Genomic DNA, 144,179 nt, shown 5'->3' on the forward strand with positions numbered 1-144,179 from the left:
GATAGGGAAGAGTAACATTTTGCAATCTTCCCTAAGAACATAGTAAGTTCTCCATTGGGCTTGAGGCAAGTAAGAATTTGCACTTAAAGAAGCCTGTGTGTTTTTGGCAAATTATTGTTAATAATATTGTCAAAGTTCTTTATGCCTTTATTGAACTAGGCTTTAGTAGAGCATCCTTGCAGCAAAGCGAGAGGCTTTCCTTTATTATATAATTTCCACCAAATAGATCTTGAGAGAGAAAAGTTATTGTTCTCTTTGTCAAAAAATACACAACCTTTAATGAACATCTTAACTTACTCCCAGTCTTTCCATATAGTTTTACAGACTTTAGAACCAGCAAGGCAAACTTGCCAAACAATAATTCATAGAGGTGAAAATGCTTCTTGGAATTAGCATGCGTTGGAATTACCCCCTTTATATTATTCCTACCAAAAAAATTCAAGCCTCATCCCCAACCAAGGCTTTTAGAATCCACTTAACAACCAAAGAGACCCCATGCTTTTTCAAATCTTTCAAGCCTATACCACCTATTGATTTATCAAGACAACATCAATCCCACTTTAGTGCATGTTTATTGAAGAAGTTCATAAATACAACTTCAGAGATCCCAAGAACATCTGCAAGCAAAATACCTGTCACAAGAGAAGAATGGAAGCAAAAAAGCCATAATGGCTCTGAAGAAAAAGATTATCATTTAGAGAGGGAATCAGTAATAAAAAAGTACAATACAATCCTTATAAAAGGATATTAGCAACCCTAAAGGTGTGCAACCCTAAAGGGATAATGTGTATTTAATAATTAAAATAATTATTAAATACCTACAATATTATTAAATACCTAAGTTTAGCTTAAGCGTAGAATATAATAGACTAATAATTAAATAAATAATTATTAGTTAATACAAGATAACTCTAACACCCCCCCTTAAGATGAACTTAGGGAGTAGCTAAAAAACTAAATGCATGAAGCAAAAAATGCAACTACGTGATGAAGCCAAATTTGGGTCCCGGCAACTAAGCCTGATGAGGTACCCAAGTACAAAAGATCTCTGTAAAGCGGAGAGATAGAGAAAACCTCATGGGAAAAAACTCTACTCCAAAAAGAGATGAAATACAAGTGAAGGATTGAAGAAGCCTCCAAACAAGAATGTTCCAAAAGATAGGAACAAAAGAAGAGCAGAAGAATCACTGAAGCATGAAGAACCTGCAAACATTGTTGAAGAATAACTATCGATATGAAGAACCTCCACTAAAATAGAAGATGATCACGTAGAGAAGACTATAATTTGCATGAGTGCCCTCAAATAACACTTCTTGAATCAAATGGCAAACAAAGGCAAACAAATGAACCCAGAGATACAGATGGCAAAAACACCAAAGTCTGAAGAGTTGATCAATCGAAGATGGAAGGTTGCCTCCAAAAATAGGAATAAAAGAGTGTACTCCAATGAACCAAGGAAGCATTAGAACCAACAACCAATAGGAGAAACCCCCCCCCACAATGATGACAAGGGAGAGGTGACAAGTACACTAAAACTTAATGCCAAGAAAAACAGCATGACAAAGAACCAGGAACAGGGAGAGTGCAGCAGAAAGTACAAACACATATAAAGGCTAGTGTCGTAGAAAGAACACTCACTTGACACACATCATGAGACTAATGTCGTGGAAGGAACACTCACTTGACAAAGGTAGATGGAAAACAAAGGCAAGCATCAAACCACCCCATGGCACTTTATAATGTAGTGCGAGTACAATAAGACACAAGATGCAAAAGATCTCAAGCATGCAAGGCATAGTGGCACTTTATCTCAGTGTGTTTGAAAAAAAGAAAATGCTTACAAAATGATGTATACAATGCTCAAAAAAGACAAAAGGCTGAAAATACATGAAGAACGGCCAACATGAAGAATGGCCAACAACAAGTCATTCCACCTAAACGAGAAGTTTCCAAGAGCTCAAATGTCCAAGTAATTCACTAGTGTGAAAACACAAAAAACTGAATAAAATGTACCTGGAATAAAATCTAGAAAAAGTGTAGGGATGGTTGTGAAGGTCTCTGAAACATCGTCCCAACGCTGTTGGAATCATGAAAACCGGAGAAACTAGTGAAAAGTTATGAGCTCGGGGACAAAAAACAACACCTCTAACTTCAAATGGCTATAGAATGTACCAACATAAAAATCAGGTGATAAAACCTACAAATCTGGAAAGTAGACAAAACCAGCTTTCCGATGATATCTTGTTTACCCAAAAATGATATTGTATGCCCAAGTTATGGCCAAAAGAAGAAAAAAACCCTCGTTTAGGGCACAAAGAGGGTCACAGGGGGCCATGCAAGTTGTTCGTACTGTTGACATCAGCATGATGTCATGCTAATGTCAGCGGAATATTCCCAAAATATTTCGTCACCTACCAAAAAAATTTCCCTCCCAAAAAAAAAATCCGGTTGCTGGAAAAATACCCTACCGGAAAATTTCTCTCGCCGGAAAACAATGCCAGAAAAAATCGTGGCCACTAGAAAAAAAAATTCCCCTTAAAAACGCAGAGTTGTCGAAAACGGCCCTAGCAGAACGGCAGTGGCCAGGAGGCGACCGGACAGTGATGGCTGAATGGCGGTGATCAAGAGGCAATCGGACGGTGGTGCCCAAGAGGTCGTGATGGTGAAGCAGGGCGGCAAGGCGTCGACGGCCGGAGACGGCAGCGGTGACAACTGAAGGAGCGGCGGGTGAGAGCAACAGCGATAGCCGGAAGGCGGTGATGGCCTAAGCGGAGCGGCAGTTCCGATGGCGGCGAAGGTGTACATGTCAGGGAGAAGGGATCACCGGCGGGCGGGGGCCTGGGCACAGAGGCCAGAGGGCGGGTCCACGGCCTGTCGGATCATACGGACCTGCAGAGGTCGTCGGATCCCTCCTTTGTATGTGCTTTTTTTAAAAAAAAATAAAACCTCTCTTTTTTAAAAGGTTTTTTACAAATTTTGGTGCATTCAGCCTGGGTAAGCTGTAAAACTACCAAAAATATATTTTTTTTATTTTTATTTTTATTTTTTCTTGAAAAATGTGCCCAATAAGGGCAAAAATTTAAAAAAATTGTCAGAGCCAAAGTTATCCAAATTGGACAAATTTTATATGAAAAGGGGGGTTTTTGGGTGTTCTGAGCTCAACAGTGAGGTTCGTTTGAGCCCAAAATACCCGAAAACAAAGAAGCACCTCATATCCAAATAAAAAAAACTCTGAAAAAGCTTGAAACCCTCCTCCAAAAAATCTTCTGAAAAAATAGGAACAAGTAGCAGAATATGTAAGCTCTGATACCATGAAGAAGTTGAGAAATACAATTTTAGAGATCCCAAGAACACCTGAAAGCAAAATACCTATCACAAGAGAAGAATGGAGGCAAAAAAGCAATAATGGCGCTGAAGAAAAAGATTATCATTCAGAGAGGGAATCAATAATAAAAAAAGTGAAATACAATCCTTATAAAAGGATATTAGCAACCCTAAAGGTGTGCAACCCTAAAGAAACCCTAAAGGGATAATGTGTATTTAATAATTTAAAATAACTACAATATTATTAAATGCCTAAGTTTAGCTTAAGCGTGGAGTATAATAGACTAATAATTAAACAAATAATTATTAGCGAATACAAGATAACCCTAACATTTATTTTTATTTCCTTTTCCATCATGACAAAAAAATTGTATGATTATCTTTTGGATGTAATCAACTTGGTAACTAAAAAATACCCACATAGAGGAAATGTAGAAACTATAAGATGAAAGGATCTTTTGACAAATTTGACTTCTACTAGAAAGAGACAAATATTGTATATTCTATTTATCAAGCTTTTTATCAATTTGTTAAATAATTCATTCCCACATGTCTTTCAAGGAGGGAGATACAACAAAGAGAATTCCAAGTTACCTAACTTGTTTATTAGGTACCCCACCCATTCAAAGTAATATAATTTGCTAAACCAAACAGGAGGAGAATTTTCCCATCTAGCATAATAGATTTAACATTAGAGAGGTTAGCACCAAATGTTTTATAAAAAAAATATTTAGTTTTGCATTAACACTTCAAAGTTTTCTGAACTTCAAGTTCCATAAAAAGAGCAGTATAATCAACAAATTGGATGCTTAAAAGGTCTTCCTTGTTGGGCAGATTCGCTCCTCTAAGCCTAGGGCTCAACTTTGAGCTCCTTAGAATGTAGAAGATATCATCAAATGCAATAACAAAAAGGGCATGTGAAAGAAGACATCCTTGCCTAGCAGATCTCTACAATTGAAACTAAGCATCTACAATGAACCATTGACATCAACCTAAGCCACAAAATCCTCAAGCAAGGTCTTGGCCATTTGATAGATATTTTGAGGAAACACAAATGCCTCCAAAGTCATCAAGAGAAAGGGTCATTCTACCCTATCATAAGCCTTTCCAAAATCAAGAAGTGTACCAATATGTTAGTCTAAAGTTTTGGCCCATTTTGCGGCTTACTAGTTAGGTGTTTTTTCAATATATATTTACCTTTTGGAAACCCATTCTATGTCCTACTAATAAAGGATAGGAAAAAGTATACACACCTTAAAGCAAATATTTTTGCTAGAATCTTATAAGAAATATTAAGCAATGTAATGGGCGTCCAATTTTTTAGTAAAGTCTTGTTTCCATCCTTGGAAAACAACTTAATAATGTATTTTTTGATATTACTACCTAAGGAACCTTTACAAATAGCCTCCATGTATAATTGATAGATATCATCACTAATCGGGTCAATATTCTACTTTAAAAATTCAACAAGCAATCCATTAGCTCCAAGGGATTTGTCATTGTTAAGAGCTTGAAGAGCGGACATAATCTCATCTTTCAAGATATCCTTTGATAATATTGCTAAGTGAACATTGGATATATTTTTTATGTGATACTTCTACAAAATCTCTTATCATCATGGCATTCTTAACCATTCCCTTTTGAAGAGAACAAGTTTTTGTAGAAAGAATAAAATTGCTCTTTAACATCTTCTTGATCACACAGCAAGGAATCTTCATCCCAAACACAACCAATATTTTTCTTAACATTCTTCTCTCTAATATATTTAAAGAAAAATTTAGATCCTTTATCTCCATTAGATACCTAGTTTAGTTTTTCCCTAACTTGTAGGCCTTGGATTTTCTTTACTTGGAAGGTCCTAAGACAATGCTAGATAGTATTCAATTCCTCATTCATCATCTCATTACAATGGTCATTTTATAGAGTAAAATTATAGGTGCATAACTTCTCTTAAAGCTAACTTTTAACCTTCCTATATCCACAACTCTCTTCTTTACAATGGTTTGAAAGATGACATGCCAACTCTTAACATTAGTATTCCATGTATCAATAAAATAAAAGTCTTTGAAGAAAATTATTTTAATTTCTCGAAGTGTGAAGATAGTCTTGTTACAATCCCCTACTTTAAGCAAGGTGATGTTAAGCATGAATTTTTATCCTTCCTAACAACCCTAGATTTTTCTTTGTTAACCATGATATTTGCAGAATTAGGGTAGTGATTAAATAATGAACTAGGATGGACTTCAACCATACTACCACAATCAATACTATCAAAACTAAAATATTTTTTGTTAGCATGGAACCTATCAAGTAGGCAATAGATTATCTTATTCCCTTTAGTTAGGTCACGGATTAAGTCTTTTTTTCATCTTATGCAAAAAAGAAATACATTACCTTTTTAATCCTTATCGACGCCACCAATCTTGTCCTTGACATTTTTAATCATGTTGAAGTCCCCACCCCAAATCCATGGGATATTTTGAAGGCTACACATCCATTTTCATAGCTCTATTCGTTTTGTATATTCATTGAGAGCATAAATTAAAAATAGGCCAGATTTCCTATTATCTTTCCTTAAAATAATCTATGCAACACTATTACAAGGGGAGGCCCCAACGTCAATTACAAATTGAATCCATTTATAGGACAATAAGATAGCAATGCTACTCATGCCCTTTTCATGATTGGAATAAAATTGGTTGGCCTCTTTCCATATTAATTTGAGACTCCTTTCAAGAGAGAAAGTAATTACTTTAACTTCAGTGCATGAAAAGCTCATCTTTATTTCTATTTTGGTTCAAAAATCTCCTCACATTGCATTTCGTATCAAGGGATTCCAATCCATTGACGTTCCAACTGATAACTCAATGATGAACAGTGAGTACCAAACCGGTACTGAGAGGGGGGGATGAATCAGTACAGACACAAAAACTTTTCCATAACCGGTTTGACTGCAAATAGTGCACTTGACAGAGAAACACTAATACCAGTCTAAACCAGATTACTACAGGTTAAACATAATGAGACTGTGAAAGACATAAATTGATAACACTTAGCTTTCCATACAATCTACTCCCTCATTTCCACTTCATCCTTATGCATAAATAGATAATCTATCATCAAAGATACAATAATTTACTAGAACAACATGATTCACCGCTAAACAAGAAAAAACAAAACATCATATGAAAGAGGCATCACACATGACACACATATTTTTCACATGGAAACCCAACTGGGAAAAACCACGGTGGGTGATAAATCGGTGTATTGACATGTTTTTTATCAGGACTCTTAGGTTTTTGGTATCTTTTGGGTTGCATTGTAATAGTAAAATATTGTGAATTGACTATATGTATTCCATGTTTTAAAACTGAACTTAAGAAATCATGTTTGAACCTTGTCTCTTAATTCGTGCAGCGATTCCAATTTATTCCTGCAGCCAAATGGTTTGTCCCTGTGATATGCAGATTATTTAGGATGATTTCATATATAAATTAATGAATGTATTAGTTAAGTAAGATACATATGCATGTCCTTGTATATTGTTTCTGTTTTAGTGCAGATAATAATTGATGTTGGGATGGAGAATTCTCTTTCACGCCTAAGGACTGGAGAATCATGTCAGATAGTTGGAGGTCAAATTGAAAGAGATTCAAGCGAGCGTGATCTATGGCATAATCGGAGTAGTTGTACTTCACCATGGGAGTTTAACTCTGGTGCATGTTTAATCTGCAAAATATCTCTTTGGCGTGCAAAGACTGTGGTTCGGTTTCAGATCCACAGTTCCTACAGCCAAGCTCTCTGTTATCCCCTTCATCTGACAGTGATCCACCTTTTCTTCTAGGCGTAATTGGAGTTATCCATTGTAGTTTGTCTTTTCTTTATAATAAGCTCTTCCTTCTTTTCTGAGAGTTAGACAAAATGGAAAGGGATTGAGCAAAGTTTTTGTCAAGTATTCTGAATTTTCTCTTTTTGAATATGTAATCGTCTTTCAGGAAGAAATGAATAAAAATATCTTATTCTGATCTATTAAGAGTTCTTTATTGAGAGTTTGATATCACTCATCCAAGGGGGCCCACTTGGTGAGTGATCCCGTGTTTATGATTATTGAAGTTAGTTTTTACTTAGTTGCAGTAGAAGTTCATGATTGGGTTGTTCCTGTAGCCACTGGAAATAGATCCTTTGACTGTTCCTGCAGCCAAGGCAGAACGGTGTGATTTCTGTTATTTCCATTAGTTCATTTTAGCAGAGTTTTGAAAAGCTTTCATTTAGTCTTTATGATTTCCATTCCTACCTTTCTTACAGTAATTAAGAATAATCATTTAAGGAGCTTAGTGCATATATATTGCAGACCCATTTCAAGTTTTACGTTCCTGGATTGACAACTAAATGAACACCAGCCATGAGAATAGTAAACTCTACCATATGAATGTCCAAACTTTAGATTGAGATTTCAATTAGAGGTATTATTGTCATTATAGTTGGGGTATACATTTTTTTGGCACCGTTGCCGAGGATGGTGTCAAGCTAAGAGCCTTTTATGATTATTTTAGTTTCTAGTTAATTGTTTGAATTTCATGAATCTGCATGCATAATAGAAGAAGAGATGCGAGAGATAGATTTTTATCCACTCATACTACTCAAGCAGAAGATAGTTCTTCAGATATAAACCCTTTTTCTGAGCTATATCAAGTCCCACAAAATTTGAATCACCCTGAGTCTGAATTTCCAAAAGGTAGTCTTCAGCTCCTTTTTGATCCACAAGAAGAAGAGTTGCCTATTGTAATAACCCCCATAAGTCCAATGCAAGGGAACCCACCTCCTGGTGGAAATAATCCACCACCACCACCTGGTCCAACATTTGAGTTTCCCATCTCTGACCAGCATGATAATGCTAACCTCAAGAACATTCCAACATCTTCACCTCCTAAGTTCTATGGGTTGGTCACAAAGGATCCGGATACATTTATGTTTGAGTTTGATGTTCTCTGTAGGAGTTTTGACTATACTACAGATGCCCATAGACTCAAAAATTTTCTAGCCACTTTGAAGGAGTCATTCTTGAGATGGTTCATGAGCTTGGGTAGTAGCACAATCAATACATGGGATGAGATGAAACAGTTGTTTCTTGCAAAATATAAAGATTATTGTAGAGGCACTGATCGGCATGGGGATGATATCTTTAGAATGACACAAACTGAAGATGAGAGCCTTGAGGATTATCTGGAAAGGTTTTTGTTTAGTGTCAAGAAGTCCAAGCATAGTGCTTTGAATGAAGATTCCCTCAAATTGATATTCTTGAGGAGTATTAGTAATGAATGCACGGATTCCTTAGATCTAATTGCGGGGGTGACATTACACAATCTACTTGGGCTAAAATAGAACAAATTTGCAAGAAGTATTCCAGATCTACTTCTAAGAAGAATGGGACATTTAAGCCAAGAGCACCATCATCATCATCATCTGGAAATGGAGTTTCTAGGTTGGAACTTAGTCATTTGTTAAAATATTTCAAGGAGGACATTATAAACAATATGGCTACTCAGTTGGATACATTGGCAGCTAAGAAGAAGCATGAGGAAGCTGATGCATTTCTTGCAGAATTTTGTCCTCATTGTAAGCAGCGGAAGAAAGATTGTAGATGTAAGATGGTTGTAAATGTTGAAGTACCTGATTTCAAACCAATTCAAGGGGAGGATGAACAAGTCTTCTATGTTGCTCAGAGAAGACCAAATTTTTCGAGACAAGGTATGCCACCTGATCCACTTTCCTTTTCTGGTTATAGTGGTAATTCTTATGTACCAAATAACCAATGGCAACCACAGTATTCGCAAAATTTTGGTAATTATCCACATTGGTATGGATCACAAGGCCAAGGACAACAATTTGCTAATCATATACCCTAGTGGCAGCAGCCACAGGGAAACTAGTATCCACCTCAGGGTGCAGGGAACCAGTTTCAAGGGAATTGGCAACCTACCTCTCAATGGAGGGGAAACCCATCATGGTCATCCCAATCTTCTGGATATCAGCCTCCTGCTCAGCAGCCACAACCTCCTGCTTTAATGCCACCTCCTGTAGCCCCAACACCACCTCCCAAGCCAACACAACTGCCTACTCAACCGTTGCCTAATCCAAATATCAAATCCCAGCAACAACAACAAGCTTATTCAACTGATGTTAATCAATACCCAGCCTATTCTTTATCACTAGATGATATTCACCTCCGATTTGGAACAACACTACCTAATCCCTCTCAGTCAGTTATTACTGAGGTACAAGAAGAGCAGCCAATCTCTGATCCTAATGATGTAATACCTCAAAATCAAATATTACCACCATTTCCCCAAAGATTGAAAGACAAAGAAGTTTCAACTGATCAACAACAAAGCTTTGATATTCTTGATCAACTAAAGCACATTTGTGTTAGAATTCCATTGCTGCAAGCAATAAAGGATGTTCCAATATATGGTAAGGCATTGAGGGAGGCATGCCTAAAGAAACCTCGTAGAAAGAAAAAGGATCCACAAACAGTTTATGTTATGGGTCAATTAGCTGATATTATGTTAGGAAAAATTGTTATTCCAAAGTATTCTGATCCAGGTAGTCCTGTTGTGAGTATAGTCATTAATGGCAGTCAAATAAAGAATGTTTTAGTTGATCTAGGGGCAGCCATTAATGTAATGACAAGGGAAGTAATGAAACATCTCGAGATAGATAGTTTAAGGTCTACACCCACAGTTCTTCAACTTGCTGATGGCTCTGCAATAAGACCTGATGGTATGATAGAAGATATAGTGGTCATACTAGATTCTTGGGAATACTCTGCAGACTTTATGATTTTATCCCCAAAAGCAACATTGGGGGGATATCCGGTCATTTTGGGAAGACCATGGCTTGCCACAGTAGATACATATATTGGGTGTAGATCAGGAGACATGACGATTTCAAATGGCAGTTCCACAAAAACATTGGCCTTGTATTCCCCTACACAACCTCAGCTTGAGCAGCGTCAGGCTGTTTGGCCTATTTTAGGAGAGGAATCTGAAGAAATTGAATCTATGATGATTAATCGGGTGCCACTCATGCAGTTATATGATGAAGAATCAATCCTTTATAATGTTCTGACAAATGAATTAATAGAAGACCGAGAATTGCAGGAATTGGTTCCGAGTATTGTAGGATTGGATTTTCCTGCAGCCACTGATATCTTGCATACCTTGTTGCCATAGGAATTGTCATATTCTCATATTTCTGATATAAATCAAATTGATCTTACTATCAAGATAGAGGTTGCATTGAATAAATATTTGAATATCAACAAGAATATAGCAGATACTCAGAAGGATAGCTTGGTAGACTTGGTAAAACTCCATAGAAATACCTTTGCATGGGATTACAGGGATATGAATGGAATTGATCCAGTAGTTTGTACTCATTGCATTTACATAAAGGATGAGTGTTGTCCCCTCAAACAACCTCAAAGAAGAGTCAATCCTACCCTAAAGGAGATAGTTAAAGAAGAATTGCAGAAAATGTTGAAAGCTGAATTTATCTATCATATTTCTGACAGTCAATGGGTATCACCCTTGGTGATAGTTCCTAAGAAGGGAGGCAAATGGAGAGTATGTGTTGATTATAGAGCCTTGAACTTAGCCACAAGGAAGGATCATTTTCCACTGCCATTTGTAGATCAGGTATTGGATTCTCTTGCTGGTAAGAGATATTTTTTATTTTTTGATGGATTCAGTGGCTACAATCAGATACAAATAGCTCCTGAGGATCAGGAGAAAACAACATTTACTTGTCCATGGGGCACTTATGCATATTTTGTTCTTCCTTTTGGGTTGAGTAATGCTCCAGCCACTTTTCAAAGGGCAGTCATCGGTATTTTTTCTAATATTTCTCAAGACATAATGGAAATTTACATGGATGACTTTACAACCTATGGTTCTGAATTTGATTAAGCATTGGATAATTTGAAGAAAGTTTTGCAACGGTGTGAAGACTACAATTTGTCTCTAAACAGTGAAAAGTGTTTTATTATGATGGAAGAAGGAATAGTCCTTGGTCATCATATATCTGTACAAGGCATACAAGTGGATCCAGCAAAGATTGAGGTTATTCAGCAAATTAATGACCCTGTGAAGCAGAAAGATGTGAGAAGTTTTCTTGGCCATGTTGGATACTACAGAAGGTTCATTAAAGATTTCAGCAAAATTGCAAGTCCCTTATATACACTGCTTACTAAAGATGCAGAATTTAAATGGACCTCAGCATGCAATGAAGCTTTTTTAAAGCTTAAGCATGCTTTAACTCAGGCACCAGTTCTTAAAAGACCTAATTGGTCTCTACCATTTCAAATCCATACTGATGCATCTGATTATGCTATAGGAGCAGTGTTAGAACAAAAAGTTGACAAGTTGGAAAATGCAATATATTATATTAGCAAGAATTTGCAAAGACCTGAATTGAATTATACAGTTACTGAAAAAGAAATGCTAGCTGTCACATATGCCCTTAACAAATTTAGACACTATATTACAGGGTACCCAATATTTGTGCATACAGATCATACTGCAATTAGATATCTTATGAATAAGTCATCCATCACCGGTAGACTGGCTCGTTGGTTATTGTTGATGCAAGAATTTGATATCACAGTTGTTGATAAATCAGGGAAGTCTAATGTTGTTGCAGATTATCTTTCACGTCTTCAATTGCAGGAAGACTCTACAATGATAGATGACACTTTTCCAGATGAGCATTTGTTTCTCATACAGGCTCATACTCCTTGGTATGCTGATATTACCAACTATTTAGCTGCAGCTAAGATGATAATTTCTTTTTCTCCTAAGGAAAGAAGGTTGCTAGTTGAAAAAAGTTTTAACTTTTCATGGATTGTTGATTGTCTATTTTATACTAGACCTAATCAAGTTATGCAAAGATGTGTCAGAGAAGATGAAACATATGACATCTTGCATGCATGTCATGATGAACCATGTGGAGGTCATTTTGCTGCCAAAAGGACAGCACTGAAAATACTCAATACTGGTTATTATTGGCCTACACTACAAAAGGATGCAGCTCAGTACACAAGGAAGTGTGACAGGTGTCAGCGAATGGGCAGACCTACAAAATCTAATGAGATGCCACTATATCCTCAAATATCTGTTACACCATTTGATAAATGAGGATTAGATTTTGTTGGACCCATTGATCCAATTCTAATGGCAAATCTTATATCTTGGTATGTATAGACTATGTGACAAAATGGGCAGAAGCTAGAGCTATGCAACATGCAAGAGATAATAAGGTAGCTGAGTTTCTCTATGAGGAAATATTTACAAGGTATGGAGTACCCAGAGAAATCGTCTCAGATCAGGGACCTCAATTTACATCAACATTGATAAAAGCTTTGATCAATGAATATAATATAAGACACAGGAAATCTACTCCATACCATCCACAGTCTAATGGCCAAGTAGAGGTTACCAACGGAGAGCTTGAGGCTATTCTTACAAAAACAGTGTCTATCCACAAGAAAGATTGGTCTAATCGGCTTTCAGAGGCAATTTGGGCATATAGAACAACATGGAAAACACCAATTGGATTCACACCTTTTGAGATGGTCTATGGCAAAACAGCAATGATGTCTATTGAATTTGAGCATAAAACCTTGAGCACAGAAGGAATGCATTCAGCAATTAAATGCTCTTGATGAATGGAGAAAGATAGCTGTTCAACAAACAGAATTGATTCAAAACCAAAGAGTCAGACTCCAAACAAGGTGGTTGGGTCCTTATTAGGTAGAAGAAGTTTTTTACAATGGAGCAGTTCGGCTGTCCACAATAGATCCTATTCGATTTAAACTCTTAGTGAATGGACACCGACTACGACTTTATCACAAGTTAGCTACTAGAGAAGATTTGCTGCAACAGTTTGCTCCTCAAAATGAAATACAAGTTCCTGCAACAACTGGTGATGTTCCTGCAGCAACTGCCAATGATTCGGTAACAATTCATGAGCTTCCTGTTGCACTTGGGCATGTTGATAAAGGTGATGTTCCTGCAGCTTTTGCAGTGAACTTATTTACCATATTATAATCAAATATTTCCATGTGAAATATTGTTCTCCGTACATAAATTTCCATCCACTACATTCCATCCCACTCTCTTATCTGTCACTTCATTTTTTTCACCATCATTTTCACCCAATTGCAGGTACGTGTATATTGTACTTTATTTTAATTTTGCATTTATTAGTTCATTATTATTTTAATCCTGTTTTAATCCACTTCAAACCCGACATCTCGTCAGCCTGTGTGGACACGTGCTAGGTTAAGTTGGGGGGGTACTTTATGGTCCTTTTTCCCAGTAAGATTTATTATTCCGAACTGATTTCCTAACTGACATTACTTATGATAATTATTATTTCACGCAAGTGAATAATAAGTTCTGCTGCCAAATTTAAGCTATGTAGATTTTAGCCATTGTGAATCTGTCAAACATTTTGGTGAAGCTGCGGAAGTATCAAAGTAAAAGATGGGAGGTGATCTGATTCACCATGAACCGACTGTACATGAAGGGTTGCTGCAGGATGTTGTCTATGTGCATTATTTCCAAAACCATGGTTGGCTGGATTATTTCTTGAAGATTAGGGATTTCAATGACGAAATAGCTGCGGAATTTATGCATTCTTTTGATGAAGGAGAAGCTACAGTTAAGGGGTTGAGGGTAATTGCTACAGAGCAGTGAATTGCAGAGGTCACAAGGTTGCTGCAGGAAGGAGAACTCTTTCCAGAATCGAAGGATGCAAGGAGTGTCGAGGCAGAATTCACAATTTCTATAGACAGACCCTTAATGGTGGATAGGCAAGGGACTAGAAGGGTTTCTTTGCCAGCACATTGGCCTCAGGTAGCTCAGTATATTATGAAATATATTACCTGTGAAGGACGGTATTCAAATCTCCATTCGCCTCACTTCAAGTTACTCAGTCATCTACGTCATGACCGGCGAGTTAATGTCCCAAATTTCTTGTATCATCTCATCTCTATAAGTACTAAGGAGACTAAAAGATATGGAAATCGCTCTGTTAGCCATCATGGACTGGTGAAGTTGCTAGTACAACGGTCCCTGAGAGATGTTTCACAGATGGAATGGGGTGTGTTTGAAGATATTCTGCAATTTAGGGTAAATGAAGACCCTATTGAAAATAATCCGCCAGTTCAAAAAGAGATAGTTGCAGAAGGTCTTTCTAGTCAAGATGAGGGTTTGTTGGTTGCTGAAGGAGCTACAATGATTTTAGAAGAAAATGTTGAAGCAGAGCCGATAGAAGGACAACCCTCTGCCTCTCTTCAAGGAGGTTCACCTGTTTTGCAGAGGGAAGGAAAAGAATTGGAAAATGAGGAGTCAGAGGAAGAATTTGTTATCTGGTCACAGGAAGTGCATATCCCTCCTGCAGCCAAGAGGCGTCGAGCAAAAACAAAAACTCCTACGTCTGTTTCAAAAGTTTATGTTAGGAGAACAAAAAGGAGGACACAGAAGACTCAACCAGTGAGTAAGCTAGCAGAGGTGATTGCAGTAGAAACTTCAGAAGAAGAAAGCCAGCAGAGGTGATTGCAGTAGAAACTTCAGAAGAAGAAGATGTTGCAGAAAAGGAAATTCAAGAAAACCCTACAGAAAAGGAAATTCAAGAAAACCCTACAGAAGAGGAAATTCAAGAAAATGTTGCAAAAGAGGAAATTCAAGAAAATCCTGCAGGAGAAGAAATCCAAGAAGCAATTCAGGAAGAAATTGTATTGGATAAGCTTGCAAATCTGGCTTCAGTGGCATTGCAATGTGAGGAGATTATTAATGATGTTCCATAGCAACCTGAAGAAAACGTGGGAAATATGTCAATCTAGAATGAGGAAGTTATTGAAGAAATCCCACGGTCTAAGGTAGGACCCATAAGAACTCCTTCATCCCTAACTAGCTTATCAATTGCTTTTACATTCTTTAGGCAATGGGAAATAGAGAAGGATAGGTTGCAAGGAATAATTAATAAGTAGCAAAAAGAGATTGAGAAGAAAGATAATAGAATTAAAGAATTGGAGACTAAGATAGAAGAGATCTATGGTATGGTTCCTGAGATAATGCAGTGTAGGGCTCCCCCAAGAATTTATGCAGTGCACTTGAAAGAACGGTATCTGAATTTCAGATTAAACTGTATAGTAAGGGACCTTAATTCTGAATTTCAGATTAAACTGTATAGTAAGAAACCTTAATCCATCCATGGAAACACCTGAGGAATTCTATCATGCTTATCAAACCTCCCCACATTTTGTAAGGAACCTATTATGTGAATTATATTTACATAATTATGTTGTACCCCAGGACAAAGAATGGAATCCTTTGTTGTACATTGGAGATATCCATCTCAGAGCTCTAATGTCTTGGATACAAAATGAAATGATTATAGGACCACAAGCCAGGGAGTTTGAAAAATTGGAAATTGACTGTCCATTGTCATTGAGGAGGGAATCAGAAGCACCCAGGGTTCTGTATTATGATTGGCAAAAGTTGCTGATAAGGGATGATGTTAGTAAGATAGTACTTCCAATGAGAGAGGAAGTCTATCAAGCGTATGAGCAATTAGTTCAGACCCACAGGACAATAGCACTAGAGGGACTGACTCAACGTTGGAATCATCTTCCAGATCATTTAAAACTGGGAGAACCCTACTCATTACAGAATTTTCATTCAGCTATACAGAGAGCCTCCAAGTACATACAGCTAGGAAGGGAGAAATCCAATAATTGGTTACCATTAATCTTTCAGCCTCCTATCCTAATGTGGCCACTTTTGGCATGCCAACCAACAGAACAGAATTATGATGTAGATATTGAAGAAACAGCTAGATGGTCCAGGTTGGGATTTTATTGGAATTTGCCTTCCAAGGGAACCAAACAGGACACTGTTGGTGATTTCAGAGTTTCAGCAAAAATTAGAAATTTTCCTTTTGCTACAGGAGCAACAAACCCTTAAAGTTGGGAGGCATGATAAGTCGGTGTATTGACATGTTTTTTATCAGGACTCTTAGGTTTTTGGTATCTTTTGAGTTGCATTGTGATAGTAAAATATTGTGAATTGACTATATGTAATCCATGTTTTAAAACTGAACTTAAGAAATCATGTTTGAACCTTGTCTGTTAATTCCTGCAGCCATGCCAATTTATTCCTGCAGCCAAATGGTTTGTCCCTGTGATATGCGGATTATTTAGGATGATTTCATATGTGAATTAATGAATGTATTAGTTAAGTAAGATACATATGCATGTCCTTGTATATTGTTTTTGTTTTAATGCAGATAATAATTGATGTTACGGTGGAGAATTCTCTTTCACGCCTAAGAACTGGAGAATCACGTCAGATAGCTGGAGGTCAAATTGAAGGAGATTCAAGCGAGCGCAATCTATGGCATAATCGGAGTAGTTGTACTTCACCATGGGAGTTTAACTTTGATGCATGTTTAATCTGCAAAATATCTCTTTGGCGTGCAAAGACTGTGGTTCGGTTTCAGATCCACAGTTCCTACAGCCAAGCTCTCTGTTATCCCCTTCATCTGACAGTGATCCGCCTTTTCTTCTGGACGTAATTGGAGTTATCCATTGTAGTTTGTCTTTTCTTTATAATAAGCTCTTCCTTCTTTTCTAAGAGTTAGACAGAATGGAAAGGGATTGAGGAAAGTTTTTGTCAAGTATTCTGAATTTTCTCTTTTTGAATATGTAATCGTCTTTCAGGAAGAAATGAATAAAAATATCTTATTCTGATCTATTAAGAGTTCTTTGCTGAGAGTTTGATATCATTCATCCAAGGGGGCCCACTTGGTGAGTGATCTCGTGTTTATGATTATTGAAGTTAGTTTTTACTTAGTTGCAGTAGAAGTTCATGACTGGGTTGTTCCTGCAACCACTGGAAATAGATCCTTTAACTGTTCCTGCAGCCAAGGCAAAATGGTGTGATTTCTGTTATTTCCATTAGTTCATTTCAGCAGAGTTTTGAAAAGCTTTCATTTAGTCTTTATGATTTCCATTCCTACCTTTCTTACAGTAATTAAGAATAATCATTTAAGGAGCTTAGTGCATATATATTGCAGACCCATTTCAAGTTTTACGTTCCTGGATTGACAACTAAATGAACACCAACCATGAGAATAGTAAACTCTACCATATGATTGTCCAAACTTCGGATTGAGATTTCAATTAGAGGTATTATTGTCATTATAGTTGGGGTAGATAGTGGGGATGAATACCCACAAGCTATTTTTGAACTCTTTAAAAGTCTGCTCTGTTAGGAGTCTAGTCTGGTTAAAGACTGTTACAATAGGTTCTGTTAGGAACCGATCCTGTTAGGGATCACTCGGTTAAGGGATGGCTAGAATACCCGATTGAGGGTTAAACCCTGTTAAAGGTTACTTTGTTAGAGGATTTTATGAACTCAATGGCTTTGAGTCACCCTATTAAAGGATTTACAGCAAGCTGGTTAAAGCTACCCTGTTAAGGGATTTTCCAACTGTTGAAGTGATTAGAGATCAACAGGTATTACAATGATCTGGTAATAGCACTCAATGCCAATGCAGATCCGTTTTATTTCCTTCCTTCTGCACACACACTTTGCAGGTATCAATTCTCTTATTTGGTCTGACAAGAATCGCGTATCTCTGCACTCAACATGAAACACAACATCGACCTTATAGGAAACAGATAGGTCGGTAGCATAAACCCTAAACCCTAAACATTTAGGTTGAGCAATTCAGTCGGTTCAATCCTGACCATTGAACACTTTGCATTTGAATACAACGGTCTTGAACAAATCTCAAGACATTCTCCATCGTTCGTTCTTCACCGCTTCTTGGAGGCGATAACCCATCACGTGTTCTTCACCGTTTGCAGGGACTTCACACATTCCCGAGATAGATAGGATCAATCCCCTTCATGCAAGATCCTTCACGCGCATGAGGCTGACGTGGCAACATGATCTGATCTCCATTACAATGCTAACTCATCACACAATGCCATCAGTTGAATCACACAGGCTCGAAACACTTCAACCGGAAACCCTGAGGCTGGGACTACCAACCGGTAGTCATACCATATTAAACCTTAATAGAAAACAATTCCATATACCGGTTCACTCTTCAACATATTACTGGTTCTCTCTTCAGCATATTGACATCAATGACAACACAATATCATCATGTCAACATACTCTGCACATATGCCAACACCAACTAGTGCAATTCAAGATCATCAAAAGGGATAGATTGAGAGTCACCTCTATTATTTCTAAATTTATCAAAACACTTAAGCATCTCATCCTCTTTCTCGTTCTTTTTGGAGTTGGACTCAATTCATTCCTACTATATTGCTTCCTCTTATTTTTTCCTCTTTCACCCCCAACCTCAAGGGTGTCACCCTCCCTAGAAAATTCCTCATGACTATTAAAGGGAAAGCCATCTAGGATAGGGTTAGTAGCTTTCTCCTCACTGAGCTCCTTGTTAGCCAAGGACCCCATCGCCCCCATTGGTTCTAATTCTTTCTCCCAATTTTGCATGGCTTCATTTCTAACCTCTAAAATCTTTTGTTTAATCCTATCTAAAACCAATTATTAAACATTCTTTTTGTGCCCAAGGTTGGAATTAGACATAGATAACAAATTGTTGGTGTAATTAAGGTATTTTACCTTGGTTATTTTCCACATAAGTCCTAATTACATGTCACTTAAGCTTACTTAGGGAACCACATAGGAGTTTGTTGGAACATCTCCACTTTAGGTGATATCATCATGTTATCAATTTCACGTTATGTGGTGCCTCCACCTTTAGTGCCTTTAACACATTATCATATCCACCTTTCATGGTTGCACTTTTCCACCTTTGGTGGGTGATCCACCTTTAGTGATGTTATCATGTTATCACTTTTCCACAGGTTGTCACTTTTTGCCTCATGCCATAAGATTATGACACTTGTGATAATCTTATGCACTATTATGTTCTCACCTTGGCTAGAGAACCAAGGGGTCTTATGCGTAATAATCATTCATTGCATCATTGATAGGAATACAATTTATTCTTGTCATATTCTTTCTCTCTCTTGTTTTTCTGCTTTCCATTTGGTCTCTGGATCTCGAGTGGCTACCTTCATAGCTATTTTTTACATGGAATCGAAGCTTTTAGAGTGCCATTGGTTTACCATTTGAAAGAATTTTAGTTCAAATAAAGCTTTTGCATTTCGTGATTTTTTTATTGCAAGTCATTATTGGAGCTTGTTGGGTGAAATGTAAGGTTATTATTAGATTCAAAAAGTTTAAGAAAGTCAGTTTTGCTTTTTGTTTCATCCAAATCAAACACCAAAGGTCAAATCTACAAGCATTTGAAGTTAGAAAGCATTGTGGTGATACTGGTGTCATAATTATGCAAAGGATTTTCAAACAACAATATCTTAATCATCCAGACTCCTTTTTTCGAACATTTTTTTTATTTGGGTTAGAATTTCATGCCCTACACAATGGTATGGATATTTTCTGATTATTGTACATGAATTTTTCCAAAAATTGCAAAATCTCTATTTTGCAACTTTTAGGGCATCATTAGACTCATATGGACTCCTTTGCAAGTCTATTTTTTTTGAAATTAAGGCAGGTTTTCTCTTTTATGCCCTTCTTTTTTGCATAGGAAGAAAGCTTTCAAGCCTCCCAACACCTTTGAAGTCTAAGTTAACAAATTTTCACCAATCTCAACCCCAATTTCATCAAGGATTTATATCCCAAGATGTAGAGAGATCATCGATCTACCATCCATATGAAGAGTTGGTCTTGTTTCTTCAACTTTGAGAAATTTGCCTATAGAAGATAAAAGTTGTGACAGAAAAGGCCAAAGTAGAGGCGGGACATTTTTATCTTTTAACCCGTCTAGGAAATGAAAAGCCCAAGAATTCTTCGTTTAACACATCTAGGTATTGAGCAAGAGCCCTAAAAATAAAGTTTCATACATTTCAACATTGCTTTGAAGTGGCCCTATCTTGCATTGCATGATCTTTAAAAAACACAAGGAATAAAACTTTCTAAACTATTCTACAAAAGGTTACATGAATTCCTAGTTTCTTGTCCCAAACATTCACAATCCACTCATCCAAAGAATTTCTCGTCGGGGGATTATTATGCTTGACAACCACAAAGAAGATAGCCACATTTTTCAACCTACCCACTTCTTGGAAACCATGTCACAATTTGGAACCACAACTTTTAGGACCAGAGAGGGGAGGCTTACAACATTTATTATAAAGTAATCCCAACACAAAATGGAAACCTGCAAAAACACTCTTTAATCTTAAAAAATAGATCTACTTTTCTATTTTCAATCTTCCTATTCAATTTTTTTCCCTACTCTGGTCAAAGAATTTACATGTTTTTCCAACTTTTCAAAGTAAATTACAATTTTGATTCATAAATAAAATATCTTTTCAATTTTTATAAATTATTAAGTTTACAAAGACATAAATTTTATTATGTGCAAAGACAAATAATAGCAGAAGAGGGCCCTCTTCTATTTTCAAGTCTATAATTAGACTTTCCTCCACAATTCAGAAAACTTGAAATGAAGTGTTAATATTCCAAGTTGTTTGATGATACAAGAAAACCTTATTTCAATCCAATAACTTTCCATTCAGAAACAAAGTCAACAGACTCTACACATTAGACTTCTCCACAAATCAGAAAACTTGAAGTGAAGAGTTTAATCTCGTAAGTCGTTTGATGATACAAGAAAACCAAATTTCAATCCAATTACTTATCCATTGAGAAACAAAGTCAATAGACTAAACACGTATTATATGTCATCCAACCCACCGACAATGATCCTCTTAAGATATCTGATATCACATACCTATTTTCTCTGTCACTAAACTTCAGGTTTTCGAAAAAAAAAGGTCCCATGTTTATTATTAACCTCAGATTATCTCGAAATAAGATGATTGAAGGGGTTATAAACACCACCCATAACTGTAAATGTCAATCCTACATGAGCACCTAACATGACTTATGTTGGTATTGACATTCCCATTGACGTAGAGTTCAATGAAAATCAGACGAAATGGATAGGTAAGAAAGAAAAAACCTTGAAATCAATTTTAAGTAGTCAAAATGATGATGTAAAAACTCACTTCGAACTCTCAGTTTCAGTTTTTATGATTTGGAATGTTTACCTGTGGTCAATGAAAAACTAATAATAATGCATCTGCAGAAAAATGGATATAGGTAATTTGTAAAATATTCATCCTTCCAAGCAAAATCTGTGATCTTTTTTCAGATTGGGGCATACTTTTAGGTGACTACAAAAGGACAGAACGTGCATCTTTATACTAGTACCCACAATAATCTGCCAAGAAAAACTGCAGACTCCACTTTCCATTATCCAATATAAAAGGTTACAAAAAATTCCCACTCTGCGCATATGCTTCAGACAAAACTGTGTCGATAGAATAAATCCTTAAGCTTAAATAAATCCTTCAGCTTACTGCTGCAAGTCATGCACTTTCGTAATGTGATAGCAACACAGATGCTTCAAAATATATGCACAATATCATAAGCAAATCTGAGATGTGTTAAAGAAACCCTAGCAAAAGTAAGTAAAACATGGCTAGACATTATAAAAAATATGATTAGTTAAAAGAAATTCATTAATTTTATGCAAAAAAATTCTTGTGATCTAAGTTACAACCCAAAGGATACGTCCAGAAGAGAACAAATGACTGCAAAAGAAAAATAAAATTGTCAGCCATAGTTTATCACATAATCTGATTATAATTTACAAAACTTCAATATTGCATAAGAAAATAGATTTCTTTGAAAACAATAAGAAAAATCTCACAATTGTGGCCTTACTGTTAAATTTTAACCATTTTTTCAAAACATAACTTTCCCAAATAACAAAATTTTCTAAATTATCAGGCACTTTTATGCAGATGACATGTAAAGGGCCAAAGGAAAAAATGAAAAAATGAAAAAAACTTAGCTAGTGAATTAAATGATCCAAACCAATTTTATATTCCTATAAGGTATAGTAAGAACATTATAGCTAAAGGTAGCGAATGGCATATTTACCCTTACATATAGGAATTCTGCAAATTTTAATCATTATGAATGCAGTATATGCATGGCAACAAGCAAGCAGCCTGGGTGTTATTGACATTAGAGCACAAGATGCATTCTTCGCCAGGAAATGGATGGTTAAAACTGTTATTGGTGTTGACTTATGAGATTCTAGTTAGATTTAGGACCATAAGTTCTAACCATTACATAAGTAGAAAGTATAAATGGATTTTTTTCAGGTGTGATGTACTAAGTAAGTTGAGTTTTACCTATATGTTTACATAAGTTACTTTGATTGACAACCAGCCAGAGTGACTAATAAGCACACACTTTCACAGGAGCAGCGTTACAGCTCAAATTTGTATGCTCTAAAGAAAGACTTCTTCCAGTGAAAGCTGTTAACATTTTTTTTCATTCTAACTACTGTGTTCCATAAACCTACAAGTTATTGAATGATTAGATCAAAACGGTCATCTGGCAGGGGACCTAAATACGAATCAAGGGAGCCAAAGTAGAAAGTTAAGAAGCCATGATAAGGTCTCTCAAAAGAAGTGGCATGTGGGTTTTTCAAGAGGATTTTACATAGAATTCACCCTTATGGTGACAAGCATAACAATATCAAAATCAAAAGCAGGCACAAACAATTATTTAAGTCAATTATTCCACATCCATGAAAGAAAATTGAAAAAACTCACACCTTACATTTGGACTGCAACCTTTCTGAATTTTAGGATCATAAGGTGGTCCAAACTCTGCATAGCAGAGAGATTGTCTTTACTGGGATATTTTGCATTTAAGAAATTAACATTCCCTTTACACATCTTCTAATGCCCCACGTCTGCTCTCAAAGAAAACCAGCTTACTCTATGTAAGCTCTGCTAAAATAATTTATTGATATGAAATAGTAATACTATCATTAATTCCACAGGATCAATGTAATAATTTTAAGGGATGCTCATTTGGAAAGTAAGGTTAATTTACATTTTAGAATATTTACGAGTGCAAATAATCATTTTGGAAGGGTACTCCACCATAAATGACTTCTTCAATTTGTCAGATATCAAATATTCCCCCGTGCATTATATATAGGGCAAATATAAGCCAAAAGTATGGGCATGTACTTATGTAATGGAATCCCTCTGATTTACAATTGGATACAAGATATCTTATCTAGTTATGGTCAGATAAATCAAACTACAAACCAGTTGCCAATAGGAAATACCACCAACCAGTTTCCCTTCCTAGGATAGCAGCTTCATGTCTACTCCATTGATTTGCATTCCTTTATCAGAGCCTTTTGATAGTTTCTCATGTGCATTCAGTTGAAAAGATGGAGATTTTGTTATGAAAGTTCTTCAAGACATTCTTAAGGACTCTTAAGTCCATTCTAAACAGGAATATTTATCATTCTTGGTAAGTAATGAGTGCCTGCTTTACCATACATTACCTTTTATATAAATACATATTGTATGATATTTGCAATTCTCTGCATAACCAAGTGGTTGATCCATATACAGCTTCTAAGTCACATTCTCATTAAGGGACACAAATATTTGACATTCAACTGATTATCCCAATAGCGTTTTAAAATAGGCCAGCAAAAGTAAGTACAACATTGATAGTGATCATTTTGGCCACTGGTGATCAGCTTTCATACCCAAAAATTCATCTTATAAATGCTACCAGTTCAATAACCTTTAAAACCTTTTACAATTTTTCTCTATGTGTGTTACAACAAAATTTATTTCAATTGATTAACAAACCAATTCCTAATAAATAATAAATTTACTGCATATCAAAAACAAGCAATGACCCTGGGCTGGGGGCCTGGCTCGATTGGCAAGAGCTTCCTGTGGTGAAGCACAAGATCACGAAGTCCAGTCTCCCCCCAGCTTACGTGGTATCGAAGGACGTGTCACACCAGCGTCACCAGTCGCATTAAAAAGTTTTCCAGGCACACTGCAGTTTAATGGGAGGGCTACATAATTCCTGCAGTCTAAAAAAACATGCAATGACCCTGCACCCCCCCTTTCATGGGATTTCTGGGTTCAATCAATCTCCCTCAAATATGGATCAAATCTCACAGATTCCTTCTCAGAAGAGTTTGGTCAATATAAATTTTGATGGCACCTCATGGGGAAACAGATGACTGTCAGAAGAATGAACAATAATCAGAAACTCACATGGAAACATGATAAAAGAAGCCTCCAAGAAGCTAGAGCCCAGCATAAACAATGAAGCAGAAGCTGAAGCCTTCCTACTTAGTCTCCAATTGGTTAAATCCAGCAATTTAGAATCAATCTTGATTGAAGGCGACTCAATGGCAATAATACTTTGCATCAGAAAGCAGCAATTGTCTAATTGGAGAATAAACAACATCCTATGCAAAGCATGGGACATACTTGAGAAAGAATCTCTCCTACTTCTCCATTGAATACTGCTACCATGAAGGAAAGAGAGTAGCAAACTTTTTACTGAATTGGAGAATAAACAACATAAACTTTTTACTGAATTGGAGAATAAACAACATCATATGCAAAGCATGGGACATACTTGATAATCTCTCCTACTTCTCCATTGAATACTGCTACCATGAAGGAAAGAAAGTACCAAACATTTTACTGAACCAAGGGATAGATGATAAAAAGGAACTCATTATAGGAGATAATTTCAACTGTTGACGGAACCTTGAGACAATTTGGGATCACATCATTTATAATGATGAGATCTCATGGGATGGCGTTATCATTAATCGAAATGGGAGATGGGATCAACACTTGACATACCAAAGAATTAATGTTTACATGCTAGAATGGTATCAAGCACTCATTTTAGCACAGTTGAGACTGCATTTTAGAACACATTATCTACTGCCAAGAGTGTAACTTTTCTACCACATCACTTACATCCTCTTCACGTCTAATGTAGAATTTTCGAGAACACAGTGAAGGGGACAATGGAGACGTGCATTCAGCTGGGTGCGGAGCAGCAACAGATGGTATTTTTGGGTGAGATCAAAGAGGCCGAAATGAGAAAGCTTTTCTTCTATCAAGGTGGCAATATCTAAGATGCCATAAATGATAAAAGGGGTACTTGGTTGGGATCTTCTCTAGGTTGCAGGGAAACATGCCCTGGACCCCTGGAGACCCGAACCGGATATTGGTTCGCGTATCCCGTGTGGGAGTTGCCAGTGGATGTGTGTCCACTTACAGGAGACATGGGCAGGAATCGGCAGGGCATCTCCTGACGTCTTTAGGCCGAAAAAAATAAAATAAATCAAAAAACGCGTGAAAAAAAAGTCGAAAAACCCTAAAAGCCACAACGTCATAACCACATACGACGGCCAAAAAGTCAAAGAAACCCTAACGCAAACAGATTTGCGTTGCGCAAACACGGGTTGCAGCCACGAGCACAGATTTGCCTCGCACGAACAACAAGGTTTTACGATTTGCAGCCACAAGCAGCCAACAACAGGGTTTTACGATTCGCAGCCAACAACAGGTTTTTTTCACTTCGCTTTCCATTTAGGCATTTAAATATTATTATTTTCACCGTTTTTGCTGGGTTCCATCTGCGTTTTTGGCATTTTGCTGGGTTTCATCGATTTTTTATTTCTCAATATTTTCATAGTATACGCTAAAAAATTTCGAATTTTATTTTTCTGGGTTTCATAGTCTGCGTTTTTGGCATTTTTCTGGGTTCCGTCAAATTTCAAAGGAGTGTTTTGAATTTTTATAGTTTAACTTTATATTTTATAATATTATATTCATTTATAATATTAATGCATTATATACTGTGAAATGTGAGTGTATTAAGCATTCACACTTAATATTATTAACTGAGAATGTTCGATACACTAAATATACTGTGAATGCAATTTTTTTAATTTTTTTTAAGCAAGTTCTGCCTAGGGGGCAGTACCCATTATATTATCAAGAGAAAAAACTTTACAAAGGGTGAAGGAGATGCCACTCCAAATACAAACATCCATAGGGGATCATTATAAAGATACTTGATCCCATTACCTATTACCATCAGCCTATCTCCTCCTTCTGGAAAGAGGTCATTATTTTCCTAAAGGAAAGCTGCAAACCTTTCCATACTGTTTTCCTTCATTATGCCAGCCTTGAAATAGACCAAGCCTTCTGCATCTTCTTCTTTTTTCCTACTGACTGCAAACTGAAGTAACCCAACATGCACCCATCTGCTGGAATGGAGACTATCCCATCCAAAGCTCTCATCACCTCCAAGGAAATCCCTTCCTCCACCATCCTACGCAGAATGCCATTTGCCAACAGAGCATGGCCTAGCACCTGAATAATCGGTTGGAACAAGTCTTCCATTAGCCTTCCGTCGTGGACATGTCCCCCAAACCAGTAATCAGGTCCCAGAATATCAACCACAATCTCTTTCTCCTGTTCATTTGCTTTTTTGAAAAGTCTTTCTACCTGCTCCTCGAGCGATTCCTGCAAGCCAACCACCTTGCTGCACTTACAGACAATGCCCAAATGCTCTGCCATTTTCTTTTCTGCTAAAACTAGGCCGAACAAGAGTCCATAAATAGACCTCCCCATTGCCTATGCGTCAACGGCACCCAAATCAATAATGCTTGGGACAATCTGACTGTCACTCTCCTTGTACCCAAGCTTATTTCCTTATGTAAATGATATCCTCGCTCACGAGAGAACACCACTCTGGGATCCTATCGCCGTCGAAAGTTGCACATCTTATCCACTTCCAGACTTTGAGATTGAAAGCAAAAACAAGATATGATCATCTTTAGTCCAATCGGCATCATGTCATCCCTGCCAAAATCCTCCTCAATCCCCATATCTACCAAAAAGTCTGTTGTTTTGTTGCCTTCTCAATACATATGATGAATATGGTGAACTCCTAGTGAATACAGATTTGATCACTCCATTACGAGTTTTATGGCAGTCTATCACCGTCTCTGCACCCTCCAGAGTCCCAAAAACCAGAGAAAATCTACCCGAGTCTATATATACACCTGCCCTGCCTTCGAACAACAAAACTGATAAGAGAGTACTTCTCTTATCCCAATAGTTCCTTCTTGCGGTCGGGATTACCCGACTCCCATCCTTGGGATCTTGTCTCTGTCAGCTTGCAGAAAATGACTCAGTTCCTTGAATACCGAGTCTGTCATCGAGATGGCCTTTGTCTAAGATTCAACTACGCCCTGGTTAGCAAGGAAATCCGCCGCACGATTTCCTTCACGATAAACATGTTTTATCTGATAGTCATCCAACTTTTGCATTAGCTGGTCTATTCTCAGGATCCAAGCGTTAAGCCTCCAGTTGGTAAATCTTTTTTTGTTGATACCATTTAGAATAATTTGAGAGTCCCCTTCAATCACTACTTTTGATTGTTTATTAGCGATAGCCCATTTAAGCCCCTCCTCAAGCGCAGTGATTTCCACCATATTGTTGGAAACAATTCCCGAGGGCCCACATATAGCCCCTACAAAACTACCTTCCTCATCTCTGACCACGGCCCCAAAACCCGACAAGCCCGGATTGCCACGGCTAGCACCATCAAAATTTAGTTTTTTCCAACCAGGAGGCGGCGGACACCATTTGACATTCTTCCTGCCAATCGATTTATCCTTTAGTCTGTGTAAACTTGACTGTTTCAAATTCCAAACCTGCTCCATTTCCATATCCCACTTGGATACTGTGAATGCAATTTTAATTTTGTTAATGCAATTTTAATTTTTTTTAATGCAATAATAATATTTTTTATTTTTCATATACTTGAAAATCAAAAATATTATCATTGCATTTAAAAAAAATAAAATTGCATTTTAATAATATAATATTTTAATTTATTAATAATTTCAATTTGTAATATTAGCCATTTTACCAAGTTCAAAAATTTTACTAGAATATTAGCCAAGTGTAATATTACCAGATTGAGCAATAAGAAACAAAATAAAAAATCTAATATTCTTTTGTTTTAAATTTTAATTTTTTATTCAGATTGAGCATTCAAAATGTCAGGTGGAGGAAGACAAGGGTTGTACCCACTATGGAAGTATGTTGACCGTGTTTCAGGGCCGAAAGGATCAAGTGGAACAGCCACTAGCAAACGCAAACTTTGTGATTTGGGATGGAAAGGTACCTACATGAGGGTGAAGGCTCATTTCCTCCACCTCCCATGTAATGGTGTTGAAGGTTGTAAAAATGAATGTGAAAGATATGATGTTGTGAGAGGATAGGAAAGGGCTGATGGGAAAGTTGCTATGTGAAGCTCTCATGCTTCAACAACAAGGGCAACTGCTGAAGCTTACAGTCATAACATAGAGTCAGAGGTGGATGTGACTTCTAGAGGTGTAGCAACTGAACCAACTTACAAAAGACCACACATTGGCAGCTCAAACTCCATCGGAAAATTGTTTGATGTGCAAAGTTGAGAAGCAGTTGATGCAGCCATTGGACGATTCTTTTATGCAAATGGAATATCATTCAATGTTACTCGCTCTCCATTCTATGAAGAGATGGTTCATGCTATCAATAATGCACCAACAGGCTATAAACCACCTGGATATGAGAAACTTCGCACTACTCTTGTTGATAAAAAAAAAAGTTGATTAGAGGAACAAACTACATCATTGAAAAGAGTGTGGTCTCAAAAAGGATGTAGTATTGTGATGGATGGGTGGACAGATGCTAGGAATTGTCCACTACTTAATATCATGGTAACATGTAACAAAGGGCCTTATTTTTTGAAGACAATAGATTGTTTTGGGCAAGAAAAAAATGCAGAATTTCTTCATAACCAGCTATGTGACAACATTGAGGAGGTGGGAGCATCACATGTAGTCTGTTGCTGGGTATGTTGTCATATTATGTTTATGTTGTCGTTGGTAATAATGAGTTACGGCAGTCAGTTAGTTAGCCGACGGGTAAAAAGTTGGAGTCGTGACGGTTGTGTCGTACCCCTTCGGGTATTATATATTGTGTACCTTTTCTTCAAAGTAGGATCATGTTAGTGGTGTCAAATGTAATGTTATAAGCACTTGATGTACATGGACTGTTGAATTAATACAGAGACTGGTTATTTAATGTATTTCCATTATGTTCTGTGCATTTACTTTTTGCATTTAACCGTTTACCAGAGAGGGCAAACATTTGGCGTCGTTGCCTAGACGAACTCAGGAACGGAAGACACGGATGGCGCACAAACACAATGGGCCTACCCGTTGGTGAAGTAAACCCGGAGGCCAACGACACGTGGACAAAACTTTACACAGGAGAAGACACGACAATGCGAGAATTTTCAATTTTGCTCCAGGTAGCCATTCAAACATACGTTCGACGAAAGGCGGCAGAGGCAGAAATCCCACCAAGTGTCGTGTGGACAGCGCTGGAGGTTAGCCCGACAGTAAACCGGTTGATGAACCACCTCCCCCGGTTGCTTGCACAGGCATCGCTGGCACAACAAGCCCGCCTGGAGGAGATTGCCCAGGAAGAGCGACGACAACAAATCCTGCAACGCTACGAAGAGAACAGCCGACAGGAAACAGAACGAGATGGCACCAGTCCAGGAGGAAATTGAACCTTTGACTTATGCCCAATAGACTAAATAAGGACAAAAATAAAAAGATACAGAGTGACGAATGGGAAGTGGCACAAACCGCGTTGAATCTCAGACAGCAGATAGAACGAAGGCGTAGGCTAAGGCAGCTTGCCGAGGGACGACCGGCCGAGGGGTTGCCCGAAGGGAACCTAGGAGGTGTCACGGAGGTTGCGGAGGCAGAGATAGACGGAGAGAACTACACTATCTACACTGTTGTAGGGCTGCCAGAAGGAGTCACGGAGGGTGTCGAAGGAGAACTCTATAGTTCGCCAGAATACCACCGTAGGGTAAGAAGCTGCGAAGAGTTGGTGGAACAAACAAGGCGAAGTCTAAACCTGATCGACGCTACCAGAGACTTGCTAAAGAATTTGTCCATTTCAGAGGACAACCGGAGGGAGACACCGGAAGGTGACGGTACGACCGAAGGTGCCGAGGGAGCACAAGGGTACCATACGGGAGGCAATTTGTTTGGTTCGGTGTCAACAACTTTTTCCAGAGGACCCACAAGTGGAGGTTCAGTTGCAAGAGGCGGAGGATCGCCAGGTACAAGCATACAAGGAATTAGAGGAGCGAGACCCAGCGGTGGGATGGCGAGTAAACAAAAATTGCCAAAGTTCACAGGGGAGGGCAAGGAAGACCCCTTACGGCACTGCCGTACATGTGAAACCATTTGGTCCGCCAACGGAGTAACAGACCAGGATGACTGGGTACAGCAATTCCCAGCCACGTTACGAGGAGTTGCCATAGATTGGTACTCCGATGTGGACAAGCAAAAAGTGGCCACGTGGGCCAATCTACAGAAGGAATTCACGGGGGAGTTTCGGTTGCTCCGTGATGACAATGAAATTGTAACGGAGATATACAGTACCAAACAAGGTACCAGGGAGACAGTACGAGCATACAGTCGAAGGCTGAAAGAACTCTTGGGTAAAATGGAAAGCCAACCCGCAGATGGATTGAAGAAACGATGGTTCGTTGAAGGGTTGAAATCCTCCCTACGGAGGAAGACGAAAATTGTACCCCCGACGTCATATGACGACGCTTAAAATAGGGCGATGGACCTGGAGAGCGAACACAAAACATCAAAAAAGAAGAAAAGTAATAAATCCTCATTCTAGGACAATGACTCTTCACAGGAAAGCAGCAGCGACGACGAGGCTGGCAAACAGGTGCAAGCGCTCCAGAAAGACATGGAGCGAATGAGAAAGGAATTCAAAATAATGAGAAGCACTGGTCAGAACGAAGGGGACATATGGTGTACTGAGTGCAAAGAGGAAGGGCACACAAAGGGTACTTGCCAAAAGAAGGCATTATGTGAGATTTGCGAAGTGATGGGACACTCCACCAAGGAGTGCCCATACAACATGAAAACCCGAGGTATGCAAATGAACCAGGTGTTGTTCACGGAGCAGGCCACAACATCCGCACCAGCGGGTACCGGCCAACATACTAACACAACGGCATCATCTGGAGGATACCGAGACAACAGACGCGGCAGCAGAAGGAATAGCAACAATAACAATAACGGAAGCCGTATCCAATATGACGCCAAGGGCCGGCCAATTATCCAATGTAGGGCCTGTAATCAGTGGGGGCACTTCGCCCGTGATTGCACGGAGGAAGCCACCCCTCAGCACCTCTGTCGTTGGTGTGGGTCAGGCGACCATGAGGACGCAAATTGCCCGCAGGTAGGGGTTAATCTCCTCAACATTGAGAAGGCTGAGAAGACTGGTGAGAAAGAAGTACTGGCGATCACCCGCGCCCAAACAAAAAAAGCCACTTATCCCGACCCCCGTACGGAGAAGGAGAGATTACGGGAGGCAAAGGCCAATATTGAACGTGAGATGACGACCGAACGACGAGACAACAAGGTGGCGAGTACATCATCCCGTACAGAAGCGGAAAATAACATCATTGGGCAAATCTTGCAGATGGATGTGCTGATAAAGGTAAAAGACCTTCTAGACTCTATGCCACAATTGAAGACTGCCATCCTCACCAATGTGCAAAGCACCGCATTATCGAGTACACCACAGGTAGGGGTTCCCGCCACCGCATCGTCGAGTGCACCACAGGTAGGGGTTCCCGCCACCGCTTCGAAGAGTACACCACAGGTGGAGGTTTTCGTCAACCCTTCGACTGACCCGATGTTACTAGCCTTGAGCAGTGGTAGACACCCAGCTGTGGTAGAAATGGGTATCCGTGGGACCATTCTGAAGGACACCATTGTGGACGGTGGATCTAGGGTGAATGTACTACTAGAAGAAACATGGAAGCGGCTGGGGAAGCCCACCCTATGGCCACCCACATTCAACCTGGTGGGAGCGGACCAACACGGCATTAAGCCACTCGGCCTGTTGATGGCCCAACAAGTGACAATTGGTACGCAACCATTCTTGTTAGATTTCGTGGTTATTCCCTCGAAGAAGAAAGGCTATGACGCCATCCTGGAGAGAGCGTGGTTGATCAACGCGAGGGTAAACCACAACTGGAAGAAAAATACACTTTCCATGGAGAAGGGAGGGCGGAAATATACCATTGACCTACACACCCAAGATGTTGGCGAAGAGCTCGCCTCTTCCGACTCGGACTCAGAGGACTCTAATAAAGGGGAAGGGGGTCCCGATGAAAGCAAGGGCAAGAACGCGATGGAGCCGAACAGTGAAAGGGTGCTCGAATTGGAGGGATGTTCTGAAGATGAGGTATGCTCACTTAACGGGCTCTTCCACTGACAAATGGAGGATTACAAAATGTTCCAAAGCTACAGGCTCGAAGTAGAGGAACCAGAGCAACCAACAGAGGTGTACCTGCCGGAATACAAAGAATATTGGAAGGGAGACGCCCCAAACCCTGGCGACGTAGATAATCCGAAGAGTGTTGGCAACGATTGGAACCCTGTATGGAAGACCACGGTCTTCAAAATCTTTATTATCCTTCTTCTTCTTATGTACGGGAAGGAGACCGTGGTCCCTGTAGACTTCGTGGTTCCAGGTCTTCGGATGGCCATTGAAAATAGACTTGCCACCAACGGGCCCAAATTGAAACCCTACCACGCGAAGCGTGCAAGGGACCCGAGAGGCCGGACGGACACCCGAGAGCCCGAAGGGGGACCCGAGAGGATGGAAGGGGACCTAAGAGGTCGGGCAAGTGACTCGAGAGGCACGGGACAAAAGCAGGAGACTTTTGGGCGAGGAAAACCGAGAAGGATGAAGAGCGATCCCAGAGACAGGGGACTCGAGCCGAAAACTCTCTAGACAACTTATAAAAATAAATAAAAATTGTGAAAAAAAAACACCACCGTACGGGGCCGTACTGCAGATGATCGTACGGTTGGAAGAAAGAAACGTACGGTCGTATGACATGCGACCGTACGATCAAAAAATTATTTGAAAAAACTTGGAAAAAATCGCACGGTCGTACGACAGCAACAGTACGGTCAAAAAAAAAAAAGGGGAAAATGGCCACCGTACGGTGGGACCAAGGTGACACCACCATGCGGTGGCACCACCGACAGTGACACCACCGTGCGGTGGAACCACCGACGGTGACACCATCGTGCGGCGGTCACAACGTGCGGTGGGAGCCACCGAAGGTTGTTGCCGAGACATGAACCCACCACCGCACACCGCACAGCCCGACCACCACACAACACTGAACACCGCCGCATAGCAAGGGATAAAGGAGGAGGAAGACGCACCGCACGGCCCGACCACGCACTGCACGGCCCGATCAACACGCACAGCAAGGGTTACGCACACCAACGCGCAGCAGCCGCAAAAGGAAAAAGAAAAAAAGAGACCAAGCCCGCACAATCCACACAGCCACGTAAGGGCAAAACGACCGCCACAGGTAGACCAAGCAGCCGCACGATTGGAGGTGCCAGTGCTGTTGTTGACCGTACAGGGAGGTTGTATGGTCGGGGTGCCATCGGGGACATTACAGTGCCTAAAAAAAAACGACGAAAACCAGATTTAAAATGATTCACTGGAGTTTGAAGCCAGGACACTGGAAATTCAGAGTGGAAAAGAAGGGTTTTTGGCAAAGAAGGGTTTTTGGCATCTTAAAATATCACAGAAATGATGCGCGCCATGGACTTTTGTGGGGTTCTGAAGGTTGTAAATTGGTGTTGGCAGCGGGGGCGCTGCCCCTCGACCCCACTGGGGGCGTTGCCCCCAGACCTCCAGTTTATTTTGAGCTATAGAAGACCACGGGAAGTGTTGTGGTTGTCCGTATTGTGAGAAAGAAGCCTGCAGCTAAGTATTGGTGGGGAAGCCATAAGCCGTAGAGGGAGACGGATTTGGAGGTTGGGAACAAACAAAGTTTGAGGGAAGGCACTGTAGGTCCGCGCAGTTGTATGACACCAGGGAGTTATTCAGTTCAGTTTTTAGCCTTTGGGGAGTGTGATGGAGGATTTGAGGTGTCTCCTAGCCTTTGTGCCAGCGGATTGTGGCCACCTCTAGGCATGACTGGTACGCTTTGAGGAACTCGGAGTATGTCTCAGCTGGACGTGAGGTTGCCTTGGTGGATGCACAGAGGGCTCGGGAGGAGCTGACCACCAGGTTGGAGGCAATAGTCGTGTGAGACTTAGTTCAGCGTACCCAAGAGTTGGATGCCGAGAGAGCAACACGGGTGGCTATCGAGGACAAATTGGCTAGGGAGACAGTATCATATGAGTAGCAGTTGGTGGAAGCTGAGACTGAAAAACGTGTTTTGCAGACAAGTTTGGGTTAGGCCCAGGAGGACTGTGATGGCAAAGGAAGCAATATTGGTGAAATCCGCACTTGAGCATCGGATGGTAGCAGAAAAGGGTTTTCAGGCGAGGACGCGGCAAGTGTATAAGATCCAGGCCCAACTGGCGTCAGTAGTTCCTGTGGTTCATCTCTATTTTGTATTAAGTCGTCGGAGTCGACTTCTTTTCTTGGGGGGGATGAGGTTGCCGGGAATAATCATTATGTTATGTTGTCATATTATGTTTATGTTGTCGTTGGTAATAATGAGTTACGGCAGTCAGTTAGTTAGCCGACGGGTAGGTAGTTGGAGTCACGACGGTTGTGTCGTACCCCTTCGGGTATTATATATTGTGTACCTTTTTCGAAGTACGATCATGTTAGTGGTGTCAAATGTAATGTTATAAGCACTCGATGTACATGGACTGTTGAATTAATACAGAGACTGGTTATTTAATGTATTTCCATAATGTTCTGTGCATTTACTTTTTGCATTTAACCGTTTACCCGAGAGGGCAAACATAGTCCAAGTTGTTACCGATACTGCCCCTGTTTGTAAAGCAGTAGGCATGTTGGTGCAAAAGAGGTATAGGCAGATATTTTGGACACCATGTTGTGTGCATTCATTGAATAATGCTCTCAAAGATATTGGCAAGTTCCAATGGATTTCAGATCTCATAGAGAAGGGCAAAAAGATACAAATGTTCACATGTAACTATCACCACACACAAGCCATTTATCGTAAATTTGCCAAGGTGGAACTTCTCAAACCCACTGATACACGTTTTGCTTCTTACTTCATTCTTCTTGACCGCCTTTGTGAAGTCAAAGGAGCTTTGTGTTCCACGGTTGTTAGTGATGCATGGGTAGATTGGAAGCAATCTACATCAGATATTGCAGTTGAGGAGAGAGCTATGGTCCTTGATGAACATTTTTGGGCTGATGTTAAGTTTGTCGTGGACTTTATTAAGCCCATATGTGAGGTGATCAGATTTGCAGATTTAGACAAGGCATGTTTGGGAGAGGTTTATGAAGCAATAGATTCCATGTGTGAAAGAGTAAAGAAAGTAACTAATGCAAAAGATATTTCTCTATATCCTTTGATACTGGAAAAGTTACATGGAAGGTGGAACAAACTTAACACGCCTCTTCATTGTGTTGCCTATGCCCTTAATCCTAGTTGGTATGATACAGAAGTGACCAGAAAGAGGGCTCCACATCGAGATAAAGACGTAATGAAGGGATTTTGGGCTGCGGTTAAAAAGATATATGGCCGAGGTGAAAAAGCTTCGGTAATGAGGAGTCAATGGAATAAGTTTCACGTGGGCAAGGTGAATTTGCTTCTGTGGAAGCTATATATGATATGAAAGTAAAGAAAGACCCTATAGAGTGGTGGTGGAACCATGGAAGTGAAGCCCCTGAATTGCAATCATTTGCAATACGATTACTCTCACAAGTAGCAAGCTCTTCTTCTTGTGAGAGAAATTGGAGCACTTATGGGTGCATTCATTCACTATCGAGGAACCGATTAGGATTAAAGAAAGAAGAGAACCTGGTGTACATTCATAGCTAACTTCGTCTTCTCTCTTGTATAGATCCTGGATACAATGAGGGTCCTTCGGCAAAATGGGAGATCAAATTTCACCTAATGGAGAAGTTGCAGCCATTGTGGATGAAGTGGTTGAAGCAGATGGACTAGCTGATTTACCCCCTATTATTCCACCATCAGAGGAACCTAAATTCGAGAGTGATGACTATTTGGAAAGCCTCATAGCTGAGGACCTTGATATGGATGATCATGGCAAAGAAGAGTAGATTATGGATATAAAATGTCTGATTTTTGCTTTCAGTTTTTGGTTTAAATATCAGCTTGATGTTTATCAAGCCATTTTCAATATGACAATATGTAATTAGTAATCACTAATCAATTTGAAACTATGACACAATGATTGTATGACATTTTGATCTTAAACTTCATAATTAATGTTAATTCTTGTTTTGAAAGTTCAATGTCATCAGATTTTCAGATTTTATATAATTTATTAAATTATATTAAAATAAAAAAATTAGCGTCTCCAAGTACCCCCGTCTCCTATTTTGAAAAAATAGCCGTATGAGTACCAGTCTCCGACATCTCCAAGTACCCCCGTACCCATGCAACCTTGGTCATCTTCTCAAAAATGTGGTACAGATACCAAAATCTCATCCATATTTGTTTCAAATATTTATATATTTGTCATTAAAGGTGACAAGGAGCTAACAAAAGCCCCAGGTAGACATTATATCTAGGAGAAGAACAGATTAGGTTCGGAGGAATTGGTGAATCAAGCAGTGCCAGTTGCCATCACATTCCTCCCAGTTACTAAATTGGAATTCTATGGGATGGTATCCATTGGAGCAGTTTGTGCCATAGAATCAAGATTGCAAGCACTCAGGAACAAGGTGGAGTATTCGAGGTTTTCTTAAAGGCACAATGGGCCTCTACAGCCCCACTATTAAAACAACAGAGCTCTGTGCATCAGAAAAATCTTCCTCACTCCAGGAATTATTCAATATAGTGTAGTGTCCTTTTCCAGATTACCCTATAATTTACCCTAGAATCACAAATTCAAATAAACACGGAACATAATATAGTTAGAGATGTAACTTTACCCAAAGAGATGTAAAACAAAATAACTCCTTGCTGAGGTACTGCAGTGACTCTAATTGTAAAAAAGAAAAAAGAAAAAAAGAAGCAATCACCTGTCAAATAGAAAAACTTGAAAAAAAAGCCCTCTAATTGAAAAGGAAATAAAGATAGTGGCTGAAAAGGCAAATTGTATATGTAGGTGGAAAAACACAGATGGAGCGTGCTCATAGTGAGAAGAGGGGCCCCTCCTTTTCTGAAAAGCAACAACCCAAGCCAAAAAAGTACCCTGGGTCCCTCAAAAGGAAATAAGGTTTAGGATGGTCTAAGCCTTAAGGTGTAAGAGTTATTGCACTTGTACTTCCTATGGTTTACCTCACCTGTTAGGGTTTCGTTAGAACAGCATTATAATCATCAAGAGGTTTCCAGCATTACAGTACACTCCAATTTGCACAAAAGGCATGTCGAAAACTCTAACTTGAAGGAAAATGCTCTAATCCATAGAAAACAGCAGGCTGAAAACTGAGTTGCGGGCAACAACGCTACATAGAAAATTTGGCTTGATACTCTAAATCATAGGAGATGAAACATCTAACTTATGGATGCATTGCAGCTTCTAAAAGGATGCCCTAGCCACGACAAAAATATTTGAACCAATTCTGCAATATCTAGGACAAAACCCTAGAACTTTGATACCATCTAGAATTTGAGCTAAACACAGAGTCAAAGCAGGATACATAATATTGCAAAAAGTTAATCCAAAAATTTCACTAACTCATCCCAATGCAAGTAGAGAGTAAAAATAGATGTAAGTGATTAACGTTGAAAAGTGTTAACATGAGCAATATATTAGAATCAAAGTATTTCACAGGGAAGAAAATGCAATCATAGCATACACATATTTGCCTAAATACAATTAAACATTTGATGCAAACATGTATTTACAAACAGTTCACACAAATAAATGCTAATTATTATGATTATCTACAAAAGGAAAAAGGGACATACCATAAGTCCACCAGATATTCCATCCAATATAACACGATTCCACGAGTCAAAGTATTCATGAATATCAAATTTGGATTTCACGACGACCCCAAGAGAAGTAAGAATCATGATCATGAAGTAGAATATAAAACCCTTCCAACCGGTAAGTCCCAAGATTCCTGCAACCACGCCAGCCATAATGGACAAGAAGGTGCGGCTGCAAAATTTATCAACGTCAGTTTGCATTTAATAGGATATGATGCTTCCTGGAATCAACCATAACAACCAACCATTACCTAAGTAGGAAGGCTTAAACAATAAAAACCTTAAAAAAGTATCAATCATCTTGAGCCACAACATCAAATATCAAATACATGCTAAACATAATCAATAATTATGTTAGAACATCATTGGAGAGCTAACATCTGAAATGTCAAGCTACATTCATGAACAGATAGATCACATAATGAATTTCAATTAACTGTCAAATAAGATCTTTGAACCAGTTAGATGGGGACACTTGTTTTCATCTCTAAATGGAAAGGAGTTTGGATATTGAGCTTATTCAAATTTATTTATACGGCACACAAAAGGGCATCTGCTACTTTAGTGTACCCTTTCAAGCAAAGAGCGACAGATGTTCATTTAACAAATATAGCAAAAACAACAAAAAGTAGTATGCCTATCAAAATCCCAAGCTTATTTACTTACAGATGATGTGCAAGAGAATTAAGCTTCAAAATATAAGACGCTCTAAACAAATCCAAGTTAAAATGATGCTTTAATTGAAAAGCCATGTTTGCATCGGAACAAAAAAACCAGAAGCAGAATTTCTCTTCAACAACTAACTAATAGCAATAATAAGCAACCAAAAAATCAGTAAAATCACAGAAAATATGGTATTCAAGAAATGCTCCAGAAAACTATTTAAAAAAAGAAAACACTCGTTTCAAGATTGCATCGCTTTTGGTTGTTAAATGACATGTTTCCTAGGGAACATATGGTTTATATATAGCTGATGCCATGTACTCATTTACAGAATTAATTATTTCTGTCAAATACAAAGAAGTTAAAATAACAAATCAATTTTACAGCTCAGAATCCAACATATGCAGACAATCAATCTTCAAATGAATTAGAAATCTGAATACCACACAAATAGTTCTTCAAAGTGAGTCTAAGAAAGAATGGATGAATTTTCAGGTTTTAGAAACTTTTGTCATATTTGAGGCAGAAAAGTGTGTTATGATAAATCGATGTATTAAACAAAGCAGACGAAGTCTCTTTAAATAGATTTACAAAGACGATGTTTCTAAATGAAACAATCATGAACTAAAGACGAATTTAGAAATAATCTAAACTAACTAAGATGACCATTAAAAAAACATTACAATATTTCAATACCCTCCCTTAATGGTCATCTTTCTAACTACCCTACAAAAGACATAATCTGCAGGTCTTCTAGTCACAAATGCATAGAAGGCTGCCCTCTTCTAGTCACGAATGCATAGAGAAAGCTGCCCCCTTCTCTTCAAAACGCTCTACAAAATGAGCCTGCTGTTGAGACCCTCCCTGATTCTGCAAAACATTTGGAAATGACCAAGAAAACCAAAACAAACTGAGATTTGTCCACCAAAACCATCCCTCCCTGTAGCCCAAGATTTCAAGAACAGCTTCTCAAACTGAGACCACGATTTTGAGGAGAAAATCGTCAAAACCTGAACTGCTTCAGAAAAACAGCCACAATTTTGTGGAAAAAATCGGCAAACCCTTGTGCAGACCGTTGCCCTAGCAACTCTAGGTGCTATCCAAAACAGCTGCAAGAAGCCAAACACAATTTTTGAGGGAAAAAAATGATCAAAACCCACAGACAACTTTTTTTAGGAAAAAATCGTGAAAACCCAAACACTGAAACATCAGCGAGTAGCTGACACAAAATCCGAGACACAGATCAGCATACAAAACCTCATTTTTGAGGAAAAACGGTAAAACCCTTCCAGAATTTTAAAGGAGAAAAATTATAAAAACCCACCACTAATTTTTTATGGAGAAAAATTAGAAAAACCAAACACTAATTTTTTATAGACAAAAATTAGAAAACCCACAGAAAACGAGTGTACAGTATTAGCATGATCAGTCGCTACATATCAACAATCTCCCACTTAGAGACTGATGAGGTTCCACACCAAACAATCTCCCACTTGGAGACTAATCCTGGACGAAACTGCTGAACTTGCAGCTCCCAATGGATGAAACTCTTGGATGCGGTTGTTCCTTGATTCCACAATGTTCAATCAAGAATGTCGAGAGAAACTAAGGAGGAAATCAGCTTCTCCTGTGGGGCTACCTTCGTGAATATATTTGCAGGATTGTCACTTGTGTGAATCTTCTCAAGCCATAGCTAGCCATCCTCCAAAACAAACCATATGAAGTGGTACTTGAGCTGAATGTGTTTTGTCCTCAAATGAAGAGCAAAATTCTTTGCAAGATGAATGGCACTTTGGCTATCAGTATACATAACGAGTGTACAGTACTAGAATGATCAGTCGCCACATATCAACACAGAATACAACACAACTCACTGTCAAAATGCTCACTGCAATAGAAATAAGTGAACTGAAGAAAATTGTATCTCCAAATGCATAAGGTCAGTTCCAAGATAAGCTCAGATATCAAAACAACTTACAGCAGATCCAGTGAGGGATCACTACAACACTTTCTCCAACTTGTCAATCACAACTTCTTGCAGCAGACCCGGTAAGGGATTACTGCAACACTGTCACTGCACCTGCACATTCACACTTACACACACCTTCGCTCTTTACTACTGACACCGCACATTGCTCGCATACACTTTATTACTCTATCTCTCTCACTTCACTTGCATGACACACACACTCCATTCACACACACACACACACACACACACACACACACACACACACACATATATATATATATATATATCCAGTAAGCACATTCACCAAGATAATATGTCGGCCAAGCACAAAAGGTTTATACAATAGTGCATTGCTCGGATCAACACGCTACTCAAATATGCCTTGACCAAAACAAGGTACCCAAGTTGGCCTTCACTGATCTTCTACACGCTTCCTTCTTAATTACCGGAACATACACTTCAATTACCGGAACAAAACAAAGGTCTGTCGGACCCAAAGACACGGATCCATAAACACAAATTCCAAGCAAAACAACTTCCATCTTCAAGATACGAATGCCACAAATTCTGAAGCATAGGATTCATAGATCATATTGTAATAATAACATTTGGGTAGCAATTCAACTGTCACAACTAATATCAACACTTGATACAAAAGGAAAAGCTCAACCATGATTAGCAAAACACTAGATTCCAGAGCAAAGGATCTTCCAGAAACTATTTCTGTAAATCATACATCCCTCACTGCTCAATATCATATACATACCTTCCACTCTTGCTCAACATTACATACATACCTGACTTCCACTGCTGCTCAACATGCAACATCCGGTCCTAACCGGATCACAGGGTTTGACATCAATGACAACATTCACACAAGTCTAACAAACTTTGATCTATTCTTCTTCCCCAAGGCAACGTTGTCAATTGTAACAATTACAGTATATGGATCTAGCTATTTTCTAGACAAGATTGTATTCTCTCTTATCATGATGGACTTGATTATACCAAGCAACACAGTATTCATATAATCATCATGTCTAGCCCTACTACTCTTATCATCAGCAAAGTACAATTCTTTCACTATTTGGCCAAGGTAGCACACATCTATTGCAGATGTGGTAAATTCTTTGACAATGTCGATGAAATGTACCCACTTTGAAATATAATTTAATAATAAATAATAATTATAAAATTAAAATACAAAAGAATAAAAATAAATTAAATTAAATTAAAATATAATTAAATTTAATTAAAGTTAATGAATGGTCAAAAGGCATGAAATGTTAAGTTGTGACTCCCCTAAATATGAGGTATAAAAGGGAGAAGAGATCTCATTTGAAGGGGGATAATTTGGGAATGAGAAATGCAGATCTGATTTAAATAAGAAAAGCAGATCTGATTGTGAAAGGTCATGTCCCTTTCAAAGGGCACAAATAATGAAGAGTTGCATTCTTTCAAAGGGTGCTAATGGTGCAAGGATGTGTCTCCTACCAAAGGGCATACATGATGAAGAGGTGTGACCTCTCCCTCACATTGAGAGATATAAAGGAAAGGAATCAAAAACATCCATTGAAATCACCATTGATCAGATCAGACCAAAACTGTTATTAAGTTACAAGCAGTAACATCCTTGTTCTTGGTGGTATGCATGGGGATGTGCTTAACATGTATGCTTAATATATGACACCTGATAATGTTCTTATGCAGAATTTAATAATAATATTAATATAAACTGCAATATGTATGACAGTATAATAATGCCTTCTATCACTAACTGTTCATATGACAATCATGTAAATTATAAGATGGAATTTGTAATACCTTCAATCTCACCATCCAATTATGGAGGGAGAATACAAGGAAGCAAGAGCACTAGGCTCCAGCAGGTACGCCAACCCTGAGTGTGGGCCAAGAGGCCAAATTGATGACATCCTTGGTGCTCCTGGGCTTGTTGGAGAGGGATAGACTCGAGGCACCTTATGTGATTCTCCTTGAGCTCCATAATGGGGACAGGTGTAGGGAGAGAAAGGGTTGTTGAATCCTTCATATAAACTGGGCAATATATAAAGAATGTTGAATATATGATCTATCATAGCATAATGGAAATGTTGACTAACCTGTTGTGCAGGTTCCAGACCAAGTTTTAGTTAACAATAGTGTCCCTCTATTGTATTTACTATGCACTAGAATTGTGATTCAAGGTCAGAATATCAAAGGTTCCCATTAGGGGACATTACAGTCCATGACAACTTTGATCTATTCTTCTGCCCCAAGGCAACATTGTCAATTGTAACAACTACACTGAATGAATCTAGCTATTGTCTAGACAAGATTGTATTCTCCCATATCACAATGGACTTGATTATACCAAGCAACACAATATTCATATAATCATCATGTCTAGCCCTGATACTAGAATGTATTGAGTAAATGGAATCAGCTTGACACATTTTATCCCCGTGCTTTGCTCTATTGAATCCTATGTGTTACTCTCAACACATTATTTCAACCAAACTATATTTCTGACCTATTCCCCTAGGAAATGACATCAAGGGGTAATTCTTCAAAGCGTTTATGGACCTCCTCTATCAAGAAACCTCTATGGAAATTATTCACCGATTCAAGGCCATCAACTAGACTACTCATGTAATCTCTGAAAATAGGATCTAAATCTTGAATAGGTTCTGCCACCATTGGCTAAGCTTTAGGTAAAGATAACAAGATGGCCCTTGAGACTATAAATGAGTAGAACAACAAGCCTAGCATGAGAGTGAGAGGATTGAGGCACCCTACTAGCAACATCCAAGGATAGACAACATCTCCTTGACTTGTATGTATTTGTGTGTGAACTAATGTTACCCAAAGAGTGCTTATGAGCACGAACAACATCTAAGATTTGTGAAAAGTAGATTATCAAATTGGTAAATAGGGTACCTTGCACTTAAAAGTGGCAAAATCTTTGAGGAAAAGGACCAGGAACCTCTAATCAAAATGAAAAAAAAATGCATAGAGAACCTCATGAGTGATACCTCCTTCAAATATTGCAAGACAAAGGACACCATAAAAAATTGCTCTAAAAGTAGAGAATCAACTTGTATGTATTAGAATGTAAATCAATGATACCCAAAGAATGCTTAGCACAATCGGATCTAAAATGCAATAAAAGTAGACAATCAACTCAGCAACCCTAGGGTACCCTAAACCTAGAAGTGGCCAATCCTCTGAGGAAAGGGACCGAGAAACTCCAATCAAAATGGCAAAAATACATAGAGAACCTCATGAGTGATACCTCCTTTGGATCTTGAAATACGAAGGACATATTAAGAAATGCTCTAAAAGTAGACGATCAACCTATATGTATTTGTGTGTTAATATATGATACCCAAAGAATGCTTAGCACAACCAAAATCTAAGATGCACTAAAAGTAGATAATCAAGCTGGTAACCCTAGGGTACCCTACACCTACATGTGGCAAACTCTCTAAGGAAAAGGTCCAAGAACCTCAAATCAAAATGGCATTAAAATGCAAGAGAACCTCATGAATGATACCTCCTTCAAATCCTGCAATACAAAAGCTCATCATTCTCTACCTCCTAGAGATAACAAATGTTGTCAAATCTTATCATCTAGTGGACTGTGATGATCTATCCCAACTTGTAACTATAAGAAGCCCTTGATTGGGCAAGATGAAACCTCAAACCATACATCTAATGTTGGAGATAGTCTATTGAATGATGGTGTTGTCAACAATTTGTAAGGAATGATAGGCATAGAAAGCCATCTTAGGGCTGAGAGGGGCATCAAAGGAGCATTTGAGTGGAGAAAATAGAAACATTAATGGATTGAAGAAAAAAATTGGGCTTAAAAAAATAATAACACAATTGCCCATTAAAATTCATGAGATAACCCTCTCATAAGGAAGAGGATATCAATTTGTAACATTTGAGAAAGAAATAAATTATAGCTCTAGTACCATGTTTTGGAAGAGTGGCACAAAAAAGATGATATCTGTTTTTAGCTTTTCTATGGTATACAAAGTAATATAAGATGCATGATTCCAAAAGTTTTCACAAGATCCTTACAAAATAAGAATGGCTTACAATTATGACTTTATCATGACGAATGGTTAAAAACAAGCACACAAGGAATTTGTTGGTGTAATTATATACCTAGCTTATGTCTTAAGTATAAATTTATTTTTACTTTATACTAAGTTTACTTAGATCCTTACTTAGGTATTTAGGAAATTAGAAAGAAAAAGGTAAATAAACTCAACCTTGATTTCCTAACCAATGATTTAAGTGTGCATGTGTCCACTCGTCAATGCAAACATGTTCACTTGTAAGTGCAAATACACAACTTTAGAGGGCATGAACATCAATATTCACTTGGAGGTTGATGTGTGCATCTTGAACATGTTAGATTATTACTCATATGGAGGTCTAGGTGTCACACAAGCCTACCTACCACCTATTGTGACGTTTTCACACATCGCCCCATTGCAAATGGGGACCCCCTACTTTTTAGGCCCTCTCACTCTTTTGCTTTTGGTTTTTGGGTTTTTTCACAACCATTTCGTCAGTCCTCTGAGTTTGCAAGTGTTTGAAGGTCGGTTTGATCAAGTCTGCAGCTCGTTTGAGCAAATTTGGCTAAGTTTGGAGCCTGTTTTGTCTGTTTTAGGGTTTTAACCTTCAAACTTGAATTTGAGGCTTTTCCTTTAGGGTTTTACAAAAACTAAGCATTGCATTGGAATCAAGACCCTCTAAGAATGTTGCATGTGAAATTTTAGAAAGTTCCTATTTTTTAGGGATTTCATTGCCTCCCGAATTGGTCTAGTTTTGCCAAAAATCAAACTTACTATTTTTTGTAATTTTTATTTTTAGTAAGTTCCTATTTTTAGTGTCTCTGGTCCTGTTTTGCCCTAACTCTGACACCTTGAAACACTTTCTATATTTGTAAAGTCTATTTGTACCAGGTTCTCCAAAGGTAGACACTACGACCGAGCATTCCTGAACAATCCTAAATCCGGAAAAGTCAAAAAGCGGGCTAAATGGATCAAAAAATGGCCAAGTATGGGCATCCATTCCAGAAGTGGAAAGCAGCGTGAAAATGTTCTAAGTCTGGCACATGGAAAATCACTCCAATTCCCCAAAATGGCATCCTGATCTAGAAAAGTTCAAAACTGACCAAGTCTGAAAAGAAGCAAGTCAAAATTCCTTGCTCAATGTGAAATGACGCCCTAGTTAGGAGAAGGGCACCAAATTGAGGTCCTCATGGAAAGGCAAGGAAAGTTGAAATTCCTCCTCTATGGCAATATAGCGCCCAGACCCAGTTTGAGGCGCTAGAATGGGTGTGCTTTGGAAAAATACAAAATATCAAAATTCCTTCAAAACAATGTTTTGGTGCACAAGTCAGGTGTTGGGCACCAAATTAAGGTAGTCAAGGAAAATATGAAAGATTGAAAATTCCTTGCGCTAGAATGGGTGTGCTTTGGAAAAATGCAAAATATCAAAATTCCTTCAATACAAAATATGAAAATTCCTTGCGCTAGAATGGGTGTTGGGCCATTAAGGTAGTCATGGAAAATATGAAAGATTGAAAATTCCTTGCTCATGGACAAATAGCGCCCAAGTCAGGTCTCAGGAGCTAAATGAAGGGTGTCAAGGAGAGTTGAAAAAAAAATGCCAAATTCCTTGGTTTTGTGAAAATGGCACCTTTGCCAAGGAAAGAACACACAAATGTTAATTTCCTCCTCAAGGGCAAATTTGCACCCAAGTCAGGCATGGAGCACCAAACAAGAGGAGGCAAGGAAAAGTAAGCCAAGGAAGAATTCCTTGACCAAGTGAAATTAGCACCCATGCACAAAGAGGGGCGCTAAAATGGATTTGCCATGGAAAATGCACAAAATCCAATTTTCCATCACTTAGGCAATTTAGCACCCAAGCAGGGAGAAGGGCACCAAAGAGGGGGGTAGCCAAGGAAAATTGAGGAAAATGAAAATTCCTCCTTCACAGTGAATCAGCGCCCAAGCAAGATTGAAGGTGCCAAAAGGAGTGCATCAAGGAAAAAGCTTAAAAAGTTAAAATTTCCTCATGATGAGGATTCCACACCCAAGTCAAAGATTGAAGAAATTTTCCAAGGCAAAGAAAATTGAGGAGCAAGGAAGAAATTGACAGAAGGAAAATCCCCTTAGGGAAGAATAAAGAAATTTCAAGACGAGAAGAAAAATTGGCCAAGTGAGAAGTTTTCTCTTACCTGAATCCCGGAGCTAAAAATGGAAATTTTCCTAAAAAATAGGAAAGGTGAAAATTTGGCGCTGTGTTGGAAATTCCTTCCTTCGAAATGGAATTCCAGGAAAGGTGAAAAACTGACTTAGTGTTGGAAGGAATCAACCATGAACTGAACAAGAAATTTCCCCTCGGAGAAAATTTTGAAAAATCCATTTTTGAGCATCAAAAATCATCCGAATTTCAAAATGATGATAGATTTGGATTCGTGAGAGAACTTTCTCTCTCCTAGACCTAAAACCCTAATTTTTGGAAAATCCCTAAAAAAAGATGCTGGAAAATCATTGAAAATTTCCTCCAGAGCAAGAAAAGCTAAAAAACTTCAAGAAAATCTAAAAAACTTCAAGAAAATCCTTCCTACGTCAAAGATTCTCTCCTGAAGTTTTTCCTCTCCTAGGGTTTCTCACCAAGTGGCAGCCAAGTCAGCACATGATGAATTCACATGCAGCCATCACATTTAAAGGCATTATGGCAGATTCCTTCTGCATGTAGCCGTCACATTCGGGAGACAGTGGTGCATTTATGGCACTATGGGCAATTTTGCATGGAGGCACATTTATTGCATTTATGATGTATTGGGCAAATTTGATCAAAGTGGTGCATTCAATGCACGATGATGCCGTTTTTGGTAAAATGTAGTTAATTGTATGTGGGCATAATGGGCATTTATTGTTGATTCCCACCTTGTTGCATCATGTGTGGGGAATCTTTTAGGGGAAAAACCCTAATTAGGGTTTGCATGTCCTCAAGGCTTGAGGCCTATATAAGGGGGTGACGACTTCATTTGTCAAAGTAGGGAGATTTGTATGAAATTGTTGCGAAATGTTTTTGAGATAATAATAATGAAACATTGTTCTCTGATGGTGTCCACTTAAGTTATTTTTCAAAACTTGCATGGTTTCACCTTCCTCACTTAAGAGAAGTAGAGTGGTGTTTTGATTTCAATGGAGAATGTAATGGTGTTTGATGAATTTCCATGGTTCATACTTTTTGCATCTTGTTGATTATAAGTTGCAGTGTAAAGTTAGCTTGAACCCCCAAATTTGTGCTAAGTTCAATTGTCAATAGTCATTTGGATTGCATCATGTTGGGTATTTGTTGTCATTTTATGACACCCTTGGTCCATCAATGAGAACCAATCAGAGATATGTTCTATGGACCAGCGCTGCCTCAGTTGATCAAAGAGAAAGCAATGGAATCATGAAGTATGAAGTGTTGTCTTGCCGGAACTTCAGAACCCCCAGGTTCCCAAGTTCCTAAGTCCTCAACCCCGGAACCCCCAGGTTCCCAAGTTCCCAAGTCCTCAACCCCGCAACCCCCAAGTTCCCAAGTTCCTAAGTCCTCCCTTCCTCAACCCCAGAACTCCGAAACCCCCAAGTTCCCAAGTTCCTGAGTCCTCTCTTCCTCAGCCCCGGAACTCCAGAACCCCCAGGTTCCCAAGTTCCTAAGTACTCTCTTCCTTAGCCCCGGAACCCCCAGGTTCTCAAGTTCCTAAGTCCTCAACCCCAGAACTCCAAAACCCCCAAGTTCCAAAGTTCCTAAGTGCTCTCTTCCTCAACCCCGAAACTCTGGCACCCCCAGGTTCCCAAGTTCCTAAGTCCTCTCTTCCTCAACCCTGGAACACCGGAACCCCCAAGTTCCTAATTCCTCAACCCCGAAACTCCGGAATCCCAAAATCCCAAGCCTAAGTCTTCCCAACTTCGGTAACCTATGTTTCTGAAGTCTTCCTGACTTCGATAACCTGTGTTTTCGAAGTCCTCCAAATTCTTTCCGGCTTGCAACACTTCCAGATGGCGTGATCAACACTCAAGGCTCTTAATGCTCCATCAACTCTAGTGACTTGTACACCTTCTTTCGTGGAGCTACAGGAGCACATTTGATGATTTTCTAGGATTTCCATCAAGAGAAGTACAAGGCCATGCTTATTTGTGGTTACTTATGTCATGCCTACGTGCTCTGACTTTGGAATGTCAAGCAATCCACCTTTTGGGAGTCCTTTCTTCTTGGGATAGGATTTTCAGGGAATGGTCAGGTTGCTTGCATGTACACAATGTCAGGTGCATGCACTTCCCTACCTTCCCTGATTGACATTTCCCTGCACACACAAGGGTCAAGGCTTCTCTCCATTGACCAATGGTCTCTCCTATGCGACCGGTTTTCTATATAAGGTTGTTATGCCTCATTGTAAAGGGTTCTCTCCCTACTGGCTTGAGCTATTCTATGCTCTTTCACTTCTCTTAAAGACTTGTATTTATCTTGCATTTCTGCAGCTGTAAGTTTGGCCATTGGCCTTATAATGAATTGAAATCATCATTCTTGCCTTACTTCAACTTATGAATGTCGTGTATGTGTTCTTATCTTCATTATAAGTGTATGTTTGTGGCTTTCTTTCACATATATGTTGTGTTAACCTATTTCTAGGTGTGACTTGTGGGAAGCCTTCTCCCCTCTTGACATTTAGCAAGTTCTAACCTCCATACGTGTGTTGAGGTCATTCATGCAGCTGGAGTTTCTGCATCTCCTGGGTATTTCAGTTGATTCTTTGTGCCATTTCGTGTGGGTAGAGAAGCAATCTCTTATCTTGGTGCATCACCTCCTTTCATTTTAAGCATTTTTCTCTTCTCTTTTCTTCTGCAAGCTGTTAGGATAGGTTTAGAAGTAAGATTTGGAGTGTTGAGTTGGTTCAACACCTGCACTTGGATTGAGAAGGAAGTCGGCCTTCTCCGGAGATTCAACCCCTTTGCGCAAGGTCCCACACTGCGGGGTTGTTTCCATATTTCACAAGGTTGCCGAGTTGATAGCTCAGCAAGGGTGCAAGCTTTTGTGATAATAGTTTTTGGCACGCCTGGTGGGACGGACTTTCGATTTACATGCTAAGGATTTAGTGTTGTTCTTAGTGTCTCAGCCTTTAGAGGCAGTGATCTTTCAAGCACTTGGCGACTCTACTCACAAGTCCAGTCTCTTGTTCATGACTTGTTGCTGATTTCATGCCCAGAATTCATACAAGGGCATCTTCTAGAGGTAGTTTCCATTTTGTAGAACACTCACCTTCAAGTTCTAGAAGGCGAAGAGGTAGACCTTCATTGTCACCAGTCAGGGGTGTCAAGGTTGTAAACACTCCATCTCTCAGGTCTCGTTCTACCCCTCCATTTACAAGACCATTACTATCTAGGGCTCCCACCACTCATATCAATAGACCATTGTTTCACATGGCCAGAAATCACGTTTTTGTTACCTTCAATGGGGGGAGTCCTCTTATTTTGACCCAACGGAATGATATACCAGTGGCTGCATTAAAAAGTATACCATACTTCACTGGTGAAACAACTACTACCCCCATTGAGCACATTCAAGACATTGTGAACATCTGCTCCGTCCATAATGTCACTCGGGATGATATTGCTGTCAGACTCTTAGCCACATCTTTGAAAGGAAAAGCTTTGCAATGGTATAGAGGGTTGTCGTCTAGCTCCATTCACAATTGGGATGAATTAGGGGAGAAGTTGTGCAACCATTTCGAAGACAAAAGTGATCACCTATCACTTGTGGAGTAGTTGACTACAATTAAGAGGGCACCTCATGAGTTCATGGGAGACTTCAATTTCAGATTCCAAAAGACATGGAATAGAATCTCTGCTCTAGTGAAGCCATCTCCAAATCATGCCTTCTTGTATTATCTGAGAGCTCTCAACAGCGATATAGCTGTCATGATACAATCAATGGGTGGAACCTCTCTACTGGATGCATATGACATAGCCATAAGGGTAGAAAATTGTTTGATACAGGCTGGGAAGATAGCTCCAAGGCCTCCAATGCCTCTCTTCCCAGAAGCTCCTACTCAACAACCTAGCTTGGCTCCTATCCCCATGACACTTACAGGTCAACCATCCACATCCTCTACATCCTCTAATGACCTCCATGAAGTCAAGACTCTATTGCAAAACTTTGGCAATGAGTTGGTGACACTAAAGATGCAACAAACTCAACATAGCAGACCTTATCAAACACAAAATCAAAACTATCAACAGAATAGGCCACCCTTTCAAGGGCAAAACCAATGGAGCAATGCTAGGCCTTTGAAGAGTGTGAACCCCATGGCTGCAAGCAACTCAAAAGCAATAGTTCCAATCCAAAACAACCTCGCCCAAGAGTGTGATTGGTGTCAACCATGCAATCAGCCACACAACCAAGGTGCATGCCAAAATGGAGAGTTTGTCCAAGCCTTAGTAGTGCAGAATGAGCCAACCACCTCTGGCCAGCAATATGACCCAAATCAGCCTAGTGTTGGCAATCAGGCTCACTTGCAAGGAGATTCTATCTTTGTCAATTGGCAGGAGGCAGAATTTTGTGGTATGAACCAAACAAATGGTGAGTCCATACTACAATATACAAGGTCAAAGAAGAGAGCCATGGAAGTTGCCTCACCTTCAACATCAACCCAAGCTCCAACGCCCAATGTAGCTGTCCAGGACACAAGCCAATATACCATGCAAGGGAGCAAGAGACGGGAGGAGGCCCAGGTCACCCAAAAAGCAAAGGTAGACCTTGTAGCTTCAAGGGAGCCTCCAAAATCAGTTAGTGTTCCTTTCAATAGATCAAATGAAGAAGGCCAACCTCAATGTCACTATGTGGGAGGCCCTTTCCATCCCATCTCAAAGGGATTTGCTCAAGGAGGCATTGAAGGACATCAACCAGTCAGGTGATGAGGCAGCAATTAGTAGGAAGGCAGTCTCCACCAGTTTGGTACAACCCAAGGAGGAAGAAGATTCAAGCAAGATCAGCAAGCCTCCCCCCTTCTATCTCTCTTTAATCATGGGAGATAACTTAGTTCACAACTCCATGATAGATTCAGGAGCTAGTAGCTCAGCCATGCCTAAGAAGGTAGCTGATCTTCTTAGCATAGAACATGAACCTATGACTAAAGGGGTGGTCCAATTGGATGGCACTTCTATTAAGACAATAGGGGTTGTTAAAAATTTGAAATTAACCTTGCATGCATTATGGAAGACGTATCAATCATTGACCTCCCTACTGTTTCCGAGAATAATCATTATCAAATCTTCTCCATATATATCAATCCATAATGATTGTAGATCCATGTATCATGCATTAAACCTGAATCATTTTAACCCTTCATCTATTCATTTCTTGCAAATGAAAACCAAGAATTTGTCCAAACTATGAAATTTACTCTATTCTGGTCATGAAATTACAGTCATGAACAGTCATTAATAACTCTTAAAATATTAATCACCCAAACAATCGCTCCGGTCAGATTCTAGAAATGCTAGTTATAAAACTTTCCTCCAAATTATAGAAAGATCCAACGGTTAAATCCAAAGTTATGATGAGTGTGCCAAAACTAGTCGCCATGAATCAGGGTTTTGCGTAGTTCCAAACGGTTTTCACCAAAACATTCATAACTTTCTCAAAACCGAATGAAATAAACTCAAACCAAAAGCAATGGAAACATTATTCAATATACTACACTATAATTATGGAAATACACTTGTTTCCAGGCTGTACATGGCCGTACTAGGCCTGGAAACAAGAGGAAAAACTTCCAAGATCACAAAACAAGAGATTGAAAACAATGAAAATATGATACCAAAATGTTTCCAATGCTTTCCAATTCCTTCTCCAATTTTTACATCCTCTTATGAACGACCATTATAGAGGTTTTATAGCCTTTTAATCTTCACATGGAAGTTACAACTACCCAACTTCCTCTTATGACCATACAACTTCCCATTTTGATCTTTTTACAACTTTTGAAAAGTTGCATTTTACAACTTTTACAACTTTTGACTCAAATGACTTTAAACCTTCAAAATAACCTTCAAAACATATTAGGATGGAACAATAATGTATTTTTGTCACCATTTTATCCCTCCAAGGATATTTTATACAAATTTTACCAAATGACTAATTCAAGACCTTATTAGGACAACCTGGACAACTCATTACAATGGGCTCTTTTAGCCTTACATATTGATTCATATTGACTCAAAATGACATTACAAATAAAAATGTAATTGAATATACTTATGAACTGATCTTTATCCTCTTATAGACTCCTTTTTTGCTTTTGTGTTAGGTGCTCCTGCACCATACTCCCGACTTTGAAAAGTTTCCAAGTCCCTTGGAAACATGGATGAAAATAACTTGCAAGAAACTTTTGAGTGAGATCTTCACCTTTGTCTTCATTAATCTTTGCCTCTTTGGATTCTCTTGATGTCGTTGCTTCTTTTTTTTCTTTTTTTTTGTTGTCTACTTCTATCAAAACTCCCATCAATGGAGTTCATATTGGCTGCTCCTCAAGATGTTGCTCCAAACATAAATCCACCCTCAATGCTGCACCAAACTCACCAACTACTTTGCCTCACCCAGGAGTCCTTTCCTTGCCTCTCTCCCCAGGTCTTTTGGCAACCCACTGGACCTTTTTCTCAGGCCCCTTGGACCATCTCCTATGGCCCCATGACAGACCTTCATGTCTGCCTACTTGCAGCTAGTGGATATACATCTGCAACCACAACCATTAGCAAACCAAAATACCAATCACTTGCTCAGCCCAGACCTTTTGCTGAGCTCTGATACCAATTTGATGCAGAGCATCATGAAAACATCAATCAAAGACCCAAGAAGGCTTTCTGCGACATTTGGCAGATTGCCGGACATTTGACAAAGGAATGTCCCTACAATATGAAAACCAGGAGCCAACAAGTTCTCTTCACGCAAGAGCAGCCGGCCGCCGGAACTTCGCAAACCGCCAACAATAATACATCATCTGGTGGATATCGGAACAACTGGCGAGGGGGGAAGACCAATAATAACAATAATAATAGGAGTCGAATCCAATATGATGCAAAGGGACGGCCAATGATCCAGTGCCGAGCCTGCAATCAATGGGGCCACTTTGCCAAGGAATGCACCTCAAAAGAAACTCCACAAAAACTATGCAAATGGTGTGGGCCTAGAGACCACGATGATGGAACTTGCCCAAAGTTTGGAGTGAACCTGCTCAACATTGACAGGACGGAGGAACAGGTATTGGCAATCACACGGTCACAGGCAAAGAAGGCCACATACCTGGACCCTCACACGAAGAAGCAGCAGGCGCTGGAGGCGAAGGCTGAAGTGGCGAAGGAAATGTTGGCACAAGGGAACACTCAGGAAGCGGCAAGTACTTCCCGCTCTGAGGCTGAGGAAAATATCTTGAAGCAAATGTTGCAGATTGAAGTACCTGTGAAGATGAAGGACCTCCTAGAAACGATGTCGCAATTACGTACGGCACTCCTATGTATGGTGCAAGTAACTCCACAGAGTCAGGTGACCCGGAATACAGATGTTCCCGGCAGAACACCAACAGACCCATTGGTCCTAACACTATACAGTGGTCGGCACCCAACAGTGGTAGAAATGGGAATACTTGGCACCATTTTGACTGACACCATTGTCGACAGCGGGTCGGGAGTGAATGTGCTTCCGGAAGAAACCTGGAAGAAGCTTGGCAAGCCGACACTATGGCCATCAACCTTAAACTTCCTGGGAGTGGATCAACATGGTATCAAACCTCTTGGAACGCTCATGGCACAACAAGTGACCATCGGGACACAACCATTTGTCCTCGACTTCGTGGTGATTCCGCTCGCCAAGAAAGGATACAACACCATTCTTGGTAGAGGGTGGTTGGTGGGGGCCAGAGAGAATCACAACTGGAAGCGTAACACGTTGTCCATGGAGAAAGTTGAGTGAAAATTTATTATTCTCGGCAACACCTGCCTTCTTTGCCATCTGTCTGTCTAGAGACTTCACCGCCAAGATAGGTGGATACCTTTCTTCTGATTGGTCCCAAATGCTATTTTGAACAAGGTATGGTACCAAGGCTACCATAAGGGCAAAGCCCATTGTGCAAAACCACATTGAGCCCTACACCCCTAGCCCTATAAACATGAATTGCACTTTGCACGAAGAGGGGGAGGAGTGTACTATCCGTGAGCCTGCTACTCTTTTGCAAGAGGTCCCTGATTGTTTGTTGGACGAATGGGCCAATGCTTTTCAGTTTGATCCATTAGCTAAGACTGAAGAGACTGGGCTTGGTACCTATTGTATCCATGAAGAGGATAGTCCTATCCCTAACCTCATCAAGACACAAGAATGATTCGGAGGGGTTATGGAGCATGTTTTTTGATGGTTCAAGAAACAAGAATGGTGCAGGTGACAGTGTGATGCTTGTTTCTCCTGAGCAAGAGAAATATTTCTTCTCTTTTAGGCTTCGGTTTGGTTGCACCAACAATGTCGCTGAGCATGAAGCCTTGATCCAAGGCCTCCAACTTGCACAAAACAGAAAGATCAGATCTTTGCAAGTATTTAGAGATAGCAAATTGGTTGTTAATCATATCCGAGCTCAAAGTATAACAAAGAAAAACCTACTCAAATCATACAAACACAGGGTTTGGGATTTGATTGAAGGATTCGAGGCCTTCAACATCCAGAGTATTCCTAGAAGTCAAAACAAGCATGCTGATAGGCATGCAGCGGTTGGTGCTCAGTTCGACATACCAGCGCATGTTGCAAGCGAGAAGGAACAACATATCAGGATTGTTGTGAGGCTTGCTCTCCCAGACAATCAAGCAAATTGGCAAGTATTCGAAAGTGATCAGCAGATTGTTAATTTCTTGCAAAATGAAGCAGAATTTTCTGCTAAAAATCAGTCTATGCTGCAAGACCAGTATGGAGATCAAATCATGCAGCTCAACTCCAACAAGTTGCCTAAAGGTCTAGTTAACTTGGAGGGCATTTTCAACTCGGATGATCAATTGAAGAAAAAGATGAACCTGGCTGCAAAGAAAGGTGATTACAAGCCAGTTGTTGTTGTCAAGGGTAGGTCTCTAAACTTGGGCAAGGTATGTTCCTCAACCGAACAAGAGGCCTTTGTTGAGCTTTGTCAAAAATATGATGACATAGTTGTTTGGACCTATGAAGATTTGAAGGGTTTTGACCCTAGCTTAGCCCAGCATACTATAGAGCTAAACCCAGATGCAAAGCCAGTTAGACAAAAGCAAAGGCCAATAAACCCCAAGATTGAGCCACTAGTGAGGAAGGAGTTAACCAAGCTCATAGAAGCCAATATCATCTTCCCTATCAAGCACTCCTCCTAGGTGGCCAACCTTGTCCCTATAAGAAAGAAGAATGGGGAAATCAGACTATGCGTAAACTTTAGGGACCTCAACAGAGCCTCCCTGAAGGATCATTATCCCCTTCCCTCCATGGAGCAGATTCTCCAAAAGGTCAATGACTCGGAAAGATTTTCATTCTTGGATTGGTATTTAGGCTACAATCAAATTTTAGTCCAAGAATCAGACCAATACAAGACTGCATTTACTACTAAGTGGGGTACCTATGCTTATTGCAAGATGCCTTTTGGGCTAACCAATGCAAGTGCCACATTTCAAAGAGCAATGGACATGGCTTTCAAGGGTGTATTAGCAAAGTTTGTACTAATATACCTTGACGACATAACTGTTTCTTCAAAGCATGCAGCTGACCATCTTGGTCATCTTGAGCAGGTGTTCATGAAATGCAGGGAGTATGGTGTGTCCTTGAACCCTAGCAAGTGCATATTCGCTATTGATCAAGAAATATTGCTAGGACACATTGTATCCAAAGATAGCTTGACCATTGATCCAAAGCGAGTGGAGGCTATTCTTGTTGAGGAAAGGACTAGCTAGGACTCGAACCTAGGACCTTCCATTCGCTGTTGGAGTGCTCTACCACTGAGCTACTGGCCCCTCTTGGACCAGTCCATTGTCGGTTCGTGTGTGGCTTATTTCCAACACCAACACCCCCCTTAAGCCACACCTCTCGTGTGCTCGGGGCTCCTAGCCTGGACCTGGCTCTGATACCATGTTGAGACATGGACCAGCTAGGACTCGAACCTAGGACCTTCCATTCGCTACTGGAGTGCTCTACCACTGAGCTACTGGCCCCTCTTGGACCAGTCCATCGTCGGTCCGGGTGTGGTTTATTGCCAACACCCACAATTCTTTCTCTCCCACTCCCCAATCACAAGAAGGCATTGCAAAGTTTCCTTGGTAGGATCAACTTTGTGAGGAGGTTCATTCCCAACCTTGCCACCATGGTAAAATCCCTCACCTTCATGTTGAAGAAAAATTTGGTTTTCAGTTGGACCAAGGAGGGGAGGGCCAGCTTTGAAGAAATTAAACAAGCAATTGCTCAGGCCCCTACCGTTGTCAATCCTAACTATGAAAGGGATTTTATCCTCTATACCTTCGGAGGAGAATCCAGCATCTCAGTTGTCCTAACACATCTTAACAATGATAATAAGGAGCAACCTATTGCCTTCTTTAGTGAGGGGTTAAAAGACTATGAGCTTAAGTATAGCTATGTAGAGAAGCGGGTCCTCACTATTGTAAGGGCATTAAAAAAATTCAGACACATGTTGTCTAACAACAGGATCCAGCTCTTAGTTCCACATGCAAGTGTCAAGGATTTCCTTCTAAACAAGGACATCAGTGAGAAGAGGGATGGGTGGATAACCACGATCATGGAATACGACATCAACATCAAGATCACTAAACTTGTAAGAGGCAAAGGCCTATGTGACCAACTTGTCTCATCTTCTGAGACTACTTCAGAGGTCGCCCTTGTGTTACAAGAGGATCAACCAACTAGCAACGACACTCGATTCAATTGGGTAAGTGACATGACCACCTTCTTAATGGAAGGTAGATACCCCCAAGGTCTAGACAGGACCAAAAGAAGGCATTTCAGGTTGCAGTCCATCCCCTCTGTCTTAGTGGATGGCACCCTTTTTCGAAGAGACTCTAATGGAGTCTTGTTAAGATGTATCGAGCAAAATCAAGTCAGCAGATTGTTAGAAGAATTTCATGATGACTCTTCAGAGGGGCACTTCTCTGCAAGGACTACAACTATCAAAATAATGAGGGTTGGTTATTACTGGCCATCCTTATTCAATGACTCACATAGATGGGTGAAGAATTGCAAGAAATGTGCTTTCTTCTCTGGAAAGCAAAGACTAGCTGCCCTACCTCTTCACCCCATCCGAGCAGATCAACCATTCGCACAATGGGGTTTAGACTTCATTCGCATGATAAATCCACCTTCTAGTGCTGACCACAAGTGGATCTTGGCCGCAACAAACTACTTCACTAGGTGGACAGAGGCAGTTGCATTGAGGGATGCCACTAAGGCCTCAGTATTGGAATTCCTTGATGGAATTGTGACAAGATTCAGTGTCCCCTCCACCATCATATCAAATAATGCCAAGGCATTCGTTGGAACCCAAATCAGTTCTTGGGCAGTTAAGCATGGTGTATACTTGAAGACGTCATCCAATTATTACCCTCAGGGTAACGGCTTAGCTAAATCTTCCGACAAGAACCTCGTGAGGATAATCAAAAGGACGATTGAAGACAACCAGAGGTCATGGCATACTAAGTTGAGGACAGCCTTATGGGCTGACAGGATCACACCCAAGAGGGCGATTGGTAACTCCCCTTTCATGCTGGTATATGTGAAAGAAGCAAGACTGCCAACTTCCCTAGAGTTACCCTCTCTTGAACTAGCACATCAGCTGGAATTGACAGAGAATGATGCCATGACAGTAAGGCTAGCTGAGCTAATGAAGCTAGAAGAGGTTAGAGGTCAGGCTATGCATACACTTGAGACTCGTCAAGAACGGATCAAGAGAATTTTTGACAAAACGGCTACTAATAGGGTCTTCAAAGAGGGAGATCTAGTTCTAAAGTGGAATGCAAACAGAGCCAAAGTCGGGCAACACTCCAAATTTGATGCTATCTGGAGTGGTCCATATGTCATCACTAGTTGCAAGGAGGCCAATGCATTTCATCTCTCCAGGCTTGATGGCGAAGTTCTTCCAATCCCAGTGAATGGGATTCATCTCAAGCCCTGCTTCTACAGAGGGTGTTGATGACTATGTAAATATTAGACTAGAAGTTGTTTTGCTTTCATAAGTGCTTGTGCACCTAACGCATTCTCCTTAAAAGAGTGTGCGCTCTAGTTTCCACTTTCCCTCCAAGTGATGACACACACATGTTTTGGGTGTTTTCAATGACTCAATGCCCAATGAATGCTCACAGGCTACTGATCTATATGCTTAGCAGGCAAGCATCCCACAAAGGTCGCCAAAAATGTTGTCATTTTAGGACACCCTTGGTCCATCAATGAGAACAGATCAGAGATATGTTCTATGGACCAGCGTTGCCTCAGTTGATCAAAGAGAAAGCAATGAAATCATGAAGTATGAAGTGTTGTCTTGCTGGAACTCCGAAACCCCCAGGCTCCCAAGTTCCTAAAGTCCTCAACCCCAGGATCCCCCAAGTTCCCAAGTTCCTAAGTCCTCAACCTCGGAACCCCCAGGTTCCCAAGTTCCTAAGTCCTCAACCCCGAAACTCCGGAACCCCCAAGTTCCCAAGTTCCTAAGTCCTCAACCCCGGAACTCCGGAACCCCCAAGTTCCCAAGTCCTCTCTTCCTCAACCCCGGCACTCCGGAATCCCCAAGTTCCTAAGTCCTCTCTTCCTCAACCTCGGAACTCTGGAACCCCCAGGTTCCCAAGTTCCTAAGTCCTCAACCTCAGAACTCCGTAATCCCGAAATCCCAAGCCTAAGTCTTCCCAACTTCGGTAATCTATGTTTCCGAAGTCTTCCTGATTTCGGTAACCTGTGTTTCCGAAGTCTTCCAAACTCCTTTCGGCTTGCAACACTTCCAGATGGTGTGATCAACACTCAAGGCTCTTAGTGCTCCAACAACTCTAGTGACTTGTACACCTTCTTTCGTGGAGCTACAAAGGCGCATTTGATGATTTTGCAGGATTTCCATCAAGAGAAGTACAGGGCCATGCTTATTTGTGGTTACTTATGTCATGCCTATGTGGTCTGACTTTGGAATGTCAGGGAATCCACCTTTTGGGAGTCCTTTCTTCTTGAGATTGCATTTTCAGGAAATGGCCACGTTGCTTGCATGTACACAATGTCAGGTGCATGCACTTCCCTGCATTCCCTGACTGACATTTCCCTGCACACACAAGGTTCAAGGCTTCTCTCCCTTGACCAATGGTCTCTCCTATGCGACCAGTTTTCTATATAAGGTTGTTATGCCTCATTGTAAAGGGTTCTCTCCCTGCTGGCTTGAGCTATTCTATTCTCTTTCACTTCTCTTAAAGACTTGTATTTATCTTGCATTTCTACAACTGTAAGTTTGGCCATTGACCTTACAATGAATTGAAATCATCATTCTTGCCTTACTTCAACTTATGAATGTCGTGTATGTGTTCTTACCTTCATTATAAGTGTATGTTTGTGGCTTTCTTTCACATATATGTTGTGTTAACCTGTTTCTGGGTGTGACTTGTGGGAAGCCTTCTCCCCTCTTGACATTCAGCAAGTTCTAAGCTCCATAAGTGCGTTGAGGTCATTCATGCAGCTGAAGTTTGTGCATCTCCTGGGTATTTCAGTTGATTCTTTGGGCCATTTCGAGTGGGAAGAGAAACAATCTCTTATCTTGGTGCATCACCTCCTTTCATTTTAAGCATTTCTCTCTTCCCTTTTCGTCTGCAAGCTGTTAGGATAGGTTTAGAAGTAAGATTTGGAGTGTTGAGTTGGTTCAACACCTGCACTTGGATTGAGAAGGAAGTCGGCCTTTTCCAGAGATTCAACCCCCTTGCGCAAGGTCCCACACTTCGGGGTTGTTTCCATGTTTCACAAGGTTACAGAGTTGATAGCTCAGCAAGGGTGCAAGCTTTTGCGATAAAAATATTCAAATGTACTTTCTCAATGTGAAAATCCTTCAACATCCTCAAAAGATTGCACTGGTGCTTGTGGAGTTGTAGTTAATCTTGGCAAAGCAGAACTTGGTTAAATTGGAGTTCGTCCACTAGAGCACTATCTATTGATATCACTGCCCTTAGGAGTAGATTTAGATCCTTCTAACCCTTTCCCCTTTAATTTCAGTTCATTCCAATTCAATTTATTTGAAGCAAAAGCATCGCAAAATTGCCATATCTGATGATGAAGTTCCACCCACGTCAAAGAAGTGAAAGAATGATTCAAACGTAAGTCCCCTTGGATTACCAGCATATCACATCAAGCCAACTAAGTCACATCCACTGCATAACCGGAACCTTGGAGTCAATCGTTTGAACTTACTGCAATCTTAGCATACAACTGAGATTTGATCAAGAGAGAGTAAAGTGACCGTTGGGCAACTTTATTATGTGTTAGGTGTTGTCATAAAAACCACGTCAACACCACCCTCCACTACAATAAACAAAGGTGCTTCCTTCCTTTATAATTGTTTAGGTTAGAAGGAGAAACCTTATGCAAAATCCATTGGAGAGCTTAGAAGGGCTTCTAAATATAGTGTTACTATACCCAGTTGATTTTAGTATTCTAGTGGTGGTGTACATCAATATTCACTTTTTAGTATTCTAGTGGGCGTGTACATCAATATTCAATTGGAGGTTGATGTGTGCATCTTGCACATGTTAGATTGTTATTCATATGGAAGCCTAGTTGTCACACTAGCCTACCTTACCTCCCTCTACTACAATAAACAAAAGGTGATCCTCCCTTTATAATTGTTACGGTTAGATAAAGAAATCTTATATGAAAACGCCTTTGGAGGAGCTTAGAAGAGCTTATAAATATAGTGTTACTATACAAAAATGACCAGTATTCTGGTGGGCCTGTACATCAATATTCACTTGACGGATGATGTGTGCATCTTGCACATGTTGGATTATTATTCATATGAAGATCTAAGTGTCAAACTAGCATACCTTACCTCCCTCTGCTATGTTAAACAAAGGTGTTTCCTCCCTTTATAATTGTTAGGTTAAAAGAAGAAATCTTATGCAAACTCCATTGGAGTAGCATAGAGGGGTTTATAGATATAGCGTTACTATACCAAATTGATTCTAGTATTCTAATATTGGTTTAATGTGTTAATTGAGGATATACAAACAATGAATATTAAAAAGCTTAACTCTCCCTCCATTTGCAGGTTGAAAGAATTTCCTAAAATAAAGCTTTATGATTTTCTCCATTGATGTATTTGGTTGTGCCTAGAATTATTGTGAACAATGTGAAATTTATTTTCACAGTTTTCCTCTATTTTCTGGTCTCATGAGGGTAAAGTATGCGTATCTGAAAAGTTTTAAGTTTTAAATGAGCATAAACAATTAAGAACAATGTCGTAATTTTTGCATGACAATGATTTAATGTCAATGACAAACTCTAGCACTTGAACTCTGCATGAGGAATCAAGTGCTAGTCTTTGTCTAAAAGGACTTTTGGCCAGATCGAAGCTCCATCTGGAGCTCTTCAAATGAAATTTCGATCGGGCAGATAATGGAAATTAAAATAAGACATTTCTGGTCTACTTGTTTAGAGTACTTCACTTCTTAAGAGAAACGATAAAATATACAAAAATAAAATTGCAATGCAAGAAATAAACCTGTAATAAATAACTCTCATGTTATTCTGGAGGTTTTCTGGACTAAAAGCTGGTAGTTCATTCTCGAGCTTGCTTGACTTTTTTTCAGGAGCATTTGTAGATCCACTTCTTGCTGCCATACTTTTGTTTGCTCCTTTTATCGTTTTCTCTGGTTAAACAAGATCATGCAGGAAGTCATTTTTAAATTAAAAAGAGAGTTAAAAAAACACCCATTTTTTAATGTAAAAAACTCTTACATGGTTATATCCAAAAGCACTTATGACCACTAATAAACCTGTGGAAATATCATGTCTCTTATCAACACCCATATTATTAGTAAACATTAAGAATTTGTGATGGGAATAGCAGCATATGAATATATAGTTAGCACTTCATACAACTGCATTTTTTACTAGAAATATCACTAATAAACCTGTGGAAATATCATGTCTCTTATCAACACCCATATTATTAGTAAACATTAAGAATTTGTGATGGGAATAGCAGCATATGAATATATAGTTAGCACTTCATACAACTGCATTTTTTACTAGAAATATCATAGCTAAGGACTTGGAGAAGCAAAAGCTTTTATGTTGATCCCCTTAAAAAGGTAAAGCTAACAGCAAAACTTTCAGAGGTTGTGCGTCTGTTACATCACATGTAAGTGGTTAAGTATGGATTGTGAGAGCAGCGTACAGAATAAGATTAGTTTGAAATGCAAATATGCAAAAATGGGACTATATTGATAAGTCATTGGTAATCCCTCTGTAGTTTTCCCAACAACCTTAAGTCCAAATTCTCTTTCTTGTAGGCCCTTTCAGTATTAACAGCATGCAATTAATGGCTTAGCAGTGAGATTTAGTTCACAAGCAAGAAGCTTAGCTAAACTACAATTTTGCTTCTCAATGTATACATACTTCAATATTGATGAAAAGTGTTGTACCAAACCACCAAATATATCATGACCATGGAGGCATACTTTTAGCCACCATGTAGCAGAAAGTAAGGTAGCATCAACTTACTACCTGATATAAGACTATATAAGCCTTTTAACTTTAATCGCTTATGCAGAGAGCATACTAAAACACACCCTGTATGAAGAGACGAGAAAATATCCACACATTATTCATACTTCGTGTTACAAAATCATTCTTTCAGACCTGAACATGACTGTTGTTTACCGATTGCAATCTGGCATGGAGCTGTAAAGAATCTTACATATGTTGGTAAGACTGATGTATTGTCGCTATAAATTATAAGTATCTTATTGTGTCTGAAAATCACTGCTATAAAATCATTCTCCCCTATCAAATTCATAAGCGATAGTTCTTGCACCAAGCAGGATCCAGTTTTTACCCACATCAAACACCCAAAAGCCTAATACCTGATTAGGTATATCCATCCCTCTTGCAGGTTTCCACAGAAGTTCGTGTATTGGGTTTTTCCTATTCATTAAGCAGGTGGTCTCCCCCCAGGTTAGGCATAATACCCTGGTCACCGAGATTGCTTGGTAAATGGTGACTAGTCTGTAAACCCAAAGAGAAATTTTGTATCATGAAAAACTGAATTTTTTAATTTTGTACTACATTTCAGTAAATCTTCAAATCAATTTATCAAGAAACTTTGATTGCAAGAAATCTTACGCTTTCATGATAAATGGCGATGCAATATCATACAATAACAATTCTGAGCAGACTCTGTGTTGGAAAATGAGCCAGCCTGGAACCAAAGATGGACTGATCACCAAGAGGGTGGTAGGTCAATGGTAGAGCACCCCAACAGCAAATGGGAGATCCCAAGTTCAACTTCTAGCTGGTCCACGAAAAAGTTTAATATGGTATCAGAACCCAAGTCAGCAAAGCCAGGCCAATATAGGATCCCCAAGCACCTACAATGTGGCTCAAGGGGAGGTGTTGGAAAATGAGCCACACCTGAACCAAAGATGGACTGGTTACCAAGAAGGCCAGTGGCTCAATGGTAGAGCACCCTAACAGCAAATGGGAAGTCCTAGGTTCAACTCCTAGCTGGTCCATGAAAAGTTCAACACTCTGAAATATTGTACAGCTGAATAAGCTTATAATATCATCAAAGACTGTGTTTGTGGCATAAACAATACAATCAAATATCCAACTTTTACATGTGTTTCCTAACTGAATGAGAAAAATAGCACAACAAAATCAAAAACAATATAATGGAAACTCATGATCCTAAAAAAGGCATTTTAAATCCTTAGAATACGCTTTTAGGGGCATTTTTTTAAGTTTTAAGGTTTGCAGTCGAATGTCTAAACCTTAAATACCTTGCAAACTGAAACTTTGTGCCCAATGATATTCAGCATGACATGTTTTAATCATCTGTCACTGATAAAATTTATTTTTTATAACTGGACAAAGGACACTACAAAGTAGTGTTTGTCTAATCAACTCATCAAAATCTTTTGTTATTTCTAAAGGAAAGGGCATACAATCTGAATTGTATATAAAAGTTGAAATCATCTATATTTCTTCAACATCCCTTGAATATTCTTTTGCACTAGTTTGCACATGGCCCACATGGTGTTATTGATAATTTGATAGTATTCAACTCAATAGTAGTGTTGCATGGATATGGATATGGATATGGATATGGCAAATTTTCAAGATATGGATACAGCTTTTTAAAAAATCACAATATAATATATAGCAAAATATAAATACAAATATGCATATATATATAATATAACAGAAGGCATAGAACATAATACACACACGTGGATGCATGCACACACAATACATGCATATACATAGACATATCCAATATCCAATATGAATCTGGACTGGACATCATATCTGTTTGTACATGAATATGAACCCACATCCAGGTCATATATGTTTGTTTGCATTTATTTTGAAATATCAATTGGTACAAAATATAATCTCAGTCCCATGCATGTAATAAATATAGGGTCCAACGAGCCTGTCATATTCAGATACAAGCACATCAGGAATTAAAAGCTAGTGTCTTTAAACTAAATACAAAAAGAAAGCTTAATATTTTTATAAGCACAGCAGGAATTAAAAGCTAGAGTCCTTATACTAAATACAAAAAGAAAGCTTAATATTTTTATATTCTTTTTTGATAATGAAAATACATATTGAAGTGTACATGAATATGAACCTGCATCTAGGCCATATATGTTTGTTTATATTTAATTCAAGATATTTATTGCTACAAAATATAGTCTCGGTCCCATGCATGTAAATAAATGTAGGGTCCAAGGAGTTTGTAATATTCGGATATAAGCACAGCAGGAATTAAAAACTAGGGTCTTCAAAATAAGTACAAAAAGAAAGCTTAGAATGTAATGTTTTTTTGATCAAGGAAAATACATATTGAAGTAAAAATATTTAAAGAGAATGACTAAGCTTATATCATCTTCTGCTCTGTGTGCCCATGGCTTTTATTTGTGCTTCTGGAGAAGACATATATACTATGTTGCTTGGCTCGCTGATCTGATGGATGATTGAACTTTTAAGATCTTGTTGGGCAGCAAAAAGCCTTCGATCCAAGCTTTGTTTTTGAATAATCGATGCTTATCCATTGAGGAAGTTAAGTCTGGCAGGTTTTGGTTAATGTCAGCATGCTGTTATATTTCATAAGTGACCACAATGAGATTTTTTGCTATTGATGACTTGGGATTCACAATATTTTTGTGGGTCTAGGGTCCGTAACACTAGGTAACTATAAAAAAATATAAATATTGACAAAGAAAGGGAGAAATGGTAAAAGTTATCCAACCTTTTAAGTATTACAGAATTTTGTCTTTGGAAAGAAAATAACAGTTATGCAGCAGCTGATTTTCAACTAACAAGCAGTTGTGTAGTGCAACAGTGCTACTAGTAAGATACCCTGAATATTTACACAGTTCATAAACATACATATGTACATAAGAGATATAAGAGTTAGCAAAGAACCGCCAAAGTATAGAACCAAACTAGTGTTTGCCTAAACTATGATAGCCATGAACTACCAAAGACCGGCTTCCTCTTGAAGATAGAGCCAAGGTTAAAATGTCATCTGAAGTTGATCAGAGTAGCATACCAATTAGTTCTAAAGCGGCAGTGTTGCTAGGGCTCTCACTGCTAAAAGACAAATATGAAATATCCCATAGATGTGTTCATTACTGATATTCTGGATGTTCTTTGCTCGCTCTTTTAGCATACCACTGAAATTAAAGCATGAATAACACAGATGGTAATATGTTCAAAATCAAAATACAAAATCAGAACATCTATCTTATATTTGGTCAAACTGCTTCCTAGTCTTCAAACCAAACAATACTATCACTTTAACATCCTGACAATATGATACAGGAGCATCCAGGTCTACGAGCGATCAGAATCAGCCAAAACAATTTTCAGGCTTTTAAGTTCAGTTCAGTTTTAGTTTGATTTGGTGTGTTTTGATGATTTGCTTCAAGAGGAATTCTAGGATGAAATTTCAACAATCTGAGAGCATCATCCTCTAGAGGAGCCTAACGGATTCCTACAGTTTCAATTTGGTGGAAAAGGAGTTAATTTGGCCAAGTTATGCCAAGTCGGAATTTTGGCCTCCTCAAGAATAAGTCAGAGGTTAAGGGAGTTCCTAGAACCCCAGGAACCTATTATAATTGCCAACAAGATCCAGACAGAGTTTTCGCGAAATTTCTTCAAAGGTTAAAAGCTCCAACAAGGCAAAGAAGTGTTTGGTCAGAGATGGGGCAGGTTCCAAGAACATCAGGAACCCCCAACAGTTCCCTTTTCCACTAAAACCCAGACAAAGGAATTAAATGGAGTTCCTATAGGGATAATAATCCCCGACTGAAGGCAACATAAGGTAAGTTTGGGGAATTTCCTAGGGAGGTAGGAACCCCCAATAAACTGTTTGTTATGGATTCCCCGTGAACTCAAGAGCTTCAACAAGAAGCAAAAAGATTAATACTTTGGCTCCAAGTGTTTGGATCAGAGATTCAACTGGTTCTAGGAACCTGAGAACTCCCTGATGGTTCCTATGCGTGCTCCAAGCCCCAATCAAGCGTTAGGAAGGAACACCCACAAATGTTTCATGTTCTCTTTGTCGAGCACGACCAAAAAAGAAGCAAGGGAACTGTGCAGTTATTGGAGCCTCTGATGTCGGAGTTTCCCATCGGGGTCAGGACTCCCAACAACAAAGGGAAATTATTGAAGTGGGAGGACAGTCGATAAGGCTACAAAATAGGAAACCCCAACAAGAGACAAATATGGAACCGATCACAATTGGGAAAATCAAACAATTGAAATTCTTGAAGAGCATTAAGGGTCCGACAATGATTTCCCCAGCATTGAGGATTTAAAACGACAACAAGTGGCAGATTTTGGTCAAACCATTTACAAAGATGGTTGAACTTCCTCTTGCAACGGTTGAACTGCCACACAGGGAACTACAAAAGAAAGGTCAGACGCTGCATGAAGGGAGAGTGAAGGCCATGAATGTACAGCCAATTGTATAATGTAAAGATGAAAAATAATGTAATTTGTGAAGCAAGTTTAAAGTGAATAAAATTCTGGATTGTTGTTATTATTTTTATGGATTTGGTATTGGCGGGACTGCATGGGCAGGCAATCTGGTAACAGCCCTCGCCCAACTGCATTAAAATCCTATGATTCATGTAGTTCTAAACTTCTATGTCAAGATTTTTGTCACTGCTTGTGTCAAGGGCATGTCCTTTCCTCTGGTTGAGTGTGGGCAGTTCTTGTGGTTTCGGTAGGTTTGACGTGTCATTTGAGGGTGGATTGGTGGCACATGGTTGATTGGTCATCTTAGCAACTCATTTTCTTGCAAGATCCCTATACATCAGGGTTTCCATTGATTCAATTCACTTTTGCTTCTGTTATTCAACTTTCAAGTAACGTACCATTGTTTCGATAACCATACTTTTGACTCAGAATTTTCACAGTTCCATTTGTTGGTACCTGTTGCTTTTACAATTTGAGACTGAGGTTTCCATCTTATGTTCAAGCACTCTTGGACTTCATGACCAACACCTACGCCATTATGACAAATAATTAACCATGTGAATTGTTGATAATATGAGGCACTTTCATGTATATACTTATATCGAAAAAGTGGTTAACAATGTTTAACGGATAGATTACTGTGACACCACAAACACAGATGGTCTACTTGAATGAGGTGAAATGGTCTGCTCACTGATTTGAAGTAAATTACAGTCATTCTTGATCATCTGATACATCTGTTGAATACTATGGTAGCTGTATGAACTTGAAGTTGAAACTATCAGCACCAAATAGGCAGACCATGTGTCAGTAGTGTTGAATTGGAGCAATATGAAACAATATTATCACATAAAAATTTAAAATGGAGATCCTTAAGTCATCAATCCACATATAACAACATTTATATCAGTGATTAACGAGGTAATTTTTCACTGTTGGAAAATCTACGTGTGGTCAGGATACTCTGCCAACAGAAGAGATTGTTTTATAATGTTTTTTTAGTAATTAATATAGCTCTGTTGTTTTTAAATAGTTATGAGCATGAAAAAATCTATCTAGTGGTTGTTAACCATTAAGAGCAGCATAAAGTTAAGCAATCAGTGCACAACCTGAGGCTGCTACTGTGATATCATCTTGATGGTTGCAAGAAATCATAGATCAAAAATTTGCCTAGTACTCACATAAATCGCAAGTTATTTTTGCAGCCAAGTAAATTTCCCATTCACTCACCTAGTCAAGTTTTTGTTGAGTTTTGCCGACACTTGGTGACTTTGCCAAGTACTCCTGAGTTTTTGCCAAGTTTGCCGAATACTTCTGAATCTTTGCCAAGTTAATGAATTTAAGTTATTTTTTAATTTGCTGAGTCACCGAGTTTGAGTCAAAATTGGGTCTGCCAAGTATTTGCTGAGTCTGAGTTTTCAAACTATGGTTGCAACCATGCCACAATGATTTTAGTGACTTATAGAGCTCTAGTGGATTGAAAAAATCTCTTCTTATGGTTTTCAACATAATGACCAATCCTTCTTAGTATATATTGCTCTATATTATGCTGCTAGACATACTGCAAGCCATTGATAGGAATGTTATTGTCAAGCAGTGGATATAATTTTCAGAAAGTCACTGGTTGCAGACACTGAAGCTTTTACATTATAATTTTGGAAGTGTTCTTTCATTGCAATGGCAAACAATGGTGCTTTAAGAAGTAGCCTTAATGTTAACTTTGAATGGGTATAAATAAAGGTGTTTTAAAACATTATGGCACGTAGGAATAGATTTGGTAAGAACAGTATAATGTTCCTACATTGTAGCACTACCTAGCAATGCAAATTTGTTACTGATAGATAACAAGGCTGTAATGACAGGGCTTCTAAACATCTTGGGATCCTTCTAACCAAGACTGAAAAAAATTGATTGCCATGATAAGAAAACCAAAATGATTGTTATGCTGGAAACTTAGATAAATATCACCAATAATTCATTTCTATTGATGAGCCAAGAGCTCCTGGTTATGATTGTCTGACCTCTACAGAGAAACTAGAGATCTTTTCCGTTTATTAAGCTCTTCTCACAAAGTCAGAAGATGTGGAAACAAATAAAATGTATGCATTACCATCAAGAAAATGGAATGCAAACTATCATTTAATGGCTAGATGTCTACAACATTGTCATGTCTAAACTATTTAATCTTAAGAGCTGTACACCCGAGAGAAAAATATAAGTCATGCATCTATTACAATAGGACGGGGTCCTGACTTCTCTTACATGAAGTTGGTTGCGTCAATGTGGATACAGACCCTAGTAGTGAGTAACAAATGCTGCAACCAAAATTTTAAAATAATAAGGCTACAACAGATTCTTAGGAATCAAACTGATATGCACGGTCATGGAAGATTAAATCAATGTTCTGATAGAAACAGTTATTGCTAATGGTCTGACCCAAACTGACCCATTCAGATTGGCATGTCAGTAGCAAAGTAATAAATTCAGAAGTGTGAACTTAACCCTGAGACATACCAGGCTAATCCAGAGACCCAGCCAAATGGTGCCATGCTGATTTAAGGTGGGTGATATAGCTCACATAACCGATTACATCATACCTTGTGAGCTAGATCATTAAAGTTCTAACATGATAGCATGGAACTTTATTCTGAACCGTTGCTCAAGGAGCAATGCATTAAAAACTACCATTATCCAGGAAAATGCAGCAAACCACCAAATTGATGATCTATTTGTTATTGTTGTTGGTGCAATTTCAAAACTGAAGTTAATAAGGGTGTATGGAAACAGTCATCAAATTCTACCAAGGAGAAGGCATGATTGCAGTAGAAGTGGATGATGGTGCCTTCTGGTAAAATTCAGCAAATCACTTGTTCTAGTGCTAGGACTGTCGTGCATTTATAAAGTTCATTGGTGTATTGGAGTTATAACTTGAAAGCATTAGGGCCTCACCTGTTGTTGAACACATATACATGTATAGATATGGATGTTTTGAGAGCCTTTAATGGCCTAGAGGAATATTAATCTGTAATAAGGTCAGTAGCTAATTCATCAACACGAATCTTATTCCCTACAAAAGCAACTCAGTAGCTAATTCACCAACACGAATCTTATTCCCTATAAAAGCAACTTAGTTGAATTTTTAAATTGTCCTTGTATTTCCTTAAAAAAGAGTCAATATGTGCTTAGAAATCAGTTAGTTAAATGCTGTAGCTAATGTTGATTTTTGCGTATACGAAAAGAAACAAGAAAAAAGTGCAAACATACAAAAAGAAAACCCAGAACACGCTGGGATTTTTTCTCTGTACAAACTCAATGCGGGAAAAACTTTTAATTGTATTTTAAAAATGTTTGAATCCCCTGATCTTCCATGAACTGGTACAATTTATGCCTCCTGATCCTCAGTTTTTAATTGACTTCTTCCTCAAAGTTTTGGATTGCAAATTTCACAAAGGTCTCTTTCCTTATTGATCGCATCCACTTCTTCAGAAAGCAAATTTTGCATTAAAAGAATTCATAGCTATACTAGGGTTTGACTGCAATTTTGCCAGATGCATTTTTTGTTTAGACACTAAAGACAAGCGTGAGATTTGTTAACCTACCTTAGTGGTGAGGGACTTCGCGTGTAAACGGCTGCCCTCTGAGTGCGTTCTTCTGCTTTGATCGATAAATGTATATTGAGGTAAAACCGATGTTTATTTCTCCGAGGAAGGTTTTTTATATATGTGTGTGTAAAAGGAAGGTTTTATATATATATATATATGGGTAAAAAAGTTTGAGAAATATCAATGTTGAGTTATTTTATTCTACTTGAAATTATTTAGAGAAATATATGTAAATTATTTCGAAGATATCTTAGGTTGAAATATATTTAAATTATTTGGAAGATATCTTTGGTTAGTTATAGTAGGATGAATATTACCTCTAAATTTGTTAACATGATAATTTCACATGATAATTAAACAAAGAAGTTCAATTTATATCATCTAGCTCAAACATTTCTAGAAATGAAAGAGCCTTTGTCGTATATGATGATTAACTTCTTATAGTTACTATTCATCAAAGTCGCATTTTAGAGGAAGTATCCAAAGGTGCTATTCTTTCAAAAATGTTTATTCAAAGAATGAAACAATGGAAAAATAATTTTCTCATGATTATTTTGATAATGAATGTCCTTTTGGTTGTTTTTCTTTTGATGATGCTAATCCATGGAAATTTTTCGTAACTTTCCATCATTTTCTACCTCATGAGAATAAGTAGTCCATTTCTATGTACATGACATGCCACTTCTTTTGGGTCCTGGATAATAGAAATCTTGTCTACTAAGGCATTGCATGTGAATCCTCATCTAATTTATTCTCATGGAAGAGGCGCATTTCATATTTCATAACCATCACACAACATTTGTGTGGGAATATTAAGACATAAGAGGAATGTACTCAAATAATTGTACACATCGTATTTATGTTCAATATGAATATCCATTGATAAGACAAACTCAAATATGGACGAGTCCCATCCTTTTTGAGATTGTAAATATTGAATTATAAAAACTACTAAATCTAGGGTTTATCTATCCCATCTTAGATAGCCAATGATTATATCCTATGGCAATTGTCTCCAAAAAAGTGATAAATGAAGCATTTTTGTGGATTATAAAACTTTAAAAACTGCTACTGATAAGGATCATTTTCCTCTATAATTTATTGTTTAAGTGTTAGATACTCTTGCAAGTAAGAAACTATTTTCCTTTTTTGGATGGCTTCAATTGATACAATTAGATTTGCATTACTCCAAAAGATCAAGATAAAACCACTTTCACATTCCCATGGGGGATATTTACTTATAATATTCTTCCCTTTAGCTTGTGTAATGAACTAATAATATTTCAATGAGTCATGCTATGTATTTTTGCTAATCTTGTTCACTATTGTATAAATATATATATGAATGATCTTTCCATTTATGATTATTCTTGTGAGGAATCGAGTGCTAATATTGAAAGTAAGCCTTATATGTGAATATACAAAGTCTTGGAACTTCTTGTTATTTGACATTATATTTCTCAAAAATTATTGAAGTGGATCCTATTAAGGTAAGAATTGCTATGAATCTCCATACTCCACAAAAAAAAAATGAAAGAAGCTTTTTAGGATATGTAGGCTATTATCATTGTTTTATAAACTATTTTAGTAAAATTCCTTATCCCTTTTTGGTTTGTTAATAAAAGATACAAAATTTAGTTGGACATAGGAATACCAATAAACCATTGAAATTTATTAAAAAAAACTTGCTTCTACACTTGTTGTACGAGGCCCTAATTAGACATCACCTTTTCATATTTACACAAATGAATTTGACACAACCATGGTCAATATGCATGGCCAAAAGGAAGGTAAAGAATCATATGCTATTTATTATATGAAAAAAAAGTTGACTGGTGCATAAATGAATTAGTTTATTCCATCCACAAATTTAGACTTTATATTCTTGATAATTTAGTCTATATTCATACATATCATTCAACAATTTTGATTTCTTATTAATAAACTAGCAGTTATATGTTAGCTTATTAGATGGATGTCACTCTTACAATAATTTGACATTACCATTCTTGAAAAAAATCATGAAACTATAATTACAAATTTCCTATCTAGCCAACTGCTTTAGATGGAATACTAGATGATTCTTCCTAGATGAACATCTCTTTGTAATTTTAACTAAAATCCAATGGTTTATAAATATTTCTAACTAGTTAGTTACAATTAAATTTCCTTCCTACCATTCTCCTAGATAACATGAGAAGTTAGTTGTGCAAAGTTGAATAGATACTCGAAGAATGTGACTTCATACAAGTATTAATAATGTCATACAACATTGTGTAAGCAAGAATAAAATATTTGATGTATAATTTAAGAATATCATTTAAAACCTCATGGAGGACATTTTGTTACCTATTGTACCACTACCAAAGTACTGCATACTAATTACTATTGTGAGGTAGAAATCTAACTAACTATAAGACTAATGAACTAAGCTACCACAAGACTTATAAAATCCTACAAAGTAACCAAATCACCAATGAAACAAATTAAACAAGTAACTTAAACAGTTAAACCTTCATGCATGTCTCATTGTGTCCTATCAAATTTGATCTTGTTGTTAAGATTACTCTCAAAATGCACTGATATTGCTTCAAGATTACAATAAGCCAAATGGACTATGTGGTATTAAAAATGCAGTGGATTGAAACTACAATGCAACTATAGTGAAGATAATGATGAAGCTACTATGATAATTTGTTGAACCACAGGCACACTTTTAGATTGCTTTGTTTGTTGGATAACTGGAATTATTGAATGTTTGAATGCTCTAATAGTGACTAGCCTCAAATGTTGGCTAAAGGCTTCCTTATATAATTTTTTCATGGCTAAAATCCAAGGTGGCAAAGATCAATGGTTGAGAGTGAATCTTGAGAGAATGGATGGCTAAGAAGAATTTGGTTGAGATGTGAGAGATAAAGGGGGAAGATGTTCCTCCTATGATAACAAGGTGGAGGACAAGATGGAAAGAGATTACACATGGCAACATGATCACCTTGACCAAGGATGAAGACTCCAAGGATATAGGATAATTGGAGAGAATATAGGTTTCCCAAGACATGGAGTCAACAATATAGGGAGGTTGGAGAAGATTTCAGCTTCCTAGGACAAGTGGACAATGAGTCACTTTGACCAAGTTGATGTGGACAAAATCACCCTCTAAGATATAGGGATGTGAGAGGGAATATAGGAAATAGGAGGACACATAAGTCTCCTCATCCTATTGACTATGGATGATGTTAAGGGTAATTTTAGATTTTAAATATTAAAAATATTTAATTTGTTTACCCACATGGTGATGAGGTGGCATGATGATATGGCAGATGAGATGGAGGAAATGATATGGATTTAAAATTGAAGACTTAAGCTAGGTGAATAATTAAATAATTTAAAATTATTTAATTAAGATAGACTTAAAAATAATTATGATGAATTTTAATTAAATAATTAATATTTAATTAATAAGTTGGTTTAGAGGAATACGATAAGTTTATCAAACAAATAAATTATTCATTTATTCATTGATAGAAGAATAAAGCCATTAAATAAATAAGAAACTTATTTAATTATGTCTAATCATTTTTAGGTGTATACAACTATTAGTCTACCTTACATAGGAATTAAAAAATTATTTGTCAATATGATAAGTGTTGATATATGGGGCATCCCACTTTCTTTGATGAAATGCCACTACATCCACAAATTTCTATATAACCTTTTGAAAAGTGGGGGATGGACTTTACTAGTCATGTTAACCCACCTTCGAACCATAATGAGTACAACTGGGTTTGCATTTACTATGTTACAAAATGGGTATCTAGGCCAAAGCCTTGAAGCATGATCAAGACAATAAATTAGCTAAATTCCTATATGAAAGAATATTCTCAAGGCATGGGGCCCATAGAGATTTTCATCAACCAAGGACCACAATTGAAATCTAAATTCATCACTACATTAATGAAGGAATATCAAATTCAACATATAAAGTACTCTTTATATCATCCTTATGCTAATGGCCAAGTTGACGTTACCAATTTGGAAATATAGAATATCTTAATGAAAACTATTTTTATATCACAAAGATTGTGTTCATCATCTATTTGAAGTTGTGTGGGCTTGTCAACTCACTAGAGGAACACCACGAGACTTACTCCTTATGAGATTGTTTATTGTAAGAGAGCACTTATTTCCCATTGAATTGTGAAGATATACTTTGTTTCATTTTGAAATTATCTAACAAAAAATCTAATGGCAATGAGTATTTCATCATGAAACATTCATTTGAACTAAGAGATTGAAAACTCATGTACAACTCTCTCTTCCAATATTTTCAAGGTAAATTCCACACTAGGTAGATGAGATTCTATGTGATTGAACATGTCTTCAACAATGGAGTTATTAAATTAAGGACGGATTTTGAACAAGTGACCTCGATCATCAAGAGTCATTAGTCAAGAATGTGTCATAGACCGTGTTTAGAAAATTGTTTATCAATGGGATTGGAAGAGGACTCGTTTGTGTCTACTGTAATTTTTTATTAAGAATCGAATAGGTTTTGAGGGGACCTAAAACCCCGTACAACAAGTTTTGAAGGGGCCTGAAACCCTCGGATTTTACTCAAATCTGAAACCCGTAGAAGAACGTTGCCATAAGATACAACATAGACAATCAGATACCCAACCTCAACCTAACATCAAAGTATAATCATTAAATGACTAGCTAGAGAAATAAGAAGGTTGAAGCCATAGTTAGACACCACCAAAAGATGTCAAGATAAGAATATCCAAGGGTTTTTTGAAGGCTCCCTTAACCTACAACAAGTACCAAGGGTTTTTCCAAGCACCCATAACCTGAATATTAGGTTTTTGCAAGGATTCCAAAACCAGAACAACAAGAGACTTGAAGATAAGCATAAAGGAACGATCTAGAAATAGGAAGTTTTGAAAGGCCTCCAAACCTTCATATTGGGTTTTGACTTTCCATCCAAATCCAACAAGTTGAAACTAGCAAAGACATTCCAACTGAAAGTTAGCTTCCAACCAACACAACTCCTTTCCACCTCAATAGGAAAAAGAGCCACCTCAATAGAAATTGAAGAGAAACTGACCACCAGATGAACATGCCAGCCATCATTCAACCCCACCATAACCTAAGACAAAAGATCAAACAAATCCAGCTAGCAATACTCTTGGGTTTTAGAAAGGCTCCCAAAACTTTAACAAGGAACGAGGCACAAACTAGTCATACACCAAGCAAGAAAGCACCACTAGAGTATCCACCTCCATAAGAGAAAAGTGACACAAAAGCATGGTGATGAAAGTATAAAGGCAACCACCCTCAAGAAATAGGGCAACAAAAGCCCCCAAAAAACTCCATCCAACTTTACCCATCCAGCCACTCTCCACCTCAATAGAAAATTTGTTCACCTTAATAGGATAAGCAGATAAGGAGAACCAAACCCTAACCAACCAGCCCCATAGGGAACCAGAGGCGCCACAACGAACAATGATGATGACACAAAAATAGGACCAACAACCACCACTAGAACTCTCAATGGCATGCTAAAAGAGGGGCATACAATTACACAACACACAAGGTTGCATCCTCTAGATCTAGAGAACTAGTGTAAAGACCCTCATCCACATCACGACCCACTTCGTTGAAGGAGAGCCACCACAAATATATAATACACTTTGAGGAAAAAACAACAGCCTCATTCACAGGAAGAAACCAAGCAAGAGAGAACACGCCAAAGATAGCAAGATATGTGCAGAGAAAGGGAAAGGAGGATACCAGCACAACCCACACAACCCTCAACCCCATAAGAATCCCTAGCATCCCCTTCACCTTCATCTTCCCCCAAAGCCCTAGCCATAGTCGCCTCCATACAAGCGTTTCAACTGCATAAAGAACAAACCACATAACATAGCCCCACATCCAAACTCTGACATGGGGAATCAATCCCATCTTCTTCATCATCACCCACTTCCTCGCCCTGGTCTTTATCTTCACCTCTAGACTCCCATGAAACCCTCACTCCTACCTCGCGTCTCACCCTCCTCATTTAAAAATTAAGGTTCAATTAAAATGGTTCACTTGCCTCCCCTATGTGTCTACTATAGTTACACCACCCTCTTAGTTCTCACTTGGTCTAAAAAAATATCAGTAATTTTGACAATAAAAACACCATGAAGGTGTTTGTTGGACAAGAGTAAATTGAAAAAACTTCTATAGTAGTTCTACTATTAATTTAAATAACCTAGTAGTGAAAATCAATGTGGCATTACTACGTGATTAGGATACTAAAAATAGGGTAACTAGAGGTTCCTAATCGTGTAAAGAAATCAAAATAAAAGAAAGTTCATGATTTTAATAGTACTTATCTTTAGCATTATGCCATGTGTAGTGTCTTATTCATAGCTTCTTACATGCAAACCATTTGTTTTAGTATGATTTGGTTTGTGCTAGCACTTTGTTTGATTGACATGTGTTGCATGCATGCATGTCTTGTACCACATGGTGATTCTTTAGGGCATTCATGCCACCATTTGATGATAAATTTTTGCACCATCCATATGATTGGATAAATTTAGTATTTTATATTGTGTTTTACTTTTATTTCCTTTCATACATTAAACATTTTATATCATCAAAATTAATGGCTTTATCATTCATAAAATTGTATTTTCTCATATAATCCATTATTCCCCCTTTCCACCACCTTTTTGATTCTCACATGTCAAGGATGGCACCATACCAAATCTATATTGTCTTGTCATTTATTTTAGCGCATATGATTATTTTAATTCCTTTGCAAGACGAAGTAGCACATTTAGGATAGTTGCATTGAATTAATATGGTAGGTAGATGAGTTGATGTCATGATCAATGGCAACCAACTAATAGGGGCTTAGTGAGATGGATATAATCTCAAAAGAGTTGATAAGATAGGTAATTGTGTACCAGATAAGATGAGTAGGATAGATGTAACTTGCTTTGATGATTAATGCTTGGAGCTTTAATTTCAGGAGGATTTTCTAGATATTTTGATGTCTGAGGAGCGATTCTCGAAGACTAGGCGATTTCGACCAAAGCTAGATCTTGCAGGTAGAGAGTGCATAGGCACGTGCAAACATACACATCTTCTTTATATGTTAGAGATTAGGACGAGTAGGGGACTACTGATAGCACTTGCAAGATGATGGCACAATGACCATATCATTGTCCATTTGCCCACTAGTTAGATGCTTGTTACTTTGGAGTATGTATATAGGATACTGAGGACATCAATATCAGGTGAGGCCTTGACATCAGTATTTGCTAGATTGATAGGTGGATTTATATGTCCAGAGAGGAGATCATGCAGGTTATCGATTGGATGGGGGTAAATATTAGAGCAAATGGTGATTGATGGGACCCAATTTGTGTGGGGTGTGTGCATGTTAGCCCATTTATATAATGACTTACATCAGCTCGTATATGATGGTACCACTAGTTTTCCAGTTGAGGTGACATTGTTATAGATTTGGTTTTGGGAGCATATCGATGTGACTCGATCGGTGTGCTAGTGTGTTAGGGGTGAAGGATAGCACTACATTTATGCCCATCATGAAATAGTTTCCCAACCTAGGATAGGAAAGCTATAGTACTGGAGATATGCCCTATACATGATTGATACAGTGACATGGAGATCATATACAAATTGTGAGCCATGTACAAATGATGTGACAAAGTTTCCCTATATATATCAGTCACGATGGTTGATAAGACATACACCTTATGCTATAGAGAGACGTCTGATTGTGTGAATGTACAAGTAGTTTGGTCGAACTCAAGGGATGCCTCACGACATAGCCTTTTATGCTTGGACATACAAGAATAGATCATATTAGGGTCCTTCAGTATCACTTGATCTTGCACCAGCTGAGTTTTTGGCATTACCGTACCAGACATGGGATCTACGTCCACATGTTTTAGATCTCAGGATGACTCTAGAGTATGCACAGTATTTTGTGAAGCATCCTTTATCGAGACTTACAAATCCTTGTGGGACTCTACCACCTTTTGATGATGATGATGATGAGAGCCAACCACATAGGAGGAGGAGGTACAAGATAGCAAATCCAAGAGGCAGGGACAAAGGAGGTGATGGGAGTGGGTGAGGTGGTAGAGGAGGATGAGGAGGTAGAGGTAGAGACTGAGGCAAAGGAAGAGGTGGGGGATGAGGAGAAGGCAATGATGGAGGGAGGGAGGGATGGAGGGAGGGATGATAGCCAAGGTAGAGGGGTTGGTGAGGATACTAGAGTTGGTGGAGCTGGTGGTGCTAGTGGAGATGAGGAGGAGGGCGAGGATGAGGGTCCATTGTTTGTCTAATGGAGGAGAGTGGCTAGAGATCTTGCACAGGCACATGTTGATGTTACAACAGAGGCTCCTAATCAGCCACAACAATAGGTACATGTTCAGCAATAGGTGGGAGCTGAACAACAGGTGGGGACTCAACAACAGATGGTGGAACAACCTAGTGGGGCTCCACAATAGGATACTATAGAGATTGCATCACTGAGATCCTAGGTAGCCCAACTATAGGAGTAGGTCATATCATTGACCCTAGAGAAGGATACAACCACCAAGAGGTATGGCAGAGCAAGGAGTCTAGTGGAGCATGTTGAGTATATTGGAGCCCATGGACCACATGGGGATAGTATGATGGCCAAGCTTCATGTTGGCAATGATATTACATACTGGTGCTAATTATATGAGCATGTTGTGCCTCTAGACCAGAGAGAAGGTAGTTATTGTCCTACCTCACAATGAATGTCTAGGTGTGCACAGATGGAGAGTGCGAGAGTTATGGGGCCACCACACCCTCCATGGGGAGATCTAGGAGTAGGTCCATTTGGTGTAGGAGGATTAGGCGGTTCAAGTCAGTAGAGACCAACAAAATCTAGGGGGAGCTCCACTTAGTTATGAGATTGGATTGGATTCATTGTTGATGTACCATTTTTATGATTAGAGATAGTGATATTAATATAATTGTATACTTGGACATTTTATTATTTTACGATGATATGTGGATGGACATTCAATGGACTCTATATAGGTGTTATGAGTTGATTTTCTAGACATATGATATGATGATACTTATGATTATGTTTATTATTTAGATGATCTAGATAATGACTATTTATTCTATCATACTTATATACATTTATATGATGATCTATGATGTCATGATATGATTATGATATGATGATGTCCTACTTATTATGATTATGGTGGTGCTTATATACAATGATGTTCATATGCACTATGATTGATTGCATGATTATAGTGAATGTTTAATATTTTTATGTTTACATGTTTATGATGATACTCTATTCATGCATGTGATGCTCATGATGCATAACGATGTATATGTGGACTACTTGATGTTTGATTTTTATTTTCATGTTATGATAGTGATGGAAATATTACAATGGTTTTATATACATATGAGATAGACTTATAAATGGAATGGACATGAAATTTTATGCATAATTGTATTAATATTGTTTATTGATGTATGATGTCCTACATGATGAAGTGGATGCATCTACCATGTTTTATATGCAATTCAATTATATGCCTATATGTTGATGATGATATAATTAATGAATATGTTCATGTGATGATATTGGCAACACATAAATGAATGAATGAAAATAAATGATTAAAATGATGCAAATGATGTAACTAACATGAAAATGATGCATGTTTATTTTTATTTTTTGTCTAAGTACACTCAATCATGACTTCACATATCAACAATTGATCTTGTAGAATAATTAAAGGATAGTCTTATGAAACATGAAATGCTTATAATGAATGAATGACAATGAAATGCAATGCAATAAATAACCTAAATGTACGAAATGTCATCTTATCCCACTTTTTTTTTTGTAGTGCTTTTCATCATTGAGCTTTTAAAACCTTGTAACTAAATACAAACACCTAGGTATAATTAAACCACGATGACCCGAGTATCTCTTACATGGATTTTGATTTTAAAAGTTCATACAAGAATCTATGTATAATTAAACCAAGATGACCTGAGTATTCCTTGCATGTATCAACAGACACAGATTATCCTCATTCATATATAAACTCATAATGTCCTTAATGATCTTTTACCAATCATGTCCTTAGATGAGTGTATACATTACTAAAGAATAATCCACAAGTAGCAAATAAAGAAAAATAATCATGCTCCATCATAGCTACTCTAGTCACAAACATCCTTGAGTAGCATAGGAAACATGATAACATGAACCAAAACACAACCACTAAACCTTCTTGCCATAGATATGGTTTCTTGTCATATCCGATATAATCATCCCAATATCTATGTTTTGATGTGTAAATTTCAATGTTGTTTGGTTTGGTTGCATGTCAATGTTCAATGGTCCATGTCATGATTTTGTTGCAAGCTTGTTGTTATGTTTCTTATTGTCTAAAGATGTATATCAAAATCTAGATTGTTACCCTCTAAAGTGTGACATTAAGAATCCCATTATTTAATTGGGTCAAGGATCTGCCCCCAGTTGAGGAAAGAACCAATTTATTATGGATGGATGAGACTTTATTATGGAATGGATGAAGCGTGAGTAAACAAGCCATCATGTAACTTTATTGGTGAAATATATACAATGGATATGGGTTAGATATAGGTAGGAGAGTTGTGCTTGGAGATGTGTACAATGAATACAGATAGGATTATGGATATGATCAAATGGATGTGGGTAGGAGATGAATAAGACTTTTGTTATAGATATATACAATGATTATGGATACAGATAAGAACCTAGAATCCAAATAGATGGAAGAGTTAGCTTATCACAAGGAGTGCCTATTTCCAGGTTTTCACCACTTGTTTTTATTGCACTTTTTATTGTTATTCAATTTTTTTTGTATTTTTTTTTTTTTTTTTTTTTGCCACTTGCATTAGGGTTTTCTGAGAAGATAAGTATAAAACTTGTGAAGATGCATACTTTTGATTGGATCATCCAACAACTCACCTTCTAGTATAGATAGTTGATAGGCCCTTGATCCATAAGCAGCTACAATAACATAGGGACCAAGCTAGTTTGGCTCAAATTTACCCTTGTTTTTTCTATCCTATTGATTCTTGGGGTTCTCCTTCAATACAAGATCACCAACTTGAAACACACAGGGCTTCACTTTGTGATTATAACTCATGGATATGAATCGTTGATAAGCCTTAAGATCATGATTTAAATCCTTCTGATGTCGCTCATCCAACAACTCAAGTTCTTGCAATCCAGAAACATGGTAATCCCCATATGGTATCAAACCTCTTAGTGAAACTCAAAGAGAAGGCAACTCAACCTCTATGGGAAAGATGGCTTCAGATCCATAGACAAGGGCATAGGGGGTTACACTAATGGGTGTTCAGATACTCATTTGATATGCCCATAAGGTTGGATTTAATTGGACATTCCAATCATGACTGGCATCATTGACTATCTTCTTCAATATTTTCAAGATCATTTTGTTCAAATCCTCAACCTGGCCATTTCCTTGAGGGTAGTAGGGTGTGGAAAAATGGTGTTGGATGTGGAATTTGTCACAAAGCTCTTTGACATCCTGATTCTTAAATGGTCTTCCATTATCAGTGATAATGGAGAGAGGGATTCCATAGCAACAAATGATATAGTTTAGGATAAATGAGGCAATTTGTTTGCATGTGACAGTAGTGAGGGGTATGACTTCAATCCACTTGGTGAAGCACTCGATGGCGGTTATGATGAATTTGTGGTCATTAGAAGAAGGTGGATGGATCTTGCCCACGAAAGAAATTCCCCATTGACAAAAAGGCCATGGATATGCTAAAGGTTGTAACTCTTGAGCTAGTGCATGTATACGATTACTGTGGATCTGACACTTCTTTCATTTCCTGAAAAAGTGATATGCATATGTTTCCATACTTGTTCAATAGTATCATGTATGCATGAGTTTATTGGTTAAGGTAAGACCACTAGAGTGAGTCCCAGAGATACCCTCCCAAAATTCCCTTAAGGCAGTTTGATAATTATCACGTTCCAAACACTTGAGAAGAGTACCATCAAGACCTCATCGATATAGAGTATTGGCAATTATTGCATAACGAGTGGCTTGATGAATGAAGGTTCTTTTTTGGTTATTAGATAGGATGAGTGGGAGGATTTTTTTTAAGGTAGGTATAGATGTTATCATATAAAGGGGAATTGAGTCCAACTAAATGATATATAATATGAGATTCAAGATCTTTGTAGGCAGGAGTAGACAATTGTTCCACCAAGAACTCATAATGCACTTGTTTTTTTGGTATATCTAGGAGTGAGGTGCAATGGTTGATATAGCATGTGTTGCTTTATTATCCAGTCTTGGTATTTGTTCAAAATGAATGAGGATAAAATACTTCTTGAATTCATCTACCATATGCTTATAGCATCAACTTTTCATCCTTGGTCTGGTATTTGTCATTCACTTGATTGATGACTAGTTGAGAATATCCATAGGCATTCAATTATGTGATCTTCCACTCTACCACCATTTTGATTCCTGTTATGAGTGCTTCATACTTAGCCATATTATTAGTATAAGAGAATAATAGTCTATAAGATTTGGGTATAGTATCTCCTTGTGGAGTGACAAATAGAATGCCATCTCTTGATCCATGTTGTGTATAAGGCCCATCAAAGTAGAGTTTCCATGCTTGATTTGTGATAGCAAGAATTGTTTCATCTAGAGATTTTGAATGTAATGCATAATCATCAACTAATGGTTCTTTTACAAGCTAATCAACAATCACTTGACCCTTTATAGCCTTTCTGTCCATATATTCTATGTCAAACTCACTGATAATCATGACCCACTTTGCTTGTCTTCCCATCAAAGCCACTTTACTAAGCAAATATTTTAATGGATCTATCTTGGTTATAAGTTTGATGGGATGAGTTAACATGTAGTGGCGTAGTTTTTGTGATGCAAAGACTACAACCAAACATGCCCGCTCAATTAGTGTGTACTTCAACTCATAGCCAATCAAAGTCCAGCTAAAGTAGTAAATTGCTCTTTCTTTCCTTTCAAAATCTTCTTGGGCTAAAAAAGATTCAAGGGATGCTTCTGTAGCTGACATGTAGAGAAAAAGTGGTTTTCCTTCTATTGGTGCCATCAAGATTGGTGGATTCATCAGGTACTTCTTTAATAACTGAAATTCTTCTTTACACTTCTCATCCCATCTAAAGGGTACATTCTTGTGCAATAGATGAGCAAAGGGATGACATTTGTCTGGCAATTGTGATATGAACCTACAAATTGATTGCAATTTACCTTGGAGTGATCTTAATTGAATAATGTTCTTTGGTGGTGGAATTTCCATGATTGCTTTGACCTTTGTTGGATCCACCTCGATTCCATTTGCTAAGACTATATATCTTAAAAGTTTGTCAAATGTGACAGTGAACACACACTTCTTTGGATTCAAGCGAACATTGAAATTTTCCATACGTCGAAAGATCTTGTCTAATATGTTTAAATGTTCTTCTCTTGTGAATGATTTACCCAATATATTGTCTACGCAATCTTCCATAAAGGTATGCATCATGTCATGGAAGATAGCAGTCATTGCCCTCTATTATGTTGCCCCTGCATTTTTTAGACCAAACGACACAACATTCCAACAATATGTACCCCATGGACAGGTGAAAGTTGTTTTATCTTGATCTTCTAGAGCTATCCTTATCTTATTGTAACTATAAAATACGTCCTTTAATGATAGCATAGCACGTCCTATAGTCAAATCCACAATGATATCTATGTTGGGCAAAGGAAAATCATCCTTTAGGTATTCTTTATTGAGATCTCAAAAATTTGTACATACTCTGATACTTTTGTTTGGTTTTGAAATAGGTACAATATTGGATCTCCATTCACCATAGTTGATTGATCTGATAAATCCTACATCCAATAACGTCTTCAATTCTACTTTAACCAAAAGGGCTACATGTGGATGCATCTTTCTTAATTTTTGTCATACTGGTTTGACCCTAAGAGCTTTTGATAGATGATACATGATGAGATCTAGATCTAAGATTGGCATATCTACATAGGACCAAACAAAATTATAGCATTGTCATTATAAAAGGTCTCAAGTTCAGGTGTGTTTTCTTGCCCCTAATTTATGAGTTCAAGGTGTACTAGTGGAAGGGGATCATCTAGTGGGTTGGTATCAAGGGATACAATGGTTAAGACATAAAAAAATTTAAGGTTTATGATAATATCTTTAAGGTCAAAATCAATAATCACCTAAAGGTTATCTATTAGGTCCGATATATGACCCTCCTCATAGGAGCCACTCTTGATATTTTGTGAATCTTTCTCTTACGATCTAGACCCTGAACTTTGTCCCTCATCATACATTCCAGTAGAATGGTAAGAGTGAACAACATCTACCTGCTTGTCTTTAGAAGACACCTCAGATTTGGACGATTCCTTCTTTTCTTAACCCAATGGTACTATGGCCATCATACCCCATCCTTTATATTATAGAAAATCCCTTATCATATTGTTCAACAAGTAGTTGTATTTCTGATTTGGATTTGTTCAATTTGTCCCCTTCATGTTTATAGAGCCATTTTTTGATGTCATTTTTGTCACTTTTATTTGATAAAGTCCCCCATTTGATAAAAGGACCTTGCAACCACTTCTTAGGAACCAAGTATTTTTGTTTTGCTAATGTAGATGGTTTTCCATAAGACTTGGGTGAAGGTGGTAATTGAGATGTGAAAAGGTTTGTTTAAGGGGGTATTCTCCCATGCCTTTGTCCTTGAGCTTTATCTTTGGTTGTGCAGATTTTTATATAGAAGTTAATGAAGTTGCTTCAATAGGGGAAGTGGAGGATAGAGTGCCATAGTTGTTAGGTACAATGACATCTAGTTTAGGGTGAATGGTATTGCAATACTGAAATGGATTGGGATCTCCTTGGATAGTTATTTATTGACCATTATGGGGAAACTTTAAACATTGGTGATATGTAGATGGCACTGCTTGCATTGTGTGGATCCAAGGACATCCAAGGAGCATATTGTATGCTAGGTCAAGATCAAGCACTTGGAAAACCATATCTTTTTCCACTGGTCCAACCCTCATTGGTAAAACAACTGATCCTTTGGATGCTCTTTCTTCTTCATCATAAGCCTTGATAATGATCTTCTTCTTAGGATCCATAGCATTTTCAGAAAACCCCAATACAAGGACTAATTTAAAAGTGCATATATTTAAAGTAGCCCCTCCATCTATAAGAGCATGTTTTATTCTATGCTTATGGATGATTTCTTTAATATGAAGTTGTGCATTGTGAGGTTGATTAATAGCTAAGTCATTGTTCTAAGTGAAAGATAAGAAATGTGGAGTGGTAAGATGTTCCACCATGGTCTGAAACTGATCTTGGTCGAGGGCTAGAGGTATGGCAGTTTCTTGTAGAGCTTTTTCTAGGATTTCTTTATGAGTTAATGAAAGACGTAAAAGCTCCAAAATAAATATATGGGTTGGCATCTTTTTAAGTAAGTCTAAGACATTATATTGAGTGGATACGTAAGATGGTTTTGGAGGTGCTCCTTGGAGGCTAACCTGTCCTCAACAAGTGGTCGCATTACACTCTAGTTTGTTTTTATTGGTAATCACATTTGCATATGAATCACCTTCGAATATGTGATTTATGGCATAAACATATGATGTATTCATGTAATTGAATTTATTCTTTCCCTTTTTTAAGGGGCTTCCCTCTTCAAATTTTGGAAGTGGATCCTTGAATGCCACATGTTCCTCATTAGATTTGTGACCATCAATTGATATATCACCCCTATCTATCAAATCTTGAATGGTATGCTTCAACCTTTGAAAATCATTTGTTTTATGTCCTTTGCTCCTATGGAACTCACAAAAATTAGCATCATTTCACCATGATGATTTGACAATGGGTTCAAAATCCCTTGCTTTGGGAAGAGTGATAAGATTATTTGAAAGAAGCGTCTTCAATTCTGATTCAAGTGGTTCTCCCAATGGTGTAAAATTTATGTGAGGAGCATAAAGGGCTTTTGGTTTAGTCATGATATTGTTGTTTTGATTGTCGATATTGCCTTGTGGTCCCGATAGATTAAAGATGGGCTGTTTTGGTTTGATATTTTGTGCATCTGCAACACCTTAATTCACAATGTTTATATTCTTAGTCCAAAATCTTGATTTGTCATTGTTGTTGTTGTTGCTTGGACTAGTGGTATCCTTGTAAATTTTGATTTTTCCCTTACCTATCAACACTTTTTACATAAGAAGTGCCTTATCAATAACCTTAGAAAAGGAAGGTGGACATTGAAGTTGTAGTTGACAAGTAAATACAACATTTAAGTTGTGGAAAAATATCTGCATCTTTTGTTGTTTTGGTATATCATAGGGACACTTACTTGCAAGTTGTCTCCATCTTCGCAAGAAACTAGTGAAAGATTCTCCATTTATTTGTTTACTATTGCAAAGGTCTAGCATTCAAACCTCATGCTCAATATTGTAGGAGAAATGAGTGATAAATTTGTCTACTAGTTCATTGAATGATCTAATTCAGGGGGTAATTGGTAAAACCATTCTATAGATTGGTCACCCAAACTCTTGGGAAAAAGTCACATTAAGTATGTCTCATTATGGGTGACTTCCAAACATGTAGTGCAAAACTCTCTAATGTGGTCACATGGATCACCTTTCCCCTTGTACTTATCAAATTTTAAAATTTTGAAATTAAGAGGAAAAGGTATCATTACCAAACTTTTATCAAATTTGTATGGAGATATATCCTCAAGTGAGTATTTCTTTGGTGAAGATCGTGATTGTCACTTGGAAAGTTATTGTTGTAGATATTGGATTTGTTGCACAATTTTACTTAAAGGATTCATGAGAGGATTCTTCTCTTTTTTATTCTTCTTCCTTTCATTTGTGTTGTCATTTGTATTCTCATTTGTGTTTGTGTTGGCATTTATTTCATTTTCAACTGTTGCTTTCAATTTTGAGACATCAAAATCATGTGGGAGTTTTAAACCTTGTTCTGCAAGCATAAGGAAATATTTCTCTCTATCCTTTTCCATAATCTTTTCCATAAGCTTGTGGATTTTTGGGTCTTGTGATGCATCAAGAACATGTCCCTCAAATATATCACTAGAATTTTCATAATCGCTATTGAGATTATTCATTTGTCTTAAAGATTCTCCAAAAAGGTTTGCTGGATCAAATTTAGGACCCTTTCCATATAAATTCATCTTTTCCTTGTTCTTCTTTTGTGCTCTTATTTCAACCATATGAGATTTTTGAGTAAGTTTTTAGGTGAATTTTGGTGTGAACTTTGTATGAATGTTGGATGAATGCTTGTTATTTTGACTTGAATGAATAAGACTGAACCAAGGTTTCTAAAGTGTTATCTTGAACTTTTGTTGAATGGATAATCTTAAACTATTAAGGAATATTGATGCAAAGTAAGTCAAATTGGAGATGATAGATCTCGCTATGATGGTGACTAACTTTGTCAAGATTTTGATACTAGTTTAGCTTCCTAATTGAAGATGATAACTCCTGATATGGAAACTAATCAAGTTGTAATAATGAAGAACTCAAAAGCACTAAGAAAATCTTGATTTTTTCCTAAGTTTGGTTTCTATATGTGAAATGTATGGTATATTGAAAAATCTATCTGATATGAACCTGAACTAAATGTATAGTTTTGTAAAACAAACTCTTTGTGGAAAAGGGTATTTGAATTTGGTTTTTGTTTTCTCCCTAGATCGGTTTTGATGCTCCCTATCTCAAATGCGCTAGAACGCAGGTGCTAAAACAATTTGTAAAAGCGATTATTTTTTGTTCAAATGTGCCACAAGATGTGTCAAATGCACTATTTTAACTATCAAATGTGATACAAGAAGGGTCAAATACACCAACAAATGTGTCAAAAGCACTACAATAACTTCCAAATGTGCCAAATGAACTCTCAAATGTGCTACTCTATGTGTTTTCTAAGAAATTTCCCTATTTTCGTTGAACTTTTTCTCTAATTTTAATGATGTTTTTGATTGAATTTTCCTATTTTTCTAAGATTTTTTGGGGACACTTTTTTTTGTTATGACAATAAAACTCAACAGACAATAAATACATAATGTTTATTTGACTAGTAAAATAAAAACATATTGAACATTTGCAACCTAGAGGTCTGGCTAGGACAATACTTGTTGAATCCCCTTGCCATAGAATACCACATTCAACCAGATAAATAGAAGCTTGGTAGAAATGGCTCCCCCTTACACGACACTCACTTCTCGGGCATACCAAGATTTAAATTTCTAAAGACCCAAATATCTCAAGAAATTTTCTCAAATTGAAGAGTACATGAGGGGTGTCTTTAGAACATGCACGTTTCACAATTCTTGAGTTAGCAAGTAGAAGGTGGGCTACTAAAACAATTGGTTCTTAGTGGGGGAACTTCAATGGAACCTAGTGTCTACCCATGCCGTAGTGACTCACTTAAGATCCTATCCTAGTCCTTATTAAAGGATTTGTACACATCTCACACGAATGTGTATACTGGGGGAACCGTCAATATAGATGCACATCACCAAGCAGTCACAGTTTTCACCCAACTTTTTAATTTATATAGCAGGTTGAAGAAATATTGCTTGGGTCGTTCCCTCTCACCTAGCCTTAAGAGCATCTTGAGAGGAAATCCCTCTAAATGACATTTTAACAAAAAAAAAAGTGAGTCTGACATTTTTATCACCCAATTAAGGGGAGAGCATATGCCTATCACTTTCTGAAGACACGAAAAACCACTTGTTCTTGTCCTACCTAGATTAAATCTAAGTGCAACTACTTAACAAAACAAAAAAGATTGTACACAAGTTGTTTGTTGTTAGTTAAACCACCTACTTACACTATGTTGAGCAAAAGATGATTGAATTACAAAGCCCCTAATTAATCTAAATGTGATGCAAAGTTGCTTGTTTGATTTTAGTAAAATATGCACCAAATCCTGCATTAAAAAAATGTCAGTACAAAAAATTAACCAAATATCTAATCTATCCTATCCTCTACTTTCTTTTTCTTCTTTTCTTTTCTAATCTCTATTACAAATGCACCAGAACAGATCCTGCATGCTCTACAAAAAGTGCTAAATGCACTAATTAATGGAGTAAATGTGTTGCAGGATGGGGTGAATGCACTAAACTATGTGGTGAATGCACTAAAGGACAAGGTGAATGTGCTAAAATATTTTGCAGTGTCCCTCCTAGACTTGCATTTTGATTTGCATTTTGATAGACTTATAGATTTATGATGGATACTTGGATGGTTATTTATGACTACCGCTATCTTAGATGGTAACATTGATACTAGGACTCTATGAGGATTTATGATTACTCAATATGACTCATCATGTTTTGAAGATTTATGTGATTAATGATGTTAGACCTATTGTATGATAAGTGGCATTTTGATGATTCTTATGGATGTTGGTACATAGTATCACCTTGATGGATGGATTTATATGATTCATGGATTTATATGTGATCATTGATCATGTGGATTATATAACTTATGATGGTACTAACCCTATTTCATGATTATGATTCTATGTGATGTTTGATGTTATTATGTGTGACTATCTTCGTGAGTAGAGATGATGTCATATCACTCATTGCGAGCATGATATGTTGTCACGATTCTCTATCACTTGTCCGTTTATCATGATGTATATGTATCATATATGTTGTGTTGAGTGTTTGATGTAAGTTTGCAAGTACTTGACATCAAATCCACCTGGCTTCACAGGTCTGAGCGTGTCTTTATCCCAATGGCAAGTTGTTGGAGATGACATAGTTTCTCCTGCACACTCTAGGTCTAAGTTGTGCACCTTGTCGATTGCGCCATGACACGAGTTGAGGTTAGGGTCTTGTGTTGAGTTTTTTCCCTTGACATAAGATGATTATTCATTTGGGTGTAGTGTGGTTATTGTTTAATTATTTGATTATATAATATTTATTTGATTATTTTATTGTGAGATTGTATTTTACCAATTGAGATTAATTTAACTGGTTATTGATCATTAATTGATTTAATCATCAAGCATTGGTGAATTATTGATTATTTATTTATTAATTGATGATTTATTTACTTAATTAATTAATGTTGAGATTGAATTATGTTGATATAATGTTTAATGGTTATTTATTTATTTGATATTATTTATTTATGATGATTTATTGTTGAACAATCTATTTATTTATTTATTTATTGTTGTTGGAGATTTATTAAATTGATAATTATTATCAATTTTTTTTTTTTATTGACTTAATTAAATTATTTATTGTTATTGATGATTTGATTCTATTTGGGGATCTTATTTTTAAGGCTTTATTCATTTAATGTCTTTAATTGATTTCATTGGATGATGAATTATTATTTAATGTGTTGTTATAAATATTATATTATCGGTAATAGCATATGTAATATAGTTTACCTACCCTTGCGTGTGATTGGTTGATTTTTATTTGGTAGGTAAATTATTTCGAGTGAATAATATGTTTCTCAAAACTATACAAGTTAGGTAAATTATATTGTTTTTGGAATTTTATGATTGGTTGGCCTTGCACTATAGTTGTGTTTAATTTTTATTTAATCAGCATTCTGCAAATTTTTTCGGGTTAAGCATCCGATAGATTTCTAGAATTTGGATTTCAATTTGGATTTGGATTGAAGATTTGGGTTTGTGGATTGCTCTTCTTCAAAATTTCAACCTTTATTGGATTGCGATTGCAGGTTGGTTTTGATTTATCCTTCAAATTTTGATTTATAGAAAAGATTGTCTTCTCTGTGACTGTGCAATTCGTTGACGGATTTTGCTTGAAATATTTTGGGGAATTTGGATTTGTTATTTGTAGAAATTGGTTTGTTTTTGGATAAGTAAATTGAATAGAAAAAAAATTACAAATCAATGCTTGCATTTTCTGGTAAATTGGTTGTCGGAAACACCTTCCTGTCTTCTCTATGAGTGATTATGTTTTCAATTCTTGTGCTTGAAAGGACATTGGATTGGTTCAAGAGTTTGTTTATTTATTTGTGTTGTACTTTTTGAATCTCCTTGATTTTAGGTTGCTATTGTATGTTTTTTGGCTTCCTATAGGTTCACAGAAAGCTCTTTTTTGTCATCGCGGTTATGAATTGTAAGGGACAAACCATTTGATTAATTTGAGGATGTCTTTTGAGATTTATACAGCCTTGTGATTGTTCCTTTGAGGAGTTACAGAGTTTGTGTGTGTCTCCTATGGTTCTAGGTGCTTTGAATGTCAATCTGAGCACTGTGGGAGATGGGTTTTCTTAAGTAATTTTGCGAGTGATTTTAATATCTATGATTTTGGTTGTCCTTGTTTAAATTTTAACCTTACAGTCCATTTATGTTTGGTTTGTATGCCTTTTTGACCCCTGTGCAAGTCTGGGTCAGTGCCTTAGCCTTATGTGCCTGTTTTGTTCATTTTTCTACATTCTTGCCAGAAACGCTACAAGAACTACCAAAAAATATATGTGATGATCCAAGGGCACTATGATTCTCCCCAGGGGCACCATGGTATGCACCCAAGGTGCTGGGAAACATACCATAGGTGCAAGGGTCCTAAAACTGCATATGCAAGCCAATTTACCAAAAATGCTAACATATGACCCCAAAACGCTACAAAATGGTCCAAAAACACCATGGTACATACAAAAAATTCTACCATACATACCAGGGGTGCTAATCTGCAAAAAAAAAGCACTGGACTTATTCGGGGGTCCTAAAAATTCAGTTTTGAGCCCTGTTTGGTGTCTTTTTGGGTTTGTGTTTTCTCTAGAGGCATGTGCTATCTGTGTTGACTTTATTAGAGTTTCATTTGATGTGTTTTTATCCTTCATTATGTTTCTTGTGTTTTGGTAAGAGGATTCATGCCTTACCGTTGAGGTGTTCCATATGCGATATGTAGCTTCAGCGAGAGGGAGAGTTCCTTGCTGTTGAGGGATTGATTTTATGGCTCCAGTGGGATTTTCTATGCCTCACTGTAGAGGATTTGACATGGTTTTTATTTCACTTTTGGATCGCATTCATGTTTAGCCTTTCTTTTAAGTTGATTTGGTGAAGGCTCTCTTCCATGTGTATGGCTTATGTGTCCTTTTATGATCAGTTTGTGCTCAGTTTGCTATGGTTATTCTTGTATCATGTTTGAGCCTTCGTGATGTTGTTTTATGTTCTATGGATGTGTATTTACCCTATGGTCTTGGTCCATGGTTGGGGGAGTGGGCTCTTGCATGTGTTGGACCTAGGTTATGAGCACTAGATCTCTAGGAAGGGGGTCTGGACCTATGGAACCACATGAAGAGTTTATGGTTTATTTGCAAGTGATAACATAATAATAATTGATTAGAGGGTTGTGTATTTATAAATTCACCTAATCAAGGTAAATAATATGATGTTATATGCCCCAATTGGACAGACCCAGGGAGGTGGTTTTGGGATCCTAGATTGGAAAGACTATTGGAGCGGTATACCTAATCTCCCTTGAGTGACTCCAAGGTGGAGACAGATGCCACATGAGGTTAGCATGTGATGACACTTTACCCCATATGTGTCCATTGCCAATATGCCTTGCTTTTTTTATTTTTCCTCTGGAGATTGATTGCATTAATTTAGCCATGTGATGTATTTTGATATTGTATTCTTATGTTGGAGTCTTGTGAAGTCATGTTGTATCCCTTGGTTGATAGGTGTCAACTTAGGTCTTGAGTGTGAGTTGGAACTTTATGTCATCTCCTAGCATTGGGGGGGGGGGGGGGGGGGTGGTGGTTCCTATTTGGTTCCACATGGTCGAGTGGTTTGATGCCTTCTTCCATTGGGATATTCTTCTTGGTTGTGTGTGTGCATGGATTCTTGGATTCTTCATGTTATTAATCTTCAAAGTTGATTTCTATGTACATGGAAAAGAAGACATTGTATCATGATGATTTGTATATGTAAAAGAGATTATGCATCTTTGAGTTAGGTATCTCTGTGTACTTGTAAATGAAATTATAATAGGATTTAATATAGAGAGTAGGAGAAAAGTTCCTTGATGTATTGGTTGTTCATTATGTAATATGAATTTTATGAGTTCTATGTGAAAGTGAAATGAGATAGCTTATATGTATTTGTGTTGAATTTGAATTCAAGAAATAGAATTGTCATGTGTAATCTTATGGAATGAATGATAGAAAGGATAGTAACGATTGTCTTGAATCTTATTCGAGTAAATAGGAATTATCTAGGTGAGATGGTTAAGTAGATTTATGATGTATTATGATAAAAGGAAGTAATATTATGCACTTATGTAAAGCATTTAGGATGTGATGTAGCATTGGAGGCTATGTGCTTGTTCTATGTACTCCTTTGCATTAGGTCTTGACAAAATAGAAACAATGATCTTGTAATAAGATGATGTATTATCATTTGATTCGAGACGAAGGAATTTTCAATAAGTTGGGATTGAGGTACTATATTGTTGATTTAGGGGATTGAATGATTGGATTATGTATATAGTATTAAATATGATTCTTGAAATTATTTAGTAGCATGGTATCCTATTTGGAAGATAATAAGTGCTTGCTATTATAATCTTACATATGAATATGGAGAGTATTCTTGATGAGTAGTGTAATGGTCGTGCTTAAGGAAATGCAATGTGATGAGTTATGCATATGTATCAATGTTATCCTAGTTGCATGGAATGTAAATGAATAGTAGAATGATAGAAGGTGATGACGTTCTAGATGAAAAGGTGTTATGTTAGAATGATGTCAAGTAGTGATGTTAATATACCCTAGGGGATGGTTATGTTTGCAAGAGTATAATTGAGATATGTTGATGTGTTTAAATGTTTTAATTCCGCTTGCATAATATAGTTTCATGATTTTGTATATTGTGGTATATGTTATCTTGTGAAAACTTGATGTTGCATTAATGTATGATAGTGATAACTTAGAGTAATGAATGCTTTAAAAAAAAATTATCTCCTTTTTTGTTAGTATATTTTAGGTTATTTCTCTAGGGTATTTTGGCAGGCATTACAGGTTTCACAAATGCTCTAAACTATGTGGTGAATGCGCTAAAAAATGGGATAGATGCACCTAAAAGATGAGGTTTTTTACAAATGGCTAAAAGATGATGTGATAGACTGGAGATAAATGCACTAAAATGACCTATAAAACTTGCATGCTCTAAAACTTAAAAGAAAATGGTAAAAATGGGGCAAAGCCCCATGCTGGGCACCAAAAATATGAGGTGGAAATCTAAATAACTATAAGACTAATAAACTAAGCTATCACAAGACTTATAAAATCCTACAAAGTAACCAAATCACCAATTAAATAAATTAAATAAGTAACTTAAACAGTTAAACCTTCATGCATGTCCCATTGTGTCCTATCAACTTTGATCTTGCTATTAAGATTGCTCTTAGAATGCATTGATATTGGTTCAAGATGACAATAAGCTAAACAAACTATGTGGTATTTAAAATGCAATGGAGTGAAACTATAATGCAATTATAGTGAAGATAATGATGAAGCTACTATGATAATTTTCTAAACCAAAGACACACTTTTAGATTGCTTTGTTTGCTCAATAACTAGGATGCTTGAATGCTCTAATGGTGACTAGCCTCAAATATTGGCTAAAAGATTCCTTTTATAGATTTTCCATGGTTAAAATCCAAGGTGGCAAAGATCAATGGTTGAGAGTCAATCTTGAGAGAATGGATGGCTGAGATGTGAGAGATAAAGGGGGAAGATGTTCCTCCTATGATGACAAGTGGATAATGAGTCGCTTTGACTAGGTTGATGTGGACAAAACCACCCTCTAAGAGATAGGGATGTGAGAGGGAATATAGGAAATAGGAGGACACATAAGTCTCCTCATCCTATTGGCTAGGGATGATGTTGAAGATGATTTTAGATTTTAAATATTAAAAATATTTAATTTGTTTAGCCACATGGTCATTCATTGATAGAATAATAAAGCCATTAAATAAATAAATGAGATTTATTTAATTATCTCTAATCATTGTTAGGTTTATACAACTATTAGTCTACGTTACATAGGGATTTAAAAAATTATTTGTCAATATGATAAGTGTTGATATATGGGACATCCCACTTTCTTTGATGAAATACCACTACATCTACAAATTTCTATATAACCTTTTGAAAAGTGGGGGATGGACTTTACTTGTCCTATTAACCCACCTTCTAACCATAATGAGTACATATGTGTATGCATTTACTATGTTACAAAATGGGTATCTAGGTCAAAGCCTCAAAGCATGCTCAACATAAGAAATTAGCTAAATTCCTATATGAAGGAATCTTCTTAAGGTATGGGGCTTGATATGTGGCGAAATATTATGTTTCCACCACATTAGGAGAAAACCACTAATTTTTACTTAGGGACCAATTAAACTCAAAAGAGGATTGCAATCCAATAGGTTTAGTCAGAAATCAATAAGGATTAGGATTGAGTAATCTAATTGGAAATTAATAAAACCCTCTTTTGTAAGTTGAGTTATTGAAATTAGGGTAAAGTGCTAGAAATGAGAGTAAAAACGTAAAAATAGTGAGCTAAACCGTCAGATTGAGCCATGCACTTGGATTTGAGAATTGTACGTGAATTTGGATCTGATCACTAAAGGAGCTCCTAATTTGTTGGGATCGTGGTGGTGGGCACCCTAGTCCTCCACACTTTTTGCACTCAAATGGGGGATTAATTCGTCATTGTATATATACCTATTTTGAAGATTGTGGCTATGTACCCACACCTACACACATTTGGGAAGGGAAGAGGGTTGGAAATAGGGGTTTGCCTAAGTCAAAACCTAGTTGAGGAATCAACCTTAAATGAAATGTTGTAAACATTGAAATAAACAATGAAAAGATATACCCAGATCTGCAATGACTAATAATGATGCTTCACTTCTTGAATGTAATCACATATGTTGTATGAAATGGCATGAACATGACAAAAACCTAATCACACACACATGCTTGCATCTAATGATATAATGTTTCTCCACAATAGATGAATGAGGAATATGCAACCTTAAAGACTTCTAGAAATGCTTGATGATAAACACTTCAATCCTTGATTTCTTGATACCTTGTGATTCTAATTTCACCATATATCAAAATGAGAGGGGAAGACCACCTTATATACTTTCCCATTGAAAATCATGTTAATTTTCCTACATAGGATGACATGGGGCTACGTTTCCGGCTCAAATTTGGAAATGACCAAGGAGATCAAAGAGGGGCCCAAATTGGGAGGACCAAGGCATGGCGCCCTGGTCCTAATGAGGACCAAGGCGCTACACCCTGGTCCTACCCCAATTTAGGACTAGAACTAAGGGGTTATGTGGTATATGAAGTGGAAATAAGGCCATGTTTGCATGATATAGGCATAATTGGGTCCCATTAAAGCATCGAGATACCAACACTAAAGTGAGGGGCCCAAATGTGGACCAAATTGCAAGGCAGTACAATTTAGGACACTACAGGTGCCCTAGAAATTTTCATCAACCAAGGAACACAATTGAAATCTAAATTCATCACTACATTAATGAAGGAATATCAAATTCAACATATAAAGTACTCTTTTTATCATCCTTAGGCTAATGGCCAAGTTGAAGATACCAATTTGGAAATATAGAATATCTTGATGAAAACTATTTTTAGATCACAAATATTGTGTTCATCATCTACTTGAAGTTGTGTGGGCTTGTCAACTCACCAAAGGAACACCACGAGACTTACTCATTATGAGCTTGTTTATTGTAAGACAACATTTATTTCCCATCAAATTGTGAAGATATACTTTGTTTCATTTTGAAATTAGCTAACAAAAAATCTAATGGCAATGAGTATTTCATCATGAAACATTCATTTCAACTAAGAGATTGAGAAATTATGTACAACTCTCTCTTCCAATATTTTCAAGGTAAATTCCACATTAGGTAGATGAGATTATATGTGCTTGAACATGTCTTTGACAATGGAGTTGTTAAATTAATGGCTAGATTTTGAATAAGTGACCTTGATCATCAAGAGTCATTAGTCAAGAATGTGTCATAGACCGTGTTCAGAAAAATGTTTATCACTGGGATTAGAAGAGGACTCATTTGTGTCTACTATAGTTACACCACCCCCTTAGTTCTCATTTGGTCTAAAAATATATCAGTAATTTTGACAATAAAAACACCATGAGGGTGTTTGTTGGACAAGAGTAACTTGAAAAAAATTCTACAGGAGTTCTATTATTAATTTAAACAACCCATTAGTGAAAACTAATGTGGCATTACTACGTGATTAGGATACCAAAAATTAATACTTCTCATCTTAAGAACCCTAAATGTGTTGCTTCTCTAGTGGGAATTTGGGAATCTATTCCTAAACCCCAAGAGGTGGAATCCTGGATTCAGTGGTGGTGCTTGTAGACACCTAAAAATGTCTCATTGATCATGTACTAATTATTCATCCTATTGGTTAAATAATTCTTTAATTATTTAATTAATCTAATTAATCCTATCCTTCTGACTTAATCATCATCATCCATCTCATTAATTAATCAATTTATATCCTTTAATCAATTCATCATCAAACCCCTTTTTCAAATACTAATTAAATATTAATTATTTAATTAATTATAATTAATTCCCTTAATTAAATAATATTTATTATTTAATTAATACCATTTCTAATGATTAAATATTTTCATTTAAATTATTTGATTAATTAACTTATTCCTCCTATTCCCCAAATTCGAATTTCAAATAATTCCAATTAATTTCAATTTCTCCCAAATTTGAATTTCATCCAATTTCAGATAAATCTCATGTGTATTTCAACATTCGAAAATCAAAATTCAAATTCAAATCAAAATGAAATTGAATTTCAATTCAATCTCCTACATCACATTTTGAAAAACATAACTAATTGATCAAATCGGTTAATTAATCAATTAACTCAGTTAACTCTCCAATCTCCCCTTTTCACTCCAAATCACCTTTTTGACTAATCAATCAATTAAGTGTTCTTTCCAATCTATTTCAGTCATCTCCCAATCAATTTAGTCTTCTTCTCAATCAATTCAGTTAACTAGCTAATCTATCTAGTTGACTAGGCAATCAATTGAGTTATCTATCCAATCAATCCACTTAACAGATCAATCAAATGGAGTTAATAGATCAATCAAAAGGTTTTAACTGATCAATGAAAATAACTGAACTATCAATCAACACTTTATTTTAATTCCTCACGCAATCTGTCTCAAAAATCTATAAATTCAACATCATCTCTCCTCTATTTTCCTAGAATCTAGAATCTAGAATCACATAATCACAATCTTCAAAATAATTGTCTATCTTATGCAGGAAATCCCAATGCAACACTTGAGAGCCAATCAACCACACAATTATGGAGAAGAGCAATGGAAGCCACAATGCAATTACGGGAGTTTTCAATTAGTTCGATTATTTAATTCTCTTATTTATGCATTTCATTTCATTGATTTATGTTTAAGGTTGCTAAATTAGTTAAAGATTTTGTGATTCATCCTTTTAGTCTAATTAGCTATGTTTAACCTAATAGATTTTAAGCATGAAATAGTGCCTTGCTTTGAATAAATGTGTTAAATTTCTCCATTCCTTTGGATGTAGAATGGCCTGGAGATGAAGACAAAAACAAAAATCTTTACAGGGTAAGTTGGAGCATGCTAGGAAATTGCTAAATGCCATTCCCAATGATGAAAAAAATCAAACTTCTATTGTTGTCATTGAATCTCAATCACGAAAAATAGCCAACTACAAAGGCCAAGGAGCTAAGATTAGAGCTGGAATTCATTGGATTAAGGAAGGAAACATAGGGTCTAAATTATTTTTTCAGTATCTTAATTATAAACATAAGAGAGAGTGTATTGGTGCTATATTAGATAAGCTAGGATTACACACTGATCCTGCTAATATTGCTATGGTTTTTGATAGTTTCTATGAAAATAATTTCAAAGAGGAGAGGAATTGGTCTGATGTGCAACAAACTTTGGAGGAGATCGTAAGGAATTACATTCCTTGTAAAACTGATCCTGGTTATAGCCTTTATCTAGAATGTATTCTCTCTTTGGAGGATATTGAAAGGGCTCTTTTTTATATGAAACCTCATAAAAGCCTAGGAGTTGATGGCCTCCCTACTGAGCTCTATAAAATTATGTGCATGCACATTAAGGAGGATTTCTATATGTTATATTTGGAAGCCTTTGACAAGGGCTCTCTAGGACTTGGCATTAATAGAGGGTTAATCAAGATAATTCCTAAAATCACGTTGGAGACCATTGTTGGTTGGAGACCAATCATGCTATTGAACACTTCCTATAAAATCATAGAAAAAGCATTACCTATTCAGATGAAACCCGTGGTCCAAGGAATTATTAGATTAGAGCAAACATGATTTATTAAGGACACATTTATTTTGGACAAACTTATGTTAGTCTAGGAGACTCTTGAATGGGCTCAACAATCAAGCCAAAATGCTTTGCTGGTTAAGATAGACTTTGGTAAATCTTATGATAGAATTCCTAGGGATTTCATTCTCAAGATGCTACATTGGTTGGGGTTCAGGCCTAAATTACAAAGGCATGTAAGATGTTGTTTCAAGAGGCCAATGCTCAACTTGTGATAAAAAATTCCTTTACTTATCCATTTGATTTACAATGGTCCATTAGGCAAGGTTGCCCTATATCACCATTATGATATGTACTCACAACGGATGTAGTGTCCCTCCCTAATTTATCTTTTCCTTTTGTGCTTCGATAGACTATTTTGTCATAGCATAGACCATCTTGTGATGCTTGGATTAACCTATTATGCATTTAGATGTGATTTAGATGCTTTATCTTGGATATTGGGCATATCATATTGCATTTGACATTACTATTCCATGAGGATAATGACATTATGGATTGTTATATGGGTTATTATGATGATAGGTGCTCATTTGATGACTTATATGTATCTCTTTCTATGTGTTGTTGATACTCTCTTATGATGATTTGATGATATTTTATGATGTACTAAACCTGATTCATGATGTGAGATTGATTATGATATTGCTTGATTGTTTGCAAGTGTCTTCTATTCTCTTTGTGATAGGGATGATGTCACATCACTCATCATGAGCAGGATGTGCCATTGCGATTCTCTATCACTTGTTTGTATTATATATTGTATATTTTGTATCATGGCTTTGTGGATGCATGATTTGTAGGTACCAGATATTGACTCTACCTGGCTTCTCACGTCTGAGTGTGTCTTTGTTGGCATTTTTGTTTATTTATGTTGTGATTGTCATTGATGGACACACACTTGTATTGAGATCCCCCTTATATGTATGAGCTCAAGCTCAACCAGTATTTGTTCCAACTGGTATGTTGTATTCTAGTCTTTAGACTAGTGGTGATTTTGCAGAATGTGTTTCCCAATCTGAAGCGGCATGTCGACCCCAAGCGGTTCGTATATCCCAAGCGGTACGAGGGAGAAAAGTGGCACAACACATTCTTACTAGTCTTCATTTTTGCCAAACCGACAACTGATATTTTGTATGAACCGGTAATACTCTGTGATGAGTTACCAATCCACCGATTGTTTGACGATGCTGACACATTGACGGTGCTTTTTGTGTCATGTTACTGAGTATGTCTAGATTCATTGAACCTAGGAAATTGTTATGTAATCCTATTGGATCGACATGAAATCATATTCCTTTAAAAGGACATCATGTCTAGGGTTTTAAGTTGTTGCTAAAAGGGTTAATGTCATGCTAGGGTTTAAGGTGGATGTTGAGTTGTTGTAAGAATGATCTTATCTGAGAAGATCAAGTTGTAACTGTGAGAGAGATAGAGAAGACTAAAGTAATGCTGGAATGCATTAACTATGAGCAATATTGGATCTAACCAAGTAGTTTGTGCTATTAGATAGATCAAACACTTGTTGATTACTCACATCTTTGACAAGTTTGTAGCCCTTAACCGGGTAGGCCTCAAAGCCTTTGTAAAATCCTCTAACAAGGTGGTTCACACTTGTGAATCTAAAATCCTCTAACAAGGTAGTCTTTAATTGGACTTATCTCCTAACAGAGATTGAGATTCCTAATAGGATCTATTCTGGTGAAGAACATTGTAAGACCTTAACTGGTCTGACCTTAACCAGTCTGGTTTCTATTCTAGAGATAGTGACTTGTGAGTTCCATCTCACCGTGGTTTTTCCCAGTTGGGTTTCCACGTCAAATATCTTGTGTTATGGTTGTATTGCTTTTGTGGGTGAATGCTTTATTCACATTTTGGTTTGCATGTGTGGTAACCGGTCTGACTGTTAGACTGCTTTACCAGTTTATCTTTAGACTGTGTAAGTGTTTTAGTGCAGAGATTTTTGGCATACTAATTCACCCCCCCCTCTTAGTATTCATCAATTGGTATCAGAGCCTACCTTTCTATAAGTTTAACCACTTGGAAAGAGATATGGAGGAATACACCATGAGGGAACTTACTCAATGACTCACTAAGTCTGAGCAAGCCTATGATGATCTTATGGTCAAATACAAGGCATCTCAAGCAAAAAGGAGAGAACATGCAGAGAGGCTGATGGAACTATCTAAAAGTAGTTCTGAAGATGAAGCTAACATGGAAGCCATGATTGCTGAAGTGAATAAGCTGAATGATTCAAACTCCAATCTGAGAAAGGAGTTGGAAGGACTGACTATTCGGTTTTGCCAAGAGCTTGAGAACCAGAGAAAAGCTGAAGATCTGGTAAAGGACAGAGATCATGAGATCTCCAAGTTGAAACAAGAGATTAGTGCACTGACTGCTCGCCTTCATGAGAGTAGAATGGAAAAGGAATACATGCAAGGAGAACTGAACATAGCCATCTCGAAAAATGCAAGTCTAATGGAGACAAACACTGCTATTTCCAAAGAACTCTCTAAGTCAAAGGAAATACTTGCTAAGTTTGGCAAAAGTATTGTCAAGCTAGAGAAAAAGCTTGAGTCATCTAGACCGGCAAAGAATACCAATGGTCTTGGTTTCTCTGGACATGAGGAAGGAGAATCCTCAGGAACAAATGCTGAAGCATCAAAGAAGCAACCAACACTCAAAGGAAAAGGTAAGCAAAAATTTAAACCTATTTGCTTTAACTGTCTTAAAGAAGGACACACTGCCAATGTATGTAGGAGCAAAGCCTACAATAATTTTCCATATTTTATCAACAATGTACCTAGATCCAATAAGTTCAATGGTCATTGTTATGCATGCAACAAGTTTGGGCATAGAGCATTTGAATGTAGGTCTGTGATGGATAACACTAGAAGATATCCTCAAAGGACCCAAGGAACTGGTCCTGAGCCTTTTGTGAACCAAAACCACAACTGGTTTAATGTCTTCAATCATCAGTCAAGAAGCGGTGGCCATCAAGCGGCAACCGAATGGAGAGAAAATTGTATGATCTATCATGGTCATGGTCACACTGCTGCAACATGCAGAAGGAAGAATGGAAACATGTACAATGGACCTTGGAGAGCACCTGGACTTGTTTGCTATCACTGCAACAAACCGGGTCACATTGCAAGATTCTGCAGAAGCAGAAAGAGTATATCTGATGATATATCGGTCACTCAGGAAGGAGAAATCAATGTTGAAAGAGTTCAAGGGGACATGAACAAAACCTGGAGGAAGAAACCAACAATGTTGGAAGAGGAACCGGTTTCTGCACCTAGTGAGGAAATATCGAAACTGGCAAACTAAGCCTCAAAGGCTTAGGGGGAGCAAACGGCGAAATGCTTTTGAACCCCCAGTTTACACTGGTAAAAGACCTTAACCGGTATGTGATACCTATCGCTTGGCAGAAGACCAGAAATGGTAAAAAGACAAATTAGGGTTTACGCCCTAATAGAGGAGCATTAATGGCGGTAGGTGAGAGACATGTATAAAAGCATTTTTCAAATCATTTCTCACTATCTATTTTCGAGCGAAGAAAAGTTTTCAAGTGCAGAGCGAAGAAAAGGCGATTTGAGCTAAGATTTCAAGAAACTGATAAACCTTGAAAGAGATTCAAATCTAGTTTGCAAGCGGTAGTGGAGAACACAAAGCGATGATTTGGCAACTGACAGAGAGTGGAGTGAAGTAGAATCAGGAAGCCCTAAATTTGCATTTGAAAGGTATTTTTTCGTGTTCTTGAAATACTCTACAATGGCTTCCGCATCTCATACCAGTTTGAGTACATCCATAGAGTCAGAAAGTTTTATTCAAAGGAAGTCCAAATATAATGCCTTATCATAAGTTCCAGCTGGAGTCATAGTTGAAGAGGGAATTTCTGATTATATTGATTGCAAAATAGAAGACCTAGGGTCTTTAGCCATTCACACTCAGTTAGGTCTATTTTGCGGCAAGGACAAAAAGATCAAACCGGAGTTTAGTATCTTAGAGAAGAAGAAATTTCATAACACAGTATATTTTCTAGAAGATTTTACGAAGGATCACATAAGGATTATTTTGAGTAGAGTCCACAGTGACAAGATGTACCTGGAGAGGACGCATGATATTACGCCTTAGGCAATTCATGCAGTCACCAATTTTTGTAACACAGGGGAAGTGCCAACCCTGAGAAAAGTGAGAAAAACTGAAATAGCCAAGCTCACCGGTTCAACCAGTGACTCACGGGGTATGACAGTTAATCCTATCAAGGATGATCTGGTGAAATACGCCTGCATGGTGATAGGCTACAGAACATTTTCAACCAGCAGGATTAATTCTGTATCTACTATAGTGGTAAATACCGCTTACCGGATGATAAAAGAGGATGCATCTTTTGACTTATGCACCGGTATGCAAAGGCAACTCCTGTTGAATCTAAAGGCAATCAAACAGGACAATGCACTAAGATTCAAATTTGGACAACTACTGGTAGGGTTGTTCTTCTATTTCCAAGGCTACTTTCCTGGAGTAGGAGATGTCCAGTGGTCTCCTGACCAACCGGTAACCAAGCAGATCAAGGAAAGTGTGTAGGCCATTGGAACCGGTTACCCTGAAGTACTGAACAAATATTTTGATGAGTTCAGAAGAAAGATGAGTCAGAGGGTAAGAATCTCAAGTGATATAGTGAAGAAATATGAAGATGACATCTGTTTCACCATTCAGGTGGACAAATGTTTAATGGAGGCTGTTGAGCCTAGAATGGAGGAAGTGGAGCCAATGGGCTATGAGGTTATGTATGACATGTTGGAAGGGTATGTCTCAACCCTTATTGCCTCGCCTCTTGATCCAAAGGCTAAGAGGACCGGAACCTACTTGGAGAGGATTGCATCGGCTGAAGAACCATCGGTGAAGAAAGGAAAAGAACCAACAGCAAAGAAAGCCAAGGCAGTGCCTGCAGCATTGGCATTGGCACTGGCTACCACTGTGACTCCAAGAGTGACCAAGCAGTCACCGGCAAAGAAGAAACCAGAGGTAACACCGACAAAATTCTTTGAAAGAAAAAGGAAGACTAAGACAAATGAACTAGACTCAGAAGAAATTGAGTCTGATGAAAAGCCAAAGAAGGCCCGACAGACAAAGAAAATGAAGAAGAATGAACCAGCAGCATCCACACTGGTAAATATTGGCATCTCCTCATACAAACCTTTGACACATTTTCAAAGGATAGTTAAGAATATTAGGAGAAAATTACTTCATGATTTAGTAGATTACTATGATGATTTTAGTGATGAGGAGAAGGAGGAAATACTACAGGAAATCATTGTTTATTTGTGCAAGAATGACCGGTCACCATTAGAGATTAAATCTCAGACACCAGCTTCTTTATTTAAAGAATTAGATAATAAATGGTGCATTGCCATTGAAAAGGAATAGGAGATTAGGGAGAAAGTCTTTTCACAGTACTTTCCCAACCTCTCAAATTCAGAATTGTTTGATGTATTGGATCAAAATAAAGGTCTCTTCTTCACAAGGAGAAGAAGACACTAGCTGTTGGAGGGGAGAATTGATGATGTGGAAAAAGACACTCATCAGCACATGAATCATGCTATTCTAGCTCACAAAGCACGAATGGCCAACCTCCAAGCGGAAAAAGAACCGGTTATTTCCAAATCGGATGAGGTTTTTGATGAGGAAGGAAACCTAGTGGAAGAACCAATCGACACTATCGATGTCGATGCCCTGGATGTAGAAGATGTCACTCAGGACATACCTTTTGAGGGAACTGAACAGGGGCAACAAGCCAAACAGGGTGGTGAATAGGTTAAGGACACATAGGAAGCGGCAAAGGAACAGGAAGAGAAGAAAAAGAGGGATGAAGATGAGAAAAAGAAGAAAGAGGAAGAGAAGAGAAAAGAGGAAGAGGAGAAACGAAAAGATGAAGAGAAGAAGAAGCAAGAAGATGATATGAAGAAGAAAGAAGAAGAGGATAAGGAAGAAAAGAAGAAGAAGGAAGATGAAGACAAGAGAAAGAAGGAAGAGGAAGAGAAAAATAAGAAAGAAGAGGAAGAACAAAAGAAGAAGGAAGAGGAAGAACATAAGAAGAAGGAAGAGGAAGAAAAGAAGAAGGAAGAAGCAGAGAAGAAGAGGAAAGAAGAGGAAGACAAGAAGAAGATGGAAGAGGAAGAAAAGAAAAAGAGGGAAGAGAAAGAGAAAGAAGAGAAGGAGAGGAAAAAGAAAGAAGAAGAAGACAGGGAACAAGAACAAAAGAAAGAAGCAGAGAAAAGGAAGAAGGAAGAAGCAGACAAGACAGCTGAAGCAATGAAGAGCACACAGATGGAGACTCCTAAGGCAACCGGGAGCCAAGCCAAACCGACTGCTATCTCAAGTCCTATTGATCTCCAATCTGCAATTGAGTCTAAACTTATGCAGAGCATCAAGGTTGCCCAAGAGCACCTTGAAGTCATTCGCAGGAAAAAGGAACATGACATAATTCAGGCGGTTGTAGACACCCTTACCGGTTTAATCCCCAATACTAATCTTCCTGACACTGAATCATCACTAGCACAACTCAAACTTCTATGTACTATAGTGGATGATCAGGTGCAGAGTCTGGAAGAAGCAACAAAGGTCAATGTCAAGAAAGAGCACCAAAAGGCTCTTAATGTTGCTCTGGTGAAAAAGATGAATGAGCTTAGGACTGAACTGCCGAAAGACCAAAAGGACATAAGGAATGCCTTGGATGAGGGAAACTTGGTACTCAGCAAAATCTGTCAACCTCATCTGTTCTGTGATGATGTGCTAGCCAAGAAGCAAAAGCTTCAAACGAACTTACAGTCCTACTTGGGCACATTTAAGACACCTTATGATTCCTTTGTAGCATATGGGCAAACTATTCACCGGTTCCAGATCCAGTCAGCCAAGATGGAGCAAGAGATCAGTACACGGTCTAGGGATTTGCAGGAGCTTCAACTAGTATTACTTTCACGACTGCAAATTCTTCAAAAGTGTTATCTAAACTTGGATGCCCTGACAGTCACACAGGAACTGAGCACAATAGATGCCATGGAGGAACAGGTATCCCAGATGCAAACAGAGAAAGAAGTGGCAACCTCCCTACTTGAGTCCTGGTCTCTATCCATGAAACAATTTTTGCAGGACTATAAATCGGTTTTTGACAAGTATTATTCATTATTCTCATAAACTTATATATATATATATATATATATATATATATATATATATATATATATATATATATATATATATATATATATATATATATATATATATATATATATATATATATATATATATATATATATATATATATATATATATATATATATATATATATATATATGGAAACAAGGTTATTCAGCAGTACTTTGTCATTGTTGGCAAAGGGGGAGAAGTATCTAGTTTTTGGTTTTAAAATTTTGATCTTCTAACACAGGGGGAGAAGTATCTGGTTTTGAAATTTTGATATATGCTCTGATGTCTCAATGATTATGCTTTGTATACAAAATTGCTATACACTATGTTGATTAAGGGATAGTGTATATGCTTAGGGGGAGCAATTTTGTTAATGGCAAGTTTTTGTTGTAAAACACTTAGATGTTAAAATTTTATTTTCCTAAGTGTTGCCATCAATGCCAAAGGGGGAGATTGTTGGCATTTTTGTTTATTTATGTTGTGATTGTCATTGATGGACACACACTTGTATTGAGATCCCCTTTATATGTATGAGCTAAAGCTCAACCGGTATTTGTTCCAACCGGTATGTTGTATTCTAGTCTTTAGACTAGTGGTGATTTTGTAGAATGTGTTTCCCAGTCTGAAGCGGCATGTCGACCCCAAGCGGTTCGTAGATCCCAAGTGGTACGAGGGAGCAAAGCGGCACAACACATTCTTACCAGTCTTCATTTTTGCCAAACCGACAACCGGTATTTTGTATGAACCGGTAATACTCTATGATGAGTTACCAATCGACATTTTGTGATGAGTTACCAATCCACCGATTGTTTGATGGTGCCGACACATTGACGATGCTTTTTGTGTCGTGTTACTGAGTATGTCTAGATTCATCGAACCTAGGAAATTGTAATGTAATCCTATTGGATTGACATGAAATCAAATTCCTTTAAAAGGACATCATGTCTAGGGTTTTAAGTTGTTGCTAAAAGGGTTAATGTCATGCTAGGGTTTAAGGTGGATGTTGAGTTGTTGTAAGAACGATCTTATCTAAGAAGATCAAGTTGTAACTGTGAGAGAGATAGAGAAGCCTGAAGTAATGCTGGAATGCATTAACTGTGAACAATATTGGATCTAACCAAGCAGTTTGTGCTATTAGATAGATCAAACACTTGTTGATTACTCACATCTTTGACAAGTTTGTAGCCCTTAACCGGGTAGGCCTCAAAGCCTTTGTAAAATCCTCTAACAAGGTGGTTCACACTTGTGAATCTAAAATCCTTTAACAAGGTAGTCTTTAATCGGACTTATCTCCTAACAGAGATTGAGATTCCTAACAGGATCTGTTCTGGTGAAGAACATTGTAAGACCTTAACCAGTCTGACCTTAATCGGTTTGGTTTCTATTCTACAGATAGTGACTTGTGAGTTCCATCTCACCGTGGTTTTTCCTAGTTGGGTTTCCATGTCAAATATCTTGTGTTATGGTTGTATTGCTTTTGTGGGTGAATGCTTTATTCACATTTTGGTTTGCATGTGTGGTAACCGATCTGACTGTTAGACTGCTTTACCAGTTTATCTTTAGACTATGTAAGTGTTTTAGTGCAGAGATTTTTGCCATACTAATTCACCCCCCCTCTTAGTATTCATCAGTCTTATCCCAAAGGCAAGTTGATTGAAGATGACATGAAATCCCATTCTACACTCTAGGTTTAAGATTGATTACCCATGTTAGTCTTGTGTGAGTTGTTGTTCAGTGTTGAGTGATTTCTTGGGTGCTTTTTGATGGTATGCTTGGAGTGTTATGTTATTGGTTGATTTAGTTATTAATTAATTAAATGATTTATATAGTTTGATAATGTTAAATTAAATTAATAGACATATAGTTTATAATAATAAAAAAACAAATATATATATATATATATATATATATATATATATATATATATATATATATATATATATATATATATATATATATATATATATATATATATATAGTTGGTAATAATAAAATAAATAAATGGTTGGTATAATATTTGAAGTACTATTGGTAAATGATTTTATAATCATTGGATGTTTATTATTTATTGGCTCTTGGAATTATTAATGGTATTATTATTATTATTGCTTTGTAATAAATAAGGCTTTGATATTTAATTATATTAATATAGCCTTTGATTATATTTTATTGAGACTTTAATTTATTTATAGCCCTTGGTTTATATATTTATTGGGCTTTGTATAGATTGTGCTCATGAGTATTATTATTATTATTATTTCTCTTTTTACACTTTGGGATAGTTAATATATTTTTTCTACCTACCCTCTTATTATATTGGCTGAATTATTGGGTAGGTTAATTAAATAATATCTTATTTATTTCTACCTTGGATTTTGTGATGGGTTGGTAAGAAATATTATTTAGTCTATTATTCTTTTTGGCCGACATTATTGCATAGTTTGGGGTCATGTTTTCTATTTATTTGCTTTCCTGTGAATTCATGGGGGTTGACTTTTCGGGTGCATTTTGCTGGAGTTGGATTTTGGATCTTTGAAGGAATTTTGGATTGCTTGGCTTGTGGATTTTCTTCATCAAATTCTTTTTTCTGCATATTACTAGGTTGGAGGTTCTTACTTCAACATTTTCAGTTTTGAAAAGATTGCCTTCTCTGCGTATTCTCAAGAGTTTTTGGGAAAATATTCATATAGTTTTGTATAATTAAATTTTTTAATTTATGTTATATGCATTATATACTATAGTTGAAACTATATTAGATTGGGGGAAATTTTGTATTATGTTGTGCACAGTCATGAATTGTCGACACTACATATATTGTATGTGTATCATTGTCTTGTATCCTTGGCTTCATGTGAGTTTGGATTGTGATTATAGGCATTCTGCATGTTAATCCTTGCATTAGTTTAGAGATTTGATCCTTTTTCAGTCACTTGTTGTAATGTGCATTGTCGGGAGTCTTTGTGTTTTGTCTAAGAGCGCTCATGCTTTACCGAGAATTATTTCTTATAATCATTTACATGCCTTGTATATTTACTTTTAAGTCTTGAAACCTTATTGATTAGCTCTGTTTGGTGATTGCATTCCTCATCATTGTATTTTCAGAACCTTATATTATTTCTATGATTTTATTTTACTATTGTAAGTTTATTATTTTCATCTGTGTATTTGAGTATTTGTGCTAAAACAACATATGCACTACTTTACTGGTCTTATGTGTTGTTTAACATGTTAAATGCGCTATTTTGTTTGCCATTAACACTGCAGAGTAATGCAGATGCACTGAATCCTTATGTATCCACCAAAACATTATGTATATGTGTTGAATCCCTTGGCAAACGCGTTGTAAGAATCTACAGAAGCGGTGCAGAGACTTGTATATGCGCTAAACAGATAAGTAAATGCGTTATTTTGTTTGTTTTCTATGTTTTGAGTCTTTCTTCTAGTTTTATGAGTATTAGTCAGGGTTTTCTAATTTCTCAATTGTTCCAATAGTCTGTCCAGAGGCTGTGATGTGCTTTTGAGTACTCTTGGATATCCGGAGTAATGTTTTGATGCGTTACTTGATCATTTGTATGATTGCAAGGTGAGTAACTCCTTGCTATGTAGATGGTTCTTTTCTCTACGATGTTGTGAGGTCTATGTGACTTATGTGATATATATTGTTGGCTCCTTGTACATTGATGAGACTTTATCTTGGTTAGCCAAATTGTATTTTGTGGGCTTTCTTGCTTGATTGTTTATGTTGTTAAGGCATAGAAGCGTGATTAGGGGGAGTGGGCTTCCATGAGTCTGCCAAGGTCACGCGGAATGGATTGCTAGGATTCTTGTGTAATAGAGTCGGGGTATAGACCATTTGGATAGCTCATTGGAAGTTTTCCATTGTAATTGATAAGTGATAACATAATAATTAATATTAGGTGGGTTGGGTAGAGTAACTCATCTAAGCAAGATAAGAAATGTGTTTTGTAATACCCATCTCATGGATCAGAGACAAGAGTGAGGTGGTAGATCTAGTAACCAGGTAAATCATACTACCTTGATTTCCTCAAAGGTTGAGATAGTTCTACATGTGTATCCTAGGTGGTAGCATGTGATGACACTCTTTCCCTACATGTTGGTCCTAGTTCCTTATGTCTTGTTGTCGAATCGCCTTTGGAGGTCTCTTGGTTGTTTGGTATGTTTTCCTTGGTTTGTGTTAGAGTTGTTTCCTCTTTGGTTGTTAGGTGTCAACTTAGATCTAGAGTGTGTGTGGGATCTCATATCATCTCCTAGCACGGGGGGTGGTTCCTTTGGTTCCACATGGTCGAGTGGTTTGTGCCTTTCTTCCATTGAGATGTTCTTCAGTGGATGCTTTTCTTGGATGTTTTGCGTGGATGTGGATCTCTTATCTCTTTAGCTCGTGGATGGATATTTGTAGCAGCTTATTGATCATGATTCATTATACATGTATATGTAATTGTATTTGAGAGCTATGCTCATTGTTGTAAAAGATATTGTATTCATGTATCTAGTAGATGTTATTAGGGAAAATGGTGTATCATGTGTATCTTGAGAATGTTTAACAATGAGATTAATGGATATTGAATCTATGGATGTGCTCTTAGTACTATTCTTGAGATGATGTAATTAGTTCATATTGCTATGTTTTAATAATGTAGTAACTGGTATTGAAATGGTTATTTGATGTTAAAAGAAATGAATGGTTGGGATTTGGAACATTTGGTATAGGTGCTTTAAAATGAACCTTATGGGATGATTGAGTATTCATAAATAGATGTAATCATTCTAGGTTAGAGTAATGAACTTTATGTGATTATGTGAAAGGAATTAATGATAGTAAGTTAGATTGCACTTGGATTATGGAAGTAAAATGCTATCATGATTAGGACTTGTTTAGTGTGTAGTTTAAGTGATGGCGTTGATTTACCCTAGGGAAGATAGACAATTATTGATGTATTATATTTCATTTCTGCTTGCGTAACATGATTGGTGATTATATTCATGATGAGTAGTTGTGTATCAAGTTAATGAATGCTATTGCATTGTATTGGATGCATGTATAGATGTTTAAAAAAAAAGTTTGTTATCTCTATTTTGCATGATAGTTAGTGTATTTCTCTAGGGTATTTTGGTAGGCATTACACCTCTATCACCATTCTGATATGTACTCACAACAAATGCTTGGGTTATCTTCTTGAAGCAGCCAATGATAGAGATCTTATCAAAGGAATTAGTATTCCTCAAAATAAGGTTGTGATTAACTCGCACTTTTGAAAATGATAGTTTGTTGTTTTTGCAAAATACTAAAGAAGAGTTACAAAATACGTTGGAAATCTTGAATCTTTATTGTGCCATCTCTGGTTCTAAGTTAGCCCACAATAAGACCGATTTTTTGCACTCAAACTAGGTCTACTCCTAATTGGATTCCCAAGGAGTGGAGGCAAATTAAGCATGGTGAGATTACCAAGTATCTTGGCATTCCTTTTGGGGTAGGGGTCTCCCTTTCTGATTGTAGGACTGGTTTCTTATCAGACTTAAAAATAAGCTATTTGATTGTAGCAACAAATTTTTATCTTTGGCTCGAAGAATTCAAGTGGCAAATAAAATTTTCATTTCCTCCCATGTGTATTATTCCTCTTGTTGGATGCCATTGAAAAGCAAGTACAAAGAATTGAATAGATTAATTAGAAAACTTCTTTGGTCTAAATGGGATGGTAATTCTGGTTTTATTGCTGCTTCTTGGTCTCACTGTATTCAGTCGAGGCTTAAGGGTGGGTTAGGAATCATTAGTCCCAAAACTCAAAGACTATGTCTTGTTGCTAAGTGGATAATTAGAGATGCTAAAGGGGATGAACCATGGAAAATTTTGGTTCGAACTCGAATTTTGCAAGATTCATCATGTAAAAAATGGTAGTTTGTCAATTCGTCTGATAAAATTATTATGGCTCCTTTCTTCAAAATCAAGGCTTCCTTTCCCCTTCAATCCATCTAGAAGGCTTGGCAACATGTTTGTCAATTTATTCTGTGGAATGGCCCCTCTTTGCATCATGGTTTTTGATGCTCTGCAAAATGGGGGAAGGTTAGACTAAAGCCCGTGGTCGTATAACACACAAAAACAACAAGAAACAAGGATCAAAGGTTAGTGTTATTCAACCAAAGATTAATCTAAGCAAGCATATCAAAAGAGACACTAAAAACATGCTAAAGTATTTAACTAGGGAAACAAATATCACAAAGCATCTCCAAATGCCTTCTAACATGCTCTTACCTCCTTCTCCTTTGTTCCTCTCCTCTCCAAGTTCCAAATTAGTGTAGCTCTCAGTAGCTTTTTGCACTATGGATGCTTATGGAGGTTCAAGATTGTAGATGATTAACTATGCTATACAAGTGTAAAACAAACTAATTAGATATATTATGAAATGAACTAAGATTTATTTTAGTCCAAAATGACAATATATGTGATTTATGCTAAATGCTCTCTCTAAAATTCACTAAAGATTAAATGCATACAAGTTTTTAGGATCTAGATTATGAAGAAATGGGCTCTATTTATAGGAAAAATGGAGCAATGGATGGTTGAGATTGAGTAATCTCAACAAGGGTTAGGATTGAATGATATCAAATCCATGTGAAGACTTTCAACCCAATCCTAGGATGACAAGTGTCAATATGAGATAGGTTGAGAGGAGAGGGAATAAACATTAAATGCTTGACATGACCTAAAGGTTAACTTGGGAGTTAAGGTCAAGGTTGGACTGAGTGAATAAATTCTTTATTCAAAGAATAAAGCTTTTATCCAATGGATAAACTCTTGTGCAAAGGTAAAAGGGATAACCATGGTCAAAGCAATAAATGCTTGAGGAGACACATGAGTCACATGAGGGTTCAGTTAGGGGTTAACCATAAATGGTCATGTAAGAGCCATAAATGGTTTGGAAGACTTTAGAGGTTAAATTGTTGAACACACAAAGCATTAAATGATTTTCAAAGACTTTGAAGTCTTTGAGAAGTGACTCCAAGTTGCTTAGGAATGTGACAATAAGTAGGGGATGGATTAGGTTAATTAGGAAGGGTTTAGAAGAATCTAGAAGGGGGTTTAGGAGTGCAAGTGGATTTGGTGGGTGAGGAAAAATAGGATTTTAATTAAAATAAAATTAATTTATTTCAATTTGTGGTTGCAACTTGCATTTGTAGGAAAATGCAAGTGGGGGGGAAAAAATGATTTAAATAAATATTTTATTTAATTTATTTAAAAGAGAAAAGAGGATTAAATGAAATAAATAGGATTTATTTATTTAATTGATTGTGAATTGGGTTAAATGAATGAATTAAAATAAATTGAATAATTTATTTAATTAATAGGAGAATGTTTGAAGATGAATTAATTAAATGTTAATTTAATTAACTAATGGCTAGTGGATTTTTAATCAAATAAATATGAAATATTCATTTAATTAAAATGGACAGATTTATGTGACTACATTTGCCCCTCTTTGAGACGGTGCGGTTTATTGTGTCGTTTCAAAGAAAGAAACATAGGTGTGAAGAAATGCCCCATAAAATGTTAATTTAATGGGTGGTATGCCCCCTCGAGAGATGGGCCGATTTTTTTTGAAAAATCGGGCGATCTCTCGAAAAAGAATAAAAATTGGTAGGGTGGTAGAAGAGAAGAAGTTAGCAATACTGGTGAAAAATAGAAGAAGTCGAAATGAATATGGAGAAACATCAAGCCAGTGAGTACCCTTAGGTCATGCAGGAGATACGGTGAAAATGTGGTGGTTGTGCTTTCGAGTGAGGCTATATAATTTATTAAAATTGTTTGAACAATCTACTGCAATTGGTCAAATTGCCCTGGTCGAGTCAAAGCATGACAGTTGATGTCAGTTGGTCGCTTGGACAAGATAAAGTCTGAGTAAGTGAATCAAAGTGACGTGATGTGACTTAGACAATTGATGTAATTGCCCGATGAAGTCAAGGTATATGAAGCAAAATACTCGTTGAGACTTAGACAATTGATGTAATTGTCCGTTGTGATTGTGTTTGATTGGTTGATCAATTGATAGTGTGTGCGTGTGATGGATGGTTGTGGGGAATCATGGAAGCCCCATTGAGACCAGGTCATTATGATAAATGCCTGTTGTAGTCTAGGTTTGCCATAATTGATTACTTGTTGAGACCCGAAGATACTTGATCAGAGTATCTGTTGATAGTCTAGGTGTGTGTGAGTTGATGTACCTGTGCAGATAGAGTAACTTGCTTGATTGGGTTGATGGGAAATGATGTAGGGTATGTGATGCTGATTATCAAAATGGGGTTGGGGAGGGGGGGGTTCGATGTTAGATAGAAGAAATGGAGGACCTATGACTCATTCCTATGGAAGAAGAGGAAAATAGAGTATCCATTGTCATTACTATGTATGCATGATATGCATCTATTATGAATGTATGGATGGATGGAATGCAACAGAATGCAATATATACAGATGAGATGGAATGACGATCCATAGTGCTTTATTTTTCATCATTGAGCTTTTAAATGTTGTAAGAAAATACAAGAAACTTGACATAATGATTCAAGATGACCTGAGTAGTTCTTACATGAATTTTGATATAGCAAGTTAATACAAGCAACTTGATATAATGGATCAAGTTGACCTGAGTATTTCTTGTGGAATAGACAAGGATTATCTCCTTTCATGCATGACTTGGAACATCCTCGATCTTTTGCCGATCATATCTTGAGACAAGTTCATACCGTAATAAGAGATAAACCATCATTGAGTTTGGATGAGGCAATAGGAACCAAAGATGGAGCATTGTACCTGTAAGCAAACAACATATCTAATGAATAAAGAATATGGATCCTCAATAATGGTTCATGCTTAGATGGTTGAGGTATATGTTATAGTCATCAAACCGTAGTGATCTATGACTGTATTTTGCCTATGATCACGTAACTTAGTGAACTTCCCACGTAGACACCATTAGTACATGCCCCAGAAATTCATCGGAATAGTTCGCAGAAGATACACAAACAATGTTGTAGGAACCTGAATGAATAACCTACAAATCAACCAAGTACTTGATATCTTAAACAAAATTTTCTTGTCAAAGAAAAATGTCATTTTGTCTTTGTTTTTGGTAAGGAAGGATACATCCTTGTTAAGACAATTTGCGTGTTTGATGTTGATTGTTTGGTTGATCGGATAAGTGGTCATCATTGGAGTATTTCACAATGTTTTGTTTGGTATCTGCTTTGAAAAATGTATGTACAGTGCGTTGCCATGTTTTTGATGTTTTATCATGTTTTTGGATTTTGTGAGATAGTTTTGAATGTTTTTTTTTTGGTATTTGGAGAGACAATTTTGAATGTTTTTGAATTTTGTGAGATAGTTTTGAACGAAGAACCAATGAATCATAAGTAATGCAGAATCCAATTCCATCAAATAGTTAAGGGTATTGCCCCCCCAGTTTAGGCATGACTTTGAAAAAGTGGGATGCGAGACGCATGCAGTACTATCCTTGATTGCAGATTAATAACAAGCCATGGTTTGGACGGATGGATGAGTGAATGAAATGAACATGATCACAACAAGTCTGAAAGGTAATGGAGCCATAGGCTTGATGAGTGCCACCTGTTTGCCAGGTTTTCACCATCGCACTTACCCAAGGTGCCACCAGAGTGGTTGTTCATCGTTTGGATGCACAATTTTTTCTTTACTATTTTGATGTTTTTGTATTTTCTTCGGGACATTTATCTGAATGTTTTTGGTGTTTTTGCCGATATGCATGGGAGCCTGATGCTCTGTGCAGCTTATGTATAAAACCATTTGAGGTGCATGCTGTTGATCGGATCTACTAGCGGTTCTCCTTCGGAAGTAGCCAATTGGTATGCCCCGGACCCAAATACAACAGTAATAACATATGGACCCAACCAATTTGATTCAAACTTTCCTTGATGTTCTCAGTTGGGTTGGTTATGAGGATTTTCTTGAAGGACAAGATCACCTACCTCGAATGTACGAGGTCTAACTCGGTGATTATAGCTCTTGCTCATGCACTGTTGATAGGCTTTGAGGTGATTGTATGCAACTTGTCATTTCTCATCAAGTAGCTCTAAATCTTGAAGACAAGATACTCTGTATGCTTCATCATCTATGAGATTGTGTAAGGAAACTCATAGAGATGGTATCTTGACCTCAATAGGTAAGATAGCTTTTGCGCCATAGACTAGTGAGTAGGGCGTTGCGCTTGTAGGGGTTTGAATGCTAGTACGGTATGCCCATAGTGTTGGATTCAATTGAACATGCCATTCACGATCGACATTGTTGGTTGCCTTCTTGAGGATTCTCAATATGCTTTTGTTTGATGCTTTGGCTTGACCATTTCCTTGTGGGTAATAGGGAGTGGAAAAGCGGTGCTGGATGTGGAATTTCTCATAGAGCTCATGAACATCTTGATTTTTGAAAGGAAGTCTGTTATTTGTGATGATGGACATGGGTACACCATATCGGCAGATGATGTAATTAAGGATGAATGCGGCGATCTGCTTGCCAATGACTTGGGTTGAAAGTCTATTAAAGAGAGGGTTGTGTTGTGCCCTTTCTATTGCTACAGGAGTAGGAGTACTTGGATTTTCATCATTTTCGTTTCCTCCAAGAGCTTCTTGGAATTCATTAAGATTTTCCTCCTCTTCCTCTTCAATTTCTTGTTGTCTAGACCTGGATCTGGTATGAACCATTTTGTTTACAAGTTTTTGTTGAAGTTTGAGGAAAATGATGATGAGTTGGTGATGGAATGAAAGATTGATGTTTGGTGAAGTGTTTTGCATACGGATCTCTAGCACTAAAGGTAGATGCTACGAAAGTTCTTTCTTGAATTGCTTGTTATGTACACATTCACAAAGTTTGATGTGATAAGGTTTAGAGAGATATGAGATGTGTTACAGACTCCACTACCTAGTAATGAGAGGATTCACTCATAGACTAGTTTTAACCTGCGTAGAAATGTCTCTTAGGATGAGTTTATCCTAGATGTAGAGACACTCTAAAAAGTGATGTGTTTGTATTTGATTCAAGCAATATTTTGAAATAGAACTTAGGACAAAAACCTTTTGATGTTTTGAGAGTTGGAAGTGGATTTGATGAGATATGGATATGATAATGGATGAGATGTTTAACTTCAATAGAAACTTTGTGTTACAAAAGGAACAAACTCTTCCTCTTCTTGTTCAGGGGTTGTTGGTTCTTCGCTAGCTGAGTTATATGTGATACAAATATCTGGAAAGAAGGCAGGATTGATCTTGCCTCCCTTATTTTGATGATAACTCAAAGCTCGATATTGCATAAAAGCTCTGTGGTTTAATGACTCTTGATCAAATTCGTTTGATTTCCCTTGAAGATATAGACGCATGCGATGTAGGAAGGTTCTATGAGAGATAAAGATTTGTCTATTAAGATAGAAGAATTTCCTCTTTTTGATAAGAGCCTTTGAGCTCAATGGTCTTTCCTTCAAGTTGATGTTTTGATGAAGATTCTTCTTTCTCAAGATGTGAAGAATGGTCATATAGTTTGATACTTTTGTTGTTGCTCTTTGTTTTGGATCCTTTGTTTTTGAGAATGTTTGTATTGGATGAATATTTGTTTTGGAATTGGATTTTTTGATTTTTCTTTGACAAGAAAACAAAGCAAGCACACAAACACATGAATGTTGCCTCAAAAGGCACAAGTAAGTATGGGTCTAGATCAACCCAATATTTTGAACTTTTAATGACCCTTTCCTCCAAATGTATTTTAGGTATTTTTCCAAAGCCTTAAGTCAGCTCAATTTGCACTGGCCTTGACTCAAAAACAAAAACACTTCAAACACTTTTTATCCCTAAGGTCAAATGGCCAGTTACGATAATTTCTGCCCACATCTTGATATTTCTTTGACTTTGGTACCACATACCTTATGAATTCCATCGTGGCAGGTAAGGATGTGATATACTAAGTCTTGCGCAAGCATAACAAATAAATGATCCCTATGATGGGGGAGTCACCACTTTTATCGGGCTACAAGTAACCTTCCAAAAACCTATGTTTCTACTCAAGGAAATATGTATGGTGAGTATCTTGGGAGCAAAACCATTTATGCTCTTGCACTGAACTTCTCACAAATATCCTCAATCAATAGAACGGGTGGGCTAATACTTAAAAGTGTTTAGTAATTTTCAATGTTTTTGGACATAAGTTCATTCTGCAGTGACTCACTTAAGAGCCTTGTAACTTGTGGTGGGGCCCTTTTGTCCTTTCGGTAAGTTACATTGTAGGAACAACTATACCCAAGGCTACAACTTTCGCTCTCACCTGATTTCTATAGCGGCTCGAAGGATTTATCGTGCGAGGTCGTTCCCAAGAGTGATGTGTCTCTTGGCAGGCCTCTCTTAAAAAGATAAAACTTCAGTGTTACTAACACTTTTCTCTTGCACCTAGGACCACGAAAGTCAAGGGAGAGGATAGTGTGTGTTAGAAGTAGGACCACTCAACCAACTCTTTTGCACAAATGTGTCAAATACAAAATGTACTTGTTCTTTTTAACCTGTCATTGCAATGATGTTCTATCTAATTAGAGATGTTGCTCCAACAACCATGATGTTCTTTTTAACTTCAAAGGCAATATGTTTGAGTAAACTAGAATTTGAAATCTAGCCAACTTAATGAAAACACGTTTGCGTGAAGTAAAATCATTTTGCAACAAAGAGTGACACAAATTGATTGTTCTTTTTACTTGCCCAAAAATTGAAGTGTGGATTGTGCTTTTTAAGTTTGATGCAAGAAGGATTTTTTTTTTTTTGTTTTGTTTTAAGCACCAAAATAAAGTGTATCCCTAACTTGCAATGAAAGCAAATTTGTGTTGTTGATTTTTAGAGCACCAAAACAAAATGGATCCTAACTTGAAAGAAATGAAATTTGTGTTGTTGAGTTTTAAAGCACCAAATGAAAGTTTTTGATTTTAAGTAACAAACGGGGTTATTTTAAAACCTGCACATGAAGCAAAAAGTTAGTAAAATCCGACCATATGGTGGGCTTCCACAAGCCTAAGAAAATTTATTTTATTGATTACATGGCCTTTCTTACAACGTTCTATTACAATAGCGCTACTTTGCGTGCAAACAGAAGCGCTACTTAACACAAACGCGCTAAAATGATGACAAAAGCGCTAAACTAAAAATTTTAACCGCAAAAACAAGTGCGCTAAAACATGGACAAACGCGCTACTTAAGACTCAAAAGCGCTAATATACGAATAATAACGCTAAATTTGAGACAATAGCGCTATTGTAAATACAATAGTGCTAGAATATCAAATTGCAATAGCACTAAAGCGCAAGCAAAAGCGCCAACGCGCGACTTGTGTGTCAAGCTAAACAGTCAAAAGTTAGTTTTGAAAACAAAAAAAAGTTGTTGGGTGTTGGATTCACGTCAGGTTCACCAAATGATGCTCTGCAAAATGGGGGAAGGTTAGAATAAAGCCTGTGGTTGTATAACACACAAAAAAAACAAGAAACAAGGATCAAAGGTTAATATTATTCAACTAAAGACTAATCTAAGTAGGCATATCAAAAGAGACACTAAAAACACGCTAAAGTATTTAACTAGGGAAACAGATATCACAAAGCATCTCCAAATGCCTTCTAACATGCTCTTAGCTCCTTCTCCTTTGTTCCTCTCCTCTTAGTTCCAAATTAGTGTAGCTCTCAACAACTTTTTGCACTATGGATGCTTATGGAGGTTCAAGATTGTAGATGATTAACTATGCTATACAAGTGTAAAACAAACTAATTAGATATATTATGAAATGAACTAAGATTTATTTTAGTCCAAAATGACAATATATGTGATTTATGCTAAATGCTCTCTCTAAAATTCACAATAGATTAAATGCATACAAGTTTTCAGGATCTGGATTATGAAGAAATGGGCTCTATTTATAGGAAAAATGGAGCAATGGATGGTTGAGATTGAGTAATCTCAACAAGGGTCAGGATTGAATGATATCAAATCTATGTGAGGACTTTCAACCCAATCCTAGGATGACAAGTGTCAATATGAGATAGGTTGAGAGGAGAGGAAATAAACATTAAATGCTTGACATGACTTGAAGGTTAACTTGGGAGTTAAGGTCAAGGTTGGGTTGAGTGAATAAATTCTTTATTCAAAGAATAAAGCTTTTATCCAATGGATAAACTCTTGTGCAAAGGTAAAAGGGATAACCATGGTCAAAGCAATAAATGTTTGAGGAGACACATGAGTCACATGAGGGTTGAGTTAGGGGTTAACCATAAATGGTCATGTAAGAGCCATAAGTGGTTTGGAAGACTTTAGAGGTTAAATTGTTGAACACACAAAGCATTAAATGAATTTCAAAGACTTTGAAGTCTTTGAGAAGTGACTCTAAGTTGCTTAGGAATGTGACAATAATTAGGGGATGGATTAGGTTAATTATGAAGGGTTTAAAAGAATCTAGAAGGGGGTTTAGGAGTGCAAGTGGATTTGGTGGGTGAGGGAAAATAAGATTTTAATTAAAATAAAATTAATTTATTTCAATTTGTGGTTGCAACTTGCATTTGTAGGAAAATGCAAGTGGGGGGGGGAAAAATGATTTAAATAAATATTTTATTTAATTTATTTAAAAGAGGAAAGAGGATTAAATGAAATAAATAGAATTTATTCATTTAATTGATTGTGAATTTGGTTAAATGAATGAATTAAAATAAATTGAATAATTTATTTAATTAATAGGAGAATGTTTGAAGATGAATTAATTAAATGTTAATTTAATTAACTGATGGCTAGTAAAGATTTTTAATCAAATAAATATGAAATATTCATTTAATTAAAATGGACATATTTATGTGACTACAGTTTCAACTTTGCTTCATCTTAAATTTGGTGGAATAAACCTGTTAAATACCACGACCAACCATTGGCAATTTGTTTTCCTAAACATGCCTTTTATTTGTATAAGAAAGGTGTTCAACATTTTAAAGATATTTGGAATTTTACTAACCTTGAATGGGTCTCGTGGTTGAATATCAAGGTGTGGTTTGAATTGAATAAAAATTATAAAGCTTTTCTTTCCTTTGTTCAATCATTAGTCCCAGATGAGCTCTCTATTAAAATTTGTATTCCAGAAAATTGTAATTTCTTCAAGGACTAGAAGTTGTTTGCCTCATCTCACTTTAATCACCCCCCACTTAAGACAATTTATGTGAATTTCTTAGCTCATTGGGAATTTATTCCTCATCTTAATTAGAAATGGAAGTGCAAATTTAGTGCTAAAAGATGGCTCCAATTGAGTTCACAAGTATGGAAATCCCAAACTGATGCTGAAACCCAATTGTTGGCCTAGAAAGTCTGACATTTCATGTTACCCATGGGAGATAGATTGATGTGTATTGTTGTTTAGCCAATTGTGTACCCTTTTTGTAGGGGTATTAAATCTATGAAGCATATATTTTGGGGATGCCCTTTCACCAAGAAACAATGGAATGTTGTCTTAAAAAATTTATCTACTATTTTTCACCATAAGTGGAGTTGGAAAGATTCTCTTTTTAGCTTAGAATTGGATGATGATGTCATAGCTGATTCTATTAGACAAGTTATTTTGAGACATATTTGGAAAGCCAAATGTATTGTAGTGTTTTCATGCAATTATTTTCAGGAAACTGGTATACTAATGCTTTACTCTGACATAGTTTTTCAGATTGTCTTTTTGTTGTCGTAGCCTCCAAATTTATATAAGAAGAATGCTTCAACCAAGTTTAAAATTCAACTTATTTAGGATCAAGCTAATCAACTTAAGGATAGCTATAGTACGAACTTGTGTAAAGTATTTTGTCATGTTTCTTTATTATAATTCCCATTGGCTTGTTGTAATTAGTCTTAGTTCATTAATGTTTTGTTATGTATCTTCAAGTATTGCCACTTGTTGGCCCACTATACTTGTTTCTTTATTTGTAGAGTCTATTAGTGTCTGGTATGTCTAGTTTCTTGTATTCTTTATTCTGCTACTTTTATGGTAGCTATTATTCCTTGTAATTTTTCTTTGTTTCAATATTATTATTTTTGGATAACTAGAGGTTCTTAATTGTGTAAAAAAATCAAAATAAAAGAACGTTAATAATTCTAATAGTACTTGCAACATCTTTGGCATTATGCCACATGTAGTGTCTTATTTGTAACCTCTTACATGCAAACCATTTATTTTAGTATGATTTGGTTTGTGCTAGCACTTTGTTTGATTGGAATGTGTTGCATGCATGCATGTCTTGTACCACATGGTGATTCTTTAGGGCACACATGCCACCATTTGATGATAAATTTTCACACCATCCATATGATTGGATAAATTTAGTATTTTATATTGTGTTTTACCTTTTTTTTCCTTTAATAAATTAGACATTTTATATCATCATTTAATGGTTTTATCATTCATAAAATTGTATTTTCTCATATCATCTAGTATTCCTCCTTTCCACCACCTTGTTGATTCTCACATGTCAAGGATGGCACCATCCCAAATCTAGATTGCCTTATCATCTATGATTATATATCTTATTATACATATCTCAGATCATTTATATGGTGCTTCATTATTGTCATTCTATGTCAAGGAGTCATTACTAAAAGCTATCAATTTTTCTTTAATTTTACTTACAACTCAATGTTCGTTCTAGCATTCTCTATTATATTTACCATGGGTGGTGATTTGCAAAACCATGAAATATATGAAGTTGATTTTATAAATTAGTTTTCTCAATTGTTGACTATTTTAAAGAATGCAAGTTGGTTGCAAATTTTTTAGTGCTTCTAATGTAATGACAATAATGTCACCATAGATTTTGTTCATGGCCTCCAATATAATCAAGTTACTTTGCGACTTATAATCTACATTGAATGAAGAACATAGATAGTAGATACTATTGGGTTACTTGTTGAAGGTGAAAATAAATTCTATATTTAACCTACCATTGATGAATATCAAGATTGGTTTATGTTGTTAGGTGAGTTTGTGGAGAGTATTATGCCCCAAGGAACTAGATGCATCTTGTTGTTGACTTTGTGATATGATGTGGTAATTACCCTCATTCAATATATAACCTAAAAGGTAGGTATTCCAATGTTTTCATTGTGCACTTTTACTTGATGTCCATTTGTGTCATGGTCACATATGAGCATGCCTTATTTTATAGTCCAATTGCTATGAAAATGAGAAGGGGTAGGGTAAAGAAAGTTTAGCACATCACATGTTGATAAATTAATCTTACTCCAAGCCCTCCAAAACTAAGCATATTTTGTTTCTTGGTAAAACAACTTTTAATAGGGGATCCATAGAGTAATTTCTACAAGGAGGGGTGGCCATTAAAATGTCTCATTTTTGTAATCCCATGATGAGGATGGCCATATTCAACCTCTATAATGTTGGGATTAAGGTACCTCAGTCTTTGAGTCCTAGCATTAATTTATTTATTATTTAGTGCATAATCAGTTTATCCTAAGTTGCCAATCACCTTGTGGGTCCTCTTTGTGAGGTGACATCCTACATGACAGGCGATGTGTATGACACAATCTATATTATTTAGGAAGTTGGGTGGTTGCTTTTGGAGGTCCTAAATTTATGATGGCAAGTGTCATAAGTTGCTAAGTTAGTTCTATGACAAACTATAACAACTTGTCATGATAATTATGATAGATGAAAGAGTTAATTGTGGATGTAGTTAATTCACACTAGTTAGTTCATATTTGATGGGTTGCTATGTCCAAAGGGAAACACCTGTTCTTGGAATTAGAAGTTTCTATGAGGAAATTTCCTTGCATGTTGAAGGTTGACCAATGGTGAAGAAGTAGGTGTTATTTTCATAGACTAATATGTGTAATGGGTCATTTTTGTGATGGCTTGCTATTTTGAATGCTAGTTAAGCATCTAGGTGTTGGATATGGTTTTGGAAACCATGGGCACCTACTCTTCATGTGTTTAGTTGTATACATACTTGATACCTTGGTGTTTTTGTATGACTAGTTATTTCTTTATGAGATGCTATTATGATATCAAAATTATTGCAATATTTTGTTGTTCTATTATAACTCTAGAAGAGAATTGACTCAATGAATTGTATTGTCATTGTTGTACTATTGATAATACAATTGAGTTGTTTATTTGGAGTGGCATTTTTTGTAAGGATTTTTTCATGTAAATCACAATATTATGGTTTGCATTATTTTACTTTTTATTTTATTTTATATTGAATGTGCATATATTTTGAATCTATATTAGTTTAAGGGTCTGAATAATATTTTCCAACCCTCCTCTAAGTAGATTGGCATAGGGTACCCAAATTCATTTTATTTGCTATTGGAGAAGCTAGCTTTTTTCCTTTGGTAGTTGAAAGGTTTTTTTTGTTGAACTAAGTTTCAATGGAATTTTTATAGAGGAAGATTTGGCAACCTTATTCTAGGAAAAGATGGCAAGAATGTCCAAAAGAGTCGTAATGGAAAAGTTTAATGATGATAATTTTGAGCTTTAAAAATTGAAAATGGGGGATATTCTCATGGATAAATATCTATGGGTTGTAATATTTGGATCAAAATCAAACAACATGACTTAAAAATATTGATATATAATGGATCAAAAGGATAAGGGTGTGAAAAAACTATATTTAGTTGATTTTGTGATCCTAAATGTCCATGAAGAGAAGAATATTAAAGATCCATGGAAGAAACTTGAAGATGTTTATTAGGCTAAATCCTTAGCAAACAATTTATTCCAACAAAAAAACTTTATTTTCTAAAGATGGAAGATGGATGGTTAGTTATAGATCACATGAATGCATTTAACATGATTGTAGCACAATTAGGTTTTGTTTGTGGTAAAATACAAGAGGAGGATCATTGCATTCTTCTAATATGTTCTTTTTTAAATTCATGGGATCACTTGGTGATGGCTATTGGAAGTACTACCATGAAGTTCAAGATAGATGAGGTGGTTGCATCATTGTTTATGAAGATATGTAAAGGAAATATTTCAATATGGCTAAGGAATCTCTTTTTGTTCACAAAAGATCAAAAGAGAAAGGCAAGAAAAAGGACAAGAAGTAAAAATCCAGGTCTTTGGGGGAGATTTAATTCTCTTGGTAAGTCAAAGATGAAATGTTGAAACTACAAAAATTTTGGTCATTTTTACAAAGAGTGCAAGGAGGAGAAGAACAAAAAAGGTAAAAATAATTTCCTTGATTTTGACTGTCATAAATCTTCTTAGGATGATGCAAATGCCTTTGTCATAGCCTTGGAAACACATGCATCAAAATGCGCATGGTTAATGGACTTGGGTGCTTCCTTCCACATGACTTCTCACAAAAGATGGTTATCAATGTATGTAGAATATGCTAGTAGGAAGGTGTACTAGGTGACGAATATAAGTTGAATATTTAATAGTGGAAGAGTAAAGATAAGATTCCTTTATGATAGAGTGAAGGGGATTAATGGTGTACTATTTATATTAAGTTTGACACATAACCTACATTTATTGATTAAATTGAATGATTTTAGTGTGCAGGTTACATTCTCAAATGGAGGATGTAATATGACAAGAGGAGATATGGTGTCGGATAAGGGTGTTTGGATTGACATCTTGTACAAGTTGGATGCATGCACAGTTTGGTCCAATAGCTCTTCTGGTAAGTTTAAGAAAAGACCTTTGTATTCTTCATCCTCATTGTCAAATTGTATAGAGAATTTTATATCATCTACATTTGATGGTTGTACATTTTGGGTACCTAAGGATTCTCATTCCTTAGAGATGAAAATTCTTGTTGATAAAATAATATTATGGCACCAAAGACTTGGTAACATTGGGGAGAAGGGTCTTAGAGCCCTAAAATATAAGAGCCTTGTTAAAGGCCTTGATGATTCTAATCTTGAGATTGACTTTTGTGAACATTGTATATATGGAAAACAATGTCATGTTTCTTATATTTCAGTTCTCATAAGTATTTTCACATTTTAGATTATATTCATGCAAATGTGCTTGATCTTGTGAATGTGCCTTCATTGTTAAAATCTATATATTTGGTTTCATTTATAGAGATTACAATAGAAGATTTGTTAATTTCCTTAGAAGTCAATATAATTTTTTTGGTCAATTTAAGGATTTTAAATCCGTGGTTGAAATTAGACTAATAAGAAAATTTAGTGTTTGAGGAATAATAATATTGGTAATTTTTGTCGATAGGATACAATAATTTCTACAGACAACATGTTTTTGAGAGACACGAGAAAAATACATACACTCCACAAAAAAATGGAGTTGCAAAGAGGATGAAAAAGATGTTGATTGAGAGGGATAGGAGTATCTTGAGTTGTGTTGGTCTTGAACAAAAGTTTTGGGTAGAAGTTGTAGCCACTACATGCTATCCAATTGACAAATATCCTAGTGGTATAATAAGAAGCCTTCATTGGGATATCTTAGAGTACTTGGTTATAAAGCTTATGCTCATGTTCTGAGTGAGAATAAGCCCAAATTGGATAAAAAATTAGTAAAATGTATCTTTATCATTTATGATGTTGATGTAAAGGGATACAAGATTTGGGATCTTAGGGATACAAGATTTGGGATCTAGTGGGCCAGAAGGTCCTCTACAACAAAATTATGATTCTTTTGAGAGATGAAACCTTCTACTATTGAGTTACACCAAAGAAAGAGGAAAATAAGCATAATAAGGTAATTCAACTGTCACCTATTCTGATAAAAGGTGAAATACACACTCTTGTTGGAATTCATGATGAGGAGAGCTCTATTATCTCTAAAATATTTGAAGAAGAAGAATCTCAATTTCAACAATTAAGGAGGTCTACATGTATTTAAGTGACAACTAGAAAGTTTTGGATATTTATTGTTGGATTCTAGTTTCATTTTTGCTTTGATATCTAACATTTATAAGCTTAGGAATATTAGAGAGACTCTAGGTATGAGTGATGCAAAATCTTGGATGAAGAGATGGTTGCATTGAAGAAAAATGATACTTGGGATCTAATGCCTTGCTTGAAGGATAAAAAATCATTGGATATAAATGGGTATTTAAGAAGTGTGGTCCAAATGTTAGTCTTGATAAGCATAAGGAACAATTGGTTGCTAAGGGATATTCTAAAGTGGAGGGAATTGAATGGTGATAATTTATCTCATGTTGGGAAGTTGATACTTATGTAGTTCATGTTATCACCTGCAATAGTGTATGATTTAGAAGTATAACATATGGATGTGAAGGTAATGTTCCTTCATGGTGACCTGGAGGAAGAGATTAATATGTCATTGCTAGAGCATTTTGTTGTTAAAGGTAAATAAATTATGGTATGCAAGCTGAAGAAGTCTTTGTATGGTTTAAAGAAATCTCCTAGAATGTGGTACCAAAAATTTGACACACACGTGTTGTCTCTGGAATTGTTGAGATGTAAATATGATCATTTTGTGTATTATAAATCTAATAATGGTCACATTCTCATAATAGCAATATATGTAGATGATATGTTATTTTTTGGGGAATGGTAGAAGCATTCAGTTGTTAGAAAAGTTTGAAATGAAAGATCTAGGTACAATGAAGTATATTATGGGGATGAATATTAGAAGAGACATGGCTAACATACATATTTGGTTAATCCAAAGAAAGTATGTGAAGTCGATGTTGGAGAGCTTAACATGGCAACTTATAAATAATTAGTTGTTCTTGTGTTAAAATGGATGAAAATTTCTATGGAGGATTATCCAAAATATCCTCCCAAGATGGAGGACATTGCTAGAGTACCATATGCAAGTATTGTTGGTGGTCTTATTTATGCTATGGTATGTACAAGGACACACATTTTCCAAGCAATGAGATTCCTTAGTTGATTTATGGCTAATCCTGCATGAGTATATTAGGATGTTGTTAAGAGAGTGTTCAAGTATTTATGGAGTAATTTAAAATATTACCTATGTTTTCATGGTGATATTATTGGACCTCAACATTCGATTAGTATTCGTGGATATGTGGATTCATATTAGGAAAATTACATTGACAATAAAAGATCCAACAATGGATATGTGTTTGCAATGTTTGGTGATGCTATTAGTTGGATGAGTAAGTGAAGGTTGTAGTCGCTTTGTCTACTATCTATTGTGACAATTAAAGTATCAACTATTTAGGAAAGAAATGCAAAAAAAGGCACATCATTGTGCAGTTTCATTTTGTTCTTGATATGGTAGAAGATGGAAAGGTGAAGTTGGATAAATTTGACACTTTAGTGAATGTTAGAAATACATTGACGAATCTAGTGAGCAGTGAGAAATTTAGATGGTGTTTTTCTATGGGCCTTGGGGTCATAACCAGTTTATTGTAATTGACTCTTGACAAATCTTTGACAAGTGAGAAAATGTTGCAATTAAGGTGTCTCAATATTTGAGTCGTAGCATTAATTAATTTATTACTTGGTGCATAATTGATTTATCCTAAGTTGCCAAATTTCTAAGTTATCAATCACCTTGCAAGTACTCTTTGTGAGGTGATGTGTATGTCACAATCTCTATTTTTTACAAAGTTGGGCACCCACTTTTAGAGGTCCTAAATTTATGGTGGCAAGGGTCATAAGTTGTTATGTCAATTTTATGATAGACTATAGCAACCTGCTATGACAATTTTGATAGAGGTAAGAGTTAATGGTGGAAATTTCTAATTCACACTATGACAACATAAGAGTTCATATTTGATAGGTAGTTATGTGAAAAGGGTAATTCATATTATTGGAATTACTAATTGTTATGGGGAAGGAGCCTTGCATGAGGAAATTTGACTAGTGGTGAAGATGAAAGTGTTGTTTTGGGAAATTGCTAGAGGTAACAGGTCTTTTTGGTGACAACTTGTTGCTTTGGACACTAATTAACCACTTAAGCATTGGAGATGGTTTTGGAAACCATGGGTGCCTACTCTTCATGTGTTGATCTCTATAAATACTTGGTGCCTTACTGTATTTTGTATGATAGATTATTTGTTTTTGAGATGTTGTTATGCTATCAAAATTATTCCAAGATTTTTTTCTTATTTGATAATTCTTGGAGAGAATTAGCTTTGTGCATTGTATTGCACCTATTGTGTTGCTAATAATACAATTGATCACAATGTTATGGTTTGCATTATTTTATCTATTTATTTAATTTTGAATGTGTATTGTTTTGAATCTATAATAGTTTAAGAATTTAAAGAATTTTTCACAACCCTCTCTTGGGTAGACTAGTGTAGGGTGTTGTTTTCACTTACTTGACTTCCTTTCAAAGAGAAATCCTTTAATCTTGTTGTAATGAATCTAATGATGAGTATTAAGCCCTATCTTAGTCCCCACTCAAACATATTACATATGGATTTGAACTCTACTTCAAATTTATTGTCCCTAACACAAGCTACAAGTGACATAAATGGTAGTGACTTTAAAATGGAAGTGTTGAGGAAATTTTCTAGCCAGATTAAATCTCTTATAGATAACCCTCCATTATCATCCACTAAAACCTTAAGGGACAATATTCTAGAACAATATTAAGAATACATGTATCTTTAATGACTTTATGAAAAAAGATATATCAAGCCTTCCACAAAGTCCAAAGTATGCCATAGATTCTAGGTGATTTGTCCATAGTCGTTTTGATAAATAAACATTGAAAGGAGGAATTAGCTAAATTAAGGGAAAAAATAAACGGGTTTGAAGTTGTATTAGCTATCGAAGTCAATGAAAAGAAAAAAAATGGGGAGGCTAGATAGTGGTTAGAATGAGAGAGGAATGGGGGTATTTTTTAATAATCATCAATATCAAATTTAAAACCTAAAAAATAACTTCATGAGTGTAAAAGTCACTAGAATATGCTTGAATATTCATCCTTTTGCCTTCACTCAAGCTTCATGTCAACCCCTACAAGGGTTCATCCCTTTTTCTTAGAGAATAATATTACAAATTTCAAATAAAACAAATGACAAGTTGATTATCTACTACCATCACCTTAATGAAATAATTTTGTTTTTCATTTCTAAACAATAGTGAAAAGATTGAAAATTGCTTTATGAGACTTCCTTGCACAATTTGTTACTAGCTAATTATTTGAATTGGAACCCTCATGTAGGAGAGGTGCAACTAAGATCACTTCTCTCTTATGTAAAATTCATATCCAAAGGCAAAAGGAATAATCTTTGTATGAGAAAGAAGAAATTAAGGCTCACATTTTCATTGAGGGGGAACATGTTTATGTGAGGAAGATATGAGGAAACATTTATAAATTTATTAATAGATCTGAGTCAACCATTTAATGTAAAACACTAGGGATGAAGTAATACAAGTTGTAGAAGATACTACCCTCATATTTGTGGAAGTTATAATTCTTTTCCAACAAATATGAGGGACATTACCTCCATAATTAGAAAGTAAAGAGCCTTTAGGATATCTATTGTTTCAGGCAACTAGAACAAGGATTAGCTTATACATCAAAATGATGAAGGATGTTGGAATATGGTTGTGTCATGTCATAAAATTGTGACCCTAGCAATTTTTTATTGTATTAGGGCCCTCATGCATGTGAATTTGAATCCTCTAGCCTGATTAGAGACCGAAGATTGCTCAGCCCTCAGAAACAACTTCTTCCTTGGCCTTTGCATCACCTCGTCCGCACTCTACCCTAGAGAAAGGGGTAGGATAGGGGCATGGCACCACTGTCCCCCCTTGGACAAGGGCACGTCCTCCCAAGACAGGGGCATGGCACTACTATCCCCCGTTGGACAAGGGCATGGGGCGTGGCACCCTTCTCCTCCTAGGATAGGGGCGTGGCACCCCTGTCCTTGCCCTATTTTGGGGTAGGACCCTTCCTAGGGTTGCATTGTTGGTTGTGCCTCGGGAAGGAAACTCCCCCGATGTTGGCCTGTGATGAAAGTCAAATCCACTAACATGTATTTAAGGGGCATTCATCCTCTCATTTGCATAAGTTGGAGTTCAATAAATTGGATAAGTGGGAAATTCACAAGCGATCAAGCATTCAAGCATTCAAACATTCTTTTCCAACATTGAGCATTCTCAAGTCTCCCTTCAAGGATAGGTGTTGCATTCAAGTCAAGGATTCAACCATTGAAGAGGAGATTGATTTCAACATTGAATTCCACACAAGCATTTCTATCAACATTGCTATCACAACCTCCCTTGAGGTGATTTACAATTAAGTCTTTCATTTACATCTACTTGCAAGTACTTTCTTTCATTACTTGGTTAATTCCAAAACTAGGGTTTGACCTAAAGGCAAATCCCCAATCCCAACCCATTTTCCTCTCTTTTATGTGTGTAGGTTGTAGGTGCGTAGCTATACTTTTGGATTCAGACTTCATTTGCAGAGGTGGAAAAACCCTTTTCATTTCGCGATTTTTTCAGAGGACAGTGTACATTCCCACCACGATCCAAATAACTTTTCCTCAAATTCGCAGGGTGACTTTGTCTTGACATTTTACTACCAGATCCAGGTGCACAACTTCATCCCATATTCTGATCTCAAGTTATAATCAATTCTTTGTCACTTTGTCACTACATAATTTAATCAATTCCTTTCCATTTCAAACAAGGAAGAGGGGATCAACTTAGCCTTCCCAATTCTTTCAGAATTCAATCTACCATCTTCGTGTGGAGAGATTGAATCTACTGAATTTACTCTCCTCTTTCTAATGTAACATGGTGAAAAGTGCTTGAATGGTAATCAATAGCAAAATTCTCATCTCTTTTTGAGGGAAAGGGTAGTTTGCTTCTTTATTTATCATTCACCATTTTCCCACCATTACATTTTGGTGAATCCGACATCTTGCATGCTTTCCTTTGAACAACATTGCATATTTTTCATTTACAAGTTTCAACTTTCTGCAAACTTAGTGGTTAATTCATTCAAAACCCCAGATTTAAATATAAAATTGAACTTGTGATTTATAAAAATTGCTTTTGGTTATCTTAGATCTGAAAATTGTTTTGATTGTCAAATTCAATTTTCTCATTGTCTTATTCAATTTGCAATTAAAATTTACAAAATTAAGAGGTTACTTGTTAAAACCCTAATTTTCAAAAATCATCTTGAACTTGTGCAAAAAATTTGGATTTCAATTTAATTTTCAGATTTCTGATTATTCTTAGATTTGTTTTCAATCCTACGATTCAAATTTTCAATTTCCCCCTTTTTTCCAAAATTCAAATTTTAAAATTAAGTGGTTAGGTCATCAAACCCTAATTTTTAAAATTAATTGGATTTTGTGTGAATTTCAAGTTAATTTTATTTACATTCAAATTTCTAAACATTTTCCAAGGTGTCCCTATCCATTAGGTTTGAACCTGTTCAAAATTGCAATTCAATTCCTATTTTTTTCCAAAACCCTAATAGGGTCCTATTTTCACATTTGCGCCTTTATTTCGCCCATCCACAGATCGTAAAATTCACCATTTTTTTGGGATTAGCTTTAAAATCATCGTAATATCCATCCTTGAAAATTTTGAAAAAAGTTGGTCAGACCATGTGTGTTCTCGCCATGGTCCTCAACTTTTTTCTCAAAATTTCGGGAGACTGTTATGATTCTATTTAATAGTATAAATCCAGAAAATTGGCTGATGTTATCAATTTTTGATCCCTCTAGAATCGAAAATACCTTCAAAATTCAACATTTCAAATTTCAAGATTTTTTTTTATAAATTAAGAGGTTAATTATAGTCTGCCTTGATTTTAAAAATTCTGATTTTAAAATTAAGTGGTATTCCCTTGGCCCTAATTTTAAAACTCCAATTTCCTTTCATTTTTGGAAATTGTGTCATCCCCTTCTTCCAACAAAGTTCAAATTGTGTAATCATTATTTCCTTACATTTTGCATTACTCAATTTTGTAAGCTTTGTTCCACAATTCAAAATTCAAATTTTTCCTCTAGTGCATGAGTTTTACCACTATTAGTCCTAGCTATCCTATCCCCGTTAGAAAAAGCATTAGAATTAATGCTTCCCAAGGTTTAATTACCGAGGAGATGGAGCCCAATTTGGGTGACTTCTTTAATGAGGATCATGCTAATTCTTCACATCCTAATCATGTGCCTATTCACCCCATTGATGGATCCCATGATGAAGAAGAAGCTTTAACTAGGGTTTCTTTATATCAACTTTCTACATTGGACAATCAATTTGACAACTTTCAACAATGGATGTCCCAGGAATACCCTAATAGTGAAGCTCTTCCATTAATTGAAGGTCTTAAACAAATGCTTCAAAGTGATAAGAATGGAATTGATATATTGTGTGGCATTGCACATATTGTTGATTCTAATGTCATGCCTATCAAGAGTTGTGCCGAAACCCTAGGTTACTCACAACCTTTAACACAAGTCAATTATTCTATTCCTTTGACTAATCCCATGACTAGTATTCCTACTTTCACCTCTAACATCATGACTACTTCAACTCAAAATATCATTCCTCCAACCATAGGTCATGGGGGAAATCCCTCTTCTTCATGTAATCTTCCATCTTTACCTATGTCTTCCATGAGTGTTCCTATTATTCCTCAACCAATCAGTGTGACACAAGGGGGCAATTGCTTCAACAAATTTATTCCTCCTTTAAGTGTCCCTTTTCCTAGCCAATCATCACCAATGCCTACTTATCATAATGTCCCACCACCTTATTCTCACTCCATGCCTTCTTTCAATAACATTACACCGTCTTCTCACTCACCTATGTCTAACATCAATTCTTCTACCAAAATGACAATCAACATTCTTGCTCAAACCGTGTCTTCCTTACAACAACAAATTACTTCCATGAGTCAATCCAAGTTCAGTGTGCCCACCTTTGACGTTGCGAGCCCACTTTCTCTTGATATTGTTAAAGCCGTGCCACCTAAACATGTTGAGATACCTCAATTAGAACTCTATAATGGAAAAGGTGATCCTCTTACGCATGTCAAAATATTCCAAACCTTGTGTATTGATTTTGCTTATGATCAAAGATTGCTTGCAAAACTGTTTACAAGAACACTAAGAGATAAGGCTTTACAATGGTATTGCTCTTTGCCTTTTTATTCCATCACTTCTTTTCAACAACTAGAAAATGCTTTCATCCAACAATTTCAAAACAACATTGGTCCTAAAATCACTTTGACTGATTTAATGCATTGTAAACAAGGTGTTAAAGAAAAAGTGACTGATTTCATTGGTAGATATAATAATTTGTGTGCTCAAATTTATTTTCATGTACCTAATAATGATATTTAAATAATTTTCATTTATAATTTACAAAAAGATATCAGGGAAAAGCTTCTTTTGTCCGAGTTTACTTCCTTTCCGCAATTGTGCGTAACACTCCACAATTATTAACTGGTTGTGAGTCAAATGGAGTAATCCACTCCTATGGCTCCAAGTGAGAAAGGGGAGAGTGTCAACAACCGTTTGTGAAGTTCAAACCAACAAAAAGCTTCATCAAGTTTAATGATCCAATAAACAACAACCATGTGAATGCTATAACAGGTGTGCCTTCTATTTCTAATTTTTTCCAAAGAGAAAGACAATTTAATTCCTTGAATGAATCTTTACATAGTATTATGTCTCATTTGTTGCACAAAAATACTATCAAACTTCCTCCTATAAAACAAATTGATCCTTCCAAACTTGCATCTCCTTATTTTGATAACAATTCCTTTTGCCAATTTCATCGTCAACCTGGTCATGATATTGAGAAATGTTTTGCATTGAAGAATAAGATTCAAGACTTGATTGATAATAATACTATATCTGTGGCAGGTGTGAATGATAAAGGGAATAAATCAATAGCTCCTCCTAATCAAAATCTTAAGATTTTCACTGATCCCTTGTCATCTCATACTTCTAATGTTATTGAGATTGTGCCTAATTCTCTCTCTTCTGAAGAATTCACTTCTATGGCTCCAAACTTGGTTAATATGGTAGAAACACATGATATGCCTAAGGATCCTTGTAGTACATTTGACCCTAGTGAGACCATTAGAGCACTCGATGGCCCTTTATACATAGTTGCAAATGTTAAGGATATCCCTCGCCGTGGTGCCCTGATTGATCCCTCTTGCATGGTTAATGTCATAACTAAAGAGTATCTTTTCACTTTAGGATTGCATAAAGATATATGATGCTTCTAATGTGGTTGCAAAGTTATTTTATGGCTTCTCTTGTCCTACCATTGGTTCTATCACCCTTCCTGTTGAAGTTCATACTAAATTCTTGGATGTTGACTTTGTCATCATACCTTCTTCTAAGCAATTTCGTGTGAAATTGGGCTATCCTTGGCTATCTTCCATGAAGGATATTGATTCTCCAATCCACAAGTGTCTTAAATTTCCTTACAATGGAGAAATCATAACTGTGAACCATAGCTTATTTCGTCCATCTGAAAGAAGCCCCGTTGTTCCTATTGATCTCTTTTGGCCTAAACATTTTCAATCTCTTCCATCAAGGAGCGATGCTCTTTTTCAATCTTATCAAATATGGAAGAACAATATGATCTTATCCTTAATTCAACCTAGATCTCCAACACTTGACATTCCTATTATTCTTCAAGATGAGGTTCTTCCCCTCTTGGATAGAACTAATCTCCCTCCTAAGGAAGATCATCCACCTATTCCTATGGATGTGACTTTACCTTCTCTTAAGGAGAGCAACAATATTCTTCCTAAGGTTAGACCTATACCTCCTCATAATGGACCTAGTCTCCTTCCTACACCTAATATTCCTTCTTTCTATGGTGTAGTTCCACCTCCTTCCTCTTATTGAGAGAAGAGGCCTGGTTCTCCTCTTGTTCAACCAAAAATACCTCAACCTAAACCTATCACTATCAAGGAGAGAAATATTCATACTTTTTCAAGTGTTCCTCCTCCTTCTCAGCCTTCCACTAAGACTTGATGAAATCGTTGTGCGAGAGAATGTCGATGAAGACATCGTGTTTGAGCTCGTAAAGTTATCCCTCAAAATACTCAATCTCCTCAGACTTTGATAGTTGACATGATTTCCTTTTCTCCTAAGCAAGATGTTCAACCAACATCTCCAAATCATAAGTTGTACAAAACCATTCTTTAAACTTTGATGAAGAAATGGGTGAAAATGTTATTCATAATGGTAATACAACTCCTAATGCTTCTGATAGTGAGTATGAGTATGTTGATGTGGACAAGCATTTATCTGATGAGTTTTCATAAACCCTAATCCTAGCTCCTAGAATCAAACAAAGTGACTTACAACATGAGCATAGTCCTTGTTTGGATCTTGTGATAGCTCCTTCTGCTGTCCTTGATGTCGCTCCTTTGGCACATTGCTCACCTTCTCAAAATAGTGATCAACAAGATCGGGAGGTAGATGTCATGCTAGATTAGCAATATTAAGCACTACAGATCTTTCTCCCTCTCCTTTATTTCTATTTTGTGACCATTCTTCTATATGTAACCCTATTCTTCTATTGTTCCCTTAATGTCTACTTGGGGAAAATGCAAAGCATTGAGATATTTTCTTGGTCTCTTTAATGTTGACTCAAAAGACATCCTCTCTTCCCTTTAATCTAAGGTAGTGTCCTTCTTTGGGGAATTGAGATTATCATATGCATATACATATATGATATACATGAGCTAGCATACAACATATTGACCCCAAGGAAAGCGACACTACCTCATGTTTTGTGTTCATTATCCTTGGGTTTATTCCTCGATTGGGGGCTAAATCCTTGTGATAACATGTTCCCTCCTTCTCTCTCTTAGGTGTATCCTACCTTAAAGCAATCGCTCCCACTAAGGTGCGTGCAATCGCTTTAACATGGGGGCATACATTACGCTCATACTTTCCTTCTTGTGATACTTAGAATTACTTAGTGAACTTTATTTTGCTTAATAATATTTAGTATCCTTGCTTTCATGGTCCATAGTGAAGAGAACTTTGCTACTTGCAGTCATGGTTCTCCCCTTCTTGATCTTCCCTTTTACCTTGATAATCAAAGTCGTAAGATCCTAAGTCCACTGGGGGCTTGGCACATCTTGCCTCCTTGACGTGGTAAAAGTCTTTCATGCTTGTTTCCTTGTACTTTACCAATAGTATTGGCATATGCTCATACTCCCGCTAAAGTGGGGGATAAATGTAGTGTCATAAAATTGCAACCCTAACAAAATTCGACTGCATTAGGGTCCTCATGCATGTGAATTTGAATCCTCTAACTTGATCGGAGACCGGAGAGTGCTCAACCCTTAGAAACAACTTCTTCCTTGGCCTCTACATCACCCCGTCCACACTCTGCCCTGGAGAAAGGGGTAGAATAGGGGCATGGCGCCCCTGTCCCTACCCTATTTTGGGGTAGGACCCTTCCTAGGGTTGCATTGTTGGTTGTGCCTCAGGTGGGAAACTCCCCCGATGTTGGCCTGTGACAAAATTCAAATCCACTAACATGTATTTAAGGGGCATTCGTCATCTCATTTTCATAAGTTGGAGTTCAATAAGTTGGATAAGTGGGAAATTCACAAGTGATCAAGCATTCAAGATCATTCAAGTATTCAAACATTCTTTTCGAGCATTGAGCATTCTCAAGTCTCCCTTCAAGGCCAAGTGTTGCATTCAAGTCAAGGACTCAACCATTGAAGAGGAGATTGATTTCAACATTCAATTCCACACAAGCATTTCTATCAACATTGCTATCACAATCTCCCTTGAGGTGATTTACAATTTAGTCTTTCATTTACATCTACTTGCAAGTACTTTCTTTTATTACTTGGTTAATTCCAAAACTAGAGTTTGACCTAAAGGCAAACCCCCAATACCAACCCATTTTCCTCTCTTTTCTGTGTGTAGGTTGTAGGTGCGCAACTGTACTTTCAGATTCAGGCTTCATTTGCAGAGGCGGAAAAACCCTTTTCATTTCACAGATTTTTCAGAGGACCATGTATGCCACGGTCTGGACAACTTTTCTTCAAATTCGTAGGGTGACTTCATCTCGACATTTTACTGCCAGATCCAGGTGCACAACTTCATCCCATATTCTGATCTCAAGTTATAATCAATTATTTGTCACTTTGTCACTACATAATTCAATCAATTCCTTTTCATTTCAAACAAGGAAGAGGGGATCAACTTAGCCTTCCCAATTAATTCAAAATTCAATCTACCATATTCGTATGGAGAGATTGAATCTAGTGAATTTCCTCTCCTCTTTCTAATGTAACATGGTGAAAATTGCTTGAATCGTTATCAATAGTGAAACTCTCATCTCTCTTTGAGGAAAAGGGTAGTTTCCTTTTTGATTTATCATTCACCATTTTCCCACCATTACAGGTTGATAGGACTAAACTAATATCCATCTATTATTTGGACACCTCTTTTGAGATGGCAATAGAATAACCCGTAGATACACCTAGTGCCACTTTGAGAAGCATGTGAGATCATCAAGATAAACAAAGAATATTATTCTTAGGGTCTACATCACATCTTGTCCTTATAATTTGGCTCAAATGTAGCTACCTTCCAACTTCAATTGCAAAAGGGCATGCAAGAATGTAAGTTGTATGGAAAATGATGAGCCATGAATCGAGTCCTATTTCCTATATCTTCTCCCCAAATTTTGCCTCTTTTATAACCCATTTATGTTAATTAGAACCTCATTACGACGATATAAATGTTTGATTTTGTAAAGATGATAATAAATAGTAAAGGCATATATTTTACTTCAAAAATTACACTAACCTTTGTTGATCTTGATTTGTGGCAATTACAAGTATTCTATTTACCAACCAAGATAAGGAGAAACAAAGCCTTATGTTGGCAACAAGTATTAGTATATTGCCATTTCAAATTGACCAATAGTTGTTTTTGATATTGAAAGCAACATAACAAGGGTGTTGTCCCTATAACATCCATAATTCGAAGGCGTCAAAAAACAATAGCAAAACTACAACAAAACAGTAATAGAAAAGTCACAACAATTCGAAAACAATAAATATAGCCATTTGGATAGTAACAAAAGTCCAAAGCATCAGCTAACAAAAAACATACTATAATAACCGAGTAATTTCATCTAAGAAGACAAGCTCCTATAAACAAAAACAAGAAGAAAGTCCCTATAACACTAGGAATTACTAGATTTTTTGACACCTTGGCTTGCTTGCAGTAGTTTGTTGTTCCAATCCTCAGTTAGGGACTTAAACAATTTCCCATGAATGCCTTCCTTGCCCACACCGTCACCAAACACCTTTTCCCGCTATTGGTGTAAAAAATTATTCATCATGGATATTATTACACCTTACTTAAGTTTACTTAGGATAATGCATTTCATAGTTGTTTGGGTATGAGACACTTAGGTGTTTGTGCCACATTGGGTTAGTGTGTGTAGGAGAATTTCCACCTTTTTTGGTGTTGATCTTGTTACTACTCTATCATATCCACTTATTGTGGAGTGATAATTCTACCTTCGGTGGGTGATCCACCTCATGTGGAATATTTTATTGTTTCTCCTACCTACCACACCTATTTCCTACCTACCCTTGTTCCTTATTGAGCCACATGTCATGTTTGTGTGCTCACATATCCATATAGCCTTGCCTATATATGCAGGCTCATATTCATTGTATGAAAGAACTATTGAACAACTATTGATCATTTATCTATTGATGAGAATATAGTTTATTCTTGTCTTATATTTTGTACATTTCATTGAGCTCTTGATCTTGGCAAAATATCACATGGTATTAGAGCCATTGGAGCGTCATTGATTCATCCTTGAGAGGCATTATTGTGATGTCAAGAGGCAGATATGAGGAGCAACATCATTTGGAAGTGTCCTAGACCAGATCCGACCTCGCCATTGTGTCCGGGTGGTCATTTCCATGAATTTTGAGTATAAATTTGGCCTATTTTGGTGAAAGTCAAATTTCGGGCTTGGAGGAAAATTTTTGCCCAATTTGGGCGGTACGGTATGAATTTCGAAATTTTAAAAAAAAAAATTATGCAAATTTTTTTTATTATTCCGCAGGAAAAAAAATATTTTTGGGGATCCGCAGACCCCCCTGTGACCGTCGTATTGTAGGTGTCGTGCTTGCCATCTTCTGCCACCGTACTGCTCGTACCGTGCCGACCACCGCAGACCCCTGTACTAGCGGCCCCTTTACCGTGCCGACAAACCACTGCCTGTGTGCTCCTCCCGCGTACCAACTAGCTCCTCATGCGCCCCCCCTGACCATGTCACTTGTCGGCCCCTTCGTTGCTGGCACCGGACCTCGTCTCCCGGCCCAACCCTTCCACCGTCGACTGGCCCCCGCAGTCCTACCGACGACCCCCCGCTGCAGCTTCGACCACGTCCACTATCCACGACCACGTCCACATTCGCTGCCGATGACTCTCTGCCCCACACAGACCACGCAGACCCGAACCCGCCACATTCATTGCCACGTGGACCACACGGGCCCCTCCGCCACATCATCTTCACCTCGTCAGTAGACAATACCACATCAGTTGCAATGTTAGTAGTACCATCTGACACGTGTCGATCTCCGATTTGGCCACGTCATCCGTCCATACTCTACGGATGACACGCAGGCGAGGAGGTGAAGTTTTCATGACGGCTAGACGATCGTCAAATTTAGGCTCCCAGTTGGCTGACGTCATCATTTTTTGAAATTTTTGCAGGCCCCTCTCATTGAGCTTTTTGATTTTGTAGTTCAACTTCAAATGGCCATATCCTGCTCATTTGTGCTCCTTTTTTGGTGCAATTTTTTTTGAAATGGGATATAATTTAGTGTACTTTCTTGCGGTGGTATTATTTTCTAATTTTTATGGACAAATTTTTCAGAAATATTAGTTTTTGGTGATTGTACTTGTCCAATCCTCATTTCTGCAACTTCCAGAACTCTGTTTGGGCTCATACGAATTCCTTTTCAGGTGTTTTTTTTTTTTAAAGTGCATAATTTTCGTTTACTCACATAATATGCTATCAGTTTGCAAAAAATTTGGGTAGAAATTGTACTTTCAACATTGGTCTTTTTTGGCCAATTTGGCACTTGTATTGCATAGATCTATCTTGCTGGTCTTTTTCTTTGTAGTTCTTAGCCTATTGGGGCAGTTGTAAAATAAAATAAGAAGTCCACCTTGCCATTGTTTGCAAGTGGCCTATTGTACACGCACTACATATAAAGTGCCAAAATCATCATTTTTTTGGGGGGGTGGGGGGTGGGGGGGGTACTTTGATTGAATGAATTTGGGGGGGGGGGGGGGGGTGTCTCTTGTGCTTTTGTGCTCTTGTGTTCCTTCCTTCTTGCTACTATGGGTTCTT

The 144,179-nt window shown here is 37.1% G+C and overlaps 1 protein-coding gene and 1 non-coding gene across 2 annotated transcripts; both read right to left on the bottom strand.

Moving 5' to 3' along the window:
* Positions 1–21,466: 21,466 nt before the first annotated feature.
* LOC131076410 (uncharacterized) lies at positions 21,467–72,094 on the bottom strand. Its single transcript, XM_058013577.2, has 5 exons — positions 71,976–72,094; positions 62,882–63,029; positions 38,415–38,610; positions 22,098–22,117; positions 21,467–21,960 (listed from the first exon to the last, which is right to left on the bottom strand). Exons 2-5 carry the CDS (start codon positions 62,998–63,000, stop codon positions 21,930–21,932), a joined length of 366 nt encoding a protein of 121 aa, XP_057869560.2. The 5' UTR covers positions 63,001–63,029; positions 71,976–72,094; the 3' UTR covers positions 21,467–21,929.
* On the bottom strand, positions 57,282–57,353 carry TRNAA-AGC (transfer RNA alanine (anticodon AGC)). Its single transcript has one exon. It is a non-coding gene; the product is annotated as a tRNA-Ala (tRNA).
* Positions 72,095–144,179: the final 72,085 nt, after the last annotated feature.

This window comes from Cryptomeria japonica, chromosome 7 (assembly GCF_030272615.1).
Source record: "Cryptomeria japonica chromosome 7, Sugi_1.0, whole genome shotgun sequence".
In the NCBI taxonomy this organism is placed as follows: domain Eukaryota; kingdom Viridiplantae; phylum Streptophyta; class Pinopsida; order Cupressales; family Cupressaceae; genus Cryptomeria; species Cryptomeria japonica.

Coding starts and splice junctions, on each gene's coding strand:
- LOC131076410 (XM_058013577.2), bottom strand. CDS start 63,000: ATGGCAGCAAGAAGTGGATCTACAAATGCTCCTGAAAAAAAGTCAAGC. Junction 38,611..62,881: donor ATGAGAGTTATTTATTACAG/GTTTATTTCTTG, acceptor TAAATTTTGCAG/CCGCACCTTCTTGTCCATTA. Junction 22,118..38,414: donor GAATATCTGGTGGACTTATG/GTATGTCCCTTT, acceptor TTTCTTTTGCAG/TCATTTGTTCTCTTCTGGAC.